At 32.6% G+C, this 144,179-nt stretch overlaps 2 protein-coding genes and 1 non-coding gene across 3 annotated transcripts; 2 read left to right on the forward strand and 1 right to left on the reverse strand.

Annotated features, from left to right (window-relative positions):
* The first annotated feature begins 7,286 nt into the window (after nt 1–7,286).
* LOC139875008 (uncharacterized mitochondrial protein AtMg00810-like) lies at nt 7,287–7,766 on the forward strand. Its single transcript, XM_071862396.1, has one exon. It carries the CDS (start codon nt 7,287–7,289, stop codon nt 7,764–7,766), a length of 480 nt encoding a protein of 159 aa, XP_071718497.1.
* A 984-nt stretch (nt 7,767–8,750) lies between these two features.
* LOC139875009 (uncharacterized) lies at nt 8,751–90,630 on the forward strand. Its single transcript, XM_071862397.1, has 5 exons — nt 8,751–8,917; nt 9,011–9,098; nt 9,240–9,478; nt 9,600–9,784; nt 90,332–90,630. The coding sequence occupies exons 1-5, from the start codon at nt 8,751–8,753 to the stop codon at nt 90,628–90,630; spliced, it is 978 nt and encodes a 325-aa protein (XP_071718498.1).
* On the reverse strand, nt 20,614–20,720 carry LOC139879220 (small nucleolar RNA R71). The gene has a single exon (XR_011770074.1). It is a non-coding gene; the product is annotated as a small nucleolar RNA R71 (small nucleolar RNA).
* Nucleotides 90,631–144,179: the final 53,549 nt, after the last annotated feature.

A 144,179-nucleotide genomic window follows, 5' to 3' on the forward strand; every position in this document is an offset into this window, starting at 1 on the left:
TCAAAACATTTGATCATTCTTCTCATTGTTCTGAGTAACAGTAGTAACAAGCTGAGTTTGAGACATCACAAGCTTTTCAATCATAGCTTCAAGGTTGGACTTTTTCTCTTCGGCTTGGGGCTTTTGAAAATACCCGGGAGCTTGCTGTTGATATCCTCCACTAGAACCTGGCTGGAACCTCGAACCTTGATTACCTTATGGATTATATGGATTGTTGAAATTCCTATTAAACTGCGTACGTCCCTGGAACTGATTGTTGTTCTGTTGACTAATATAAGCGATCTCCTCTTTCTGGTTCATAGTCAAACCCGCATCATAATCTTTTCCTAAGTGTAATCCCCCGCAAAATTCACAACCAACCTTAATACCATGCATGTCCTTCTCCAACTTCTCCAAGTGTCTACCAAACTTGTCTAACTTAGCATTAATAGACCCATAATCATCATACGCACCAGTGGTTTCGGTTCTCTTAACTGACGCTGCAAGAGTTGACTCATGATCTTGATGCCATTCGTGAGTATAAGCAGCTTGCTTCTCAATAATCTCTAGTGCCTCTTCTTCGGTTTTATCCATTAAAGTTCTACCTGCCGCTTGATCAATACTCTGACGAGTTGGGATGTCACACCCCTTATAGAAAATCTGGACCTTTTGCAAATCATTCAACACGTGTTGCGAACATGAGCGTAACATATTAGAATAACGGTCCCAAGCATCAAACAATGTCTCACTGCTCTTTTGTCTGAATTGCGAAATATCTGCTTGAAGTCTAGCAGCTCGAGACGCGGGAAAAAACTTTGCTAAAAACTTATCCACCAAAACTTCCCAAGAGGTAATCGCTCCCTCTGGCTGCTTATCTAACCATCTCTTAGCTTCTCCCTTAAGAGTCCAGGGAAAAAGCCTCGTCTTGATCGAAGTATCGGCAACCTCATGTAGCTTGAACAAGTTGCAAACATCATTGAAAATACGAAGGTGCTCGTTAGTATCCTCACTATCCTTGCAATGAAATTGGCAGTCAGAAGAAATCAAACTCAGAATCGGACCTATAATTTGAAAAGGCTGAATGATGTTCGGTTGAGTAATCGAATTGCCTTGGCCAGCTCGGGTGGCCTTCAACTTTTCTGCCATAGTCTGAGGACGATTTGGTTGATCAGCTTGGTCAGCCATATCTTCAGTCTCAAAAAGATCTAATGAAACGTAAGATTCTTCTTCCTCTCTGATTTCAGGTGGTGTCTCGAGCACCACAGTCTCAGAACTACTACCTAAATTAATTATATTAGCACTCGAAGAAAAAGATGAATCCACTGTAGACTGTTGCTCTTGACTTAACGCTCTGAATAACTCTCTTTCGGGTTCTGCAAATGGTTGAAGAATCGGAGAATTAGAAGAACGCGTATGTGGCATGCACTACCTGTTATCTGCGAAATCACAACTAACAACTGATTAAACGCACCGATTCAACTGAGAATAAACAAAAAGAAATAATAAACTATAACTAAACTAAACTAAGAACAATTAGATAACAATCTTAATTTTCGACACAACTGTCCCCGGCAGCGGTGCCAAAAACTTGATGTGTGAAATCTAGTATATAATTTATCTTGGAAAATGCCGGTTTAAAGATTACTACACACTAACGGTCAGTGGACCCGATCGTGCAATAGTATAAAGTTGGTAGTTTTGAAATTGTTCCAAGGACAGTTCAAACGTGAGAATTAGATTGCAACTAACAAAAGTAAACTAAGTTAATCTATGAAAGTTGAAAGTACGAGATAATTTGTTTTGCGGCTATTTAACGATTAGCCAAATCAAGATTTGATTATAAACGGAAAAAGAACAATATTTTTGGTATTTTAGAATTTAAGCCTTAAAGCAAACAGACAAATAAAATAAGATAGTTTAAATCAAATAGGAAAAAAAATGTTCGTCTAGACTCTTTACACCTAGTCTTGGATGCATTTAGATTAAGCCCCAGTTATTATCTAACCTATGCGAATTATATAATCGGTTCACCTGGAATTCCCCAGTGCAAACACTTCAATTAAGATTACACGACACGGAATTCCTCGTAGCCTAAGACCTCCTAATTGTGACCAAATATTTCAACTGAGATGAAGACTTGAATCGCAATCACACCAACTCTCGTTGTGTGTAATTCACCCCTATTTCGTTTAGCCTTTTGAATTCAATTTACTCTCGTCTCCGAGTAAGCAAACAACAAATTAAGACAAACCAATTGTAAATCTATGTATTAAATTAATGAACTCTCGTCCTATTAAAAAAATACACAACCAATTGAATCAAAAAGTCTAGCTTTAATAAGAATCGTTCTTTAATTCAAACAGCAAATCATCATAAATTAAACGAATAAATGATAAGTAGCATCCAATACATAGGTTTATAAGTCTAGACAAACGTTAAATAACTTAGCCAATAACCATGGCAACAATAGAAATCAAAATAACAAATAATAAAGAAAACATTGTTTGATAAAATAAAATCAACCTAACACAATGAATCTTGATGAGTGCAGAGATTGATCCTTTAAATTGAAATGATTGGAGCGTTAGAGTTACCTTGGAATTCCCCAAAAGTGACTGAAAATCTCCCCTAAAGCTCTCGAAATCGACTGCCAAAAAGATAACCCTCATAATAGAAATCTGCACCCTATTTATAGCAAAAGAAATCTGGCCGACTCCAAATGCGCAGTGCGCAAATAAGTGTGCAGTGCGCACTAACAAACAAAAAACGTTGTTCGAAAATTAATGTCTTCTGATCTGTTTTGAGGTAGAACCGCGCGGTGCGCACCCCAATGCGCGGTGCGCATAACTGTTTTCAGTAATTCTTGCGCGTTTTTAAATGTAACAAGTCCTGGTCATGTCCCAAATCCACAAATAACACATAAACTGCTGTAAACGCGCCATAAACACCACAATTCAATCATTTGACACTTCTCGGCTCTCAAATCATAATCTTCCAAATATTCGCGAATAATAACCAAAATCGTATCCGAATGGACTAAAAATGACGGATATTATCATGATAAATATATGAGAAACGCGCAATATCACTCTTACTTGTTTGCCATGCTATGTTATGCTTGTGTTTTAACATGCTTGTTTAAACCTACTTTCTTTCATACATGCTCTAGCATCTAATCTTATAAATATGATCGTTATGCATGATTATTTTCTTGACAATTGATCTCATGTATATTAGCCTTTGCATGCTACTCTCACTTATGTTTCCGAATTGTGCTATGTGCAATATGTATACCATGATATGCTATATGGTTCTTCATGATTGTCTAAACCTACTTGCTTCTATACATGCCTAAAATTGGTAGAACCAGTAGATTAATGTTGGTACTTAATGATAATGTTGCATGAAATACTAAGGCTTCTGATCACTACAAGTTATATCGCAAATTCATGCTATACTATTCATTAACTCTGATATGTGGTGGTTCATACGCACTTTTGATCTTACATGCTCACTACAAGTGTTCACTCTACTATCCTTTTTATGTATGACACACAATGATTCTTATGCTTGCTATATATTATTATGTGAGTGCACTAACCCTTGATTGAAGGTTTATCCAGCTCTTTGAGTTCATATCATTCCTCACTCGATCTTATGACTATGTATGTTTCAAGGGAGAGCGATACTATCTTTTGCTATGTACGATTTAAGGGGGAGCATTACTGTAGGGTGCGCTTAGTTTCAGGAGGAGCTAACCTTTTTGCTTCGACAAAAGGGGGAGAAAGTGTATGGTAAGTGATGTTAACACTTATGCTGACTTACATAGGTAAACACTTGCTCATATGTTTGTCATCATCAAAAAGGGGGAGAATGTTGGTTAAGATTCCAATTATAATATTCAAAGGTTAATCACTTTGTTTTGTTGATGACACACAAGAGCTAAGTACTTAATCATATGTAAGATGACATGAGTTCATAAGCCTACACTATCTCTAGCAAAAGACCAATATATAAATAATTAACTTGGTAAAAGTGCTATGCGGCTGCACCACGGTCGACCGTGAACCTGACCGTGGATGTCCTGTACCAACGATTTTAAGTTTTTTCTAAAACTGTGAATCTACGGCTCACCCCACGGCCGATCGCAGTTTTCTCTGTAACCAAATTCATCCACTTTAAGTTGGACCACTTTGAGGCATCTATATTTTATAAAACATTTTTATACTTATAATAGTTGCCTTCTTTGATTCCAAAAGAGTTTTGAACCAAAAGATGTTAATTTTTACTAATCACACCTAATGACATCTTAATGACATTTTAAACTTGAAATAATATTAAACACACAAGTGTTATATCTTTTTATCCTATTACATAATGTCATTTAAACATACTAATAACGGTCATTAAAATTCCAATTAAAGAGGTGTTCTCCTATTACTTTTAATTACCATTTGTATGTATGTAAGTGTAATTAATCCAAGCTAGTCAAGGTTGTAACAAGGATCATTAAGTTCCAACTAGATTCAAACTAGTTCAATTAAGATGTAACAAGGTTCTAAAGAACTACATACTTCCATCAAAGAAAAGACAAATGGTTAAAGTCATGGGTTCTGAAGTTTGGATGGTTTCTAATTGTCATGGAGCAAAATTCAGCATTTACCTCTTTTGGAATCAATGACAAAAGTATCAAGAAAAGATGCTTTCCTTATTTGCAAGCAACCAATGAAGCTTGATACTTCCATCCATGTATTGACAAATTATTGAAGAGTTGGGATATGAAGTTTGGAGTATTATGGTTTGTCACAAGATTAGATGTTGACACATGCATATAAGTCTTACAAGAAGAATTTTGGAAGGTTTCTATTTGTCAAGTAACACATGCATACTTACCTCCTTTGGATAAACAAGATCATGACAATGGTAAACCAAGAAAAAGGTGCTATCCTTATTTGATGAATGCTTCTAAGACTATTTCAATTATCTTGGAACTTTTGACTAGATGCTTCAATGGTTTTATGTGCCAACACCTTGCATCTCTATTGCCTATTTAAACAAGGCTTGAAGACACTTGAAGATCGCCACTTTCTAACATACTTTCAAAGTCATATCAACTAATCTCCCAAGCCTCAAGCACAAATCTATGGAGAGATTATAAGGGAGAAAGAGAGATTCTACTTACACTAAGTAGAATTGTAATGTAAACTTCATGCTTAACATTTGTATCTTTAAGTTTACATTGTGAGATACTTCCTTGGAGGGGTTAAGGAAGTTAAATGGTTCTTGCGATAGGAAACATCTATCTTACTTAATGATTCAACTTCCTTAAAGGGATCTAGGAAGTTGATTAATTTCATTAGAAATTAATGTTTGTCTAATGTAAAGACAAGTTTGATCTAAGTAAGGTTGGTGTAACCTATTGAAGAACTATAGGTGATTGTAAGCTTAGCTATAAGTTTACTTGTGAGCTATCTTCTTAAAGGGATCTAGAAGGTAGTTGTGATTTCACTAGGTTAGAGCATTAGGATCTTGTGGTAAGAGCTTTTGGTGATTGTGAATTCTTCAAAGGGACGTAACGGTTCATAAGTAGCGGCTTATCGAGGAGCTAGTGTTTTATCCGGACACTCCACCGGGTTTGGGGTATCATAGTGAAGAAAACTCTCAATTCGTAGAATTGGGGAGTGGATTAAGGTGGGTTACCCAAACCACTATAAATCCTTGTGTTTGTGCATTTTACTTTATTTCATATATAGTCTAACAAACACAAGCATACTATTTTGTTAAAACTAGTTCCTTGGACTTGAAAACAATATCATTGTTGAACACAACATCCACGGTCACATCTACGGTCGACCGTAGGATATCTTAAACCAGAAAAGTTTTAACAAATCGATCTTTGGAACCATATAAATGTTATGATATAAGAGATCAATGAATACATGATAGCCGCAATGTAACATTCATTGAGCACAAAATCCCTTTTGATGTCACCTACGATGGACATAAGACCATTGTAAAGGAGACCTTGGTTTACTCTATAGTTGACATGCAATACTATTATGAGAACAACATGGTTGATCAAAATATGTATGATGAAGATAATAATCAATATCATGTAGATACGAAGGATACAGAAAATGCGCCATCGGTCCCTCATTTAATGAGAGGTAATGGTCATCATAATACAGAACATGCTCCAGCCGTCCCTCTGACATCAGGAAGTAATGGACATGATGATGTTAGCTCTGAAATTCCACAAAACAATGACTAACGAGCGATGTTCAACAACAAACTCTGAAAAAACCAACAATTACGAGACAAAGCACACGTGCAAAAACTGTACCAAAAGCTCCTCCATGACTTTGTTACTGACTTGGCACCTTCCATTGATAATGAGCATCACATTCCCACGTCAATTTCCACTGCGGTACATCCTATCTCTAAATATGTATCTTATAATAGATTTCCTAAAAATCATCGTGCTTTTTTAACAACCATTACATCACGAGATGAGCCTAAGACATATAAACATGCAGTTCAACAAAAAGAATGGCGCGAGGCAATGAAGAAAGAATTTTAAGCTCTTGAAGACAATAACACTTAGGTCGTATCTGAATTGCCGCTAAGAAAAAAGCCATAGATTCTAAATGGGTCTACAAAACCAAGTTCAAACCAAACAGAGACATTCACGACATAAAGCACGTTTAGTGGTGAAGGGATATACCCAAATTTAAGGTATTGACTTTAATAAAACTTTTACTACAGTTGCCAAACTTGTCACTGTGAGATGTGAATTAGCAGTTGCAGCCAAGAAACAGTGGATAGTTCACCAAATGGACGTCAATAATGCGTTCTCACAAGGTGACCTTGACGAGGAGGTTTACATGAGAATACCTCAAGGTTTTAATAAAACCAACGATAACAAAGTTTGCAAACTACAAAAAGTCGATATACGGTTTGAAGCAAGCTTCAAGGAATTGGTATAAAAGTTTACAAAATTCTTACCTGCCATAGGTTTTCAACAATCCAACGCCGATCATTTGATGTTTGTGTTTAAACAAAAGACAATTCATATCATTGCATTAATATACATTGATGATATATTTTTGATGGGTAACGTTGGAGAAATGATTAAAAAGGTTAATACGCATATACATAAACACTTTAGTATTAAGGATTTGGGCCCACTCAAATATTTTCTCGAAATAGACGTTGCTCGATCGGCTGGAGATATTTTCATCAGTCAACGAAAAATAGACATATTAGAAGATTTTGATGTGCAAGCTTGTTGACCCAGTAAGTTCCCGATGGAACAAAATCTTCGTTTAAACATAGATGATCCAAGTGAAGAAGCAGATGCTTCACAATACAGATGTTTAGCTGGTCGTCTTCTCTACCCTACAGTTACACGACCCGACATCACATATTCAATTAACCAGTTAAGTCAGTACTTAAGTTGTGCTCGTCAAAGTCATATGGATGCTGCGGTGTGTCTACTACGTTATTTGAAGACCACAACTGGACAAGGTTTGTTCTTTCCCTCAACGCGAAACATGAACTTAATGGCTTACTGTGATGCTAGTTGGCTAAGTTGTCCGACCACAAAAAGATCAAACATTGGCTACTACATAAGTATTGGTAGAGCACCAATATCTTGGAGAACAAAGAAACAAAGCTTAGTGTCTTGTTCATCAGACGAGGCCGAAATATCGTGCAATGGCGACTATAGTTTGCGAAGTATTGTGGCTTCAATGGTTGTTAAAGAATTTTGGTGCAACTCAAGGTGAAGCAACTTCTTTAATGCATGTTAAATTTATATCCTAAATTGCAATCTTATCCTTATTTCTAATTATGCCCTTGTTTTGTAGTTTGGTGTCCTTATTGGAATAAATAAGAGTTTGGTGCTGTGTTGGTGATATCTAAAGTGATGAGGGGCTAAAGTTTTATTTCTGGATGTGAGCTGGCTTTATGATCGATGACCTGCTAGGGTTTCTACTGTTCAATATAAAAAGGGACGCTCCTCTCTTGCAAAACCACCACAACCGATCTTCTTCAATCATTTTTTTATCTTGTTATCTTGTTCAATCTGTTGTTGATTAAGTGTTTCAAGCATAAGTGTTTATCTTGTTGATATTCACTAATTTTGTCTGCTCTTATTATTTACTTCATCTTATTTTATCTTCATTCGGTTATCTGTGTAATCTTTGTTTGGATTTGGAGTGTTAATCAATAAAATCCATATCGTGGTGTTTGATTATGTATAATTCTTCATGGTATCAGAGCTGATTGGTGATGATCCGTGATTCCATTCGAGCAAAGTGATTTGTGGTTGAATCGCTTCTTACGATTACTGACTCCCTCCCTGTTCGTTCTATTGGGTTCGTTGGTGGATCTGTGGTATTTGTTCTGAAGGTGTATTGAAGAAACCCCAATTCTTCTACAAGATTATGGTTAAGTTTTACTGGTTTGGGCTTGTCTAATCCAAGTCTTCCACTGAATTTGTTTTGTGTTTCTTCTTTTATTCTCCTATCTTCAAAGGGGAGTCTCGTATTTATTCGTGTTTTTTATATTACCCTAGACTAAATCCTCTGTGCCCAACTCTTGATCTGGATCCTTGAGATCCATGAATACCTGATCAAGCACATAGTTGATTCTTGACCATTACTGTATGTTTTTTGCTTTCTTGATTGGTTATGCTTGGTTATGTTCATTTCTTGTAACTGTATTTGTCTGCTTTGTTTCCTGTTCTTGTTGCTTTTTATCTTGTTTAAATGGTTGGTGATGATACTGATGGTAGTGGAACCACTGTCACTCAAGTGAGTAACCTTGATTTTGGCAATCCACTTTACTTGCATAGTAGTGACACTAGTATTACTGCTCTCATTTCCTTGAAATTAAAAGGGACAGAGAACTATAATGTCTGGAGTAGAGCTATGATGTTAGCTCTGCAAACATAAAACAAAACTGGATTTATTTATGGAACTGTAATTAAAAGTACTACTGATGATGTTCTTGCTTTACAATGGGATAGATGTAATTATGTGGTTCTTTCTTGGATTCTTAACTCTATTAGTGAAGAATTGTTCTCTGGTCAAGTTTTCTCTAAATATGCTAAAACTGTGTGGGATGAGTTAAAAGAAACTTATGACAAGATAGATGGGTCAATTACTTTTAATCTGCATAAAAAGATTAATACAATCTCTCAAAATGGTGACTCTTTATCTGATTAATATCATAAGTTAAATTCCTTGTGGAAACAGTTTGATGCTCTTGTTAAGTTGCCTTCTTGTGGGTGTGACAACACTGAATTTAAAAGTCATAATGATTTAATTAAACTTATGCACTTTTTAATGGGTTTGGATGAGTGTTATCATGCTATTATAAGCAATATTTTGACCAGGGAGACTCTTCCCTCTGTTCAAAATGCTTTTTCTATTATGTCCAGAGAAGAATCTCAGAGAGATTCTTCTTCTGCTACTTCATCTGGTAGTGCTCTCAAGTCTCAGGTAATCTGCTTTTATTGTGTCAAAAACTTTTGACAATAAAAAGAAATTTGGTAGAGGTCCTAACACAAACTTGAAGTGCACTAAGTGCAATATGACTGGGCATACCATTGACAGGTGTTATGAAATTGTGGCGTATCCTCCTGGTTGGATTAAAAGGAACAACACCAATAAAAATGTTACTAGTAACAATGCTATGTCTAATAATCAGGGATCACCTTTCACTTTTGATCAAATTAATAAGCTTATGAGTCTGATCAATGATATATCTGTCACTAGAAGTGCCCAAGCCAATGTTGCAGGTACCTTTAAAAATATCAATGTTATTTTTAACAACTTTAAAAGTTTTTTTAAGTCTAACATCTCTGCTAATAATCTTAATAAGTGTGTTGATTGGATTATTGATTCTGGGCAATTCAACACATGACTGGTAGTCTGTTCAACATGAAAAATGTTTTTGATGTCTCAACCTTAGGTATGACTGTTGGTCATCCTAATGATACTCAAGCCTTGATCACCAAATGAAATGTCCCGTTCATATTGATTATAAACGTTCAATATTAATTGATTTCGTTGCGAGGTTTTGACCTCTATATGAGACGTTTTTCAAAGACTACATTCATTTTTAAAACAACCATAACCTTTATTTTATCAATAAAGGTTTCAAAAGCATTACGTAGATTATCAAATAATGATAATCTAAAATATACTGTTTACACACGACCATTACATAATGGTTTACAATAGAAATATATTACATCGACATATGTTTCTTGAATGCAGTTTTTACACAATATCATACAAACATGGACTCCAAATCTTGTCCTTATTTTAGTATGCAACAGTGGAAGCTCTTAATATTCACCTGAGATTAAACATGCTTTAAACGTCAACAAAAATATTGGTGAGTTATAGGTTTAACCTATATATATCAAATCGTGACAATAGACCACAAGATTTCATATTTCAATACGCATCCCATACATAGAGATAAAAATCATTCATATGGTGATCACCTGGTAACCGATATTAACAAGATGCATATATAAGAATATCCCCATCATTCCGGGACACCCTTTGAATATGATATTAATTTCAAAGTACTAAAGCATCCGGTACTTTGGATGGGGTTTGTTAGGCCCAATAGATCTATCTTTAGGATTGGCGTCAATTAGGGTGTATGTTCCCTAATTCTTAGATTACCAGACTTAATAAAAAGGGGCATATTCGATTTTGATAATTCAACCATAGAATGTAGTTTCACGTACTTGTGTCTATTTTGTAAATCATTTATAAAACCTGCATGTATTCTCATCCCAAAAATATTAGATTTTAAAAGTGGGACTATAACTCACTTTCACAAATTTTTACTTCGTCGGGAAGTAAGACTTGGCCACTGGTCGATTCACGAACCTATAACAAATATGTACATATATATCAAAGTATATTCAAAATATATTTACAACACTTTTAATACATTTTGATGTTTTAAGTTTATTAAGTCAGCTGTCCTCGTTAGTAACCTACAACTAGTTGTCCAACGTTAGATGTACAGAAAAAAATTGATATATATTATCTTGAATCAATCCACGACCCAGTGTATACATGTCTCAAGCTAGATCACAACTCAAAGTATATATATTTTTGGAATCAACCTCAACCCTGTATAGCTAACTCCCACATTACTGCATATCGAGTGTCTATGGTTGTTCCAAATAATATATACACATGGGTCGATATGATATGTCAAAACATTTGCATACGTGTCTATGGTATCCCAAGATTACATAATATATTAGAATACATGTATAATACAATATAAGTTAGCTAGAATATGATTAATATAGATTTGTTACCAATTTTCACGTTGCTACAACAAGAAAAATTATCCAATCTTGTTTTACCCATAACTTCTTCGTTTTAAATCCGTTTTGAGTGAATCAAATTGCTATGGTTTCATATTGAACTCTATTTTATAAATCTAAACAGAAAAGGTATAGGTTTATAGTCAGAAATTTAAGTTACATGTCAATTACTAAAGAGGTAGTCATTTTCGTCGAAAAAAAATGACATCTTGATGACCTTTTTGGAAAATATACTTTCACTTTGAGTTTAACCATGATTTTTGGATATAGTTTCATGTTCATAAAAAAATCATTTTCCCAGAAGAACAACTTTTAAATCAAAGTTTATCATAGTTTTTAATTAACTAACCTAAAACAGCCCGCGGTGTTACTACGACGGCTTAAATCCGATTTTACGGTGTTTTTCGTGTTTCCAAGTTTTAAATCATTAAGTTAGCATATCATATAGATATAGAATATGTGTTTAGTTGATTTTAAAAGTTAAGTTAGAAGGATTAACTTTTGTTTGCGTACAAGTTTAGAATTAACTAAACTATGTTCTAGTGATTACATGTTCAAATCTTCGAATAAGATAGTTTTATATGTAAGAATCGAATGATGTTATGAACATAATTACTACCTCAAGTTTAGTAGGTAAACCTACTGGAAGTGACAAGAAATGATCTAGCTTCAAAGGATCTTGGATGGCTTGAAAGTTCTTGAAGTAGAATCATGACACGAAAACAAGTTCAAGTAAGATTATCACTCGAATTAAGATAGTTATAGTTATAGGAATTGAATCAAAGTTTGTATATGAGTATTACCTTGGTTTAGAATGATATCTTACTGTAAACAACAAGGATTTCTTGAGGTTGGATGATCACTTTACAAGATTGGAAGTGAGCTAGTAAACTTGGAAGTATTCTTGATTTTATGAAACTAGAACTTGTAGAATTTATGTAGAACACTTAGAACTTGAAGATGGACCTTGAGAGAGATCAATTAGATGAATAAAATTGAAGAATTAAAGTGTTTGTAGGTGTTTTTGATCGTTGGTATATGGATTAGATATAAAGGATATGTAATTTTGTTTTCATGTAAATAAGTCATGAATGATTACTCATATTTTTGTAATTTTATGAGATATTTCATGCTAGTTGCCAAATGATGGTTCCCACATGTGTTAGGTGACTCACATGGGCTACTAAGAGCTGATTATTGGAGTGTATATACCAATAGTACATACATCTAAAAGCTGTGTATTGTACGAGTACGAATACGGGTGCATACGAGTAGAATTGTTGATGAAACTGAACGAGGATGTAATTGTAAGAATTTTTGTTAAGTGGAAGTATTTTGATAAATGTCTTGAAGTCTTTCAAAAGTTTATGAATACATATTAAAACACTACATGTATATACATTTTAACTGAGTCGTTAAGTCATCGTTAGTCGTTACATGTAAGTGTTGTTTTAAAACCTTTAGGTTAACGATCTTGTTAAATGTTGTTAACCCATTGTTTATTAAATCAAATGAGATATTAAATTATTACATTATCATGATATCATGATGTATTAATATATCTTAATATGATATATATACATTAAATGTCGTTACAACTATAATTGTTACATATATGTCTCGTTTCAAAATCATTAAGTTAGTAGTCTTGTTTTTACATATGTAGTTCATTGTTAATATACCTAATGATATGTTTACTTATCATAATATCATGTTAACTATATATATCCATATATATATCATCATATAGTTTTTACAAGTTTTAATGTTCGTGAATCACCGGTCAACTTGGGTGGTCAATTGTCTATATGAAACCTATTTGAATTAATCAAGTCTTAACAAGTTTGATTGCTTAACATGTTGGAAACACTTAATCATGTAAATATCAACTTTATTTAATATATATAAACATGGAAAAGTTCGGGTCACTAAAGTACCTACCCGTTAAAAATTTTTCGTCCTGAAATTTTAAGCAGTTGGAGGTGTTGACGTATCTTCTGGAAATAAGTGTGGGTATTTCTTCTTCATCTGATCTTCTCGTTCCCAGGTGAACTCGGGTCCTCTATGAGCATTCCATCCAACCTTAACAATTGGTATCCTGTTTTGTTTAAGTCTTTTAACCTCACGATCCATTATTTCGACGGGTTCTTCGATGAATTGAAGTTTTTCGTTGATTTGGATTTTGTCTAACGGAATAGTGAGATCTTCTTTAGCAAAAAATTTCTTCAAATTTGAGACGTGGAAAGTGTTATGTACAGCCGCGAGTTGTTGAGGTAATTCAAGTAGGTAAGCTACTGGTCCGACACGATCAATAATCTTGAATGGTCCAATATACCTTGGATTTAATTTCCCTCGTTTACCAAATCGAACAACACCTTTCCAAGGTGCAACCTTAAGCATGACTATCTCTCCAATTTCAAATTCTCTATCTTTTCTTTTAATGTCGGCGTAGCTCTTTTGTCGACTTTGGGCGGTTTTCAACCGTTGTTGAATTTGGATGATTATCTCAGTAGTTTCTTGTATTATCTCTGGACCCGTAATCTGTCTATCCCCCACTTCACTCCAACAAATCGGAGACCTGCACTTTCTACCATAAAGTGCTTCAAACGGCGCCATCTCAATGCTTGAATGGTAGTTGTTGTAGTAGGAAAATTCTGCTAACGGTAGATGTCGATCCTAACTGTTTTCGAAATCAATAACACATGCTCGTAGCATGTCTTCAAGCGTTTGTATCATCCTTTCGCTCTGCCCATCAGTATGTGGATGATAGGCAATACTCATGTCTAGACGAGTTCCTAATGCTTGCTGTAATGTCTGCCAGAATCTTGAAATAAATCTGCCATCCCTATCAGAGATAATAGAGATTGGTATTCCATGTCTGGACATGACTTCCTTCAAATACAGTCGTGCTAACTTCTCCATCTTGTCATCTTCTCTTATTGGCAGGAAGTGTGCTGACTTGGTAAGACGATCAACTATTACCAAAATAGTATCATAACCACTTGCAGTCCTTGGCAATTTAGTAATGAAATCCATGGTAATGTTTTCCTATTTATATTCCGGGATTTCAGGTTGTTGTAGTAGACCTGATGGTTTCTGATGTTCATCTTTGACCTTAGAACACGTCAAACATTCTCCTACATATTTAGCAATATCGGCTTTCATACCCGGCCACCAAAAGTGTTTCTTGAGATCTTTATACATCTTCCCCGCTCCGGGATGTATTGAATATATGGTTTTATGTGCTTCCTTAAGTACCATTTCTCTCACATCTCCAAACCTTGGTACCCAAATTCTATCAGCCCTATATCGGGTTCCATCTTCCCGAATATTAAGATGTTTCTCTGATCCCTTGGGTATCTCATTCTTCAACTTTCCTTCTTTTACAACCCCCTGTTGCGCCTCCTTTATTTGAGTAGTAAGGTTAGTACGAATAATTATATTCATAGCTTTTACCCGTATAGGTTCTCTGTCCTTTCTACTCAAAGCGTCAGCTACCACATTCGCCTTCCCTGGGTGGTATCGAATCTCAAAATCATAATCATTCAACAGTTCAATCCACCTGCATTGTCTCATATTCAGTTGCTTCTGATTAAATATATGTTGGAGACTTTTGTGGTCGGTATATATAATACTTTTGACCCCATATAAATAATGCCTACAAGTCTTTAATGCAAAAACAACAGCACCCAATTCCAAATCATGAGTCGTATAATTTTGCTCGTGAATCTTCAATTGTCTAGACGCATAAGCAATCACCTTCGTTCGTTGCATTAATACACAACCGAGACCTTGCTTTGATGCGTCACAATAAATCACAAAATCATCATTCCCTTCAGGCAATGACAATATAGGTGTCGTAGTTAGCTTTTTCTTCAATAACTGAAACGCCTTCTCTTGTTCATCCTTCCATTCAAATTTTTTCCCTTTATGCGTTAATGCAGTCAAGGGTTTTGCTATTTTGGAGAAATCTTGGATGAATCTTCTGTAGTAACCAGCCAATCCTAAAAATTGACGTATATGCTTCAGAGTTTTTGGGGTTTCCCACTTTTCAACGGTTTCGATCTTTGCCGGGTCTACCTGGATACCTTCTTTGTTCACTATGTGACCGAGGAATTGAACTTCTTCCAACTAAAATGCACACTTTGAAAACTTAGCGTACAGTTTTTCTTTCCTTAATACTGCTAACACTTTTCTCAAATGTTCTTCGTGCTCTTGATCATTCTTTGAGTAAATAAGTATGTCATCGATGAAAACTGGTGTTATGCGAGGTGTATATAAAATAGTTATTAATTTTAGCAGAAAACACTATTAAATACGATACAATTTTACACAAGATATTTATTTATTTATAGAATGGATATACTTAAACCTTGCTACAACACTTATAGGCAGTGTACCTAATCGTACAGTAGTGTAGTTTTTAGTAAGTCCGGTTCGTTCCACAGGGAAATCTTTAAACAAAGCTCAACGCTATATTAGTTTACTTTTATAAAAATACAAATATATATATAAGTAATATTATTATTATAAAGGGGGGTTTTTACCGTTTAATGACCGGTTTGTCGATTTTAAAACTTTAGTCGCAGTTAAAACCAAATGTAAAATATTAAAAATGAATACAAGACTTAAATTAAAGCGTAAAGTAAATAACGATAATGAAATTGCGAATAATAAAAGTGCGATAAAATAAACTTGCGATAATTAAAGAGTACGATAATTAAAAGTGCGATTAAATAACAATAAATAAAAGTGCGATAATTAGAAGTGCAATTAAATATAAAATAAAGGAAATTAAATATGAAATAAAAGAATTATGCTTATTTAAACTTCCGTAATCATGATGTTTGACGTGTTGATTTTAGTTTTATGCCCATGGGTTAATTGTCCTTTGTCCTGGATTATTTAATATGTCCGTCTGGTTTTTGTCCATAACAGTCCATCAGTCATAAATATAAAGTGCGAGTGTCCTCATCAAATTATTCTTATACCCGAAGTTAAATATTCCAACTAATTGGGGATTCGAATTGTAACAAGGTTTTAATACTTTGTTTAATGAATACACCAGGTTATCAACTGCGTGTAAACCAAGGTTTTACTACTTTGCTAACAATTACACCAATTACCCTTGAATGTAATTTTACCCCTGTTTTAATTATTCTAGTAGCTATTGATAATGCTAAAAATGAACATATATTTCATAGCATTATTCCTCAAGAAAGACAAGCTTTTAGTTGCAATTGTTCTATTTACAAGTGATATTCGTTTAAATAATAAAAAGTGAAGACAAAAGACAGATTCGACGAATTGAAGACGCAAACGACCAAAAAGCTCAAAAGTACAAAAGACAATCAAAAAGGTTCCAATTATTGATAAGAAACGTCTCGAAATTACAAGAGTACAAGATTCAAAACGCAAAGTACAAAATATAAAATTGTACGCAAGGACGTTCGAAAATCCGGAACCGGGACCAGAGTCAACTCTTAACGCTCGACGCAACGGACTAAAAATTACAAGTTAACTATGTATATAAATATAATATAATATATAATTAATTATATTAATTATATATATATTATATATATAATAAAAACCGTCGGCAGAGAAAGACTCCAAGATGTGAGCTGGAATTTCAAACTCCGCGACTCGCGGAGTTTGAAGGCAAAATTCACTGCGAGTCGCGGAGCCCCAAAAATCAAAAATCCCTATAAAGCAAACCGAATTCTGATCAAAATTTAATAATCTATTTTCTCTCTTCTCTCATATATACGATATATATATATATAATTTATATTTTAATTTTAATTTTAATTATAATTCTAATAATAAGGGTATGTTAGCGAATGTTGTAAGGGTGTAAGTCGAAATTCTGTCCGTGTAACGCTACGCTATTTTTAATCATTGTAAGTTATGTTCAACCTTTTTATATTAATGTCTCGTAGCTAAGTTATTATTATGCTTATTTAAAACGAAGTAATCATGATGTTGGGCTAATTACTAAAATTGGGTAATTGGGCTTTGTACCATAATTGGGGTTTGGACAAAAGAACGACACTTGTGGAAATTAGACTATGGGCTATTAATGGGCTTTATATTTGTTTAACTAAATGAAAGTTTGTTAATGTTAATATAAAGATTTACAATTGGGCGTCCCTATAAATTACCATATACACTCGATCGGACACGATGGGCGGGGTATTTATATGTACGAATAATCGTTCATTTAACCGGACACGGGAATGGATTAATAGCCACTAGAATAATTAAAACAGGGGTGAAATTACATTCAAGGGTAATTGGTGTAATTGTTAACAAAGTAGTAAAACCTTGGTTTACACGCAGTCGATAACCTGGTGTATTCATTAAACAAAGTATTAAAACCTTGTTACAATTCGAATCCCCAATTAGTTGGAATATTTAACTTCGGGTATAATAATAATTTGACGAGGACACTCGCACTTTATATTTATGACTGATGGACTGTTATGGACAAAAACTAGACGGACATATTAAATAATCCAGGACAAAGGACAATTAACCCATGGGGCATAAAACTAAAATCAACACGTCAAACATCATGATTACGGAAGTTTAAATAAGTATAATTCTTTTATTTCATATTTAATTTCCTTTATTTTATATTTAATTGCACTTCTAATTATCGCACTTTTTATTGTTATTATATTTAATTGCATTTTTAATTATCGTACTTTTTAATTATCGCAATTTTATTTTATCGCACTTTTATTATTCGCAATTTCATTATTGTTATTTACTTTGCACTTTAAATTAAGTCTTTTATTTATTTAATATTTTACATTAGGTTTTAACTGCGACTAAAGTTTTAAAATCAACAAACCGGTCATTAAACGGTAAAAACCCCCCTTTATAATAATAATATTACTTATATATATATATTTGTATTTTTATAAAAGTAAACTAATATAGCGTTGAGCTTTGTTTAAAGATTTCCCTGTGGAACGAACCGGACTTACTAAAAACTACACTACTGTACGATTAGGTACACTGCCTATAAGTGTTGTAGCAAGGTTTAAGTATATCCATTCTATAAATAAATAAATATCTTGTGTAAAATTGTATCGTATTTAATAGTTTTTCCTAGTAAAATATAAACTATTTCGTATACACCTCACATAACATCAAGTATTTTTGGCGCCGCTGCCGGGGAACTATCTTAAAAGCCGGAAGCGCAACGCTAATAATAAAAAAAAAAAAAGATTTTTATTTTACTTTTATTAAAAGTCGTTTTTGTAAAAATACGTTTTAAATATTCGAAAATATAAAAAGAAAAAACAAAAATATAAGCATTTTTAAGATTTTGTTAAATATTTAAGTTTTATAAGTTTCTTTATTTTTATTTTAGTTTATAAAAAATATAAGTTTTATTAACTATCTTTTATTTATAGAAAAAAAAAACAGAAAACAGATATAAAGAAAAAAAAAAAATAGTAAATAAAGAAAAAACGCGTCGAATTTAAAGCTGTCATCTGAATTCTGGAACCCCGCGACTCGCGGGGTTTTCTGCATTAATTACCGCGACTCGCGGAGCTTCTCTGACACACGAACAGAAACCCTAATCCAGCATTAATTACGGGTTTTAATTAATTATAATTATTATTTAACCCTAATTATTATTATTATTATTATTAATTTTATTTTAACTTTTACTTTTTATTTAATTTATGTATTTAGTATTAATTAGTTTTAATTAAATTGTAAAATTAGTAGTTTTATTAAATAAAATAATATAAAAATAATATTTTTATAAAAATTGTACTTTTTACAACTTTTTATATATTTTTATATTTTGTCCCTTTTTAATCATTGTAGCGTAATATTTGTATTTTTAGCTCATATTTAATTTTAAACTTAGTTTTTGCTATAGTTATTTTTACTCCTAGATTTTTAGGCTTTGCCGTAGAATTTCTTAAGTGCTTTTTCTTTAGACTAAGATTTAGGTACTTTAGAATTTTGCGACGCCTTTTTAAGTTTTAGTTTCTTTTTAAGTTATTTCCATTTGGGATATAGTTTTTCCTGTAAGCTTTAATATTTTTAGACACCTTTTACTATGTATCAATTATCATTCCAATTAGTAATTTCAATTTGCGATTATAATTTTAAGTTAGTTGTAGTAATAAGGTTAGGTTAGTCAACTATTTTTAAGTTTTTATAAGTTTCTTTTATTTTTCCGTCACCTTTTATTTTTCAACCATTTTTTCTTTTTAGACCTTTTGCGACGAACTCTTTTTCTCTCTTATTTCTCGCCATTCTAGTTTTAGGACATAGATTTTTATTCTACTTCTTATCTAAATTTCTTAAAATTACGAAAATTTATTTTAAGTGGTTAAATTGATAGACATCAAAATTTTCTGGTTCGTAGTAATAGTTGGATTTGTACGTGGACCGGGTTATTGGAGCCAAACAGTCCTCAATTATATTGAGACCAAACAAATCCTGCCCCTCTGCTGCATCTTTTGGCTATTCGAAACGTGGGCAAAATCAGAAAAGTCTATTGGTTGGATAACTTATTATAATTTTTCTTTCCTTTTAAAAACTAATAGGATATTCAGTGAATGCACCGAGCAAGACGTTCACCACCTTTTGTACGTTCACCACCTGTAACTAGATCAAGACATTTAGCAAATATTGTCGCCGTTGATTTTTCTTTAGAATCGTCATCTAGTCGAACAAGAACTCCAACTCAAATTTCCGATAATCCATCTTTTGAACCCGACTTCACAATTAAGAACCCGGAGCATATTCAAGGACAATTCCAAGATCTTGAACCACTAATTATTCCTCCTGAGCCACAAACCATTAAATCAGAATCCTCTAGTGATTCGTATTCAACAAATTCAATTATGGAAGTAACGGAACCTCTAAGTATGGAAGATCGAATGAGAGCCACACGCACGGGCCAAGGTCACGCCATTATTAAGCCAGAAGTTAATGCGCCAGATTATGAAATCAAAGGACAAATTCTACACATGGTAACTAACCAATGCCAATTCAGTGGTGCACCGAATGAAGATCCTAACGAACACCTTCGTACGTTTAAAAGAATTTGTACACTATTCAAAATCCGAGAAGTGGAAGATGAGCAGATCTATCTCATGTTGTTTCCTTGGACTTTAAAAGGAGAAGCCAAAGATTGGTTAGAATCGTTACCTGAAGGGGCGATTGACACATGGGATGTCTTAGTTGAAAAATTTCTTCAAAGATTCTTTCCGGCATCTAAAGCCGTGAGACTTCAAGGAGAAATTGTTACGTTCACACAAAAGCCAAATGAAACATTATATGAGGCGTGGACAAGATTCGGAAGGATGTTGAGAGGATGTCCTCAACACGGTTTAGACACTTATCAAATAGTACAAATATTCTACCAAGGTGTCAACGTTGCTACACGAAAAGACATCGACATAACAGCTGGTGGTTCCATTATGAAGAAAACCGCAACTGAAGCTTACAAAATTATTGATAACACAGCCTCCCACTCGCATGAGTGGCACCAAGAAAAAGATATTTTTCGTTCATCTAAAGTGGCTAGAGCCGATTCTAGCCATGATTTTGATTCCGTTTCAGCAAAAATAGATGCTTTCGAAAGACGAATGGAAAAGATGAATAAAGATATTCACGCAATACGAATCAGTTGTGAGCTATGCGGTGGACCACACTTATTGAAAGATTGTCACATTGAACCAACATTGGAACAACGAGAGAATGTTTCCTATATGAACCAAAGGCCTGGAAATAATTATCAAAATAATTATCAACTGCCAAAGCTAAACTTCAATCGAAATCAAAACATTCTTTACAATCCAAAAGGACCCGAAAATAACTGGTATAACCAACAAGGTCCGAATAACCAACCAACTCAAAACAACACTTTCAATCAACAAAGACCTGGCTTATATAAACCACAACAAAAAACAGAAGAGAAAAAGTCAAATATGGAAGACGTGGTATTCAAGCTAGTTGAATCTCAAACACAATTTATTGAAACTCAAACCCAAACGAACGAGAGATTTGATCAGTCATTAAGAACTCAACAAGCTTCCATTTTGAATCTAGAAAAACACGTAGGTACTCTTGCTAGCATGATGAGTGAGAGGGAACAAGGAAAGCTACCGAGTAATACTGAAGTAAATCCTCGGAATGAGAATGTTAATATGGTTTCAACGAATTCTGAAAAACCAGCACCAGAAGATGGGAAGGTTTTAGATGAGAGTAACAATGAAGAAGTTACACCACCACTACCCGAATATGTAAAGCCAGTGGTGGCACCATACAAACCACCCATCCCGTTTCCAAGAAAAGGAGTTGAGTATGAGCAAGTAATAAGTAATAAAGATTGTGATACTTCTGGAAAGAAGAAGAAGAAAAAGAATAAGAAAGTACAAGAAACAAAAGCCATAGAAGTAAACCCGGTGAAGACAGTTCCACCAAAACCTCCACCTAGGGTAGGTGATCCGGGTGAATTTATTGTTCACTGTCTACTTAGTGATTGTGTCATGTATGATGCACTAGCAGATTTAGGTGCAAGTGTAAGTGTTATGCCTCTTTCATTATATAAGAGATTAGGAGTAGGTAAGTTAAGTCCAACGGATATGAGTGTTCGACTCTTTGATCAAACCATTAAGCACCCAGTTGGAATTGCTGACAACCTACCCGTTCAAGTAGGCAATTTAACCTTTCTAGTCGAATTTATTGTCATTAACATAGAAGAGGACCCAAACATTCCTCTAATTTTAGGTCGGCCATTCTTAGCGTCCACCAAGGCGTTATTTGATGTAGGAAATGGAAGAATGACACTTAAAAGTGGTGACAAATCGATCACCTTTATGATTCGAAAGTCTAAATCTCCACCAGCCAAAACCGTTGAACCAGTAAAAACAATTGGTAAGAACCATGTGTTTTTACCAACTCCAACGGTAATACTTAGCAATAATGAAACGCCTAAGTGTGGGGAAAATGAAGTAACACCTAATGATGACATGATAACAAAGAACCCCGTTGTTGATACGAAATTAAATGATCCCGTTATTAATAGTTCAATGAAGAAACTTATTAAACGGATTCGCGATGCTAGAACCAAGGGGAACTTTAAGTTATGTAACCGGTTAGTATCCAATCTATCACCTAAAGAAAAGGAGAAACTAGTTGAAATTGTGGAAATTACATAGGAATCCGACCAATGGCTTAAAGAAAAAGTCACAGATATGCAAGTTGATTATGGACCAAGAGAAATTAACGATGAAGTTAATCACAATTTTGACACCACGGCTACCTAAGTGTGGGGAGATTCAAATGTTCTAAAAAGAAAATGCTATCTAGAGTTAGTTGTTCTGTTCTCGTGTAGTTCCGAGAATGGAACCCGATTGGTCTTTCCCTAGCAGACCCTAAAGAACTAGTCTTCTCCCCCCATTCTGAATTTTTATTTTTTTTAGGTTTTTACAAAATGAAGACTGCCTGTGAACTAAACCATGGTCTAATGCTACACGCTTTGATCACTAAACATAATAATGACATACTACCGAGTGAAATAGTATCAGTAATCAGAGAAAGAATGGACGGAGTTAGAAAAGAATCCAGATGCGAAGATAATAAGTTACAATTTGGTAAAGGAAAATCAAAATCCGCAGCGAAAAGAAGAGCACGACACCTAGAAAGATGTCACAAATGCGGAAAATGGTCACATGGAGGTAAATGTTCAAATAATCAAACCTATTCAAATACCGAATTTGTTACTTTATGCAGAGACGGACCGTTCATATGTTTAGAAGAAAAGATACTGAATGCTCGAGGTTACGCCTATGTAGCCATGGAAAACCAATTAAACCGACTATCTTATGAATGGGATAGATCATATAACTAAGAAATCTATTTCACAGGTATGTCTGTACAGTTTTTATTTTTATTTTTATTTTTAACCTTTTGATAATAAACGCTAATTTGTTCGCTAAAAAGTATTAAATTGGTATTGAATAAAATTAGGTTTGGCGACCGAAATTATTGATATCATTCAAAAATTTATTACATCACTGCGAAATTTAACGTTTATTCTTAAGGTATAAATATCTTTAAACAATCAACCCAAAATATTTCAAAAATTCGTCATGAGTTAAATTAGGTCTTGGAACCGAAATTACTTTACCGAAAAGAGGGGCGCATATTTTTGATAATATTTGATTGATTAAAGTGGGATAAAAAGACAAAAAGATTTTTAATTTTATTTTTACCATGTTTTTAAAATTAATATTTAAATCTTAAATTAATATTGTAAACTTTGTAAAAACAATATTTTTAAAATTATAAATATTTGAAAAATTAATATAAGTTTGGTATGAATTTATAAATTTTTAAATTAAGTTTGGTGTGAATTTTTAATTTTTAAAATATTAATTTTTAATTTTATGCATTTCAAATTTTAAGTTTGGTGTGAATTTTTAATATTAATTTTGAATTTTATATTTAAGTTGTGTGAATTTAAAAACAAAAATTTACTTTATCTCATTAAGTTAAGAATATGATTTTTAAAATTTATCGTAAGTTGAAGACTAGGTCTTTGAACCGAAATTGCTTTACCCGAGGGAGGGACGAGAACTTTTATTATCATTATTTTTAATCTTATTAAATTAGAGTATGCCAAAAACATTGAAAAAACCCAAAAAATCTTAGCTTTTAAAACAATCGCTACAAAAAGACAAATTTTAAAATTTTGTCGAAGGACGGACTAGGACATCGATCCGAAACGACCTCGTCCTAAATAACAAGGGAAACAAAATTTTAAAATTAATTACTTAATTGTTTTAATAAGTTAATGATTATAAAAAAAAAAAATAAAAAAATACCAAACTCCGCGAGTCGCGGAGTTTGGAGGGTTAATCCCCGCGACTCGCGGAGGGACTAAAAATCAGAAAAAAAATATAACCGAACAACAGATCAGTCCCAACCCCAAAACAATAAAAACACAGTGAAAACTGCACGCGAAAAACCCGAAAACCACCCCCAAAAATCCCAATTTTTAACCGTTAATCACCAAATTTTTTGCTAAAATCATGTTGAGAAGGATGCTATCTAAGAATTACTCAAGAAAAACGGTAAATTTCTACACCTAAACACCATTTAATCCGAAATTTGGTGTTCTTGAGCTATTTTTCCCCCAAATTGATTTTGATGCTTTTTAGTGTAATTAGACTTAAATTGTTTATGTATTATGCTTGTATAACCTAGATTGATGCTGTTTAACATGATTAGAAGCCTTAAACTTCAAATTTTGAATAATCTAGGGTTTGTGTTCTTGAGCAATTTGGGGCTTTTTGATATAAACAGGTTATGGCCGATTTTTGTCATGAATTGTTGCTAAATTGAGTAGTGTAACATGTCTAGGTAGTTAAATGATCCAAACTTTGAGCCTAAACATGATTTTGAGAATTAAAGTGGACTTTTTCAAGTCTAAAATTCATGAACTTGATTTTTGAAAGATAATGCCATTTGAGACTTGTTTAATTGCTAGTAATGATTATTTTGACATGTTATTTGAGTTGAATGCTTATGAACTTGACGAACATTTTCGTATATGCTTATTTGAAAAAGTGTAGATTTGATGAAAATATGAAAATGAGCTTAAGTTTGATATAAATTGATAATGTCATTGTAATTATTTTGATTGATGATTTTGCTGACACTAATGCATATTTGGATGCACAAAAATTGTGTTTGATGTGTTTTGCAGAATGAAAGGGGTGAATCTTCATCCCAAGCCCGCAATGCTCCTGCTGAGAATTTGGAACAACAGGAGGTGAATAACTACTACAAGCAGGATATACCTCATCCAGTCATGACCTTTTCTGATATGCACTTGGAAGAGTTGCACCCGAACCTGAGATTTGACAGACTTTGGATAGATTATCCAAAATATCAACGGGGTTTGCATACTCTTCATTCTAAGGTTGTTGAGGTACCAAGGGTCATAGAATGGGGACCCTTAGAAGCTGTAGAATTGGCCGGGCCAATTAGGGAATTACTTGTACAGAGGTATGGTAATTCTTCTTTTAATGACTGGTTATGTTTATTCACCATACGTAGACCTGTATATAAAGTATGGTGTGAAGAATTGTTATGTAGTATAGAGTTGAATGATCGGGTAGCTAGTTTAACCGATCGTTCTTTTATTAGATTTTTGTTAGGCGGTTCGATGCGCCACATGTCTTTACTGGACATGGCTCAGGCTTTACGTATATATACGCCTGAGGAGTTAGCGTCTGCCGATTGTAGAGGATTGATACTAAACGGTAGAAAGATAGATGAAAATTTTGATACACACGGTGTGTGGAGTCAAATGACAAGCCATCACCGTTTCAAAGGGGGAAATTACTCTTATTTGGATATAGATAGAGCCGAATTAAGAGTAATACATAGGTTTTTAGCTAATTCGATTACACAAAGGGGTAAAAACAAAGAAAAGGTAAATGAACAGGATTTGTTTTACCATATGTGTATTCGAGACCCACAAAGCGCTGTAAGTATACCATATTGTGTGGGTTATTATTTATCAGCTATGGTTCGGGGGATGCGACCACATAGCATAATAGGAGGTGGTATTTTTATTACTTTGATTGGTGAATATCTCGGTGTGGATATAAGTCGGGGGGGATTATTAGTAGAAGAACCGGAACCCCGCGATACTATAGGTTTAAATGTATACCATGGTGCGAAAGTTTTGAAGAGGCGAAATAACGCCGCAGTACGATACCATGGTAGACATCCACAGGTGGAGAGAAACCAGCAGCAAGGTAATGTAGGAGGGGGGAATGAGATGCAAGAAATGCATAGGTTTATAGCTTCTCAGGAATACGAAAATGCTAGACAGAGAGCATTTGAAGATTGGCAAGTTCATCAGAACCAGATCATAGCTCATTGCCAACATATAGGTAGAAACTATATTCCTACACCGAAACCCATCTTCCCTCCTTGGTCTATAGAGATGCAGCCACCATATCCTACGTATGACCCTGCCGAAGCATTCTATAGCACTTATGGTTATGCCTGGAACCCCTATTGGTACCAATATCATCCTTAGTTTACTTATTTTTTTTTTTTATCTTGTAATTTGTAATTATTGATACGTTTAATACTTTTGTTAATATTGTAATCATTTTTATAATTGTCTAACTTTTATTCTTAGATTTTAATAATTTTTGAATGTGGGGTAATATACCAAACTTCAAAAATATGTATATATGTTTGCAGTTTATCTTATGTACACAACAGGGTAAAACAACTTTTCAAAGACTGGCATTAAGTTCAGCAAAAGCAACTAATTTTGACGACAAGATGCAAAATATATGTGAAATAACAACAAGACGGAATGAACAAATGATGTGCACCATTTATCATTCAGCAAACAAACGCCAATATATTTGGAAACTTTGGTAAAATTTAATCATTTTCACACAAATCACCCTCAATAATTTAAATTGTCACTGATTTCTTGCAAATGAGGGCATTGCAAGATCTTAAGTGTGGGAAGGGGTTAAATTCTTTCGGATTTTAAAATTTTTTACTTTATACACTTGGTTACCATTAAAAATACTAGTAAAGCAGTAGTTGTATTAGAATCTAGTGCTCTCTGATAAAAAAGAACAGCCCTAGTCTTATATACTGACTACCCAATTCTAGTAAAATTTTTCAAAATTTTCAATTAAATGAATTCAAAATCATGTTTATACATATTTATGAACGATAAAACTAGGTTTTAACACCGAAATTATTGTTACCTCGGAAAGGACATAAATTAAGAAACAAACTAAAATGTTAAAATTCATTTAAAATGGAATAGAGGACGATAAAAAGGAAAATAAAAGTCAAGTGTAGGAAAATTTACCAAGTTATCTTAAACATATGTCACATATATCTGTAACAAATAACTGAAAATACTTTTGCTTTGGACTAAACTAAACTGTTTTACCCGATGAAAGAAAAGAAGAGATGGATCTACACGATGAATCAATTCCATCATTAAAAGGAAGTAAAGTCTTCCGAAAAAGACACGCGCTTCTTGATTTAGGTCATGAAGTTGTCGTCCAGACCAGCTGTAGGTTGACGAAAAATCTAGAAAAGTCATAACTAAAATCAGCAGGAAATCCACGGACCTCAGCATTAAATAGGGTCGCCAAGTGGTCAGATTTATCCTAACCATGAGAAGGATTTATCTCGTACAATGGGGGGGCACCATGCAAATTAGCTTGATAAGACTAATGAATCAGATCCCCAGAAAGGATAATCTCCTTAAAGATCAAAAATCAGCTTTTAAGACTGATATTACTCAATCCTAGAGATTGACCTTAAAGATTGAGAATTACAAACTCATGGAATTAAATGATATCTAAACTCGAGCTTGAACGAGAAAATATTTTGATCAAAATTATAAACCGATTTGTTTTCTGAAAACCCTATTTTCAATGCGTTCATTACCATTGAACGTAAAATCCTAGGAATTCACCTGGAATTCATTAGGTCACCTGAACTAAATCGGGTGTCAACCGTAAGAACGGTGATTGCATAATGGTCAAAGACATGACCTTGTGCCATACCGAAAAATTATAAGGGTGAGCTTTACTATTGCTCCTACCAAGGATAGTAATTGCGTCCGACACGTTATAGACCATAATCAAAAGCATGTCACGGGACATTGCCTTAACAGTTGCTTGTTCAACGCTTTCCTTTACAACCGGACGGTAGTTTGCCGAAAGGTAATATACGGAACAAGTAAACTGGACGTGTTGCTTTCCAAATACAAGGTTAGCAAGTGGGTGACACAAAACAGCAAGTTTTGAGCTAAAATTTTCAATTCTGAACCCCACCAAACCCACAAAAATATTTTGCAAACACCGGTAAAGGGTTATCCCGGAAAACTTAACTAGGGTAAAAACTAGATTTAATTTTCAAAAGATCAAATGTTTTCATAAAGATCCAATTTCCTTAATGGATCTAAATTTTTATAGTCATGTGGGACTGTAAACCATATCGTTACTACCATTGTTTATACCGCCGTATAGAAATCACTGATGTACAAAGAGTGAAGAATAAAGAAGTGATTCTAGTATTTCAAGACAATATTGCTTGAGGACAAGCAACGCTCAAGTGTGGGAATATTTGATAATGCTAAAAACGAACATATATTTCATAGCATTATTCCTCAAGAAAGACAAGCTTTTAGTTGCAATTGTTCTATTTACAAGTGATATTCGTTTAAATAATAAAAAGTGAAGACAAAAGACAGATTCGACGAATTGAAGACGCAAATGACCAAAAAGCTCAAAAGTACAAAAGACAATCAAAAAGGTTCCAATTATTGATAAGAAACGTCTCGAAATTACAAGAGTACAAGATTCAAAACGCAAAGTACAAAATATAAAATTGTACGCAAGGACGTTCGAAAATCCGGAACCGGGACCAGAGTCAACTCTTAACGCTCGACGCAACGGACTAAAAATTACAAGTTAACTATGTATATAAATATAATATAATATATAATTAATTACATTAATTATATATATATTATATATATAATAAAAACCGTCGGCAGAGAAAGACTCCAAGATGTGAGCTGGAATTTCAAACTCCGCGACTCGCGGAGTTTGAAGGCAAAATTCACCGCGAGTCGCGGAGCCCCAAAAATCAAAAATCCCTATAAAGCAAACCGAATTCTGATCAAAATTTAATAATCTATTTTCTCTCTTCTCTCATATATACGATATATATATATAATTTATATTTTAATTTTAATTTTAATTATAATTCTAATAATAAGGGTATGTTAGCGAATGTTGTAAGGGTGTAAGTCGAAATTCTGTCCGTGTAACGCTACGCTATTTTTAATCATTGTAAGTTATGTTCAACCTTTTTATATTAATGTCTCGTAGCTAAGTTATTATTATGCTTATTTAAAACGAAGTAATCATGATGTTGGGCTAATTACTAAAATTGGGTAATTGGGCTTTGTACCATAATTGGGGTTTGGACAAAAGAACGACACTTGTGGAAATTAGACTATGGGCTATTAATGGGCTTTATATTTGTTTAACTAAATGAAAGTTTGTTAATGTTAATATAAAGATTTACAATTGGGCGTCCCTATAAATTACCATATACACTCGATCGGACACGATGGGCGGGGTATTTATATGTACGAATAATCGTTCATTTAACCGGACACGGGAATGGATTAATAGCCACTAGAATAATTAAAACAGGGGTGAAATTTCATTCAAGGGTAATTGGTGTAATTGTTAACAAAGTAGTAAAACCTTGGTTTACACGCAGTCGATAACCTGGTGTATTCATTAAACAAAGTATTAAAACCTTGTTACAATTCGAATCCCCAATTAGTTGGAATATTTAACTTCGGGTATAATAATAATTTGACGAGGACACTCGCACTTTATATTTATGACTGATGGACTGTTATGGACAAAAACCAGAGGGACATATTAAATAATCCAGGACAAAGGACAATTAACCCATGGGGCATAAAACTAAAATCAACACGTCAAACATCATGATTACGGAAGTTTAAATAAGTATAATTCTTTTATTTCATATTTAATTTCCTTTATTTTATATTTAATTGCACTTCTAATTATCGCACTTTTTATTGTTATTATATTTAATTGCATTTTTAATTATCGTACTTTTTAATTATCGCAATTTTATTTTATCGCACTTTTATTATTCGCAATTTCATTATTGTTATTTACTTTACACTTTAAATTAAGTCTTTTATTTATTTAATATTTTACATTAGGTTTTAACTGCGACTAAAGTTTTAAAATCGACAAACCGGTCATTAAACGGTAAAAACCCCCCTTTATAATAATAATATTACTTATATATATATTTGTATTTTTATAAAAGTAAACTAATATAGCGTTGAGCTTTGTTTAAAGATTTCCCTGTGGAACGAACCGGACTTACTAAAAACTACACTACTGTACGATTAGGTACACTGCCTATAAGTGTTGTAGCAAGGTTTAAGTATATCCATTCTATAAATAAATAAATATCTTGTGTAAAATTGTATCGTATTTAATAGTTTTTCCTAGTAAACTATAAACTATTTCGTATACACCTCGCATAACATCAGCTATTAATCCATTCCCGTGTCCGGTTAAATGAACGATTATTCGTACATATAAATACCCCGCCCATCGTGTCCGATCGAGTGTATATGGTAATTTATAGGGACGCCCAATTGTAAATCTTTATATTAACATTAGCAAACTTTCATTTAGTTAAACAAATATAAAGCCCATTAATAGCCCATAGTCTAATTTCCACAAGTGTCGTTCTTTTGTCCAAACCCCAATTATGGTACAAAGCCCAATTACCCAATTTTAGTAATTAGCCCAACATCATGATTACTTCGTTTTAAATAAGCATAATAATAACTTAGCTACGAGACATTAATGTAAAAAGGTTGAACATAACTTACAATGATTAAAAATAGCGTAGCGTTACACGGACAGAATTTCGACTTACACCCTTACAACATTCGCTAACATACCCTTATTATTAGAATTATAATTAAAATTAAAATTAAAATATAAATTATATATATATATTTTACGTATATATGAGAGAAGAGAGAAATAGATTATATTTTGCGATCAGAATTCGGTTGGCTTTATAGGGATTTTCGATTTTTGGGGCTCCGCGACTCGCGGTGAATTTTGCCTTCAAACTCCGCAAGTCGCGGAGTTTGAAATTCCAGCTCATATCTTGGAGTCTTTCTCTGCCGACGGTTTTTATTTATAAATATAATATATATATAATTAATATAATTAATTATATATTATATTATATTTATATACCTAGTTAACTTGTAATTTTTAGTCCGTTGCGTCGAGCGTTAAGAGTTGACTCTGGTCTCGGTTCCGGATTTTTGAACGTCCTTGCGTACAATTTAATATCTTGTACTTTGCGTTTTGAATCTTGTACTCTTGTAATTTCGAGACGTTTCTTATCAATAATTGGAATCTTTTTGATTGTCTTTTGTACTTTTGAGCTTTTTGGTCGTTTGCGTCTTCAATTCGTCGAATCTGTCTTTTGTCTTCACCTTTTATTATTTAAACGAATATCACTTGTAAATAGAACAATTGCAACTAAAAGCTTGTCTTTCTTGAGGAATAATGCTATGAAATATATGTTCGTTTTTAGCATTATCAAATATTCCCACACTTGAGCGTTGCTTGTCCTCAAGCAATATTGTCTTGAAATACTAGAATCACTTCTTTATTCTTCACACTTTGTACATCAGTGATTTCTATACAGCGGTATAAACAATGGTAGTAACGATATGGTTTACAGTCCCACATGACTATAAAAATTTAGATCCATTAAGGAAATTGGATCTTTATGAAAACATTTGATCTTTTGAAAATTAAATCTAGTTTTTACCCTAGATAAGTTTTCCGGGATAACCCTTTACCGGTGTTTGCAAAATATTTTTGTGGGTTTGGTGGGGTTCAGAATTGAAAATTTTAGCTCAAAACTTGCTGTTTTGTGTCACCCACTTGCTAACCTTGTATTTGGAAACCAACACGTCCAGTTTACTTGTCCCGTATATTACCTTTCGGTAAACTACCGTCCGGTTGTAAAGGAAAGCGTTGAACAAGCAACTGTTAAGGCAATGTCCCCTGACATGCTTTTAATTATGGTCTATAACGTGTCGGACGCAATTACTATCCTTGGTAGGAGCAATAGTAAAGCTCACCCTTATAATTTTTCGGTCTGGCACAAGGTCCTGTCTTTAACTATGCTATGCAACCACCGTTCTTACGGTTGACACCCGATTTAGTTCAGGTGACCTAATGAATTCCAGGTGAATTCCTAGGATTTTACGTTCAATGGTAATGAACGTATTGAAAATAGGGTTTTCAGAAAACAAATCGGTTTGTAATTTTGATCAAAATATTTTCTCGTTCAAGCTCGAGTTTAGATATCATTGAATTCCATGAGTTTGTAATTCTCAATCTTTAAAGTCAATTTCTTGGATTGAGTAATATCAGTCTTAAAAGCTGATTTTTAATCTTTAAGGAGATTATCCTTTCTGGGGATCTGATTCATTAGTCTTATCAAGCTAATTTGCACGGTGCCCCCCCATTGTACGAGATAAATCCTTCTCATGGTTAGGATAAATCTGACCACTTGGCGACCCTGTTTAATGCTGAGGTCCGTGGATTTCCTGCTGATTTTAGTGATGACTTTTCTAGATTTTTCGTCAACCTACAGCTGGTCTGGACGACAACTTCATGACCTAAATCAAGAAGCGCGTTTCTTTTTCGGAAGACTTTACTTCCTTTTAATGATGGAATTGATTCATCGTGTAGATCCATCTCTTCTTTTCTTTCATCGGGTAAAATAGTTTAATTTAGTCCAAAGCAAAAGTATTTTCAGTTATTTGTTACAGATATATGTGACATATGTTTAAGATAACTTGGTAAATTTTCCCACACTTGGCTTTTATTTTCCTTTTTATCGTCCTCTATTCCATTTTAAATGAATTTTAACATTTTAGTTTGTTTCTCAATTTATGTCCTTTTTGAGGTAACAATAATTTCGGTGTTAAAACCTAGTTTTATCGTTCATAAATATGTATAAACATGATTTGAATTCATTTAATTGAAAATTTTGAAAAATTTTACTAGAATTGGGTAGTCAGTATATAAGACTAGGGCTGTTCTTTATTATCAGAGAGCACTAGATTCTAATACAACTACTGCTTTACTAGTATTTTTAATGGTAACCAAGTGTATAAAGTAAAAAATTTAAAAATCCGAAAGAATTTAACCCCTTCCCACACTTAAGATCTTGCAATGCCCTCATTTGCAAGAAATCAGTAACAATTTAAATTATTGAGGGTGATTTGTGTGAAAATGATTAAATTTTACCAAAGTTTCCAAATATATTGGCGTTTGTTTTCTGAATGATAAATGGTGCACATCATTTGTTCATTCCGTCTTGTTGTTATTTCACATATATTTTGCATCTTGTCGTCAAAATTAGTTGCTTTTGCTGAACTTAATGCCAGTCTTTGAAAATGCGTTGTTTTACCCTGTTGTGTACATAAGATAAACTGCAAACATATATACATATTTTTGAAGTTTGGTATATTACCCCACATTCAAAAATTATTAAAATCTAAGAATAAAAGTTAGATAATTATAAAAATGATTACAATATTAACAAAAATATTAAATGTATCAATAATTACAAATTACAAAATAAAAAAAAAATAATAAGTAAACTAAGGATGATATTGGTACCAATAGGGGTTCCAGGCATAACCATAGGTGCTATAGAATGCTTCGGCAGGGTCATACGTAGGATATGGTGGCTGCATCTCTATAGACCAAGGAGGGAAGATGGGTTTCGGTGTAGGAATATAGTTTCTACCTATATGTTGGCAATGAGCTATGATTTGGTTCTGATGAACTTGCCAATCTTCAAATGCTCTCTGTCTAGCATTTTTGTATTCCTGAGAAGCTATAAACCTATGCATTTCTTGCATCTCATTCCCCCCTCCTACATTACCTTGTTGCTGGTTTCTCTCCACCTGTGGATGTCTACCATGGTATCGTACTGCGGCGTTATTTCGCCTCTTCAAAACTTTCGCACCATGGTATACATTTAAACCTATAGTATCGCGGGGTTCCGGCTCTTCTAGTAATAATCCCCCCCGACTTATATCCACACCGAGATATTCACCAATCAAAGTAATAAAAATACCACCTCCTATTATGCTATGTGGTCGCATCCCCCGAACCATAGCTGATAAATAATAACCCACACAATATGGTATACTTACAGCGCTTTGTGGGTCTCGAATACACATATGGTAAAACAAATCCTGTTCATTTACTTTTTCTTTGTTCTTACCCCTTTGTGTAATCGAATTAGCTAAAAATCTATGTATCACTCTTAATTCGGCTCTATCTATATCCAAATAAGAGTAATTTCCCCCTTTGAAACGGTGATGGCTTGTCATTTGACTCCACACACCGTGTGTATCAAAATTTTCATCTATCTTTCTACCGTTTAGTATCAATCCTCTACAATCGGCAGACGCTAACTCCTCAGGCGTATATATACGTAAAGCCTGAGCCATGTCCAGTAAAGACATGTGGCGCATCGAACCGCCTAACAAAAATCTAATAAAAGAACGATCGGTTAAACTAGCTACCCGATCATTCAACTCTATACTACATAACAATTCTTCACACCATACTTTATATACAGGTCTACGTATGGTGAATAAACATATCCAGTCATTAAAAGAAGAATTACCATACCTCTGTACAAGTAATTCCCTAATTGGCCCGGCCAATTCTACAGCTTCTAAGGGTCCCCATTCTATGACCCTTGGTACCTCAACAACCTTAGAATGAAGAGTATGCAAACCCCTTTGATATTTTGGATAATCTATCCAAAGTCTGTCAAATCTCAGGTTCGGGTGCAACTCTTCCAAGTGCATATCAGAAAAGGTCATGACTGGATGAGGTATATCCTGCTTGTAGTAGTTATCCACCTCCTGTTGTTCCAAATTCTCAGCAGGAGCATTGCGGGCTTGGGATGAAGATTCACCCCTTTCATTCTGCAAAACACATCAAACACAATTTTTGTGCATCCAAATATGCATTAGTGTCAGCAAAATCATCAATCAAAATAATTACAATGACATTATCAATTTATATCAAACTTAAGCTTATTTTCACATTTTTATCAAATCTACACTTTTTCAAATAAGCATATACGAAAATGTTCGCCAAGTTCATAAGCATTCAACTCAAATAACATGTCAAAACAATCATTACTAGCAATTAAACAAGTCTCAAATGGCATTATCTTTCAAAAATCAAGTTCATGAATTTTAGACTTGAAAAAGTCCACTTTAATTCTCAAAATCATGTTTAGGCTCAAAGTTTGGATCATTTAACTACCTAGACATGTTACACTACTCAATTTAGCAACAATTCATGACAAAAATCGGCCATAACCTGTTTATATCAAAAAGCCCCAAATTTGCTCAAGAACACAAACCCTAGATTATTCAAAATTTGAAGTTTAAGGCTTCTAATCATGTTAAACAGCATCAATCTAGGTTATACAAGAATAATACATAAACAATTTAAGTCTAATTACACTAAAAAGCATCAAAATCAAATTGGAGAAAAAATAGCTCAAGAACATCAAATTTCGGATTAAATGGTGTTTAGGTGTAGAAATTTACCGTTTTTCTTGAGTAATTCTTAGATAGCATCCTTCTCAACATGATTTTAGCAAAAGATTTGGTGATTAACGGTTAAAAATTGTGATTTTGGGGGGTTTTTTTCGTGTTTTTCGGGTGCAGTTTTTCGAGCTGTATTTTTGGGTTGAGGAGTATGAAACTGATCAGTTTGCAGCTCTTATTTTTTTTTCTGTAATCCGGCTCCTCCGCGAATCGCGGGGATTAACCCTCCAAACTCCGCGACTCGCGGAGTTTGTTTTTTGTTTTTTTATAATCATTAACTTTTGAAAACAATTAAGAAATTAATTTTAAAATTTTGTTTCCCTTATTATTTAGGACGAGGTCGTTTCGGATCGATGTCCTAGTCCGTCTCTCGACAAAATTTTAAAATTTGTCTTTTTGTAGCGATTGTTTTAAAAGCTAAGATTTTTTTTTTTTTGGGGTTTTTTAATGTTTTTGGCATACTTTAAATCAATAAGATTAAAAATAATGATAATAAAAGTTCTCGTCCCTTCCTCGGGTAAAGCAATTTCGGTTCAAAGACCTAGTCTTCAACTTACGACGAATTTTAAAAATCATATTCTTAACTTAATGAGATAAAGTAAATTTTTGTTTTTAAATTCACACAACTTAAATATAAAATTCAAAATTAATATTAAAAATTCACACCAAACTTAAAATTTGAAATGCATAAAATTAAAAATTTATATTTTAAAAATTAAAAGTTCACACCAAACTTAATTTAAAAATTTATAAATTCATATCAAACTTATATTAATTTTTCAAATATTTACAATTTTAAATATATTGTTTTTACAAAGTTTACAATATTAATTTAAGATTTAAATATTAATTTTAAAAATATGGTAAAAATAAAATTAAAAATCTTTTTGTCTTTTTATCCCACTTTAATCAATCAAATATTATCAAAAATATGCGCCCCTCTTTTCGGTAAAGTAATTTCGGTTCCAAGACCTAATTTAACTCATGACGAATTTTTGAAATATTTTGGGTTGATTGATTAAAGATATTTATACCTTAAGAATAAACGTTAAATTTCGCAGTGATGTAATAAATTTTTGAATGATATCAATAATTTCGGTCGCCAAACCTAATTTTATTCAATATCAATTTAATACTTTTTAGCGAACAAATTAGCGTTTATTATCAAAAGGTTAAAAATAAAAAAATAAAAATAAAAACTGTACAGACATACCTGTGAAATAGATTTCTTAGTTATATGATCTATCCCATTCATAAGATAGTCGGTTTAATTGGTTTTCCATGGCTACATAGGCGTAACCTCGAGCATTCAGTGTCTTTTCTTCTAAACATATGAACGGTCCGTCTCTGCATAAAGTAACAAATTCGGTATTTGAATAGGTTTGATTATTTGAACATTTACCTCCATGTGACCATTTTCCGCATTTGTGACATCTTTCTAGGTGTCGTGCTCTTCTTTTCGCTGCGGATTTTGATTTTCCTTTACCAAATTGTAACTTATTATCTTCGCATCTGGATTCTTTTCTAACTCCGTCCATTCTTTCTCTGATTACTGATACTATTTCACTCGGTAGTATGTCATTATTACGTTTAGTGATCAAAGCGTGTAGCATTAGACCATGGTTTAGTTCACAGGCAGTCTTCATTTCGTAAAAACCTAAAAAAAAATAAAAATTCAGAATGGGGGGAGAAGACTAGTTCTTTAGGGTCTGCTAGGGAAAGACCATTCGGGTTCCATTTTCGAGAACTACACGAAAACAGACAATCTAACTCTAACAGAAATATATATTATCCTTTAAAGACTTGATTCTCCCCACACTTAGTTAGCTGTGGTGTTGAAATTGTGATTAACTTCGTTGTCGACTTCCATCGGACCATGTATGTAATGTTTAACTCTGTGACCATTAACTTTAAATTCCATCCCATTTGAATTTATTAATTCTATCGTTCCGTATGGGAAAACTCTTTTGACTATAAATGGTCCAGACCATCTTGATTTCAATTTTCCAGGAAATAGCTTGAATCGTGAATTGAAAAGAAGAACTCTGTCTCCTTCTTTAAATTCTTTTGAACTTCTGATTCTTTTATCATGCCATTTCTTCGTTCTTTCTTTATAGATTAACGAATTTTCGTATGCTTCATGTCTTAATTCTTCTAATTCGTTTAGTTGACTTAATCGTAGACGTCCGGCCTCATGTAAATCAAGATTACATGTCTTCAAAGCCCAAAATGCTTTGTGTTCAATTTCTACTGGAAGATGACATGCTTTTCCATAAACAAGTCTAAAAGGTGTGGTTCCAATTGGAGTTTTGTAGGCTGTTCTAAAAGCCCAGAGTGCATCCTCCAATTTAATGGACCATTCCTTCGGATTTGATCCTACGGTTTTCTCTAGAATACGTTTTAAAGCTCGGTTGGTATTTTCAACTTGTCCACTTGTTTGTGGATGATATGCGGTGGAGATTTTATGAGTTACTCCATATCTTTTAAGAACTTTCTCAAGTTGATTATTACAGAAATGAGTACCCCGATCACTTATTAAAGCTTTCGGTGTTCCAAACCTTGCAAAAAGACGTTTTAAAAAGTTGACTACAACTCGTGCATCGTTAGTTGGGAGAGCTTGTGCTTCCGCCCATTTAGATACATAATCAATGGCTACGAGTATATATAGATTATTATGAGATTTTGGAAATGGACCCATAAAGTCAATACCCCAAATGTCAAATACTTCACATACTTGGATGACATTTTGTGGCATTTCATCACGTTGACTTATTTTTCCGGCCCTTTGACATGCATCACAGGATTTGCAAAGAAGGTGTGCGTCTTTGTAAATTGTAGGCCAATAGAATCCAGCTTCATAAACTTTTCTTGCTGTTAGTTGAGGCCCATAATGCCCTCCTGTTGGTCCTGTGTGACAATGGTTTAATATTTTACTAGCTTCATCTCCAAATACACATCGGCGTATTATTCCATCGGGACAACTTTAAAACAAATGTGGATCTTCCCAGAAATAGTGTTTTATATCACTGAAGAATTTCTTTCGTCTTTGGTACGATAATCCTTTTTCAAGGAATCCACAAACTAAGTAGTTTGCATAGTCTGCAAACCATGGGATTTCTTTATAATCTATCTTCAATAGATATTCATCAGGAAAGTTGTCTTGTATGGCTGATTCATTTAGAACTTCTAATTCGGGATTTTCAAGACGAGAAAGATGATCAGCGGCGAGATTTTCTGCTCCTCTTTTATCTCGGATTTCAATATCAAACTCTTGTAAGAGTAAGATCCAACGGATTAATCTTGGTTTAGCATCTTGTTTTGAAAATAGGTATCTAAGAGCAGAATGGTCGGTATAGACCACCGTTTTTGCTAGAACGAGATATGATCGAAATTTGTCAAAAGCAAAGACAATAGCAAGGAGTTCTTTTTCAGTAGTTGTATAGTTTGTTTGTGCTCCTTGTAACGTCTTACTAGCATAATATATAGGTTGAAATCGTTTTTCAATCCTTTGTCCTAAAACGGCTCCCATTGCAAAATCACTTGCATCGCACATTAGTTCAAATGGTAGATTCCAATTTGGTGTTATCATGATCGGTGCATTAGTGAGTTTCTCTTTAAGAATATTAAAAGATTTGATACACTCATCTGAAAAGATGAATGGCGCATCCTTTTCTAGGAGTTTATTCATAGGAGTGGCAATTTTAGAAAAATCTTTTATGAAACGTCGGTAAAAACTGGCATGCCCTAGAAAACTCCTAACTCCTCTAACATTGGTGGGATGTGGAAGTTTAGCAATTACATCTACTTTAGCTCTATCCACTTCAATTCCTTCTTTTGAAATTTTATGTCCAAGAACGATGCCTTCTTTAACCATGAAATGGCATTTCTCCCAATTAAGTACTAGATTTGATTGTTCGCATCTAATTAGCATTCGTTCCAGATTAACTAGACATGATTTAAATGTATCACCGAAGACTGAAAAGTCATCCATGAATACTTCCATGCATTCTTCTATCATGTCGTGAAAAATCGCCATCATACACCTTTGAAAGGTTGCAGGGGCGTTACAAAGTCCAAATGGCATGCGTTTGTAAGCAAAAGTACCATAAGGGCACGTGAATGTGGTTTTCTCTTGGTCCTCGGGTGCTATTGGAATTTGAAAATATCCGGAAAATCCATCTAGAAAACAATAGTAACTATTTCCGACTAATCTTTCCAACATTTGATCTATGAAAGGTAAGGGAAAGTGATCTTTTCTGGTGGCGTCATTTAATTTTCTATAATCAATACATACACGCCATCCTGTTACAGTCCTGGTAGGAATAAGCTCATTTTTCTCATTTGTAATGACAGTCATGCCACCCTTCTTAGGTACGCATTGAACTGGGCTTACCCATGGACTATCAGAGATTGGATAAATTAAACCTGCATCTAGCAGTTTAATAATCTCTTTCTTAACTACATCTTGCATATTAGGATTTAGTCTTCGTTGGCGTTGCACATACGTTTTATGACCTTCTTCCATAAGGATTTTATGTGTGCAATACGAAGGACTTATTCCTTTAATATCATGAATCTTCCATGCAATGGCTGGTTTATGAGCTTTCAACACAGAAATGAGTTGTGATTTCTCATTTTCAGTAAGAGAAGACGATATTATTACAGGTAATTCAGATTCACCATGTAAATAAGCGTATTCCAAATGGTTTGGAAGTGGCTTTAACTCTAATTTCGGAGGTTCTTCTATCGATGATTTATATCGATATCTGTCTTCTTCTTTTAGCATTTGAATTTCTTCTGTTGTTGGTTCATATCCATTAGCTATAAGTGTAGCTAACATTTCAGCTTCATCAATTGGTTCATTACCTTCTCCTAAAGAACATTCTCCTGTTCCTTGTAATTCTGGAAATTCTTCTAATAATTCTGCATGTGCATCTATAGTTTGAATATAATAACATGTATCATCTGTAGATTGTGGTTGTTGCATTGCTCTATCAACTGAAAAGGTAACACTCTCATCCTCTATTCTTAGGGTCAATTTCTTACCGAACACGTCTATCATTGCTTTAGCCGTGTTTAAGAATGGTCTTCCTAATATGAGAGGAACTTGAGAATCTTCTTCCATGTCCAAAACAACAAAATCTACTGGAAATACTAAAGTACCAACTTTAACTAGCATGTTCTCCATTATCCCTCTAGGATATTTTATTGATCTATCGGCTAGTTGTATGCTTATTCTGGTTGGTTTCAATTCTCCAAGGTCTAGTTTAGCGTATAGTGAATACGGCATTAGATTTATACTAGCACCTAAGTCTGCCAATGCTTCTATTGAACTAAGACTACCCAGAAAACATGGAATTGTGAAACTTTCTGGATCAGATAGTTTTTCTGGTATCTTATTCAACAGCACTGCTGAACAATTAGCATTCATAGTAACAGCCGAGAGTTCTTCCATTTTCTTTCTATTTGAGATTAGATCTTTCAAGAATTTAGCATATCTTGGCATTCCTGAAATCACATCAATGAAAGGAAGATTTACATTTATCTGTTTAAACATATCCAAGAATTTGGATTGCTCGGCTTCAAGTTTCTCTTTCTTCATTTTACTCGGGTAAGGAAGTGGTGGTTGGTATGGTTTAACATAAGGTTTATCCTTAACTGTGTTATCTTCATTAACCTTCTCAACTACCAGTTCTTTTTCCTTATCTTGATCAGGTTGTGGTTCTTGTGGAGTAGGAATAGTTTCATCAGAAGTTACAGGTATTTCAGGTGGTTTAAGTGTTGTACCACTTCTTGTGGTAATAGCTTTAGCTGTTTCATTCCTGGGGTTAGCATTTGTATCACTAGGTAGACTTCCCGGTTTTCTTTCACCTATTAACCTTGCTAGGTTACTTACTTCTTGTTCCAGATTTTGAATAGAAGCTTGTTGATTTCTAAATGCTTGAGCATTTTGTTCATTAGTTTGTTTCTGAGATGTGAAAAACTGCGTTTGAGTTTCAACTAGCTTCGTCATCATATCTTCTAAATTCGGCTTTTTATCATCGGTTTGTTGTGGTGGTTTGTTTTGAAAATTTGGTCTTTGCTGATTATAAGTATTATTGGATACTTGTTGATTGCTAGGACCTTGTTGGTTGTTGTATGGAATATTTCGGTTATAATTCAGGTTTTGATTGTAAATCGGTCTTGGCGGTTGATAATTATTCTGATAATTATTTCCAGGCCTTTGGTTTATGTATGAAATATTCTCTCTTTGTTCCATTGTTAATTCAATACTGAGACAATCTTTTGTCAAATGTGGTCCTCCACACTGCTCACAACTAATTCGTATTGAGTGAATATCCTTAGTCATCTTTTCCATTCGTCTCTCTACAGCATCTATCTTTGCGGAAATGGAATCTAAGTCATGGCTAGAATCGGCTCTAGCTGCTTTAGATGATCTAATGATATCTTTTTCTTGGTGCCACTCATGTGAGTGGGAAGCAGTGTTATCAATAATTTTGTAAGCATCAGTTTCGGTTTTCTTCATAATAGAACCACCAGCTGCTATATCTATGTCTTTTCTTGTAGTGATGTCGCATCCTTGGTAGAATATTTGTACTATTTGACAGGTGTCTAAACCATGTTGCGGACATCCTCTTAACAACTTTCCATATCTAGTCCACGCCTCATATAGAGTTTCATTTGGTTTCTGTGTAAACGTAACAATTTCTGCTTGAAGTCTTACGGCTTTAGATGCAGGAAAGAATTGTTTAAGAAATTTGTCAACTAAAACATCCCATGTATCAATCGCCCCTTCAGGTAATGATTCCAACCAATCTTTGGCTTCTCCCTTTAAAGTCCAGGGAAATAACATGAGATATATCTGTTCATCCTCCACTTCTCGTATTTTAAATAGTGTGCAGATCCTATTAAAGGTACGTAGATGTTCATTTAGATCTTCCTTCGGCGCACCACTAAATTGGCATTGATTAGTCACCATGTGTAGAATTTGTCCTTTGATTTCATAATCTGGCGCATTAATGTCTGGATGAGTAATTGCGTGACCTTGGCCAGTGCGTTTAGCTCTCATTCGGTCTTCCATACTTAAAGGTTCCAGATTCTCCATAATTGATTTTGTTGAATCGGTATCACTAGATGATTCTGTTTTAATGGTTCGTTCCTCAACAATCTCTATTTGAATGATTGGTGGCTCCGGAGGAAAGTTTAGTGGTTCAGGATCTACGAACCGTTCCTGAATATTCTCCGGATTCTCAATTGTGAGGTCGGGTTCAAAAAATGGATTATCGGAAATTTGAACTGAAGTACTTGGTCGACTGGATGACGATTCTAAAGAAAAATCAACGGCGGTTATATTTGCTAAATGTCTTGATCTAGTTACAGGTGGTGAACGTACAAAAGGTGATGAACGTCTTGCTCGGTGCATTCACTGAATATCCTATTAGTTTTTAAAAAGGAAAGAAAAATTATAATAAGTTATCCAATCAATAGACTTTTCTGATTTTGCCCATGTTTCGAATAGCCAAAAGATGCAGCAGAGGGGCAGGATTCGTTTGGTCTCAATATAATTGAGGACTGTTTGGCTCCAATAACCCGGTCCACGTACAAATCCAACTATTACTACGAACCAGAAAATTTTGATGTCTATTAATTTAACCACTTAAAATAAATTTTCGTAATTTTAAGAAATTTAGATAAGAAGTAGAAAAAAAATCTATGTCCTAAAAACTAGAATGGCGAGAAATAAGAGAGAAAAAGAGTTCGTCGCAAAAGGTCGAAAAAGAAAAATGGTTGAAAAATAAAAGGTGACGGAAAAATAAAAGAAACTTATAAAAACTTAAAAATACTTAACTAACCTAATCTTATTACTACAACTAACTTAAAATTATAATCGCAAATTGAGATTACTAATTGGAATGATAATTGATACATAGTAAAAGGTGTCTAAAAATATTAAAGCTTACAGGAAAAACTATATCCCAAATGGAAATAACTTAAAAAGAAACTAAAACTTAAAAAGGCGTCGCAAAATTCTAAAGCACCTAAATCTTAGTATAAAGAAAAAGCACTTAAGGAATTCTACGGCAAAGCCTAAAAATCTAGGAGTAAAAATAACTATAGCAAAAACTAAGTTTAAAATTAAAAATGAGCTAAAAATACAAATATTATGCTACAACGATTAAAAAGGGACAAAATATAAAAATATACAAAAAGTTGTAAAAAGTACAATTTTTATAAAAATATTATTTTTATATTATTTATTTAATAAAACTACTAATTTTACAATTTAATAAAACTAATTTAAACAAAATAAAACAAATTAAATAAAAAGTAAATCTTAAAATAAAACTAATAATAATAATAATAATAATAATAATAATTAGGGTTAAATAATAATAATAATTAATTAATTCCCGTAATTAATGCTGAATTAGGGCTTCCTGTTCGCGTGTCAGAGAAGCTCCGCGAGTCGCGGTAATTAATGAAGAAAACCCCGCGAGTCGCGGGGTTCAAAAATTCAGATGACAGCTTTAAATATTCGACGCGTTTTTTCTTTATTTTTTCTTTATTTTCTGTTTTCTGTTTTTTTTATATATAAAAGATAGTTAATAAAACTTATATTTTTATAAACTAAAATAAAAATAAAGAAACTTATAAAACTTAAATATTTAACAAAATCTTAAAAATGCTTATATTTTTGTTTTTCTTTTTATATTTTTGAATAATTAAAACGTATTTTTACAAAAATGAATTTGAATAAAAGTTAACTAAAAATCTTTTTTTTTTTTTATATTAGCGTTGCGCTTCCGGCGTTTAAGAGAGTCCCCGGCAGCGGCGCCAAAAATACTTGGTGTTATGCGAGGTGTATATAAAATAGTTATTAATTTTAGCAGAAAACACTATTAAATACGATACAATTTTACACAAGATATTTATTTATTTATAGAATGGATATACTTAAACCTTGCTACAACACTTATAGGCAGTGTACCTAATCGTACAGTAGTGTAGTTTTTAGTAAGTCCGGTTCGTTCCACAGGGAAATCTTTAAACAAAGCTCAACGCTATATTAGTTTACTTTTATAAAAATACAAATATATATATAAGTAATATTATTATTATAAAGGGGGGTTTTTACCGTTTAATGACCGGTTTGTCGATTTTAAAACTTTAGTCGCAGTTAAAACCAAATGTAAAATATTAAAAATGAATACAAGACTTAAATTAAAGCGTAAAGTAAATAACGATAATGAAATTGCGAATAATAAAAGTGCGATAAAATAAACTTGCGATAATTAAAGAGTACGATAATTAAAAGTGCGATTAAATAACAATAAATAAAAGTGCGATAATTAGAAGTGCAATTAAATATAAAATAAAGGAAATTAAATATGAAATAAAAGAATTATGCTTATTTAAACTTCCGTAATCATGATGTTTGACGTGTTGATTTTAGTTTTATGCCCATGGGTTAATTGTCCTTTGTCCTGGATTATTTAATATGTCCGTCTGGTTTTTGTCCATAACAGTCCATCAGTCATAAATATAAAGTGCGAGTGTCCTCATCAAATTATTCTTATACCCGAAGTTAAATATTCCAACTAATTGGGGATTCGAATTGTAACAAGGTTTTAATACTTTGTTTAATGAATACACCAGGTTATCGACTGCGTGTAAACTAAGGTTTTACTACTTTGCTAACAATTACACCAATTACCCTTGAATGTAATTTCACCCCTGTTTTAATTATTCTAGTGGCTATTAATCCATTCCCGTGTCCGGTTAAATGAACGATTATTCGTACATATAAATACCCCGCCCATCGTGTCCGATCGAGTGTATATGGTAATTTATAGGGACGCCCAATTGTAAATCTTTATATTAACATTAACAAACTTTCATTTAGTTAAACAAATATAAAGCCCATTAATAGCCCATAGTCTAATTTCCACAAGTGTCGTTCTTTTGTCCAAACCCCAATTATGGTACAAATCCCAATTACCCAATTTTAGTAATTAGCCCAACATCATGATTACTTCGTTTTAAATAAGCATAATAATAACTTAGCTACGAGACATTAATGTAAAAAGGTTGAACATAACTTACAATGATTAAAAATAGCGTAGCGTTACACGGACATAATTTCGACTTACACCCTTACAACATTCGCTAACATACCCTTATTATTAGAATTATAATTAAAATTAAAATTAAAATATAAATTATATATATATATTTTACGTATATATGAGAGAAGAGAGAAATAGATTATATTTTGCGATCAGAATTCGGTTGGCTTTATAGGGATTTTCGATTTTTGGGGCTCCGCGACTCGCGGTGAATTTTGCCTTCAAACTCCGCAAGTCGCGGAGTTTGAAATTCCAGCTCATATCTTGGAGTCTTTCTCTGCCGACGGTTTTTATTTATAAATATAATATATATATATAATTAATATAATTAATTATATATTATATTTTATTTATATACCTAGTTAACTTGTAATTTTTAGTCCGTTGCGTCGAGCGTTAAGAGTTGACTCTGGTCCCGGTTCCGGATTTTTGAACGTCCTTGCGTACAATTTAATATCTTGTACTTTGCGTTTTGAATCTTGTACTCTTGTAATTTCGAGACGTTTCTTATCAATAATTGGAACCTTTTTGATTGTCTTTTGTACTTTTGAGCTTTTTGGTCGTTTGCGTCTTCAATTCGTCGAATCTGTCTTTTGTCTTCACCTTTTATTATTTAAACGAATATCACTTGTAAATAGAACAATTGCAACTAAAAGCTTGTCTTTCTTGAGGAATAATGCTATGAAATATATGTTCGTTTTTAGCATTATCAAAAACAATGACAAACTTGTCAAGATATGGCCCACACACTCGGTTCATAAGGTTCATGAACACAGCTGGTGCGTTAGTCAATCCAAACGGCATAACCATAAACTCGTAATGACCATAACGTGTCCTAAAAGCAGTTTTTGGAATATCATCCTCCTTTACTCGCATTTGATGATATCCAGAACGTAAATCAATTTTCGAATAAATCGACGAGCCTTGTAGTTGATCAAATAAGTCGTCAATTCTCGGTAGTGCATAACGGTTTTTGATGGTAAGTTTATTCAACTCTCTGTAGTCAATACACAACCTAAATGTACCATCCTTCTTCTTTACAAACAAAACAGGAGCTCCCCATGGTGATGTGCTTGGTCGAATGAAACTACGTTCTAATAATTCTTGCAGTTGTCTTTGCAGTTCTTTCATCTCGCTGGGTGCGAGTCTGTAAGGAGCACGAGCTATTGGTGCAGCTCCTGGTATAAGATCTATTTGAAATTCAACAGATCGATGTGGAGGTAGTCCCGGTAATTCTTTCGGAAATACATCGGGAAATTATTTTGCGACGGGAACATCATTGATGCTCTTTTCTTCAGTTTATACTTTCTCGACATGTGCTAGAACAGCATAGCAACCTTTTCTTATTAGTTTTTGTGCCTTCAAATTACTAATAAGATGTAGCTTCGTGTTGCCCTTTTCTCCGTACACCATTAAGGGTTTTCCTTCTTCTCGTACAATGCGAATTGCATTTTTGTAACATACGATCTCTGCTTTCATCTCCTTCAACCAGTCCATGCCAACTATTACATCAAAACTCCCTAATTCTACTGGTATCAAATCAATCTTAAATATTTCGCTATCCAGTTTAATTTCTCGATTCCGGCATATATAATCTGCTGAGATTAATTTACCGTTTGCTAATTCGAGTAAAAATTTACTATCCAATGGCATCAATGGACAACTTAATTTAGTACAAAAATCTCTACTCATATAGCTTCTATCCGCACCCGAATCAAATAAAACGTAAGCAGATTTATTGTCAATAAGAAACGTACCCGTAACAAGCTCCGGGTCTTCCTGTGCCTCTGCCGCATTAATATTGAAAACTCTTCCACGGCCTTGTCCATTCGTGTTCTCCTGGTTCGGGCAATTTCTAATAATGTGGCCCGGTTTTCCACATTTATAACAAACTACATTGGCATAACTTGCTCCGACACTACTTGCTCTGCCATTACTCATTCCGACACCATTTGTTCCTTTCGTTCTGTTAACCCCTGGTCCGTAGACCTCACACTTCGCCACGTTATGACCATTTCTTTTACACTTGTTGCAAAATTTGGTGCAGAACCCCGATTGATACTTTTCACACCTTTGGCATAGCTGCTTCTGATTGTTGTTGTTGTTGTTGCGGTTGTTATTGTTGTTGGGATGATTGTTGTAGTTGCTGTTGTTGTTGTTGTTGTTGTTGTTGTTTTTGTTGTTGTTGTTGTTGTTGTTGTTGTTGGGCCGTTTGTTGTAGTTGCGATTGATGTTGCGATTGTTGGGATAGTTGTTGCGATTATTATTGTAATTACTGTTGTTGTTGTATTGGTGATTCTTATCACCGTTTTCCTCCCCCTTTCTTTTGACTTGCTTCACATTGGCCTCTTCAGCCGCCTATTCTTTAATTCTTTCCTCAATCTGGTTCACTAGTTTGTGAGCCATTCTACATGCATGTTGTATGGAGGCGGGCTCGTGTGAACTTATATCTTCTTGGATTCATTCCGGTAATCCTTTCACAAACGCGTCGATCTTCTCTTCCTCATCTTCGAACGCTCTCGGACACAATAGGCACAATTCTGTGAATCGTCTTTCGTACGTGGTAATATCAAATCCTTGGGTTCGTAACCCTCTAAGTTCTGTCTTGAGCTTATTGACCTCGGTTCTGGGACGGTACTTCTCGTTCATCAAGTGCTTGAATGCTGACCACGGTAGTGTGTAAGCATCATCTTGTCCCACTTGCTCTAGATAGGTATTCCATCATGTTAACGCAGTACCTGTGAAGGTATGCATAGCGTACTTCACTTTGTCCTCTTCAGTACACTTACTTATGGCAAACACCGATTCGACCTTCTCGGTCCACCGTTTCAATCCGATCGGTCCTTCGGTTCCATAGAATTCCAAAGGTTTGCAGGCAGTGAATGCTTTGTAGGTGCATCCTACATGATTTCTTGCGCCATTAGCTGCATTGCTAGATTCAAAGTTATTGTTGGTATGTAGCGCAGCCTGTACTGCGGCTATGTTTGCAGCAAGAAAGGTATGAAATTCCTCTTCGCTCATATTCATGGTTTGTTGAGTAGTCGGTGCCATTTCCTTCAAAATAATCAAATGATACAAGTTAATCATACAGAATATTAAGAGTAGTCAATAGTATCTCGTAGCATAATATGAACTCATTTGTAAAAGCTTTTTCTTCATATTAGCATTTTATAAGTTTAAATTCGGGTAGTACCTACCCGTTAAGTTCATACTTAGTAGCTAATATACAATTCAACTACTACAATTCTATATAAAAAACTGATTATAATAATATTTCGCGTTCAAACTTTTACACAATATTTTACAAACTTACAATACCGCTTATTTTACATATAGCATGAAATATAGCACACAATAACTTTGATACAAGATAGTTGTGAATATAATTCTAGCTAGTACACAAGTCGTTCAGCAAAGGCAATAAAGATACGTAATTCATACGTCCAGAAACAAGTCATGCATTCTGGTTTTACTAGGACTACTTCCCATCCTTGGTCTTGTAGAACATAACCATTATGGCTGTTGATAAGACAGCGTGTTGTAACGTCGTCAAAGGGACGAGGGTTACGTAATGTCCAACAGTCCTGTAACAATCTAAAAACCTTGTTTCTCACCCCAACTACTGAGTCTGTCACTTGTGGGAATGTTTTATTTAGAAGTTGTAATCCGATGTTCTTTTTCTCACTTTGGTGAGAAGCGAACATCACTAACCCGTAAGCATAACATGCTTCTTTATGTTGCATGTTAGCAGCTCTTTCTAACTCATGAAGTCCTATGTTGGGATATGTTGAGTCAAAATAAGTTCTTAACCCGTAGCGTAGAATTGCACTTGGGTTTCCCGCATTTAGTGATTAAAAGAAAACACAGCGGAACTTACGATCTTCCCAATGTGATATACCTCATCTTTCAAAGGATAGGCTTTTATAAACTAAGGCATGATTGGAACTTTCATCAAATGTTCTACAAACTAATTTTGCCGTAAACAATTGTGCCGACGAATTCTGACCGACTTTAGACAAGATCTCATCAATCATGTCCTCGGGTAGGTCTTCTAATATTTTTGGTTGTCTATCCTTAACATCCATTGTGTATTTATACTGTAAAACAGACGAGGATTAGATTCGTAAAAGGTAATTATCAAATAATACAAGCAATTTTTACATAGAACATAAAAGTACAAGCACACTACAATACATTTATTACACAACATGCTCACACCCCTCTAATCGGAATCACTGGTTTCTTCTTCTTCAGACTTGGTTCTTTTTCCTAATTTTCTAGGGATATATGATGTTCCTCTAATACGAGTCGTCATTTTTCACATTGTTTTAGAAAAACCTGGTGGTTTAGAGGTTCCCGGGTTATTGTCACGATATAGAAAATACGGGTGTTGACGGTACATATAAAGTTCATCGGGGTCGGAATCAGATTTCTCTATTTTAATGCCTTTCCCCTTATTATTTTCTTTTGCCTCTTTAAATTGGGTCGGGGTAATTTCTATAACATCATCGGAATCCTCATCAGGATCCGATTCATCGGAAAATTGGTAATTTTCCCAATATTTTGTTTCCTTAGAGAAACACCATTGACCATTATTAACTTTGGTCCATTGGTTGAGGATTTTCTTTTATTTGACCGGTTTTATGTGGTTCCTACTATTCCCCCCTCCGGAACCTCTTCTTCTTCCGGTTCCTCTTCTTCTGGTTCCTCTTCTTCCGGTTCCTCTTCTTCCGGTTCCGTTTCCTCTTCTTCCGGTTCTTCGGGAACTTGTGAATCTTGCCAATATATATTCGACTCTTCGTTATTATTAGGTGAGTCAATGGGATTTGTGCTAGAGGTAGACATCTATCACACAATATCAAACATGTTAAGAGATTAATATATCACATAATATTTACATGTTAATAATATATAGTTTCCAACAAAAATGTTAAGCAATCATTTTTAAAGAAAACACGGTCGAAGTCCAGACACACTAATGCATCCTAACAAACTCGATAAGACACACTAATACAAATTTCCTGGTTCTCTAAGACCAACGCTCGGATACCAACTGAAATGTCCCGTTCATATTGATTATAAACGTTCCATATTAATTGATTTCGTTGCAAGGTTTTGACCTCTATATGAGACGTTTTTCAAAGACTGCATTCATTTTTAAAACAACCATAACCTTTATTTTATCAATAAAGGTTTCAAAAGCATTACGTAGATTATCAAATAATGATAATCTAAAATATACTGTTTACACACGACCATTACATAATGGTTTACAATAGAAATATATTACATCGACATATGTTTCTTGAATGCAGTTTTTACACAATATCATACAAACATGGACTCCAAATCTTGTCCTTATTTTAGTATGCAACAGCGGAAGCTCTTAGTATTCACCTGAGATTAAACATGCTCTAAACGTCAACAAAAATGTTGGTGAGTTATAGGTTTAACCTATATATATCAAATCGTAACAATTGACCACAAGATTTCATATTTCAATACGCATCCCATACATAGAGATAAAAATCATTCATATGGTGATCACCTGGTAACCGACATTAACAATATGCATATATAAGAATATCCCCATCATTCAGGGACACCCTTCGGATATGATATAAATTTCGAAGTACTAAAGCATCCGGTACTTTGGATGGGGTTTGTTAGGCCCAATAGATCTATCTTTAGGATTCACGTTAATTAGGGTGTCTGTTCCCTAATTCTTAGATTACCAGACTTAATAAAAAGGGGCATATTCGATTTTGATAATTCAACCATAGAATGTAGTTTCACGTACTTGTGTCTATTTTGTAAATCATTTATAAAACCTGCATGCATTCTCATCCCAAAAATATTAGATTTTAAAAGTGGGACTATAACTCACTTTCACAGATTTTTACTTTGTCGGGAAGTAAGACTTGGCCACTGGTCGATTCACGAACCTATAACAAATATGTACATATATATCAAAGTATATTCAAAATATATTTACACCACTTTTAATACATTTTGATGTTTTAAGTTTATTAAGTCAGCTGTCCTCGTTAGTAACCTACAACTAGTTGTCCAACGTTAGATGTACAGAAAAAAATTGATATATATTATCTTGAATCAATCCACGACCCAGTGTATACACGTCTCAGGCTAGATCATAACTCAAAGTATATATATTTTTGGAATCAACCTCAACCATGTATAGCTAACTCCCACATTACTGCATATAGAGTGTCTATGGTTGTTCCAAATAATATATATACATGGGTCGATATGATATGTCAAAACATTTGCATACGTGTCTATGATATCCCAGTTTACATAATATATTAGAATACATGTATAATACAATATAAGTTTGCTAGGATATGATTAATATAGATTTGTTACCAATTTTCACGTTGCTACAACAAGAAAAATTATCCAATCTTGTTTTACCCATAACTTCTTCGTTTTAAATCCGTTTTGAGTGAATAAAATTGCTATGGTTTTATATTGAACTCTATTTTATGAATCTAAACAAAAAATATATAGGTTTATAGTCAGAAATTTAAGTTACATGTAAATTACTAAAGTGGTAGTCATTTCCGTCGAAAAAAATGACATCTTGATGACCATTTTGGAAAATATACTTTCACTTTGAGTTTAACCATGATTTTTCGATATAGTTTCATGTTCATAAGAAAAATCATTTTCCCAGAATAATAACTTTTAAATCAAAGTTTATCATAGTTTTTAATTAACTAACCCAAAACAACCCGCGGTGTTACTACGACGGCTTAAATTCGGTTTTACGGTGTTTTTCGTGTTTCCAGGTTTTAAATCATTAAGTTAGCATATCATATAGATATATAACATGTGTTTAGTTGATTTTAAAAGTCAATTTAGAAGGATTAACTTTTGTTTGCGAACAAGTTTAGAATTAACTAAACTATGTTCTAGTGATTACATGTTCAAATCTTCGAATGAGATAGTTTTATATGTATGAATAGAATGATGTTATGAACATCATTACTACCTAAAGTTTAGTAGGTAAACCTACTGGAAGTGACAAGAAATTATCTAGCTTCAAAGGATCTTGGATGGCTTGAAAGTTCTTGAAGTAGAATCATGACACGAAAACAAGTTCAAGTAAGATTATCACTCAAATTAAGATAGTTATAGTTATAGGAATTTAATCAAATTTTGTATATGAGTATTACCTTGGTTTAGAATGATATCTTACTGTAAACAACAAGGATTTCTTGAGGTTGGATGATCACTTTACGAGATTGGAAGTGAGCTAGTAAACTTGGAAGTATTCTTGATTTTATGAAACTAGAACTTGTAGAATTTATGTAGAACACTTAGAACTTGAAGATGGACCTTGAGAGAGATCAATTAGATGAATAAAATTGAAGAATGAAAGTGTTTGTAGGTGTTTTTGGTCGTTAGTATATGGATTAGATATAAAGGATATGTAATTTTGTTTTCATGTAAATAAGTCATGAATGATTACTCATATTTTTGTAATTTTATGAGATATTTCATGCTAGTTGCCAAATGATGGTTCCCACATGTGTTAGGTGACTCACATGGGCAGATAAGAGCTGATAATTAGAGTGTATATACCAATAGTACATACATCTAAAAGATGTGTATTGTACGAGTACGAATACGGGTACATACAAGTAGAATTGTTGATGAAACTGAACGAGGATGTAATTGTAAGCATTTTTGTTAAGTGGAAGTATTTTTGTAGTGACCCGAACTTTTCCATGTTTATATATATAAATTGAGATTGATATTTACATGATTAAATGTTTCCAACATGTTAAGCAATCAAACTTGTTAAGACTTGATTAATTGAAATATGTTTCATATAGACAATTGACCACCCAAGTTGACCGGCGATTCACGAACGTTAAAACTTGTAAAAATGACATGACGATATATATATGGATATACATATGGTTAACATGAGATTATGATAAGTAATTATCTCCATAAGTATATTAACAATGAGTTATATACATATAAACAAGACTACTAATTTAAGAATTTCGAAACGAGACATATATGTAACGATTATCGTTGTAACAACATTTAAATGTATATATATCATATTAAGATATATTAATATATCATAATATCATGATAATATAATAATTTAACATCTCGTTAGATATAATAAATAATGGGTTAACAACATTAATTGAGATCGTTAACTTAAAGGTTTCAAAACAACACTTACATGTAACGACTAACGATGACTTAACGACTCAGTTAAAATGTATATACATGTAGTGTATTTAGATGTATTAAAATACTTTTGGAAGACTTCAAGACATATATCAAAACACTCATACTTAACGAAAATGGTTACAGTTACTTTCCCATTCTTTTCTTTCATCAAGAATTCTAGTCGTATTCTTACCCGTATTATACACAGCTTCAAAACGTACTTACTATGGGTATATACCAATAGGAACTAGCATGGGATTCCACTATTGATTATGTCATGTATGACTAATCAATTTTAACTTCTACCATGAGCTAGTCAACTAACTAGAACTCCTTTTAACCCCACTCACCACTCACCAATTACCACTCATCATTCACTCCATTTCACTTCCAATTCTCTTTCTAATTCTCTCTCAACACACCCACACTATTATGAACGTATTTTTCCAGTAGTTAATCATCATCTTCATCAAAAATCACTTCAAGAATCAAGCTATAATCATCATAGGAAGAACACTTCAAGAACACTTCAAAAATCCCTTCAAGTTTACTAATTTACTTCCAAGCTTTCTAATCCATTCCAAGTAATCATCTAAGATCAAGAAACCTTTGTTATATACAGTAGGTTATCTTTCTTATTCAAGGTAATATTCATATTCAAACTTTGATTCAATTTCTATAACTATAAACTATCTTAATTCGAGTAAAAATCTTACTTGAACTTGTTTTTGTGTCATGATCCTACTTCAAGAACTTTCAAGCTATCCAAGATCCTTTGAAGCTAAATCATTTCTTGTCACTTCCATTAGGTTTACCTACTAAACTTGAGGTAGTAATGATGTTCATAACATCATTCGATTCATATATATAAAACTATCTTATTCGAAGGTTTAAACTCGTAATCACTAGAACATAGTTTAGTTAATTCTAAACTTGTTCGCAAACAAAAGTTAATCCTTCTAACTTGACTTTTAAAATTAACTAAACACATGTTCTATATCTATATGATATGCTAACTTAATGATTTAAAACCTGGAAACACGAAAAACACCGTAAAACCGGATTTACGCCGTCGTAGTAACACCGCGGGCTGTTTTGGGTTAGTTAATTAAAAACTATGATAAACTTTGATTTAAAAGTTGTTATTCTGAGAAAATGATTTTTATTATGAACATGAAACTATATCCAAAAATTATGGTTAAACTCAAAGTGGAAGTATGTTTTCTAAAATGGTCATCTAGACGTCGTTCTTTCGACTGAAATGACTACCTTTACAAAAACGACTTGTAACTTATTTTTCCGACTAAAAACCTATACTTTTTCTGTTTAGATTCATAAAATAGAGTTCAATATGAAACCATAGCAATTTGATTCACTCAAAACGGATTTAAAATGAAGAAGTTATGGGTAAAACAAGATTGGATAATTTTTCTCATTTTAGCTACGTGAAAATTGGTAACAAATCTATTCCAACCATAACTTAATCAACTTGTATTGTAAATTATGTAATCTTGAGATACCATAGACACGTATACAATGTTTCGACCTATCATGTCGACACATCTATATATATTTCGGAACAACCATAGACACTCTATATGTGAATTTGGAGTTAGCTATACAGGGTTGAGGTTGATTCCAAAATATATATAGTTTGAGTTGTGATCAATACTGAGATACGTATACACTGGGTCGTGGATTGATTCAAGATAATATTTATCGATTTATTTCTGTACATCTAACTGTGGACAACTAGTTGTAGGTTACTAACGAGGACAGCTGACTTAATAAACTTAAAACATCAAAATATATTAAAAGTGTTGTAAATATATTTTGAACATACTTTAATATATATGTATATATTGTTATAGGTTCGTGAATCAACAGTGGCCAAGTCTTACTTCTCGACGAAGTAAAAATCTGTGAAAGTGAGTTATAGTCCCACTTTTAAAATCTAACATTTTTGGGATGAGAATACATGCAGGTTTTATAAATGATTTACAAAATAGACACAAGTACGTGAAACTACATTCTATGGTTGAATTATCGAAATCGAATATGCCCCTTTTTATTAAGTCTGGTGATCTAAGAATTAGGGAACAGACACCCTAATTGACGCGAATCCTAAAGATAGATCTATTGGGCCTAACAAACCCTATCCAAAGTACAGGATGCTTTAGTACTTCGAAATTTATATCATATCCGAAGGGTGTCCCAGAATGATGGGGATATTCTTATATATGCATCTTGTTAATGTCGATTACCAGGTGTTCACCATATGAATGATTTTTTATCTCTATGTATGGGATGTGTATTGAAATATGAAATCTTGTGGTCTATTGTTACGATTTGATATATATAGGTTAAACCTATAACTCACCAACATTTTTGTTGACGTTTAAAGCATGTTTATTCTCAGGTGAATATTAAGAGCTTCCGCTGTTGCATACTAAAATAAGGACAAGATTTGGAGTCCATGTTTGTATGATATTGTGTAAAAACTGCATTCAAGAAACTGATTTCGATGTAACATATTTGTATTGTAAACCATTATGTAATGGTCGTGTGTAAACAGGATATTTTAGATTATCATTATTTGATAATCTACGTAAAACTTTTTAAACCTTTATTTATGAAATAAAGGTTATGGTTTGTTTTAAAAATGAATGCAGTCTTTGAAAAACGTCTCATATAGAGGTCAAAACCTCGCAACGAAATCAATTAATATGGAACGTTTTTAATCAATAAGAACGAGACATTTCAGTTGGTATCCGAGCGTTGGTCTTAGAGAACCAGAATTTTGCATTAGTGTGTCTTATCGAGTTTGTTAGGATGCATTAGTGAGTCTGGACTTCGACCTTGTTTACTTGAAAAATGATTGCTTAACAAATTTTGTTGGAAACTATATATTTTTAACATGTGAATATTATGTGATATATTAATCTCTTAACGCGTTTGATATTATGTGATAGATGTCTACCTCTAGAACAAGTCCCATTGACTCACCTAATAATAATGAAGAGTCAAATGTAAATTGGAATGATTCGTGGACTGATTCACAAGTTCCCGAAGAGGAACCGGAAGAAGAGTCGGAACCAGAAGAAGAATTGGAACCGGAAGAAGAATCGGAACCGGATGAAGAAATAGAACCGGTGGGGGAAATAATAAAAAAGTTAAGTAAAAGAAAATCCTCAACCAACCGACCAAGGTTAATTATGGTCAATGGTGTTTCCGCTAAGGAAGCAAAATATTGGGAGGATTACCAATTCTCCGATGAATCGGATTCTGACGAGAATTCCGATGATGTTATAGAAATTACCCCAACTGAATTTAAAAAGGCAAAAGAAAATAATAAGGGAAAGGGCATAAAAATAGAGAAATCTAATTCCAACCCCGATGAACTTTATATGTATCGTCAACCCCCGAAGTCCTTAAGTTGTAACAATGACCCGGGAACCTCTAAACCACCAGGTTTTTCTAAACCAATGTGGAAAACGACGGCTCGTATTAGGGGAACATCATATATCCCTAGAAACTTGGCAAAACGAACCAAAACCGAAGAAGAAGAAACAAGCAAGTCGGAATAAGATAGTTGTATTCGTGTGGTGTAATATATGTAATATAGTGTGCTTATGCTTTATGATATATGTAAAAATTGCTTGTATTAATAAGTATTTTTTTTATGAATCTAACTCTTGTCTATTTTACAGTATAAAAACACAAAATGGATAGACAACCCAATATTTTAAGAGACCTACCCGGAGACATGATTGATGAAATCTTGTCTAGAGTCGGTCAGAATTCTTCGGCACAACTATTTAAGGCGAGATCAGTTTGTAAGACATTCGAAGAACGTTCCAAGAATGCATTGGTTTATAAAAGGCTTTCGTTCGAAAGATGGGGGATATCACATTAGGAAATCCATAAGTTACGATGTGTTTACTTTGACGCATATATTGCGGGGAACCCAAATGCTATTTTACGCAATAGGTTAAGAAATTATTTTGACTCAATATATCCGAATATTGGACTTCGTGATTTAGAAAAAGCGGCTAACATGCAACATAAAGAAGCATGTTATGCTTACGGATTAGTAATGTTCGCTTCTCACCAAAGTGAGAACAAGAACATCGGCCTACAACTATTAAACAAAACGTTCCCACAAGTGACGGAGTCGGTAATTGGGGTAAGAAATGAGGTTTTTAGATTGTTACGGGACTGTTGGACATTACGTAACCCTCGTCCCTTTGACGACGTTACAACACGCTGTCTTATCAACGGCCATAACGGTTATGTTCCACAAGACCAAGGATGGGAAGTAGTCCTAGTAAAACCAGAATGCATGACTTGTTTCTGGACGTATGAATTACATGTCTTTATTGCCTTTGCTGAACGACTTGTGTACTAGCTAGAATTATCTTCACAACTATCTTGTATCAAAGTTATTGTGTGCTATATTTCATGCTTTATGTAAAATAAGCGGTATTGTAAGTTTGTAAAATATTGTATAAAAGTTTGAACGCGAAATATTATTATAATCAGTTTTTCATATAGAATTGTAGTAGTTGAATTGTATATTAGCTACTAAGTATGAACTTAACGGGTAGGTACTACCCGAATTTAAACTTATAAAACGCTAATATGAAGAAAAAGCTTTTATAAATGAGTTCATATTATGCTACGAAATACTATTAACTACTCTTAATATTATGTATGATTAACTTGTTCCATTTGACTATGTTGAAGGAAATGGCACCGACTACTCGACACACCGTGAATATGAATGAAGAGGAATTCTGTACTTCTCTAGCTTCAAACATAGCCGCAGTACAGGCTGTGCTACATACCAATAATAACCTTGGATATAGCAGTACGGGAAATCGTGTAGGATGCACCTACAAAGAATTCACTGCCTGCAAACCTTTGGAATTTGATGGAACCGAAGGACCGATCGGATTGAAACGGTGGACCGAGAAGGTCGAATCGGTGTTTGCCATAAGTAAGTGTACTGAAGAGGACAAAGTAAAGTACGCTACGCATACCTTCACAGGTTCTGCGTTAACATGGTGGAATACCTATCTAGAGCAAGTGGGACAAGACGATGCGTACGCACTACCGTGGTCAGCATTCAAGCACTTGATGAACGAGAAGTACCGTCCCATAACCGAGGTCAATAAGCTCAAGATAGAACTTAGAGGGTTACAAACCCAAGGATTTGATATTACCACGTACGAAAGACGATTCACAGAATTGTGCCTATTGTGTCCGGGAGCATTCGAAGATGAGGAAGAGAAGATCGACGCGTTTGTGAAAGGATTACCGGAAATAATCCAAGAAGATATAAGTTCACACGAGCCCGCCTCCATACAACAGGCATGTAGAATGGCTCACAAACTAGTGAACCAGATTGAAGAAAGAATTAAAGAACAGACTGCTGAAGAGGCCAATGTGAAGCAAGTTAAAAGAAAGTGGGTGGAAAATGGGGATAAGAATCACCAATACAACAACAACAACAATTACAACAATAATCGCAACAATTATCCCAACAATCGCAACATCAATCGCAACTACAATAAACGGCCCAACAACAACAACAACAACAACAACAATAACAACAACAGCAACTACAACTACAACAATCATCCCAACAACAATAATAACCGCAACAACAACAACAATCAGAAGCAGCTATGCCAAAGGTGTGAAAAGTATCACTCGGGGTTCTGCACCAAATTTTGCAACAAGTGTAAAAGAAATGGTCATAGCGCGGCGAAGTGTGAGGTCTACGGACCAGGGGTTAATAGAACGAAAGGAACAAATGGTGTCGGAACGAGTAATGGCGGAGCAAGTAGTGTCGGAGCAAGTTATGCCAATGTAGTTTGTTATAAATGTGGAAAACCGGGCCACATTATTAGAAATTTCCCGAACCAGGAGAACACGAATGGACAAGGCCGCGGAAGAGTTTTCAATATTAATGCGGCAGAAGCACAGGAAGACCCGGAGCTTGTTACGGGTACGTTTCTTATTGACAATAAATCTGCTTACGTTTTATTTGATTCGGGTGCGGATAGAAGCTATATGAGTAGAGATTTTTGTGCTAAATTAAGTTGTCCATTGACGCCTTTGGATAGTAAATTTTTACTCGAATTAGCAAATGGTAAATTAATTTCAGCAGATAATATATGTCGGAATCGAGAAATTAAACTGGTTAGCGAAACATTTAAGATTGACTTGATACCAGTAGAGTTAGGGAGTTTTGATGTGATAATCGGTATGTACTGGTTGAAAGAAGTGAAAGCAGAGATCGTTTGTTACAAAAATGCAATTCGCATTATACGAGAAAAAGGAAAACCCTTAATGGTGTACGGAGAAAAGGGCAACACGAAGCTACATCTTATTAGTAATTTGAAGGCACAAAAACTAATAAGAAAAGGTTGCTATGCTGTTCTAGCACACGTCGAGAAAGTACAAACTGAAGAAAAGAGCATCAATGATGTTCCCGTCGCAAAAGAATTTCCCGATGTATTTCCGAAAGAATTACCGGGATTACCCCCACATCGATCCGTTGAATTTCAAATAGATCTTGTACCAGGAGCTACACCAATAGCTCGTGCTCCTTACAGACTCGCACCCAGCGAGATGAAAGAACTGCAAAGCCAATTACAAGAACTTTTAGAGCATGGTTTCATTCGACCAAGCACATCACCGTGGGGAGCTCCTGTTTTGTTTGTCAAGAAGAAAGATGGTACATTTAGGTTGTGTATCGACTACCGAGAGTTGAACAAACTTACCATCAAGAACCGCTACCCACTACCAAGAATCGACGACTTATTTGATCAACTACAAGGCTCGTCTGTTTATTCAAAGATTGACTTACGTTCCGGGTATCATCAAATGCGGGTGAAAGAAGATGATATTCCAAAGACTGCTTTCAGAACACGCTACGGTCATTACGAGTTTATGGTCATGCCATTTGGTTTAACTAATGCACCAGCTGTGTTCATGGACCTTATGAACCGAGTGTGTGGACCATACCTTAACAAGTTTGTCATTGTTTTCATTGATGACATACTTATTTACTCAAAGAATGACCAAGAACACGGTGAACATTTGAGAAAGGTGTTAGAAGTATTGAGGAAGGAAGAATTGTACGCTAAATTTTCAAAGTGTGCATTTTGGTTGGAAGAAGTTCAATTCCTCGGTCACATAGTGAACAAAAAAGGTATTAAGGTGGATCCGGCAAAGATAGAAACTGTTGAAAAGTGGGAAACCCCGAAAACTCCAAAACACATCCGCCAGTTTTTAGGACTAGCTGGTTACTACAGAAGGTTCATCCAAGACTTTTCCAGAATAGCAAAACCCTTGACTGCATTAACGCATAAAGGGAAGAAATTTGAATGGAAGGATGAACAAGAGAAAGCGTTTCAGTTATTGAAGAAAAAGCTAACTACGACACCTATATTGTCATTGCCTGAAGGGAATGATGATTTTGTGATTTATTGTGACGCATCAAAGCAAGGTCTCGGTTGTGTATTAATGCAACGAACGAAGGTGATTGCTTATGCGTCTAGACAATTGAAGATTCACGAGCAAAATTATACGACGCATGATTTGGAATTAGGCGCGGTTGTTTTTGCATTAAAGACTTGGAGGCACTACTTATATGGGGTCAAAAGTATTATATATACCGACCACAAAAGTCTTCAACACATATTTAATCAGAAACAACTGAATATGAGGCAGCGTAGGTGGATTGAATTGTTGAATGATTACGACTTTGAGATTCGTTACCACCCGGGGAAGGCAAATGTGGTAGCCGATGCCTTGAGCAGGAAGGACAGAGAACCCATTCGAGTAAAATCTATGAATATAATGATTCATAATAACCTTACTACTCAAATAAAGGAGGCGCAACAAGGTGTTTTAAAAGAAGGAAATTTAAAGGATGAAATACCCAAAGGATCGGAGCAGCATCTTAATATTCGTGAAGACGGAACCCGGTATAGGGCTGAAAGGATTTAGGTACCAAAATTTGGAGATATGAGAGAAATGGTACTTAGAGAAGCTCATAAAACCAGATACTCAATACATCCTGGAACGGGGGAAGATGTACAAGGATCTCAAGAAACATTTTTGGTGGCCGGGTATGAAAGCCGATGTTGCTAAATACGTAGGAGAATGTTTGACGTGTTCTAAGGTCAAAGCTGAGCATCAGAAACCATCAGGTCTACTTCAACAACCCGAAATCCCAGAATGGAAATGGGAAAACATTACCATGGATTTCATCACTAAATTGCCAAGGACTACAAGTGGTTTTGATACTATTTGGGTAATAGTTGATCGTCTCACCAAATCAGCACACTTCCTGCCAATAAGAGAAGATGACACGATGGAGAAGTTAGCACGACTGTATTTGAAGGAAGTCGTCTCCAGACATGGAATACCAATCTCTATTATCTCTGATAGGGATGGCAGATTTTTTTCAAGATTCTGGCAGACATTACAGCAAGTATTAGGAACTCGTCTAGACATGAGTACTGCCTATCATCCACAAACTGATGGGCAGAGTGAAAGGACGATACAAATGCTTGAAGACATGCTACGAGCATGTGTTATTGATTTCGGAAACAGTTGGGATCGACATCTACCGTTAGCAGAATTTTCCTACAACAACAGCTACCATTCAAGCATTGAGATGGCGCCGTTTGAAGCACTTTATGGTAGAAAGTGTAGGTCTTCGATTTGTTGGAGTGAAGTAGGGGATAGACAGATTACGGGTCCGGAGATTATACAAGAAACTACTGAGAAGATCATCCAAATTCAACAACGGTTGAAAACCGCCCAAAGTTGACAAAAGAGCTACGCTGACATTAAAAGAAAAGATATAGAATTTGAAATTGAAGAGATGGTCATGCTTAAAGTTGCACCTTGGTAAGGCGTTGTTCGATTTGGTAAACGAGGGAAATTAAATCCAAGGTATATTGGACCATTCAAGATTATTGATCGTGTCGGACCAGTAGCTTACCGACTTGAGTTACCTCAACAACTCGCGACTGTACATAACACTTTCCACGTCTCGAATTTGAAGAAATGTTTTGCTAAAGAAGATCTCACTATTCCGTTAGATGAAATCCAAATCAACGAAAAACTCCAATTCATCGAAGAACCCGTCGAAATAATGGATCGTGAGGTTAAAAGACTTAAGCAAAACAAGATACCAATTGTTAAGGTTCGATGGAATGCTCGTAGAGGACCCGAGTTCACCTGGGAGCGTGAAGATCAGATGAAGAAGAAATACCCGCATCTATTTCCAGAAGATTCGTCAACACCTTCAACAGCTTAAAATTTCGGGACGAAATTTATTTAACGGGTAGGTACTGTAGTGACCCGAACTTTTCCATGTTTATATATATTAATTGAGATTGATATTTACATGATTAAATGTTTCCAACATGTTAAGCAATCAAACTTGTTAAGACTTGATTAATTGAAATATGTTTCATATAGACAATTGACCACCCAAGTTGACCGGCGATTCACGAACGTTAAAACTTGTAAAAATGACATGACGATATATATATGGATATACATATGGTTAACATGAGATTATGATAAGTAAGTATCTCCATAAGTATATTAACAATGAGTTATATACATATAAACAAGACTACTAATTTAAGGATTTCGAAACGAGACATATATCTAACGATTATCGTTGTAACAACATTTAAATGTATATATATCATATTAAGATATATTAATATATCATAATATCATGATAATATAATAATTTAACATCTCATTAGATATAATAAACAATGGGTTAACAACATTAATTTAGATCGTTAACTTAAAGGTTTCAAAACAACACTTACATGTAACGACTAACGATGACTTAACGACTCAGTTAAAATGTATATACATGTAGTGTATTTAGATGTATTAAAATACTTTTGGAAGACTTTAAGACATATATCAAAACACTCATACTTAACGAAAATGGTTACAGTTACTTTCCCATTCTTTTCTTTCATCAAGAATTCTAGTCGTATTTTTACCCGTATTATACACAGCTTCAAAACGTACTTACTATGGGTATATACCAATAGGAACTAGCATGGGATTCCACTCTTGATTATGTCAGGTATGACTAATCAATTTTAACTTCTACCATGAGCTAGTCAACTAACTAGAACTCCTTTTAACCCCACTCACCACTCACCAATTACCACTCATCATTCACTCCATTTCACTTCCAATTCTCTTTCTAATTCTCTCTCAACACACCCAAACTATTATGAACATATTTTTCCAGTAGTTAATCATCATCTTCATCAAAAATCACTTCAAGAATCAATCTATAATCATCATAGGAAGAACACTTCAAGAACACTTCAAAAATCCCTTCAAGTTTACTAATTTACTTCCAAGCTTTCTAATCCATTCCAAGTAATCATCTAAGATCAAGAAACCTTTGTTATATACAGTAGGTTATCTTTCTTATTCAAGGTAATATTCATATTCAAACTTTGATTCAATTTCTATAACTATAAACTATCTTAATTCGAGTAAAAATCTTACTTGAACTTGTTTTTGTGTCATGATCCTACTTCAAGAACTTTCAAGCCATCCAAGATCCTTTGAAGCTAGATCATTTCTTGTCACTTCCAATAGGTTTACCTACTAAACTTGAGGTAGTAATGATGTTCATAACATCATTCGATTCATATATATAAAACTATCGTATTCAAAGGTTTAAACTCGTAATCACTAGAACATAGTTTAGTTAATTCTAAACTTGTTCGCAAACAAAAGTTAATCCTTCTAACTTGACTTTTAAAATTAACTAAACACATGTTCTATATCTATATGATATGCTAACTTAATGATTTAAAACCTGGAAACACGAAAAACACCGTAAAACCGGATTTACGTCGTCGTAGTAACACCGCGGGCTGTTTTGGGTTAGTTAATTAAAAACTATGATAAACTTTGATTTAAAAGTTGTTATTCTGAGAAAATGATTTTTATTATGAACATGAAACTATATCCAAAAATTATGGTTAAACTCAAAGTGGAAGTATGTTTTCTAAAATGGTCATCTAGACGTCGTTCTTTCGACTGAAATGACTACCTTTAAAAAAACGACTTGTAACTTATTTTTCTGACTAAAAACCTATACTTTTTCTATTTAGATTCATAAAATAGAGTTCAATATGAAACCATAGCAATTTGATTCACTCAAAACGGATTTAAAATGAAGAAGTTATGGGTAAAACAAGATTGGATAATTTTTCTCATTTTAGCTACGTGAAAATTGGTAACAAATCTATTCCAACCATAACTTAATCAACTTGTATTGTATATTATGTAATCTTGAGATACCATAGACACGTATACAATGTTTCAACCTATCATGTCGACACATCTATATATATTTCGGAACAACCATAGACACTCTATATGTGAATGTTGGAGTTAGCTATACAGGGTTGAGGTTGATTCCAAAATATATATAGTTTGAGTTGTGATCAATACTGAGATACGTATACACTGGGTCGTGGATTGATTCAAGATAATATTTATCGATTTATTTATGTACATCTAACTGTGGACAACTAGTTGTAGGTTACTAACGAGGACAGCTGACTTGAAAAACTTAAAACATCAAAATATATTAAAAGTGTTGTAAATATATTTTGAACATACTTTAATATATATGTATATATTGTTATAGGTTCATGAATCAACAGTGGCCAAGTCTTACTTCTCGACGAAGTAAAAATCTGTGAAAGTGAGTTATAGTCCCACTTTTAAAATCTAACATTTTTGGGATGAGAATACATGCAGGTTTTATAAATGATTTACAAAATAGACACAAGTACGTGAAACTACATTCTATGGTTGAATTATCGAAATCGAATATGCCCCTTTTTATTAAGTCTGGTAATCTAAGAATTAGGTAACAGACACCCTAATTGACGCGAATCCTAAAGATAGATCTATTGGGCCTAACATGAAATGTCCCGTTCTTATTGATTAAAAACGTTCCATATTAATTGATTTCGTTGCGAGGTTTTGACCTCTATATGAGACGTTTTTCAAAGACTGCATTCATTTTTAAAACAAACCATAACCTTTATTTCATAAATAAAGGTTTAAAAAGCTTTACGTAGATTATCAAATAATGATAATCTAAAATATCCTGTTTACACACGACCATTACATAATGGTTTACAATACAAATATGTTACATCGAAATCAGTTTCTTGAATGCAGTTTTTACACAATATCATACAAACATGGACTCCAAATCTTGTCCTTATTTTAGTATGCAACAGCGGAAGCTCTTAATATTCACCTGAGAATAAACATGCTTTAAACGTCAACAAAAAATGTTGGTGAGTTATAGGTTTAACCTATATATATCAAATCGTAACAATAAACCACAAGATTTCATATTTCAATACACATCCCATACATAGAGATAAAAATCATTCATATGGTGAACACCTGGTAACCAACATTAACAAGATGCATATATAAGAATATCCCCATCATTCCGGGACACCCTTCGGATATGATATAAATTTCGAAGTACTAAAGCATCCGGTACTTTGGATGGGGTTTGTTAGGCCCAATAGATCTATCTTTAGGATTCGCGTCAATTAGGGTGTCTGTTCCCTAATTCTTAGATTACCAGACTTAATAAAAAGGGGCATATTCGATTTCGATAATTTAACCATAGAATGTAGTTTCACGTACTTGTGTCTATTTTGTAAATCATTTATAAAACCTGCATGTATTCTCATCCCAAAAATATTAGATTTTAAAAGTGGGACTATAACTCACTTTCACAGATTTTTACTTCGTCGGGAAGTAAGACTTGGCCACTGGTTGATTTAGGAACCTATAACAATATATACATATATATCAAAGTATGTTCAAAATATATTTACAACACTTTTAATATATTTTGATGTTTTAAGTTTATTAAGTCAGCTGTCCTCGTTAGTAACCTACAACTAGTTGTCCACAGTTAGATGTACAGAAATAAATTGATAAATATTATCTTGAATCAATCCACGACCCAGTGTATACGTATCTCAGTATTGATCACAACTCAAACTATATATATTTTGGAATCAACCTCAACCCTGTATAGCTAACTCCAACATTCACATATAGAGTGTCTATGGTTGTTCCGAAATATATATAGATGTGTCGACATGATAGGTCGAAACATTGTATACGTGTCTATGGTATCTCAAGATTACATAACATACAATACAAGTTGATTAAGTTATGGTTGGAATAGATTTGTTACCAATTTTCACGTAGCTAAAATGAGAAAAATTATCCAATCTTGTTTTACCCATAACTTCTTCATTTTAAATCCGTTTTGAGTGAATCAAATTGCTATGGTTTCATATTGAACTCTATTTTATGAATCTAAACAGAAAAAGTATAGGTTTATAGTCGGAAAAATAAGTTACAAGTCGTTTTTGTAAAGGTAGTCATTTCAGTCGAAAGAACGACGTCTAGATGACCATTTTAGAAAACATACTTCCACTTTGAGTTTAACCATAATTTTTGGATATAGTTTCATGTTCATAATAAAAATCATTTTCTCAGAATAACAACTTTTAAATCAAAGTTTATCATAGTTTTTAATTAACTAACCCAAAACAGCCCGCGGTGTTACTACGACGGCGTAAATCCGGTTTTACGGTGTTTTTCGTGTTTCCAGGTTTTAAATCATTAAGTTAGCATATCATATAGATATAGAACATGTGTTTAGTTGATTTTAAAAGTCAAGTTAGAAGGATTAACTTTTGTTTGCGAACAAGTTTAGAATTAACTAAACTATGTTCTAGTGATTACAAGTTTAAACCTTCGAATAAGATAGCTTTATGTATATGAATTGAATGATGTTATGAACATCATTACTACCTTAAGTTCCTTGGATAAACCTACTGGAAAAGAGAAAAATGGATCTAGCTTCAACGGATCCTTGGATGGCTCGAAGTTCTTGAAGCAGAATCATGACACGAAAACAAGTTCAAGTAAGATCATCACTTGAAATAAGATTGTTATAGTTATAGAAATTGAACCAAAGTTTGAATATGATTATTACCTTGTATTAGAATGATAACCTACTGTAATAAACAAAGATTTCTTGAGGTTGGATGATCACCTTACAAGATTGGAAGTGAGCTAGCAAACTTGAAAGTATTCTTGATTTTATGAAACTAGAACTTTTGGAATTTATGAAGAACACTTAGAACTTGAAGATAGAACTTGAGAGAGATCAATTAGATGAAGAAAATTGAAGAATGAAAGTGTTTGTAGGTGTTTTTGGTCGTTGGTGTATGGATTAGATATAAAGGATATGTAATTTTGTTTTCATGTAAATAAGTCATGAATGATTACTCATATTTTTGTAATTTTATGAGATATTTCATGCTAGTTGCCAAATGATGGTTCCCACATGTGTTAGGTGACTCACATGGGCTGCTAAGAGCTGATCATTGGAGTGTATATACCAATAGTACATACATCTAAAAGCTGTGTATTGTACGAGTACGAATACGGGTGCATACGAGTAGAATTGTTGATGAAACTGAACGAGGATGTAATTGTAAGCATTTTTGTTAAGTAGAAGTATTTTGATAAGTGTATTGAACTCTTTCAAAAGTGTATAAATACATATTAAAACACTACATGTATATACATATTAACTGAGTCGTTAAGTCATCGTTAGTCGTTACATGTAAGTGTTGTTTTGAAACCTTTAGGTTAACGATCTTGTTAAATGTTGTTAACCCAATGTTTATAATATCAAATGAGATTTTAAATTATTATATTATCATGATATTATGATATATTAATATATCTTAATATGATATATATTCATTTAAATGTCGTTACAACGATAATCGTTACATATATGTCTCGTTTCGAAATCCTTAAGTTAGTAGTCTTGTTTATATGTATGTAACTCATTGTTAATATACTTATGGAGATACTTACTTATCATAATCTCATGTTAACCATATGTATATCCATATATATATATCGTCATGTCGTTTTTACAAGTTTTAACGTTCGTGAATCGCCGGTCAACTTGGGTGGTCAATTGTCTATATGAAACATATTTCAATTAATCAAGTCTTAACAAGTTTGATTGCTTAACATGTTGGAAACATTTAATCATGTAAATATCAATCTCAAATAATATATATAAACATGGAAAAGTTCGGGTCACTACAGTACCTACCCGTTAAATAAATTTCGTCCCGAAATTTTAAGCTGTTGAAGGTGTTGACGAATCTTCTGGAAATAGATGCGGGTATTTCTTCTTCATCTGATCTTCACGCTCCCAGGTGAACTCGGGTCCTCTACGAGCATTCCATCGAACCTTAACAATTGGTATCTTGTTTTGCTTAAGTCTTTTAACTTCACGATCCATTATTTCGACGGGTTCTTCGATGAATTGGAGTTTTTCGTTGATTTGGATTTCATCTAACGGAATAGTGAGATCTTCTTTAGCAAAACATTTCTTCAAATTCGAGACGTGGAAAGTGTTATGTACAGCCGCGAGTTGTTGAGGTAACTCAAGTCAGTAAGCTACTGGTCCGACACGATCAATAATCTTGAATGGTCCAATATACCTTGGATTTAATTTCCCTCGTTTACCAAATCGAACAACGCCTTTCCAAGGTGCAACTTTAAGCATGACCATCTCTCCAATTTCAAATTCTATATCTTTTCTTTTAATGTCAGCGTAGCTCTTTTATCGACTTTGGGCGGTTTTCAACCGTTGTTGAATTTGGATGATCTTCTCGGTAGTTTCTTGTATAATCTCCGGACCCGTAATCTGTCTATCCCCCACTTCACTCCAACAAATCGGAGACCTGCACTTTCTACCATAAAGTGCTTCAAACGGCGCCATCTCAATGCTTGAATGGTAGCTGTTGTTGTAGGAAAATTCTGCTAACGGTAGATGTCGATCCCAACTGTTTCCGAAATCAATAACACATGCTCGTAGCATGTCTTCAAGCGTTTGTATCGTCCTTTCACTCTGCCCATCAGTTTGTGGATGATAGGCAGTACTCATGTCTAGACGAGTTCCTAATGCTTGCTGTAATGTCTGCCAGAATCTTGAAATAAATCTGCCATCCCTATCAGAGATAATAGAGATTGGTATTCCATGTCTGGAGACGACTTCCTTCAAATACAGTCGTGCTAACTTCTCTATCTTGTCATCTTCTCTTATTGGAAGGAAGTGTGCTGACTTGGTGAGACGATCAACTATTACCCAAATAGTATCAAAACCACTTGCAGTCCTTGGCAATTTAGTGATGAAATCCATGGTAATGTTTTCCCATTTCCATTCCGGGATTTCGGGTTGTTGAAGTAGACCTGATGGTTTCTGATGCTCAGCTTTGACCTTAGAACACGTCAAACATTCTCCTACGTATTTAGCAACATCGGCTTTCATACCCGGCCACCAAAAATGTTTCTTGAGATCCTTGTACATCTTCCCCGTTCCAGGATGTATTGAGTATCTGGTTTTATGAGCTTCTCTAAGTACCATTTCTCTCATATCTCCAAATTTTGGTACCCAAATCCTTTCAGCCCTATACCGGGTTCCGTCTTCCCGAATATTAAGATGCTTCTCCGATCCTTTAGGTATTTCATCCTTTAAATTTTCCTCTTTTAAAACTCCTTGTTGCGCCTCCTTTATTTGAGTAGTAAGGTTATTATGAATCATTATATTCATAGATTTTACTCGAATGGGTTCTCTTTCCTTCCTACTCAAGGCATCGGCTACCACATTTGCCTTCCCCGGGTGGTAACGAATCTCAAAGTCGTAATCATTCAATAATTCAATCCACCTACGCTGCCTCATATTCAGTTGTTTCTGATTAAATATGTGTTGAAGACTTTTGTGGTCGGTATATATAATACTTTTGACCCCATATAAGTAGTGCCTCCAAGTCTTTAATGCAAACACAACCGCGCCTAATTCCAAATCATGCATCGTATAATTTTGTTCGTGAATCTTCAATTGTCTAGACGCATAAGCAATCACCTTCGTTCGTTGCATTAATACACAACCGAGACCTTGCTTTGATGCGTTACAATAAATCACAAAATCATCATTCCCTTCAGGCAATGACAATATAGGTGCCGTAGTTAGCTTTTTCTTCAATAACTGAAACGCTTTCTCTTGTTCATCATTCCATTCAAATTTCTTCCCTTTATGCGTTAATGCAGTCAAGGGTTTTGTTATTCTGGAAAAGTCTTGGATGAACCTTCTGTAGTAACCAGCTAGTCCTAAAAACTGGCGTATGTGTTTCGGAGTTTTCGGGGTTTCCCACTTTTCAACAGTTTCTATCTTTGCCGGATCCACCTTAATACCTTCTTTGTTCACTATGTGACCGAGGAATTGAACTTCTTCTAACCAAAATGCACACTTTGAAAACTTAGCGTACAGTTTTTCCTTCCTCAATACTTCTAACACCTTTCTCAAATGTTCACCGTGTTCTTGGTCATTCTTTGAGTAAATAAGTATGTCATCAATGAAAACAATGACAAACTTGTCAAGGTATGGTCCACACACTCGGTTCATAAGGTCCATGAACACAGCTGGTGCATTAGTTAAACCAAACGGCATGACCATAAACTCGTAATGACCGTAACGTGTTTTGAAAGCAGTCTTTGGAATATCATCTTCTTTCACCCGCATTTGATGATACCCGGAACGTAAGTCAATCTTTGAATAAACAGACGAGCCTTGTAGTTGATCAAATAAGTCATCGATTCTCGGTAGTGGGTAGCGGTTCTTGATGGTAAGTTTGTTCAACTCTCGGTAGTCGATACACAACCTGAATGTACCATCTTTCTTCTTGACAAACAAAACAGGAGCTCCCCACGGTGATGTGCTTGGTCGAATGAAACCACGCTCTAAAAGTTCTTGTAATTGGCTTTGCAGTTCTTTCATCTCGCTGGGTGCGAGTCTGTAAGGAGCACGAGCTATTGGTGCAGCTCCTGGTACAAGATCTATTTGAAATTCAACGGATCGATGTGGGGGTAATCCCGGTAATTCTTTCGGAAATACATCGGGAAATTCTTTTGCAATGGGAACATCATTGATGCTCTTTTCTTCAGTTTGTACTTTCTCGACGTGTGCTAGAACAGCATAGCAACCTTTTCTTATTAGTTTTTGTGCCTTCAAATTACTAATAAGATGTAGCTTCGTGTTGCCCTTTTCTCCGTACACCATTAAGGGTTTTCCTTTTTCTTGTATAATGCGAATTGCATTTTTGTAACAAACGATCTCTGCTTTCACTTCTTTCAACCAGTCCATACCGATTATCACATCAAAACTCCCTAACTCTACTGGTATCAAATCAATCTTAAATGTTTCGCTAACCAGTTTAATTTCTCGATTCCGACATATATTATCTGCTGAAATTAATTTACCATTTGCTAATTCGAGTAAAAATTTACTATCCAAAGGCGTTAATGGACAACTTAATTTAGCACAAAAATCTCTACTCATATAGCTTCTATCCGCACCCGAATCAAATAAAACGTAAGCAGATTTATTGTCAATAAGAAACGTACCCGTAACAAGCTCCGGGTCTTCTTGTGCCTCTGCCGCATTAATATTGAAAACTCTTCCGCGGCCTTGTCCATTCGTGTTCTCCTGGTTCGGGCAATTTCTAATAATGTGGCCCGGTTTTCCACATTTATAACAAACTACATTGGCATAACTTGCTCCGACACTACTTGCTCCGCCATTACTCGTTCCGACACCATTTGTTCCTTTCGTTCTATTAACCCCTGGTCCGTAGACCTCACACTTCGCCGCGCTATGACCATTTCTTTTACACTTGTTGCAAAATTTGGTGCAGAACCCCGAGTGATACTTTTCACACCTTTGGCATAGCTGCTTCTGATTGTTGTTGTTGTTGCGGTTATTATTGTTGTTGAGATGATTGTTGTAGTTGCTGTTGCTGTTGTTGTTGTTGTTGTTGTTGTTGGGCCGTTTGTTGTAGTTGGGATTGATGTTGCGATTGTTGGGATAATTGTTGCGATTGCTGTTGTTATTGTATTGGTAATTCTTATCACCGTTTTCCTCCCACTTTCTTTTGACTTGCTTCACATTGGCCTCTTCAGCAGTCTGTTCTTTAATTCTTTCTTCAATCTGATTCACTAGTTTGTGAGCCATTCTACATGCCTGTTGTATGGAGGCGGGCTCGTGTGAACTTATATCTTCTTGGATTCTTTCCGGTAATCCTTTCACAAACGTGTCGATCTTCTCTTCCTCATCTTCGAATGCTCCCGGACACAATAGGCACAATTCTGTGAATCGTCTTTCGTACGTGGTGTAAGAATCCGAAACTAATCCTCCCGGATGAAGTATTCTACAGTTGATCCCATCGCGATGATCGACTCCAAGTAATATTCTTTAAATGAGCAAATGCACAGCGGAAGACTTATTTCGTACCTGAGAATAAACATGCTTTAAAATGTCAACATAAAGTTGGTGAGATATATAGGTTTGATGCTAGCAGCGTTATAACTATGGACCACAAGATTTCATATATATAAAAATATAATACAATCGCAAGTGTATGAAAAGCATTCCAAGCAGTGAGCACCCGGTAACTAGCCTTAACAAGAGTGTGTACCCCTGAGTTATAATAATATGTGCACCGAATCAAGTGCGTTCCGTTAACCTCGAAGTACTAAACACCCGTTCTTCTAGTTTAGTAGTGACTAGAACAACATCTGGGTGGGGGTGTAAAACCCGATAGATCTATCTTTAGGATTCGCGCCTACCAGTTCATAAACCAATAGTTAAAGTTACCAAGCTAGGGGATTTTTGATTCAAACCCATGTAGAACGTAATTTTAGTCACTTGTGTCCATAACGTAAATCATTTATAAAAATAGCGCATGTATTCTCAGCCCAAAAATATTTAAAGTTTAAAAGGGACTATATACTCACCATGCTGTATTTTGTAGTAAAAATACATATAACACCATTGATCAATTATAAGGTTGGCCTCGGATTCACGAACCTATATTAGTTACATATATTAATATTTATAATAGTAATCGAACAAGTTTATGTATTATTAATGACTTTACTGTTATTTTAATTATGTTTTACATTAGTAATCTAATTATTTCCATTTATTAATTTTTATTATAAAAGTATTATTATAGTTATGTTATATGTACTAAATATGATTTTATATAATTAATAGCTATTTGATATAATAATTTTGATAAATAAAGAAGAGTTGTTTTATTTTACAATAATAATAACAATTTTGATACTAGCATTGATAATAATGATATTGTTGTCAAAATAATAATGATGACAATTTGATAAAAGTGATAATTTTTCTAATAGTAATAGTGATAATACTTTTAATAAAACTGATATTTAAATAAAAAAAAATAATAATAATAGTAATTTTTAATACTAACAATACTAATAATGATAATATCTAATAATAATAATACTAATAGTAATAATAATAATAATAACAACATATTAATGATAATAAAAATTAAAGCTACCTTCAATAATCCCCTTATTAAAAAGAATGACCAGAGCAGGGATTGAACCCGCAACCTCTTGGTATCCTACACCTCCCCTTAACCATCCGTCTGTTTTAATCTTTCTGATTTAATACGGCCTTTAAATCTTATTAGCCTAATACAGTAACTGATTCATCATCTTCTTCACTCAAACGACCAGGACCTCATCACTCAATATTAACGAGTTAACCATATAATTTAGGATCTCTCAAGATAACAGATACACTCTAAAAATATGTCTGAATTTTCGTTAAAACAAAAATAAATAAAACGGGGAACCTACAGTTGTAGAACACGAACATAAACCCAAAAACGATTTCAAAGATTTAGAAGGTTTCAGGCCAAACTTTCTACATAAACAGAGTTTCAAATCGCACATATAAACTTTCTGTAACCCCCATTTGACTCGAAACATAAACATGATTGTGAATTTCTTCAATAACTAGTCGTTTGACCTTTTTGATTTAAACTTTAACTTCCAAAATTACTCTTGAATTTTACGAATTGTTAACTACAACTTTGCAGAGAGATCGATTAAAACATTCCTAACAAAATTGTTTTTATACTTTTTGTAATTTGTTTCGAAATCAAGATTTGGCCAAAGTGATGAGGAAGCAGAGGTATCGAGCTCTTCTTTATTTATATATCTATATTTTTTTTTATTCTAATCGCCAAGAATACCTGAAGTAATATATATGATCGATAACTGTAATGGAAGAGTAAAAATGGTTTCTCTGTAACATGTATGGATCGAGTTTATAAAGAAAGGAAGAAGGAACATAATGTCACGAGTAAACAGAAAACTGATAAGAACAGATGTTGATATATATATATATATATTTTTAATATGCATATGTTCCTGATTTTTATCTAAAAAAAATCCGTATTTTCCTGTATCTGTTTTTAATTTACACGAATCAAGCTATAAAAAGTATACTACTGATCTTGATGGTATATTGTTATATAATACTGAATATAGCTGTTTTATTTATACAGAGTATTTCTTTATTTATAAAAGTTTTATATTAAGTAAATTATTGTTTTCAATTTATTAATAAAATCCATTAATATTATTAATTTTGTAAAACAAAATAATAATAATAATAATAATAATAATAATAATAATAATAATAATAATAATAAAAATACTACAGTTAATAATAATAATATTATCAGTAATAATAACCATAATTATATTGATTATAAATATTTAAAATCTAAATTAACAATTATAACAGTAATGATAATACCCTTTTTAATGATAAAATTAATTATTTTTAATGTTCGATAATATATTTATATCTAATAATATCACCTTTTATTCATCATAATAATTAAATTTACAAATTTACAACTGGTTATAATAATAATAACGACGTTAACAATGATACAATAATATTAGTAATTGAAATAACTCAATGGATCATCTTTATAAAATAATTCTTAATAGTATGATGTAACAACTATACTTGTATTTACATTTAATATAAAGTACAATATTATTTTATGTGATAACATTCATTTATATATATTACAACAAATTATAAATTATATATATTTATATATATATATATTTATTTATTTATATTATTTTTACATAATTAATTCTAATGATTAAATTGTAGTTTACTATTAAGATTTTATTATCATATCATTGTTTGTATTTACATATATAACAACATATAATAATTCAAATTATATTTCCCATTATTATTTATATATATACATGCACATATCTATTTACAAATAGTGGTTCGTGAATCGTCAGGCATGGTCAAAGGGTAACTGATTATCCGAATATAGATTTCAAACTTTCTAGACTCAACATTAGGGTTTTTGCTTATCGTGTCGGAAACATATGGAGATTAGAGTTTAAATTTGGTCAGAAATTTCCGGGTCGTTACAGTACCCACCCGTTAAAGAAATTTCGTCCCCGAAATTTGGTAGAGGTTGTCATAAATAACAATAGGAATGTTTTCATGACGAACATGAGGTAATAATAGAGGTTTATCATTATTGGAAGATACGGATAAAACGATTCGATCATGTGAAGCACACGAGTGAAGCTATCACAAAAGAATGAAATGAGTGAACATGGAATTGTTTTAACCGATGACGTGGTAGGATTAATTTCCGGAATTTAAGGAATCTAAAGAAAATCTTACGTAATAAGATTTGGTTCTTTGGTGATCAAGATCTTTTTTGAGTTAATGCAGCAAATCGATTTTGATTTCTTTGTCGGATATTTTACTATAAAACTACCCCCTTCGTTTTCCTTATTTCCATATCCCACATTTCCTACTTTTCCTCCTTTAATTCATACCTTAAGGTATTCTTTGAAATGCTTCATCCCGTTTTGATTTTTGTTATACTTCTAACTTTCATATCTTTCATTCTTCTTTTTCATCTGCCGCCAGAAGAATCTATTCACTTTTATGATTTTCTTGGATTTATAATGTTTCTAATTCTCCCGTGTCTTTACGTTGCAATACGTATTGATATACACGGTTTGTAATTTCTGAGTGGTGGTTGAGTTTGATATCTTCCCGTCCTCAAGTCAATCGAGTAATGATCCGAAATTCGTAGGTATGAACATAGCTAATGCTCTTAGAAAGAAATGGTAATAGCACGATTTTGATTTGTCCAATTACCAGAATATCCTGGAAAAGATCGAACTATCAAGACGATATGTTCCTAATACGTTTGGGGATTAGGTAGAATGTAAGAGCCGTGTAACATGGCACATGATAACGGTACTGTGAATCATCACATTCCATTAGAAACTTAACATGACTTACTGTAATATAATGAAGTTGATCAAGTTTCATTATATTATATTAATTCATGCATCAGTTCCCAACACTGCTTCAGAACATTCCTATTTTAAATTCGAAGGTTTCAGAATTTAGAAACTAACACAGTTTCTTTTATGATATGATACTGATAGCGCGAGAAGATAGATGATTTCCGATAAGAATAGTTATAAAAATATCTTCAGAAACATTGAGAATATTTATAATGAAAGATATGATAATATCTTGGAACTTCTAATGCCGAAGGATGATGATGAAGAATAGTGTCAGCAAAGGTTTTAGAGTAAGGAGTAGGGTATGTACTAAGGATTTCAGCAGGCACTGAATCTTTTAAATTCTTTGAAGTCAAACTTATTCTTTGTGATTTGTCCACGGCTTACTTCATAGTTTCGCATAATCCGCTTTTTGATACTAAATTTTCTATTGAGTGTTTCCAATACTCCATTCTTTATCATCAACTTTTGGCTATTAAGACCATCTACAACATGCTGCTTCGTCAGCATTCTCAAAGTTAACGGATCTGGGTCATCGGTTATCACACTGAGGTGGTTTAAGGAGAATTTTATTTTTAGATGGTTAAACGCTGATGATGGAATATAAAAGATTCTCCGGTAACGACAGCGAAAGAATAACGTGTATATATATATCGAAACTAACCTTTCTGAGAAGTCGAGGTTAACTTGCTGGAGCTGTGACAAAATTGGCTAATTTGAAAAGGGATTGCAAAGTTATTTTGGGTAATAATAACACTAAAGAAATTAACACTGCTGCGTGTTAAACGTTGACTCAGTCTCCGAGAGTCTTACAGGAGCATAAGTCTTTTCTTCCGTAGATGAAACGCGGTTGGTTCATCCTCTCGATTAAGGGGTTTTCAAGATTCATGAAAGATTTGAACACGCATTGTAATTGTCGAGATACAAATGAGGTTTAAGATGAAATCAAGTGGCAAGCTTGAAGAATTATTTAGTTTCATATGTTATAATCAATATTTTAATTTAATTCATTTTAATTGTCCAAAGTTAGCAGTCCAATAGTCCGATGGTTCAATGATTCATATATAATTTAATATATAATATTCGAATTAAATAATACGTATCGTGACCCGTGTACCGGTCTCGATGTCGATCACAACTCAAAGTATATATATATTTTGGAATCAACTCCGACCCTGTATAGCCAACTCCCACCTTCACATATAGAGTGTCTACGGTTGTTCCGAAATATATATATAGATGGGTCGATATGATAAGTCGAAACCTTGCATACGTGTCCCGTTATTTAAAGTGCGTAAAAGTAAATAACAGAAATTAAATGACGATAAATAAAATTGCGAGAATGTAAATTGCGATAAATTAAATGTTAATCAGTTAGCTGGGAACAGTTAGCCGGAACAGTTAGCGTGAAATCCTATCACAATTCCAATTAATTAATTCGTTTGTTTCTAACACTTTTTATTTTTATCCAATGTTTTCTTCGTTATGCCACTTGTTGGATTCTGATAGGTCAAAATCCAAATATGAAATTTGAATAGAAATGGTTATTCTGTGGTGAACGGATACGTATATCGGTAGTTGTAAGTAGGATAGCAAATGATCGTTGAATCAAATTCGAAGGATGTACAGTGTAACTTATTAATGTGAATTCTAAATATTCCTCGGGTACTACCCACCCGTTAAAATATTTTCATCATTAACAGTTTGTACAAAAGAATTTTTAATTACAATCTTTATGAAAATATACTTGCATATATATTTTCTTCAGATGTAATTACGGATTTAATGAGTCAATAAGATATTAAACTCATTTGATTTATCGTTAATACTGGATTACATGATCTCTAAAACATTAGAGATTTCATAATCACCATGTCGAACGAAGATATCTGAGGTAAAACGTTACGTAAAGCGAAAGTAATCGATGTAAAACGATATGTAAAACGAGGATTATACTTGAAGTACAGATGATGATATTGAGGCGTGTAATGTTGATATTCGAGGTACAGATTGTGATGTTGAGAGTTACGGCACGATTATGGTTTAGGGATGATAAGGGTACTGTCGACGTCGATGATGGTGGTACTGATTATGCTGCTGGTGCTGCTGGTGCTGCTGCTCGTGTTCGTAACCTTCGCACCAGGTTCTCCAAAGTCGTCACACGAGCGCGTAGTTCGTTAACTTCTTCTAGTACTACGGGATGTTTGTCGGTTGAAGCGAGCGGATGAACAAGATTTGTGATATGGGATATTATATAATCGTGACGAGATACTCTAGGAATGAGCGAGAAAATGATGTTTCGAATAGGTTCGCCGGTAAGTGCTTCAGGTTCATCGCCAAGGGGTAATTGGATGGATGGAAAGGATCTTCAATGTGAAATGATTTCCGGATATCGAATGATATTCTAACTATATAGAATATCTATATGTAATACTAAAGATTTCGTAGGCTACAAAGGATGCTACGGCATATATCAGGCAAATCTACAGATACGCCAAGATAGGAATTATCAGATACGCTAAGATATGAATTTCGTCTATACACTATCGATGCACTAAATGCTGTAGAGCGTGTCTAGACTTGAGAATGATAGGCAGGCAATTTCCTAAGGATGATAAGTAGATGATTTCCGACTAGAAATGATAAGCAAAACTTTTGACAGACATACACGGTCAAAGTCCAGACTCACTAATGTATCCTAACAACTACCAGTTAGACACACTAATGCAAGGCCTGGTTCACTAAGACCAACGCTCTGATACCAACTGTAAGAATCCGAAACTAATCCTCCCGGATGAAGTATTCTACAGTTGATCCCATCGCGATGATCGACTCCAAGTAATATTCTTTAAATGAGCAAATGCACAGCGGAAGACTTATTTCGTACCTGAGAATAAACATGCTTTAAAATGTCAACATAAAGTTGGTGAGATATATATAAAAAATATAATACACTCGCAAGTGTATGAAAAGCATTCCAAGCAGTGGGCACCCGGTAACTAGCCTTAACAAGAGTGTGTACCCCTGAGTTATAATAATATGTGCACTGAATCAAGTGCGTTCCGTTAACCTCGAAGTACTAAACACCCGTTCTTCTAGTTTAGTAGTGACTAGAACAACATCTGGGTGGGGGTGTAAAACCCGATAGATCTATCTTTAGGATTCGCGCCTACCAGTTCATAAACCAATAGTTAAAGTTACCAAGCTAGGGGATTTTTGATTCAAACCCATGTAGAACGTAATTTTAGTCACTTGTGTCCATAACGTAAATCATTTATAAAAATAGCGCATGTATTCTCAGCCCAAAAATATTTAAAGTTTAAAAGGGACTATATACTCACCATGCTGTATTTTGTAGTAAAAATACATATAACACCATTGATCAATTATAAGGTTGGCCTCGGATTCACGAGCCTATATTAGTTACATATATTAATATTTATAATAGTAATCGAACAAGTTTATGTATTATTAATGACTTAACTGTTATTTTAATTATGTTTTACATTAGTAATCTAATTATTTCCATTTATTAATTTTTATTATAAAAGTATTATTATAGTTATGTTATATGTACTAAATATGATTTTATATAATTAATAGCTATTTGATATAATAATTTTGATAAATAAAGAAGAGTTGTTTTATTTTACAATAATAATAACAATTTTGATACTAGCATTGATAATAATGATATTGTTGTCAAAATAATAATGATGACAATTTGATAAAAGTGATAATTTTTCTAATAGTAATAGTGATAATACTTTTAATAAAACTGATATTTAAATAAAAAAAAATAATAATAATAGTAATTTTTAATACTAACAATACTAATAATGATAATATCTAATAATAATAATACTAATAGTAATAATAATAATAATAACAACATATTAATGATAATAAAAATTAAAGCTACCTTCAATAATCCCCTTATTAAAAAGAATGACCAGAGCAGGGATTGAACCCGCAACCTCTTGGTATCCTACACCTCCCCTTAACCATCCGTCTGTTTTAATCTTTCTGATTTAATACGGCCTTTAAATCTTATTAGCCTAATACAGTAACTGATTCATCATCTTCTTCACTCAAACGACCAGGACCTCATCACTCAATATTAACGAGTTAACCATATAATTTAGGATCTCTCAAGATAACAGATACACTCTAAAAATATGTCTGAATTTTCGTTAAAACAAAAATAAATAAAACGGGGTACCTACAGTTGTAGAACACGAACATAAACCCAAAAACGATTTCAAAGATTTAGAAGGTTTCAGGCCAAACTTTCTACATAAACAGAGTTTCAAATCGCACATATAAACTTTCTGTAACCCCCATTTGACTCGAAACATAAACATGATTGTGAATTTCTTCAATAACTAGTCGTTTGACCTTTTTGATTTAAACTTTAACTTCCAAAATTACTCTTGAATTTTACGAATTGTTAACTACAACTTTGCAGAGAGATCGATTAAAACATTCCTAACAAAATTGTTTTTATACTTTTTGTAATTTGTTTCGAAATCAAGATTTGGCCAAAGTGATGAGGAAGCAGAGGTATCGAGCTCTTCTTTATTTATATATCTATATTTTTTTTTTATTCTAATCGCCAAGAATACCTGAAGTAATATATATGATCGATAACTGTAATGGAAGAGTAAAAATGGTTTCTCTGTAACATGTATGGATCGAGTTTATAAAGAAAGGAAGAAGGAACATAATGTCACGAGTAAACAGAAAACTGATAAGAACAGATGTTGATATATATATATATTTTTAATACGCATATGTTCCTGATTTTTATCTAAAAAAAAATCCGTATTTTCCTGTATCTGTTTTTAATTTACACGAATCAAGCTATAAAAAGTATACTACTGATCTTGATGGTATATTGTTATATAATACTGGATATAGCTGTTTTATTTATACAGAGTATTTCTTTATTTATAAAAGTTTTATATTAAGTAAATTATTGTTTTTAATTTATTAATAAAATCCATTAATATTATTAATTTTGTAAAACAAAATAATAATAATAATAATAATAATAATAATAATAATAATAATAATAATAATAATAATAATAATAATAATAATAATAATAATAATAATAAAAATAAAAATACTACAGTTAATAATAATAATATTATCAGTAATAATAACCATAATTATATTGATTATAAATATTTAAAATCTAAATTAACAATTATAACAGTAATGATAATACCCTTTTTAATGATAAAATTAATTATTTTTAATGTTCGATAATATATTTATATCTAATAATATCACCTTTTATTCATCATAATAATTAAATTTACAAATTTACAACTGGTTATAATAATAATAACGACGTTAACAATGATACAATAATATTAGTAATTGAAATAACTCAATGTATCATCTTTATAAAATAATTCTTAATAGTATGATGTAACAACTATACTTGTATTTACATTTAATATAAAGTACAATATTATTTTATGTGATAACATTCATTTATATATATTACAACAAATTATAAATTATATTTATTTATATATATATATATATTTATTTATTTATATTATTTTTACATAATTAATTCTAATGATTAAATTGTAGTTTACTATTAAGATTTTATTATCATATCATTGTTTGTATTTACATATATAACAACATATAATAATTCAAATTATATTTCCCATTATTATTTATATATATACATGCACATATCTATTTACAAATAGTGGTTCGTGAATCGTCAGGCATGGTCAAAGGGTAACTGATTATCCGAATATAGATTTCAAACTTTCTAGACTCAACATTAGGGTTTTTGCTTATCGTGTCGGAAATATATGGAGATTAGAGTTTAAATTTGGTCGGAAATTTCCGGGTCGTTACACGTGGTAATATCAAATCCTTGGGTTCGTATCCCTCTAAGTTCTGTCTTGAGCTTATTGACCTCGGTTCTGGGACGGTACTTCTCGTTCATCAAGTGCTTGAATGCTGACCACGGTAGTGCGTACGCATCTTCTTGTCCCACTTGCTCTAGATAGGTATTCCACCATGTTAACGCAGAACCTGTGAAGGTATGCGTAGCGTACTTCACTTTGTCCTCTTCAGTACACTTACTTATGGCAAACACCGATTCGACTTTCTCGGTCCACCGTTTCAATCCGATCGGTCCTTCGGTTCCATCAAATTCCAAAGGTTTGCAGGCAGTGAATTCTTTGTAGGTGCATCCTACACGATTTCCTGTACTGCTAGATCCAAGGTTATTGTTGGTATGTAGCGCAGCCTGTACTGCGGCTATGTTTGAAGCTAGAAAAGTACGGAATTCCTCTTCATTCATATTCACGGTGTGTCGAGTAGTCGGTGCCATTTCCTTCAAAATAGTCAAATGGAACAAGTTAATCATACAGAATATTAAGAGTAGTTAATAGTATTTCGTAGCATAATATGAACTCATTTATAAAAGCTTTTTCTTCATATTAGCGTTTTATAAGTTTAAATTCGGGTAGTACCTACCCGTTAAGTTCATACTTAGTAGCTAATATACAATTCAACTACTACAATTCTATATGAAAAACTGATTATAATAATATTTCGCGTTCAAACTTTTTCACAATATTTCACAAACTTACAATACCGCTTATTTTACATATAGCATGAAATATAGCACACAATAAATTTGATACAAGATGGTTGTGAAGATAATTCTAGCTAGTACACAAGTCGTTCAGCAAAGGCAATAAAGACACGTAATTCATACGTCCAGAAACAAGTCATGCATTCTGGTTTTACTAGGATTACTTCCCATCCTTGGTCTTGTGGAACATAACCGTTATTGCCGTTGATAAGACAGCGTGTTGTAACTTCATCAAAGGGACGAGGGTTACGTAATGTCCAACAGTCCCGTAACAATCTAAAAACCTCATTTCTTACCCCAATTACCGACTCCGTCACTTGTGGGAACGTTTTGTTTAATAGTTGTAGCCCGATGTTCTTGTTCTCACTTTGGTGAGAAGCGAACATTACTAATCCGTAAGCATAACATGCTTCTTTATGTTGCATGTTAGCCGCTTTTTCTAAATCACGAAGTCCAATATTCGGATATATTGAGTCAAAATAATTTCTTAACCCATTGCGTAAAATAGCATTTGGGTTCCCCGCAATATATGCGTCAAAGTAAACACATCGTAACTTATGGATTTCCCATTGTGATATCCCCCATCTTTCGAACGAAAGCCTTTTATAAAACAAGGCATTCTTGGAACGTTCTTCGAATGTCTTACAAACCGATCTCACCTTAAATAGTTGTGCCGAAGAATTCTGACCGACTCTAGACAAGATTTCATCAATCATGTCTCCGGGTAGGTCTCTTAAAATATTGGGTTGTCTATCCATTTTGTGTTTTTATACTGTAAAATAGACAAGAGTTAGATTCATAAAAAAAAAAATACTTATTAATACAAGCAATTTTTACACATCATAAAGCATAAGCACACTATATTACATATATTACACCACACGAATGCAACTATCTTATTCCGACTCGCTTGTTTCTTCTTCTTCGGTTTTGGTTCGTTTTGCCAAGTTTCTAGGGATATATGATGTTGCCCTAATACGAGCCGTAATTTTCCACATTGGTTTAGAAAAACCTGGTGGTTTAGAGGTTCCCGGGTCATTGTTACAACTTAAGGACTTCGGGGGTTGACGATACATATAAAGTTCATCGGGGTTGGAATTAGATTTCTCTATTTTTATGCCCTTTCCCTTATTATTTTCTTTTGCCTTTTTAAATTCAGTTGGGGTAATTTCTATAACATCATCGGAATTCTCGTCGGAATCCGATTCATCGGAGAATTGGTAATCCTCCCAATATTTTGCTTCCTTGGCGGAAACACCATTGACCATAATTAACCTTGGTCGGTTGGTTGAAGATTCTCTTTTACTTAACCGTTTTATTATTTCCCCCACCGGTTCTATTTCTTCTTCCGGTTCCGATTCTTCTTCCGGTTCCGATTCTTCTTCCGGTTCTGACTCTTCTTCCGGTTCCTCTTCGGGAACTTGTGAATCAGTCCACGAATCATTCCAATTTATATTTGACTCTTCATTATTATTAGGTGAGTCAATGGGACTTGTTCTAGAGGTAGACATCTATCACATAATATCAAATACGTTAAGAGATTAATATATCACATAATATTCATATGTTAAAAATATATAGTTTCCAACAAAAATGTTAAGCAATCATTTTTAAAGAAAACACGGTCGAAGTCCAGACTCACTAATGCATCCTAACAAACTCGATAAGACACACTAATGCAAATTTTCTGGTTCTCTAAGACCAACGCTCGGATAACAACTGAAATGTCCCGTTCTTATTGATTAAAAACGTTCCATATTAATTGATTTCGTTGCGAGGTTTTGACCTCTATATGAGACGTTTTTCAAAGACTGCATTCATTTTTAAAACAAACCATAACCTTTATTTCATAAATAAAGGTTTAAAAAGCTTTACGTAGATTATCAAATAATGATAATCTAAAATATCCTGTTTACACACGACCATTACATAATGGTTTACAATACAAATATGTTACATCGAAATCAGTTTCTTGAATGCAGTTTTTACACAATATCATACAAACATGGACTCCAAATCTTGTCCTTATTTTAGTATGCAACAGCGAAAGCTCTTAATATTCACCTGAGAATAAACATGCTTTAAACGTCAACAAAAAATGTTGGTGAGTTATAGGTTTAACCTATATATATCAAATCGTAACAATAGACCACAAGATTTCATATTTCAATACACATCCCATACATAGAGATAAAAATCATTCATATGGTGAACACCTGGTAACCGACATTAACAAGATGCATATATAAGAATATCCCCATCATTCTGGGACACCCTTCGGATATGATATAAATTTCGAAGTACTAAAGCATCCGGTACTTTGGATGGGGTTTGTTAGGCCCAATAGATCTATCTTTAGGATTCGCGTCAATTAGGGTGTCTGTTCCCTAATTCTTAGATTACCAGACTTAATAAAAAGGGACATATTCGATTTCGATAATTTAACCATAGAATGTAGTTTCACGTACTTGTGTCTATTTTGTAAATCATTTATAAAACCTGCATGTATTCTCATCCCAAAAATATTAGATTTTAAAAGTGGGACTATAACTCACTTTCACAGATTTTTACTTCGTCGGGAAGTAAGACTTGGCCACTGGTTGATTCACGAACCTATAACAATATATACATATATATCAAAGTATGTTCAAAATATATTTACAACACTTTTAATATATTTTGATGTTTTAAGTTTATTAAGTCAGCTGTCCTCGTTAGTAACCTACAACTAGTTGTCCACAGTTAGATGTACAGAAATAAATTGATAAATATTATCTTGAATCAATCCACGACCCAGTGTATACGTATCTCAGTATTGATCACAACTCAAACTATATATATTTTGGAATCAACCTCAACCCTGTATAGCTAACTCCAACATTCACATATAGAGTGTCTATGGTTGTTCCGAAATATATATAGATGTGTCGACATGATAGGTCGAAACATTGTATACGTGTCTATGGTATCTCAAGATTACATAACATACAATACAAGTTGATTAAGTTATGGTTGGAATAGATTTGTTACCAATTTTCACGTAGCTAAAATGAGAAAAATTATCCAATCTTGTTTTACCCATAACTTCTTCATTTTAAATCCGTTTTGAGTGAATCAAATTGCTATGGTTTTATATTGAACTCTATTTTATGAATATAAACAGAAAAAGTATAGGTTTATAGTCGGAAAAATAAGTTACAAGTCGTTTTTGTAAAGGTAGTCATTTCAGTCGAAAGAACGACGTCTAGATGACCATTTTAGAAAACATACTTCCACTTTGAGTTTAACCATAATTTTTGGATATAGTTTCATGTTCATAATAAAAATCATTTTCTCAGAATAACAACTTTTAAATCAAAGTTTATCATAGTTTTTAATTAACTAACCCAAAACAGCCCGCGGTGTTACTACGACGGCGTAAATCCGGTTTTACGGTGTTTTTCGTGTTTCCAGGTTTTAAATCATTAAGTTAGCATATCATATAGATATAGAACATGTGTTTAGTTGATTTTAAAAGTCAATTTAGAAGGATTAACTTTTGTTTGCGAACAAGTTTAGAATTAACTAAACTATGTTCTAGTGATTACAAGTTTAAACCTTCGAATAAGATAGCTTTATGTATATGAATCGAATGATATTATGAACATCATTACTACCTTAAGTTCCTTGGATAAACCTACTGGAAAAGAGAAAAATGGATCTAGCTTCAACGGATCCTTGGATGGCTCGAAGTTCTTGAAGCAGAATCATGACACGAAAACAAGTTCAAGTAAGATCATCACTTGAAATAAGATTGTTATAGTTATAGAAATTGAACCAAAGTTTGAATATGATTATTACCTTGTATTAGAATGATAACCTACTGTAATAAACAAAGATTTCTTGAGGTTGGATGATCACCTTACAAGATTGGAAGTGAGCTAGCAAACTTGAAAGTATTCTTGATTTTATGAAACTAGAACTTTTGGAATTTATGAAGAACACTTAGAACTTGAAGATAGAACTTGAGAGAGATCAATTAGATGAAGAAAATTGAAGAATGAAAGTGTTTGTAGGTGTTTTTGGTCGTTGGTGTATGGATTAGATATAAAGGATATGTAATTTTGTTTTCATGTAAATAAGTCATGAATGATTACTCATATTTTTGTAATTTTATGAGATATTTCATGCTAGTTGCCAAATGATGGTTCCCACATGTGTTAGGTGACTCACATGGGCTGCTAAGAGCTGATCATTGGAGTGTATATACCAATAGTACATACATCTAAAAGCTGTGTATTGTACGAGTACGAATACGGGTGCATACGAGTAGAATTGTTGATGAAACTGAACGAGGATGTAATTGTAAGCATTTTTGTTAAGTAGAAGTATTTTGATAAGTGTATTGAAGTCTTTCAAAAGTGTATAAATACATATTAAAACACTACATGTATATACATTTTAACTGAGTCGTTAAGTCATCGTTAGTCGTTACATGTAAGTGTTGTTTTGAAACCTTTAGGTTAACGATCTTGTTAAATGTTGTTAACCCAATGTTTATAATATCAAATGAGATTTTAAATTATTATATTATCATGATATTATGATATATTAATATATCTTAATATGATATATATTCATTTAAATGTCGTTACAACGATAATCGTTACATATATGTCTCGTTTCGAAATCCTTAAGTTAGTAGTCTTGTTTATATGTATGTAACTCATTGTTAATATACTTATGGAGATACTTACTTATAATAATCTCATGTTAACCATATGTATATCCATATATATATCGTCATGTCGTTTTTACAAGTTTTAACGTTCGTGAATCGCCGGTCAACTTGGGTGGTCAATTGTCTATATGAAACATATTTCAATTAATCAAGTCTTAACAAGTTTGATTGCTTAACATGTTGGAAACATTTAATCATGTAAATATCAATCTCAAATAATATATATAAACATGGAAAAGTTCAGGTCACTACATAACAAAACCCATCCAAAGTACCGGATGCTTTAGTACTTCGAAATTTATATCATATCCGAAGGGTGTTCCGGAATGATGGGGATATTCTTATATATGCATCTTGTTAATGTCGGTTACCAGGTGTTCACCATATGAATGATTTTTTATCTCTATGTATGGGATGTGTATTGAAATATGAAATCTTGTGGTCTATTGTTACGATTTGATATATATAGGTTAAACCTATAACTCACCAACATTTTTGTTGACGTTTAAAGCATATTTATTCTCAGGTGAATATTAAGAGCTTCCGCTGTTGCATACTAAAATAAGGACAAGATTTGGAGTCCATGTTTGTATGATATTGTGTAAAAACTGCATTCAAGAAACTGATTTCGATGTAACATATTTGTATTGTAAACCATTATGTAATGGTCGTGTGTAAACAGTATATTTTAGATTATCATTATTTGATAATCTACGTAAAGCTTTTTAAACCTTTATTTATGAAATAAAGGTTATGGTTTGTTTTAAAAATGAATGCAGTCTTTGAAAAACGTCTCATATAGAGGTCAAAACCTCGCAACGAAATCAATTAATATGGAACGTTTTTAATCAATAAGAACGGGACATTTCAATTTTGATAAGTGTCTTAAAATCTTTCAAAAGTGTATGAATACATATTAAAACACTACATGTATATACATTTTAACTGAGTCGTTAAGTCATTGTTAGTCGTTACATGTAAGTGTTGTTTTAAAACCTTTAGGTTAACGATCTTGTTAAATGTTGTTAACCCATTGTTTATTAAATCAAATGAGATATTAAATTATTACATTATCATGATATCATGATGTATTAATATATCTTAATATGATATATATACATTAAATGTCGTTACAACGATAATCGTTACATATATGTCTCGTTTCAAAATCATTAAGTTAGTAGTCTTGTTTTTACATATGTAGTTCATTGTTAATATACCTAATGATATGTTTACTTATCATAATATCATGTTAACTATATATATATATCCATATATATATATCATCATATAGTTTTTACAAGTTTTAACGTTCGTGAATCACCGGTCAACTTGGGTGGTCAATTGTCTATATGAAACCTATTTCAATTAATCAAGTCTTAACAAGTTTGATTGCTTAACATGTTGGAAACACTTAATCATGTAAATATCAATTTCATTTAATATATATAAACATGGAAAAGTTCGGGTCACTATACCAAAATTGGTGATTTAACTTTAAATAACAACATTACATTGTCAAATGTGTTGGTAGTTCCTAGATATTGTGTTAACCTTCTATCTGTTCATCAACTATCAAAAAATAAAAGAATATTTATTGGATTCAATGATTCTAAATGCTACATTCAGGACTTGTTGGAAAAGAGGATTGTAGGAACTGGTAGTATGAAGAATGTTTTATATCTGTTTGATGTTTGTGAAGGTGATTACTCTAACTGTGTGCCTAAATGCTATGTGTCTTTTAATCTTTGGCACTGCAGGCTTAGACACCCTTCCAAGCCTATTCTAGACCTATTAAAACATGATCTAGAGTGGAGTGGTGACCTTCCATAATGCAAAACAAACAAGGGAGCCTTTTCCCTTAAGTGATCACAAATTCACTGCCTTAGGTGACCTTATACATTTGGATTTGTAGGGGCTATATAGGATCACTTCTAGAGATGGGTATAAGTACTTTCTTACTGTGGTTGATGACTTCTTTAGAGCTGTGTGAGTTTTTTTGCTCAAATCCAAAAGTGATGTGTTTGAAACCTTTTCCAACTTGCTTTTAAATCATTTTGATAAACATGTCAAAATAATAAGATCTGATAATGGAACTGAATTTTTAAATAAGTTTGACTTATTTTGCAAAAATAAAGGGATTATTCATTAAACCAGTTGTGCTTATACTCCTTAGCAAAATGACATTGCTGGGAGGAAGCATAGACATTTGTAATGTTGTTAGGTCCTTACTTTTTCAAAGTGGCATTTCTCTTAATCTTTGGACTGAGTGTATTTTAATAGCTTATTTAATCAACAGGCTTCCCTCATTTGTTCTAGGTGGAAAATCTCCTTTTGAAATCATTTATGAAAGAAAACCAAGTTTCTCTCATTTAAAGGCTTTTGGGTGTCTTTGTTTTGCAACTATTTTAAATAGTAGTGATAAATTTGAAAAGAGGTCTGAAAAATGTGTCTTGATTAGATACTCAAATTTCAAAAAAGGTTATAAGTTACTTAGTTTAGAGTCAAATAGTATTTTGCTCTCCAGAGATGTCAAGTTCTATGAATATGTCTTTCCTCTTCATTCAAAATCAAAAAATCAAAGTACTTCAGAGAGTCAAAATGTTCTAAATCACTTAAATTTTTATGAGTACTTTTCTGAAAACCTCAGGTCTGTAAGCCCCAATGATGATGAGAGAACACATGATGGTGTAGGAGATGGCATTGATCAAAGTAGCCATGAAGATTCTTCATCTGGTAGCAGTGATAATGATCACAGCAACCATGAAGAGTCTTTATATGGAGGTAGTGATACCAGCTCTACACAAGAAGAAGAAACTTCTATATCTGAGGGCAATTCTGTTAATATTGGTAATGACCATGTTGATAATAATGATGAGGGAACCCTGAGAAGGTCAGAGAGACCTAGAACCTTTCCAGCTAAATTTAAAGATTTTGAAGTTAAAACCAAAGTAAATTACCCTCAAAATAACTATGCTTCTTTTAAGTGTTTGTATCCTTTAAGCAATTATGTCTGCTATGATAACCTGGATTCTGTGACTAAGTGTTTTATTTCAAATCTTGATAAAACTGTTGAAGCTACTTCTTATTATGAAGCATCTCAATATGAATGTTGAGTTAATGCTATGAATGATAAAATGGAGGCTCTAAACAGAAACAACACTTAGGTTATATCAGATCTTCCTCATGGAAGAAAACCCATTGGGTGTAAAATGAATTTTTAAAATAAAATGCAAATCAAATGGTGAAATTGAAAGATACAAGGCCAGGTTAGTTGCTAAGAGATATGACCAGAGGGAGGGTATTGACTATGAGGAGACATTTTCTCCTGTTATTAAAATGGTCACCATTAGATGTATTCTAAGCTTAGCTGTGAAAATAATTGGTCTCTGTTCCAACTTGATATTAATAATGCTTTCCTTTATGGTGATCTTGCGGAAGATGTTTATATGACTTTACCTGATTGTTACTTTGATAAATCTGATAATAGAGTGTGTAAGTTAACCAAGTCATTATATAGTCTTAAACAAGCACCAAGACAATGGAATGTAAAGTTGAACTCTTTCCTTATTGAGTATGGTTTTATGCAAAGTGCAAATGACTACTCTCTTTATACTTTCTCAAAAGATGATATCTTTATAGCTCCTCTTGTGTATGTTGATGATATTATTGTCACTGGAAATGATAATTCTAAAATTGATAAAGTCAAGACTTTTCTTAAGTCTAAGTTTAAAATAAAAGATTTGGGGGAATTGAAGTATTTTCTTGGCATTGAGTTAGTTAAAACTAAAGATGGGTTATCTTTAAATCAAAGGAAATATTGTCTTGAGTTATTAAGTGAATTTGGCATGCTTGGTTCCAAGCCTATGGCTACTCCTTTGGAACCTAACTCTGTGATTGCATCTGATGAGTCTGAAAATGATAAGAGACTTGATAACATCTCTGATTATCAAAAACTTGTTGGGAAGTTAATCTATCTGACCCTAACCAGACCAGACATTTCCTATTCTGTCCAATGTGTAAGTCAATATATGCATGATCCCCTTGAATCACATGCTAAAGTAGCTTTTAGAGTATTGAGATATTTGAAAGGGAGTCCTAGTGCAGGCATTCACATTACAAAACAATCTGGTATGTTAAATCTTGTTGCCTTTTCTGATGCTGACTGGGGAAAATGTTTGGAAACAAGAAGGTCTGTTTCAGGGTATTGTTTATTTTTAGGAGGGTCATTGATTAGCTAGAAAAGTAAAAAACAGCCTACTGTTTCAAGATCTTCAACTGAATCTAAATATAGATCCTTAGCTTTTACAACTTGTGAAATTCTATGGGTTGTAAAACTGTATTCGGATCTTAAAATAAACACCCTGCTACCTGTTAAACTCTTATGTGATAATAAGTTTTGGCTGCTAATCCGGTGTTTCATTGTAGTGACCCGAACTTTTCCATGATTATATATTACATGAGATTAATATTTACATGAATAAATGTTTCCAACATGATAAGCAATCAAACTTGTTAAGACTTGATTAATTGAAATAGGTTTCATGTAGACAATTGACCACCCAAGTTGACCGGCGATTCACGAACGTTAAAACGTGTAAAAACTATATGATGATATATATATATGGACATATATATAGTTAACATGAGATTATGATAAGTAAGTATCTCACTGAGTATATTAACAATGAGTTATATACAAAAATGAGACTATTGACGTAAGAAACTCGAAACGATATATATAACGATTATCGTTATAACAACGCCTTACTAAATATATATGAATCATATTAAGATATTGTTACACTATATTTAACATGATAAAATGATAATTAAATATATCATTAAGTATGTTAACAATGAATTACATATGTAAAAACAAGACTACTAACTTAAGGATTTCGAAACGAGACATATACGTAACGATTATCGTTGTAACCACATTTAATATATATATATATATATATATATATATATATATATATATATATATATATATATATATATCATATTAAGATATATTTATATACCATGTTATCATGATAATATGATAAATTAACATCTCATTAGATATATTAAATAATGGGTTAACAACATTAAATGAGATTGTTAACTTATAAGCTTCAAAACAACACTTACATGTAATGGCTAATGATGACTTAACAACTCGGTTAAAATGTATATACATGTAGTATATTAAGATGTATTTCTACACTTTTGGAAGACTTCAATATACCTATCAAAGTACTTCCACTTAACAAAAATACTTACAATTACATTCTCATTCATTTTCATCAACAATTCTACTCGTATGCACCCGTACTTGTACTCGTACAATACACAGCTTCTAGATGTATTTACTATTGGCATATACACTTAAATTATCAGCTCTTAGCAGCCTTAATGAGTCACCTAAATATGTGGGAACCATCATTTGGCAACTAGCATGAAATATCTAAAAAAATACAAACTAATGGAGATTATAAGTCTACCCTTGAATCACATTTTTTAGAAGCATTATTATCACTTTCATTTTTCAACTTCCATGCATCAAACTACTCTCTCTCAAGTTCTCTCTTCATGTTCTAAGTGTTCTTCATCATCTTCATCAAAAACTACACCAGTCTAGCTCATAAATCCATACATAAATCAACATACAAAACAATCTTTGAAGAACACTTCAAGAATCATATCAATTCTTCATGACTACTTTCAAGCTTTCTAATTCATTCCAAGTAATCATCTAAGATCAAGAAACCTTTATTACATACAGTAGGTTATCTTTCTTATTCAAGGTAATATTCATATTCATACTTTGATTCAATTTCTATAACTATAAACTATCTTAATTCGAGTAAAAATCTTACTTGAACTTGTTTTGTGTCATGATTCTACTTCAAGAACTTTCAAGCCATCCAAGATCCTTTGAAGCTAGATCAATTTTTGTCACTTCTAGTAGGTTTACCTACTAAACTTAAGTAGTAATGATGTTCATAACATCATTCTATTCATATATATAAAATTATCTTATTCGAAGATTATAACTTGTAATCGCTAGAACATAGTTTAGTTAATTCTAAACTTGTTCGCAAACAAAGTTAATCTTTCTAACTTATCTTTTAAAATCAACTAAACACATGTTCTATACCTATATGATATGCTAACTTAATGATTTAAAATCTGGAAACACGAATAACACCGTAAAACCGGACATACGCCGTTGTAGTAAAACCTCGGGCTGTTTTGGGTTAGAAAAATAAAAACTATCTAAATCTTTGAATTTAAGGTTTGTTTTCTGGAAAATTAATATTTCATATGAACATGATACTATATCCAAAAATCATGGTTAAACACAAAGTGAAGGTATGTTTTTCAAAATGGTCATCAAGACGTTGTTCTTTCGACTGAAATGACTACCTCTTACAAAAATGACTTGTAACTCATATTTCTGACTATAAACTTATACTTTTTCACTTTAGATTAGTAATCTTTGGTTCAATATGAAACCATAGCACTTTGATTCACTCAAAACGGATTTTAAACGAAGAAATTATGGGTAAAACAAAATTGGTAAAAATTACTAGTTTTAGCTACGAAAATTTTATAACAAGTTCTATACTAACCATATACTAGCTAACTTTTCTTGTATTATATCATGTAATCTTGAGTAGTTAAGACAATAGTTACACAATACGTCGGATAAATCGAAATACACCACATACACAATACGTCGAGATAACTTCAAAGACAATAGATGTATTGTGGGTCATGATTGAGTCTTATACAATACATGTACACTATGTTTTGATTATTACAGGGTGATCTTGAACTAACTACGTACTACTAATTGTGGACTACTAACTTGACAATTTAAACAATCACACGTAATCAAAAATATAAATTTAAACAATTATAAATGATTGAAGATATGAAATGAATATAGTTGTATTACATTTTGATATATATTTATATATTTGTTATAGGTTTGTGAATTAACCCGTGGCCAAGCCTAATTCTTGACGAATTGATAATCGGTGAAAGTGAGTTATAGTCCCACTTTTAAAATCTAATATTTTTGGGATGAGAATACATGCAGTTTTATAAATGTTTTATGAAATAGACACAAGTAAAAAAATACATTCTATGAGTGAATGATCGAAGTCGAATATGCCCCTTTTTACTTGGTAGGCTAAGAATTAGTAAACCGATCTACTAATTGACGCGAATCCTAAAGATAGATCTATTGGGCCTAACAAACCCCATCCATGGTTGCGGATGCTTTAGTACTTCGATGTTTTTTTATCATGTCCGATGGATGTCCCGGAATGATGGGGATATTCTTATATGCATCTTGTTAATGTCGGTTACCAGGTGTTCACCATATGAATGACTTTTATGCAGAATGCATGCTGTTTATGAGAAATTAAAATATGAAATCTTGTGGTCTATTAATACAATTTGATATATATAGATTAAACCTATAACTCACCAACATTTTTGTTGACGTTTAAAGCATGATTATTCTCAGGTGATTGTTAAGAGCTTCCACTGTTGCATGCTAATTTAAGAACAAGATTTGGAGTCAACGTGCTTGTATTATATTGTTTAAAAACTGCATTCGAAGACTTAATTTGTTGTATAATATTGTTGTAAACCAATATGTAATGATCGTGTGTAAAACGTTATCTTTTAGATTATCATTACTTGATAATCTATGTTATGGTTTTTAAACCTTTGTCGAAAAATAAAGATTATGGTTTGTTTTAAAAATGAATGCAGTCTTTGAAAAACGTCTCATATAGAGGTCAAAACCTCGCAACGAAATCAATTAATATGAAACGTTTATAATCATTATGAACGGGACATTTCAGTTGGTATCCGAGCGTTGGTCTTAGAGAACCAGAAATTGCATTAGTGTATCTTATCAAGTTTGTTAGGATGCATTAGTGAGTCTGGACTTCGACCGTGTTTTTCTTTAAAAACAATTGCTTAACACTTTTTGTTGGAAACTACAAATTGTTAACATGAAAATATTATGCGATATATTAATCTCTTAACGTGTTTGATATTGTGTGATAGATGTCTACCTCTAGTACAAATCCCATCGACTCACCTATTAATAATGAAGAGTCAAATGTAATTTGGGAAGATTCACAAATTCCGGAAGAAGAAGAAGAACCGGAAGAAGAGGAACCGGAAGAAGAAGAACCGGAAGAAGAGGAACCAGAAGAAGAGGAGCCGGAAGAAGAAGAGGTTCTGGAGGAGGAAATATTAGAAACCACTGAAAAACAGATAAATAAAAGAAAACCCTCAACCAATGGACCAAAATTAATAATGGTCAATGGTGTTTCCGCCGAGGAAGCAAAATATTGGGAAGATTACCAATTTTCTGATGAATCGGATTCCGATGAGAATTCTGATGATGTGAAAGAAATTATCCCGGCCCAATTTAATAAGGAACAAGAAAAAAATAAGGGAAAATCTATAAAAATAGAGAAACCCAATCCCGAACCCGTGGAACTCTATGTTAATATGAAATATCCCGATGGGGTATACCGTAAACATCCATATTTCTTAAGCTTTAACTATAGCCCAGGAACATCTAGGTCACCAGCTTCTTCTAGACCATTAGTGAGACAAACGGCCCGTATTAGGGGAACATCCTTTATTCCTAGAAAATTAGCAAAACGAACCAAGTCCGAAGAAGAAGAAACAAGTGAGTCGGAATAAAGAGTTGAAATCATGCGATGTATTATATGTAATATAGTGTGCTTGTGCTTTTATGATATATGTAAAAATCGCTTGTATTGTTTGTTAAGTATTTTTTATGAATCTAACCCTCGTCTATTTTACAGTATAAAAACACAAAATGGATGATAAGGATAGACGACCAAATATTTTAAAAGACCTACCGGGGGATATGATTGATGAAATCTTGTCTAAAGTCGGTCAGAATTCATCGGCACAATTATTTATGACGAAATTAGTTTGTCGAACATTTGAAAGACGTTCCAGGCATGCCTTTGTTATTAAAAGACTTTCCTTTGAGAGATGGGGTATATCACATTGGGGAGACCGTAAGTTACGCCGTGTTTTCTTTAAAGCATTAATTGCGGGGAACCCAAATGCAATTTTACGCTACGGGTTAAGAACCTATTTTGACTCCACATATCCCAACATAGGACTTCGTGCTTTAGAAAGAGCTTCTAACATGCAACATAAAGAAGCATGTTATGCTTACGGGTTATTGATGTTCGCTTCTCACCGCAAGCGAGAAAAAGAACATCGGATTGCAACTTTTAAATAAAACATTCCCACAAGTAACGAATTCGGTAATTGGGGTGAGAAACAAGGTTTTTAGGTTGTTACGGGGCTGTTGGGCATTACGTAACCTTAGTCCTTTTGACGACGTTACAACGTGTTGTCTTGCTAACGGTCACAACGGTTATTCTCCACAAGATCGAGGATGGGAAATAGTCTTAGTGAAACCAAAATGCATGACTTTTTTCTGGACGTATGAATTACGTGTCTTTATTGCCTTTGCTGAACGCCTTGCATATTAACTAGAATTGTCTTCGCAACTGCTTTGTATCAAATTTTTATGTGCTATATTTCATGCTATATGTAAAATAGCGGTATTGTAAGTTTGTAAAATATTGTATAAAAGTTTGAATATGAAATATTATTGTAATTAGTTTTTCATATAGAATTGTAGTAGTTGAAATAGTATATTAGCTACTAAGTATGAACTTAACGGGTAGGTACTACCCGAATTAAAAATTATAAAACGCCAATATGAAGAAAAAGCTTTTATAAATAAGTTCATATTATGCTACGAAATACTATTGACTACTCTTGATATTCTATATGATTAACTAAATTCTTTTGGCTATTTTTGAATGAAATGGCACCAACTACTCGACACATCGTGAGTATGAGCATAGAAGAATTCCGTACCTTTCTTGTTGCAAACATAACCGCAGTGCAGGCTGCAATGCAGAATAACAACAATAACTCTGTATCCAGCAACGGAACAAACGCCACAAGTGTAGAGACCCGTCCTAATCCATCTGGACGAAGTCCATATCGATTATAAATGATTCACAATAGTTGATTTCATTACGAGGTACTTGACCTCTATATGATACATTTTACAAACATTGCATTCGTTTTTAAAAAGACAAACTTTTAATACATTGAAAGTTGACGGTAGGCTTACCATTTCATAATATATCTAACTATAATTAACTAAATAATAATCTTGATGAACTCAACTGCAACGTTTTTTGAAATATGTCATGAAAGACTCCAAGTAATATCTTGAAAATGAGCAAATGCACAGCGGAAGATTTCTTTCGTACCTGAGAATAAACATGCTTAAAAGTGTCAACCAAAAGGTTGGTGAGTTCATTAGTTTAACATAAATAATCATTTCCATCATTTTTATAGAATACAAGAATTTCATTTCCAGTTCTCATAAACATACGTCCCATGCATAGAGACAAAAATCATTCATATGGTTTGAACACCTGGTAACCGACCTTAACAAGATGCATATAGAATATCCCCATCATTCCAGGATCCTCCTTCGGACATGATATAAATTTCAAAGTACTAAAGCATCCGGTATTTTGGATGGGGCTTGTTGGGCCCAATAGATCTATCTTTAGGATTTGTGTCAATTAGGGTGTCTGTTCCCTAATTCTTAGATTACCAGACTAAAAAGGGGCATATTCGGTTTAATAATTCAACCATATAATGTAGTTTTGATTACTTGTGTCTATTTCGTAAAACATTTATAAAAGCGCACGTATTCTTAGTCCAAAAAAATATATATTGCAAAAACATTTAAAAAGAGAGCAAATGAAACTCACACATATAAATATTATAAAACAGTTAATAAAGCATTTGCATGTATTCTCAGCCCAAAAATGTATATAAAAAGGGAATAATGAAACTCACCTAATGTATTTTGTAGTAAAAATACATATGGCTATATTGAACAATGCAGGGTTGGCCTCGGATTCACGAACCTAAATTAAGTATATATATTTATATGTTGGTCAATATTTGTCTAACAAATTAGGTCAAGTCATAGTGTACCACAATCCTAATGCTCGAGTCTAATATGCAAAAAAAATCAACAAAAGTCAATTTGACTCAAAATGATTTTCAAAATTTATAAATGATTATTATATAGTTTAAATATCGTCGTTTTCTATTTTAAAATGTTTTGAAAAGATTTATTAGAGTAAATAATATAATTCATTTATTAATAAATAAGACTTTATGTATAAAAATATACTTTTATATATGTTAAGTAATAAATTTATAAAGTTCATTTAATGTCATAAAAATATTACAATAGGTTTTATTAAGGTAATTATATTATTTGTGTTACATATTTATTTGATATAATAATATTGATAATAATAATAAGTAAAAGTTGTATTATTTTGTAATAATAATTATTATTATCTTATTAATAAAATATTAGTTTTTATATTTACTAAAAATGATATTATGATAAAACGATAATTCAAATTCATAATAATTATAAAATTTTTTTTATTAACAATGATATTTCTCTTAAAAATATTAATTTTTGTAAAAAAAATATTTTTAACATTAATAATACTTTTAATATTAATAATGATAAAAATAATGAAAACGATAATTTTATCTGAATCAATGTCTTACGATATTTTAAATTTCATCATGATACCCGTACTCATTATTTCCTAATTGATTTGTTAGTAGCTTTTAAATTGTCATTTATATCGTGTTCATTTTAATGATAACAATAGTAATGTTACTTTATAATACCAATAATAATAAATATTATGATAATGATATTACTATTAACTATTTTAATTATAATAATAATAATATTATTATTTATAACTTTAACGATAGTAATAATAATAAAAATACAATTTTAAATGATAATACTTTTTATTGATAATAATAATAATAATAATGATAATAATAATTTGATAAAAACTAGAACGACGATAATAACGATGATGAAAATAATCATTTTTAATAATAATATCAAAAATTCAATTGACAATAACTTCTAATCCGTTCATCGAATCCATTCGATATCTAAAGGAAATGTTCTTAATTTTTCGCTAGCTTTCCAACGACATGCATATCTTATACCTTATCTCAACCGCATAGGTAACTAATTTAAGATTCAACATAATCTATCTAAGGGCAATATCAAAAGTACAAGCATGCATAATCCTATTTTCTCGAGCACTAGTCAGGGTTACACTATTAATATGTAAAAATTAAATTATGAGTGCTTACATATCAATATTGAGATTCAATATTGCAGAAAAGGTACGTAGATGATAATGCTAAAAACGAACATATATTTCATAGCATTATTCCTCAAGAAAGACAAGCTTTTAGTTGCAATTGTTCTATTTAAAAGTGATATTCGTTTAAATAATAAAAGGTGAAGACAAAAGACAGATTCGACGAATTGAAGACGCAAACGACCAAAAAGCTCAAAAGTACAAAATACAATCAAAGAAGTTCCAATTATTGATAAGAAACGTCTCGAAATTACAAGAGTACAAGATTCAAAACGCAAAGTACAAAATATAAAATTATAAGAAAGGACGTTCGAAAATCCGGAACCGGGATCAGAGTCAACTCTCAACGCTCAACGCAACGGACTAAAAATTACAAGTCAACTATGCACATGAATATAATATAATATATAAATAATTCTTAAAAATTATATATATAATATATTAATATTTAAAACCGTCGGCAGACTAAGATCCAATTTGGAGTGAGCTGTATTTTCAAACTCCGCGACTCGCGGAGTTTGAAGGCAAAAAATGCCGCGAGTCGCGGAGTATCCCTGAACTCAATTCCCTATAAAGCCAACCGAATTCTGATCATTTTACACACTCATATATCCATCCTCTCTATATCTATACGTAAATATTTATATTTATATTTATATTTATATTTTAATTTTAATTTTAATTTTAATCCTAATAATAAAGGTATGTTAGCAAATGTTGTAAGGGTGTAAGTCGAAATTCTGTCCGTGTAACGCTACGCTATTTTTAATCATTGTAAGTTATGTTCAACCTTTTTATATTAATGTCTCGTAGCTAAGTTATTATTATGCTTATTTAATCTGAAGTAATCATGATGTTGGGCTAATTACTAAAATTGGGTAATTGGGCTTTGTACCATAATTGGGGTTTGGACAAAAGAACGACACTTGTGGAAATTAGACTATGGGCTATTAATGGGCTTTATATTTGTTTAACTAAATGATAGTTTGCTAATGTTAATATAAAGATTTACAATTGGGCGTCCCTATAAATTACCATATACACTCGATCGGACACGATGGGCTGGGTATTTATATGTACGAATAATCGTTCATTTAACCGGACACGGGAATGGATTAATAGCCACTAGAATAATTAAAACAGGGGTGAAATTATGTAAAAGGACACTTGGCATAATTGATAACAAAATATTAAAACCTTGGGTTACACTCAGTCGACATCCTGGTGTAATTATTAAACAAAGTATTAAAATCTTGTTATAGTTTAAGTCCCCAATTAGTTGGAATATTTAACTTCGGGTATAAGGATAATTTGACGAGGATACTCTCACTTTATATTTATGACTGATGGACTGTTATGGAAAAAAACCAGACGGACATATTAAATAATCCAGGACAAAGGACAATTAACCCATGGGCATAAAACTAAAATCAACACGTCAAACATCATGATTACGGAAGTTTAAATAAGCATAATTCTTTTATTTCATATTTAATTTCCTTTATTTTATATTTAATTGCACTTCTAATTATCGCATTTTTATTGTTATTGTATTTAATTGCACTTTTAATTATCGTACTTTTTAATTATTGCAAGTTTATTTTATCGCACTTTTATTATTCGCAATTTCATTATCGTTATTTACTTTACGCTTTAATTTAAGTCTTGTATTTATTTTTAATATTTTACATTTGTTTTAACTGTGACTAAAGTTTTAAAATCGACAAACCGGTCATTAAACGATAAAAACCCCCCTTTATAATAATAATATTACTTATATATATACTTGTATTTTTATAAAAGTAAACTAATATAGCGTTAAGCTTTGTTTAAAGATTTTCCCTGTGGAACGAACCGGACTTACTAAAAACTACACTACTGTATGATTAGGTACACTGCCTATAAGTGTTGTAGCAAGGTTTCAGTATATCCATTCTCTAAATAAATAAATATCTTGTGTAAAATTGTATCGTATTTAATAGTATTTTTCTGCTAAAATTTAATAGCTATTTTATATACACCTCGCATAACTATCAAGTATTTTTGGTGCCGCTGCCGGGGAACAATCTAGCTTAAAAGCCGGAAGCAACGCTAATTAAAAAAAAAGATTTTTAGTTTACTTTTATTAAAATTCGTTTTTATAAAAATACGTTTTAAATATTCAAAAATATTAAAAGAAAAACAAAAATATAAATAATTTTAGGAGTTTGATAAATATTTAAGTTTTATAAAGTTTCTTTAGTTTGTAAAAATATAAGTTTTATTTAATTTATTTTATAAATATATTTTATAAATATAAAACCGAAAATATATATATATATATATATATATATATATATATATATATATATAAATCTAGTTTTACGATTTTTATTTATAATATTATAAAGTAGTTCTATTTTTATTTTAGTTTTTAAATATAAGTTTTTATTATATAAATATTTAGATTTTAAAACAGAAAATAAAAAAAAACACGTCGAATTAAAAAACTGTACCTGAGTTGAATTCTGGAACCCCGCGACTCGCGGGGTTTGCTGCTTGGAATACCGCAACTCGCGGAGCTACCCTGACACCGACAGAACCCTAATTTAGCATTTATTACGGGTAATTATTAATTATTATTATTATTAACCCTAATTAATTATTATTATTATAATTAGTTTTACTTTTTATTTAATTTATATTTTAGTTAAATTAGTTTAATTAAATTGTAAAATTAATAGTTTTAATAAATAAATAATATAAAAATAATATTTTTATAAAAATTGTATTTTTTTACAACTTTTTGTATATTTTTATATTTTGTCCCTTTTTAATTGTTTTAGCGTAATATTTGTATTTTTCGCTCATATTTAGTTTTAAACTTAGTTTTTTACCATAGTTATTTTTACTTCAAGATTTTTAGGCTTTGCCGTAGAATTCCTTAAGTGCTTTTTCTTTAGACTAAGATTTAGGTACTTTAGAATTTTGCGATGCCTTTTTAAGTTTTAGTTTCTTTTTAAGTTATTTCCATTTGGGATATAGTTTTTCCTGTAAGCTTTAATATTTTTAGACGACTTTTACCTATGTATCAATTATCATTCCAATTAGTAATCTCAATTTGCGATTATAATTTTAAGTTAGTTGTAGTAATAAGGTTAGGTTAGTCAAGTGTTTTTAAGTTTTATAAGTTTCTTTTATTTTTCCGTCACCTTTTATTTTTCAACTATTTTTCTTTTTCGACCTTTTTCCGACGAACTCTTTTTCTTTCTTATTTCTCACTATTCTAGTTTTAGGACATAGATTTTTATTCTACTTCTTATCTAAATTTCTTAAAATTACGAAAATTTATTTTAAGTGGTTAAATTGATAGACATCAAAATTTTCTGGTTCGTAGTAATAGTTGAATTTGTATGTGGACCGGGTTATTGGAGCCAAACAGTCCTCAATTATATTGAGACCAAACGAATCCTGCCCCTCTGCTGCATCTTTTGGCTATTCGAAACGTGGGCAAAATCAGAAAAGTCTATTGATTGGATAACTTATTATAATTTTTCTTTCCTTTTAAAAACTAATAGGATATTCAGTGAATGCACCGAGCAAGACGTTCACCACCTTTTGTACGTTCACCACCTGTAACTAGATCAAGACATTTAGCAAATATTACTGCCGTTGATTTTTCTTTAGAATCGTCATCCAGTCGACCAAGTACTCCAGTTCAAATTTCCGATAATCCATTTTTTGAACCCGACCTCACAATTGAGAATCCGGAGAATATTCAGGAACGATTCGTAGATCCTGAACCACTAAACTTTCCTCCGGAACCACCAATCATTCAAACAGAGATTGTTGAGGAACGAACCATTAAATCAGAATCCTCTAGTGATTCCGATTCAACAAATTCAATTATGGAGAATCTGGAACCATTAAGTATGGAAGACCGAATGAGAGCTAAACGCACTGGCCAAGGTCACGCAATTACTCATCCAGACATTAATGCGCCAGATTATGAAATCAAAGGACAAATTCTACACATGGTGACTAATCAATGCCAATTTAGTGGTGCGCCGAAGGAAGATCCAAATGAACATCTACGTACCTTTAATAGGATCTGCACACTATTTAAAATAAGAGAAGTGGAGGATGAACAGATATATCTCATGTTATTTCCCTGGACTTTAAAGGGAGAAGCCAAAGATTGGTTGGAATCGTTACCTGAAGGGGCGATTGATACATGGGATGTTTTAGTTGAAAAATTTCTTAAACAATTCTTTCCTGCATCTAAAGCCGTAAGACTTCAAGCAGAAATTGTTACGTTCACACAGAAGCCAAATGAAACTCTGTATGAGGCGTGGACTAGATTTGGAAAGTTGTTAAGAGGATGTCCGCAACATGGTTTAGACACCTGTCAAATAGTACAAATATTCTACCAAGGATACGACATCACTACAAGGAAAGACATAGATATAGCAGCTGGTGGTTCTATTATGAAGAAAACCGAAACTGATGCTTACAAAATTATTGATAACACTACTTCCCACTCACATGAGTGGCACCAAGAAAAGGATATCGTTAGATCATCTAAAGCAGCTAGAGCCGATTCTAGCCATGACTTAGATTCCATTTCTGCAAAGATAGATGCTGTCGAGAGACGAATGGAAAAGATGACTAAAGATATTCACTCAATACGAATTAGTTGTGAGCAGTGTGGAGGACCACATTTGACAAAAGATTGTCTCAGTATTGAATTAACAATGGAACAAAGAGAGAATATTTCATACATAAACCAAAGGCCTGGAAATAATTATCAGAATAATTATCAACCGCCAAGACCAATTTACAATCAAAACCAGAATTATAACAGAAATATTCCATACAACAACCAACAAGGTCCTAGCAATCAACAAGTATCCAATAATACTTACAATCAGCAAAGACCTAATTTTCAAAACAAACCACCACAACAAACCGATGATAAAAAGCCGAATTTAGAAGATATGATGACGAAGCTAGTTGAAACTCAAACGCAGTTTTTCACATCTCAGAAACAAACTAATGAACAAAATGCTCAAGCATTTAGAAATCAACAAGCTTCTATTCAAAATCTGGAACAAGAAGTAAGTAACCTAGCAAGGTTAATAGGTGAAAGAAAACCGGGAAGTCTACCTAGTGATACAAATGCTAACCCCCGGAATGAAACAGCTAAAGCCATTACCACAAGAAGTGGTACAACACTTAAACCACCTGAAATACCTGTAACTTCTGATGAAGCTATTCCTACTCCACAAGAACCACAACCTGATCAAGATAAGGAAAAAGAACCGGTAGTTGAAAAGGTTAATGAAGATAACACAGTTAAGGCTAAACCTTATGTTAAACCATACCAACCACCACTTCCTTACCCGAGTAAAATGAAGAAAGAGAAACTTGAAGCCGAGCAATCCAAATTCTTGGATATGTTTAAACAGATAAATGTAAATCTTCCTTTCATTGATGTGATTTCAGGAATGCCTAGATATGCTAAATTCTTGAAAGATCTAATCTCAAATAGAAAGAAAATGGAAGAACTCTCGGCTATTACCATAAATGCTAATTGTTCAGCAGTGCTGTTGAATAAGATACCAGAAAAATTATCTGATCCAGGAAGTTTCACAATTCCATGTTTTCTGGGTAATCTTAGTTCAATAGAAGCATTGGCAGACTTAGGTGCTAGTATAAATCTAATGCCGTATTCACTATACGCTAAACTAGACCTTGGAGAATTGAAACCAACCAGAATAAGCATACAACTAGTCGATAGATCAATAAAATATCCTAGAGGGATAATGGAGAACATGCTAGTTAAAGTTGGTACTTTAGTATTTCCAGTAGATTTTGTTGTTCTGGACATGGAAGAAGATTCTCAAGTTCCTCTCATATTAGGAAGACCATTCTTAAACACGGCTAAAGCAATGATAGACGTGTTCGGTAAGAAATTGACCCTAAGTATAGAGGAAGAGAGTGTTACCTTTTCAGTTGATAGAGCAATGCAACAACCGCAATCTGCAGATGATACATGTTATTATATTCAAACTATAGATGCACATGCAGAATTATTAGAAGAATTTCCAGAATTACAAGGAACAGGAGAATGTTCTTTAGGAGAAGGTAATGAACCAATTGATGAAGCTGAAATGTTAGCTACACTTATAGCTAATGGATATGAACCAACAACAGAAGAAATTCAAATGCTAAAAGAAGAAGACAGATATCGATATAAATCATCGACAGAAGAACCTCCGAAATTAGAGTTAAAGCCACTTCCAAACCATTTGGAATACTCTTATTTACATGGTGAATCTGAATTACCTGTAATAATATCGTCTTCTCTTACTGAAAATGAGAAATCACAACTCATTTCTGTGTTGAAAGCCCATAAACCAGCCATTGCATGGAAGATTCATGATATTAAAGGAATAAGTCCTTCGTATTGCACACATAAAATCCTTATGGAAGAAGGTCATAAAACGTATGTGCAATGCCAACGAAGACTAAATCCTAATATGCAAGATGTAGTTAAGAAAGAGATTATTAAACTGCTAGATGCAGGTTTAATTTATCCGATCTCTGATAGTCCATGGGTAAGCCCAGTTCAATGCGTGCCTAAGAAGGGTGGCATGACTGTCATTACAAATAAAAAAAATGAGTTTATTCCTACTAGGACTGTAACAGGATGGCATGTATGTATTGATTATAGAAAATTAAATGACGTCACCAGAAAAGATCACTTTCCCTTACCTTTCATTGATCAAATGTTGGAAAGATTAGCCGGAAATAGTTACTATTGTTTTCTAGATGGATTTTCCGGATATTTTCAAATTCCAATAGCACCCGAAGATCAATAGAAAACCACATTCACGTGCCCTTATGGTACTTTTGCTTACAAACGCATGCCATTTGGACTTTGCAACACCCCTGCAACCTTTCAAAGGTGTATGATGGCGATTTTTCACAACATGATAGAAGAATGCATGGAAGTTTTCATGGATGACTTTTCAGTCTTCGGTGATACATTTGAATCATGTCTAGTTAATCTGGAACGAATGCTTATTAGATGCGAACAATCAAATCTAGTACTTAATTGGGAGAAATGCCATTTCATGGTTAAAGAAGGCATCGTTCTTGGTCATAAAATTTCAAAAGAAGGAATTGAAGTGGATAGAGCTAAAGTAGATGTAATTGCTAAACTTCCACATCCCACCAATGTTAGAGGAGTTAGGAGTTTTCTAGGGCATGCAGGTTTTTACCGACGTTTCATAAAAGATTTTTCTAAAATTGCCACTCCTATGAATAAACTCCTAGAAAAGGATGCTCCATTCATCTTTTCAGATGAGTGTATCAAATCTTTTAATATTCTTAAAGAGAAACTAACTAATGCGCCAATCATGATAACACCAAATTGGAATCTACCATTTGAACTAATGTGCGATGCAAGTGATTTTGCAATGGGAGCCGTTTTAGGACAAAGGATTGAAAAACGATTTCAACCTATATATTATGCTAGTAAGACGTTACAAGGAGTACAAACGAACTATACAACTACTGAAAAAGAACTCCTTGCTATTGTCTTTGCTTTTGACAAATTTCGATCATATCTCGTTCTAGCAAAAACGGTGGTTTATACCGATCATTCTGCTCTTAGATACCTATTTTCAAAACAAGATGCTAAACCAAGATTAATCCGTTGGATCTTACTCTTACAAGAGTTTGATATTGAAATCCGAGATAAAAGAGGAGCAGAAAATCTCGCCGCTGATCATATTTCTCGTCTTGAAAATCCCGAATTAGAAGTTCTAAATGAATCGGCCATACAAGACAACTTTCCTGATGAATATCTATTGAAGATAGATTATAAAGAAATTCGATGGTTTGCAGACTATGCAAACTACTTAGTTTGTGGATTCCTTGAAAAAGGATTATCGTACCAAAGACAAAAGAAATTCTTCAGTGATATAAAACACTATTTTTGGGAAGATCCACATCTGTTTAAAAGTTGTCCCGATGGAATAATACGCCGATGTGTATTTGGAGATGAAGCTAGTAAAATATTAAACCATTGTCACACAGGACCAACAGGAGGGCATTATGGGCCTCAACTAACAGCAAGAAAAGTTTATGATGCTGGATTCTATTGTCCTACAATTTACAAAGACGCACACCTTCTTTGCAAATCCTGTGATGCTTGTCAAAGGGCCGGAAAAATAAGTCAACGTGATGAAATGCCATAAAATGTCATCCAAGTATGTGAAGTATTTAACATTTGGGGTATTGACTTTATGGGTCTATTTCCAAAATCTCATAATAATCTATATATACTCGTAGCCATTGATTATGTATCTAAATGGGCGGAAGCACAAGCTCTCCCAACTAACGATGCACGAGTTGTAGTCAACTTTTTAAAACGTCTTTTTGCAAGGTTTGGAACACTGAAAGCTTTAATAAGTGATCGGGGTACTCATTTTTGTAATAATCAACTTGAGAAAGTTCTTAAAAGATATGGAGTAACTCATAAAATCTCCTCCGCATATCATCCACAAACAAGTGGACAAGTTGAAAATACCAACCGAGCTTTAAAACGTATTCTAGAGAAAACCGTAGGATCAAATCCGAAGGAATGGTCCATTAAATTGGAGGATGCATTCTGGGCTTTTAGAACAGCCTACAAAACTCCAATTGGAACCACACCTTTTAGACTTGTTTATAGAAAAGCATGTCATCTTCCAGTAGAAATTGAACACAAAGCATTTTGGGCTTTGAAGACATGTAATCTTGATTTACATGAAGCCGGACGTCTACGATTAAGTCAAATAAACGAATTAGAAGAATTAAGACATGAAGCATACGAAAATTCGTTAATCTATAAGGAAAGAACGAAGAAATGGCATGATAAAAGAATCAGAAGTTCAAAAGAATTTAAAGAAGGAGACAGAGTTCTTCTTTTCAATTCACGATTCAAGCAATTTTCTGGAAAATTGAAATCAAGATGGTCTGGACCATTCATAGTCAAAAGAGTTTTCCCATACGGAACGATAGAATTAATAAATTCAAATGGGATTGAATTTAAAGTTAATGGTCACAGAGTTAAACACTACATAGATAGTCCGATGGAAGTCGACAACGAAGTTAATCACAATTTCGACACCACAGCTAACTAAGTGTGGGGAGAATCAAGTCTTTAAAGGATAATATGTATTTCTGTTAGAGTTAGATTGTCTTTTTTCGTGTAGTTCTCGAAAATGGAACCCGAATGGTCTTTCCCTAGCAGACCCTAGAGAACTAGTCTTCTCCCCCCATTCTGAATTTTTATTTTTTTTAGGAAATGAAGACTGCCTGTGAACTAAACCATGGTCTAATGCTACACGCTTTGATCTCTAAACGTAATAATGACACACTTCCGAGTGAAATAGTATCAGTAATCAGAGAAAGATTGGACGGAGTTAGAAAAGAATCCAGATACGAAGATAATAAGTTACAATTTGGTAAAGGAAAATCAAAATCCGCAGCGAAAAGAAGAGCACGACACCTAGAAAGATGTCACAAATGCGGAAAATGGTCACATGGAGGTAAATGTTCAAATAATCAAACCTATTCAAACACCGAATTTGTTACTTTATGCAGAGACGGACCGTTCATATGTTTAGAAGAAAAGACACTGAATGCTTGAGGTTACGCCTATGTAGCCATGGAAAACCAATTAAACCGACTATCTTATGAATGGGATAGATCATATAACTAAGAAATCTATTTCACATGTATGTTTGTACAGTTTTTATTATTTTTATTTTTAACCTTTTGATAATAAACGCTAATTTGTTCGCTATAAAGTATTAAATTGGTATTGAATAAAATTAGGTTTGGCGACCGAAATTATTGATATCATTCAAAAATTTATTACATCACTGCGAAATTTAACGTTTATTCTTAAGGTATAAATATCTTTAATCAATCAACCCAAAATATTTCAAAAATTCGTCATGAGTTAAATTAGGTCTTGGAACCGAAATTACTTTACCGAAAAGAGGGGCGCATATTTTTGATAATATTTGATTGATTAAAGTGGGATAAAAAGCCAAAAAGATTTTTAATTTTATTTTTACCATGTTTTTAAAATTAATATATAAATCTTAAATTAATATTGTAAACTTTGTAAAATAATATATTTAAAATTGTAAATATTTGAAAAATTTATATAAGTTTGGTGTGAATTTATAATATGAATTTTTAAATTAAGTTTGGTGTGAATTTTTAATATTAATTTTGAATTTTATATTTAAATTGTGTGAATTTAAAAACAAAAATTTACTTTATCTCATTAAGTTAAAAATATGATTTTTAAAATTCATCGTAAGTTGAAGACTAGGTCTTTAAACCGAAATTGCTTTACCCAAGGGAGGGACGAGAACTTTTATTATCATTATTTTTAATCTTATTGAATTAAAGTATGTCAAAAACATTAAAAAAAACCCAAAAATCTTAGCTTTTAAAACAATCGCTACAAAAAGATAAATTTTAAAATTTTGTCGAAGGACGGACTAGGACATCGATCCGAAACGACCTCGTCCTAAATAACAAGGGAAACAAAATTTTAAAATTAATTACTTAATTGTTTTAATTAGTATAAGATGTTAAAAAAAAAAAAAAAAAAAAAAAAAAAAAAAAAAACCTCCGCGACTCGCGGAGGGACCGAAATACAGAAAAAAAATAAAACGCAAAGAACTGATCAGTCCACACCACAACTCAAACATACAGCGAAAATACTCCGAAAAAACCCGCAAAAACACCCCCAAAATCACAATTTTTAACCGTTAATCATCAAATATTTTACTAAAATCATGTTGAGAAGGATGATATCAAGGAATTACTCAAGAAAAACTGTAAATTTCTACACCTAAACACCATTTAATCCGAAAATTAGTGTTCTTGAGCAATTTTTTCCCCAATTTGATTTTGATGCTTTTTAGTGTAATTATGCTTAAATTGTTTATGTATTATACTTGTATAACCTAGATTGATGCTATTTAACATGATTAGAAGCCTTAAACTTCAAATTTTGAGTAATCTAGGGTTTGTGTTCTTGAGCAAATTTGGGGCTTTTTGATATAAACAGGTTATGGCCGATTTTTGTCATGAATTGTTGCTAAATTAAGTAGTGTAACATGTTTAGGTAGTTAAATGATCCAAACTTTGAGCCTAAACATGATTTTGAGAATTAAAGTGGACTTTTTCAAGTCTAAAATTCATGAACTTTATTTTTGAGAGATAATGTCATTTGAACCTTGTTTAATTGCTAGTAATGATTATTTTAACATGTTATTTGAGTTGAATGCTTATGAACTTGGCGAACATTTTCGTATATGCTTATTTGAAAAAGTGTAGATTTGATGAAAATATGAAAATGAGCTTAAGTTTGATATAAATTGATCATGTCATTGTAATTATTTTGATTGATGATTTTGCTGACACTAATGCATATTTGGATGCACAAAAATTGTGTTTGATGTGTTTTGCAGACTGAAAGGGGTGAATCTTCATCCCAAGCTCGCAATGCTCCTGCTGAGAATGCGGAACAACAGGAGGTGGATAACTACTACAAGCAAGATATACCTCATCCAGTCATGACATTTTCTGATATGCACTTGGAAGATTTGCATCCGAACCTGAGATTTGACAGACTTTGGATAGATTATCCAAAATACCAAAGGGGTTTGCATACTCTTCATTCTAAAGTTGTTGAGGTACCTAGGGTCATAGAATGGGGACCATTAGAGGCTGTAGAATTGGCCGGGCCAATTAGGGAATTACTTGCACAGAGGTATGGTAATTCTACTTTTAATGACTGGGTACGTTTATTCACCATGCGTAGACCTGTATATAAAGTATAGTGTGAAGAATTGTTGTGTAGTATAGAATTAAATGATCGGGTAGCTAGTTTAACCGATCGATCTTTTATTAGATTTTTGTTAGGAGGTTCGATGCGCAACATGTCTTTACTAGACATGGCTCAGGCTTTACGTATATATACGCCTGAGGAGTTAGCATCTGCCGATTGTAGAGAGTTGATACTAAATGGTAGAAAGATAGATGAAAATTTTGATACACACGGTGTATGGAGTCAAATGACAAGCCATCACCGATTCAAAGGGGGAAATTACTCTTATTTGGATATAGATAGAGCTGAATTAAGAGTGATTCATAGGTTTTTAGCTAATTCGATTACACAAAGAGGTAAGAACAAGGAAAAGGTAAATGAACAGGATTTGTTTTACCATATGTGTATTCGAGACCCACAAAGCGCTGTAAGTATACCTTATTGTGTGGGTTATTATTTATCAGCTATGGTTAGGGGGATGAGACCGCATAGCATAATAGGAGGTGGTATTTTTATTACTTTGATTGCTGAATATCTCGGTGTGGATATAAGTCGGGGGGGATTATTAGTCGAAGAACCAGAACCCCGCGATACAGTAGGTTTAAATGTATACCATGGTGCGAAAGTTTTGAAGAGGCGAAATAACGCCGCAGTACAATACCATGGTAGACATCCACAGATTGAGAGAAACCAACAGCAAGGTAATGTAGGAGGGGGAAATGAAATGCAAGAAATGCAAAGGTTTATAGCTTCACAGAAGTACGAAAATGCTAGACAGAGAGCATTTGAAGATTGGCAAGTTCATCAAAACCAAATCATAGCTCATTGCCAACATATAGGTAGAAACTATATTCCTACTCCAAAACCCATATTACCTCCCTGGTCTATAGAGATGCAACCACCGTATCCTACGTATAACCCTGCCGAAGCATTTTATAGCACCTATGGTTATGCATGGAACCCCTATTGGTATCAGTATCATCCCTAGTCTACTTAGTTTTATTTATTTTGTAATTTGTAATGTTGATACGTTTAATAATTATGTTAATATTGTAATAGTTTTTATAATTTTCTAACTTTTATTCTTAGATTTTAATAATTTTTGAATGTGGGGTAATATACCAAACTTCAAAAATATGTATATATGTTTGCAGTTTATCTTATGTACACAACAGGGTAAAACAACGCATTTTCAAAGACTGGCATTAAGTTCAGCAAAAGCAACTAATTTTGACGACAAGATGCAAAATATATGTGAAATAACAACAAGACGGAATGAACAAATGATGTGCACCATTTATCATTCAGCAAACAAACGCCAATATATTTGGAAACTTTGGTAATTTAATCATTTTCACACAAATCACCCTCAATAATTTAAATTGTTACTGATTTCTTGCAAATGAGGGCATTGCAAGATCTTAAGTGTGGGAAGGGGTTAAATTCTTTCGGATTTTAAAATTTTTACTTTATACACTTGGTTACCATTAGAAATACTAGTAAAGTAGTAGTTGTATTAGAATCTAGTGCTCTCTGATAATAAAGAACAGCCCTAGTCTTATATATTGACTACCCAATTCTAGTAAAATTTTTCAAAATTTTCAATTAAATGAACTCAAAATCATGTTTATACATATTTATGAACGATAAAACTAGGTTTTAACACCGAAATTATTGTTACCTCGGAAAGGACATAAATTGAGAAACAAACCAAAATGTTAAAATTCATTTAAAATGGAATAGAGGACAATAAAAAGGAAAATAAAAGCCAAGTGTGGGAAAATTCTCCAAGTTATTCAAAACATATATCACATATTTTTGTACAAATAACTAAAAATACTTTTGCTTTGGACTAAACTAAAAAGTTTTACCTGATTTACTGTAAGAGAGATGGATCTACACGATGAATCAATTCCATCATTAAAAGGAAGTAAAGTCTTCCGAAAAAGAAACGCGCTTCTTGATTTAAGTCAGGAAGTTGTCGTCCAGACCAGCTGTAGGTTGACGAAAAATCTACAAAAGTCATCACTAAAATCAGCAGGAAATCCACGGACCTCAGCATTAAACAGGGTCGCCAAGTGGTCAGATTTATACTAACCATGAGAAGGATTTATCTCGTACAATGGGGGGAACCATGCAAATTAGCTTGATAAGACTAATGAATCAGATCCCCAGAAAGGATAATCTCCTTAAAGATTAAAAATCAGCTTTTAAAGCCTGATATTACTCAATCCTAGAGATTGACCTTAAAGATTGAGAATTCAAACTCATGGAATTCAATGATATCTAAACTCGAGCTTGAATGATAAAATATTTTGATCAAAAATAAAACCGATTTGTTTTCTGAAAACCCTATTTTCAATGCGTTCATTACCATTGAACGTAAAATCCTAGGAATTCACCTGGAATTCATTAGGTCACCTGAACTAAATCGGGTGTCAACCGTAAGAACGGTGGTTGCATAGCATGGTCAAGGATAGGACCTTGTGCCAGACCGAAAAATTATAAGGGTGAGCTTTACTATTGCTCCTACCAAGGATAGTAATTGCGTCCGACACGTTATAGACCATAATTAAAAGCATGTCAGGGGACATTGCCTTAACAGTTGCTTGTTCAACGCTTTCCTTTACAACCGGACGGTAGTTTACCGAAACGTAATGTACGGGACAAGTAAACTGGACGTGTTACTTTCCAAATACAAGGTTAGCAAGTGGGTGACACAAAACCATAAGTTTTGAGCTAAAATTTTCAAATCTGAAACCCACCAAACCCACAGAAATATTTTGCAAACACCGGTGAAGGGTTATTCCGGAAAACTTATCTAGGGTAAAAACTAGATTTAATTTTCAAAAGATCAAATGTTTTCATAAAGATCCAATTTTCTTAATGGATCTAAATTTTTATAGTCATGTGGGACTGTAAACCATATCGTTACTACCATTGTTTATACCGCCGTATAGAAATCACTGATGTACAAAGTGTGAAGAATAAAGAAGTGATTCTAGTATTTCAAGACGATATTGCTTGAGGACAAGCAACGCTCAAGTGTGGGAATATTTGATAATGCTAAAAACGAACATATATTTCATAGCATTATTCCTCAAGAAAGACAAGCTTTTAGTTGCAATTGTTCTATCTAAAAGTGATATTCGTTTAAATAATAAAAGGTGAAAACAAAAGATAGATTCGACGAATTGAAGACGCAAACGACCAAAAAACTCAAAAGTACAAAATACAATCAAAGAAGTTCCAATTATTGATAAGAAACGTCTCGAAATTACAAGAGTACAAGATTCAAAACGCAAAGTACAAAATATAAAATTGTACGCAAGGACGTTCGAAAATCCGGAACCGGTACCAGAGTCAACTCTCAACGCTCGACGCAACGGACTAAAAATTACAAGTCAACTATGCACATGAATATAATATAATATAATATATAAATAATTCTTAAAAATTATATATATATATATATATTATATTAATATTTAAAACCGTCGGCAGACTAAGATCCAATTTGGAGTGAGCTGTATTTTCAAACTCCGCGACTCGCGGAGTTTGAAGGAAAAAAATGCCGCGAGTCGCGGAGTATCCCTGAACTCAATTCCCTATAAAGCCAACCGAATTCTGATCATTTTACACACTCATATATCCATCCTCTCTATATCTATATGTAAATATTTATATTTATATTTTAATTTTAATTTTAATTTTAATTTTAATTTTAATCCTAATAATAAAGGTATGTTAGCAAATGTTGTAAGGGTGTAAGTCGAAATTCTGTCCGTGTAACGCTACGCTATTTTTAATCATTGTAAGTTATGTTCAACCTTTTTATATTAATGTCTCATAGCTAAGTTATTATTATGCTTATTTAATCCAAAGTAATCATGATGTTGGGCTAATTACTAAAATTGGGTAATTGGGCTTTGTACCATAATTGGGGTTTGGACAAAAGAACGACACTTGTGGAAATTAGACTATGGACTATTAATGGGCTTTATATTTGTTTAACTAAATGATAATTTGTTAATGTTAATATAAAGATTTACAATTGGGCGTCCTTATAAATTACCATATACACTCGATCGGACACGATGGGCGGGGTATTTATATGTACGAATAATCGTTTATTTAACCGGACACGGGAATGGATTAATAGCCACTAGAATAATTAAAACAGGGGTGAAATTATGTAAAAGGACACTTGGCATAATTGATAACAAAATATTAAAACCTTGGGTTACACTCAGTCGACATCCTGGTGTAATTATTAAACAAAGTATTAAAATCTTGTTATAGTTTAAGTCCCCAATTAGTTGGAATATTTAACTTCGGGTATAAGGATAATTTGACGAGGATACTCGCACTTTATATTTATGACTGATGGACTGTTATGGACAAAAACCAGACGGACATATTAAATAATCCAGGACAAAGGACAATTAACCCATGGGCATAAAACTAAAATCAACACGTCAAACATCATGATTACGGAAGTTTAAATAAGCATAATTCTTTTATTTCATATTTACTTTCCTTTATTTTATATTTAATTGACTTCTAATTATCGCATTTTTATTGTTATTGTATTTAATTGCACTTTTAATTATCGTACTTTTTAATTATCGCAAGTTTATTTTATCGCACTTTTATTATTCGCAATTTCATTATCGTTATTTACTTTACGCTTTAATTTAAGTCTTGTATTTATTTTTAATATTTTACATTTGGTTTTAACTGCGACTAAAGTTTTAAAATCGACAAACCGGTCATTAAACGGTAAAAACCCCCCTTTATAATAATAATATTACTTATATATATATTTGTATTTTTATAAAAGTAAACTAATATAGCGTTAAGCTTTGTTTAAAGATTTTCCCTGTTGAACGAAACGGACTTACTAAAAACTACACTACTGTACAATTAGGTACACTGCCTATAAGTGTTGTAGAAAGGTTTAAGTATATCCATTCTCTAAATAAATAAATATCTTGTATAAAATTGTATCGTATTTAATAGTATTTTTCTGCTAAAATTTAATAGCTATTTTATATACACCTCGCATAACTATCAGTAGACGTAACGGAGATGATAAACACTAAATTGACCTCACGAGCACACCCACGAACATTACCCATGACCTCCATAGCTATAGCTCATAATTTCCTTAGCCCTATCCTACTCGAAAATCTTATTTTGAAATCACTCGAGCAGAACCTCGTCGTAGTATTTTATCTATTCTAATACTAAAAATAACACTAATATTACTAACAATAATATTAGGATTAATATTAATAATATAATTAATAATAATAATAAATATAATAATATACAGAGAGAGTGATCGATAGAGTTGGATGAAAATGAATCAACTGGATCAGCAATTCGATATTTAAACGATGTGTACCGCACCTAACCCCTCATGCGATCGTATGAGCCACCTTTTTGAGTCCAACATGTTTTATTTACAAGGCCTGCCGACACTTTTCCTTTACATATACATACTACCTAATAGATTTATATATATTAATTAATATATAATATATTTAATCTTTAGAATTAATTAAATATTATATTATATTTACGTGCGTAGTAAAAATGTAATTTTTGTTCGAATGATTCGTACATTGTCACTCGACTCATGTACCACTTTCGGTTTTTCGAGCGCACTTTCCTATGTTGAGAAAACTAGCCTTTTACGTTACGCGACGTGTACCTTTAATAATAATTTGACTTATTTATCAATAAACTACTTTATGAAAATGTATGTTATAAAAGTTGAGCGTCGTGGTCATTTGCTTCTATAAATCAATGACTCTTTGTTTACCAAAATATTTTATTTTAAATTGAGACGTTTTATGACGAGGTTATAATACATAGATACATTTTTAGAAATATAAATTTGTTTCCAAAATCTTTCATTTAACAATATAACATTTAGTTTTTCAAAACTATTTATTTTTCAAAGTTTATTTTTATTTCATTTAGGAAAATAATTTAGCGCGTAACATTTTTCTTTTTAAGAATTTAAATGGATACAAGCACTAATCGTTCTAAATATCAATTGCGTTAGTAAGCAGGTGTTACTACCGTATACTTAATTTGAAAAAATATATATTTAATGAACACGTTTTAAATACACGTTACAACCACTATTTCAACCTACGTTTATTTATTCAAAGGCAGTTTAGATAGACTAGTCCTGTTATATGAAAAAGTATTTTCGTACAGTTGAAAACTACATTAATTGATTATTATGGAATTCCATCGACAAACACATGGAACTAAATACTATATTGTAAAGTATTTATACTTAATATTTCGTTAACGTTATCAAGTTATAATATGTACGCGTATTCATATATAATCTTTTACGTTCGTTTAATGGTTCGTGAATCATTGGAATTTGGTCGAGGTTAAAAGAATGTATGAACATAGTTTAAAAGTTTTGAGACACAACATAACAGACTTTGCTTATTGTGTTGAAAATACAATATCTATCGAGAGTTTGATTTAAATTTGGTCAAAATTTTCCGGGTCACTACAGTACCTACCCGTTAAAGAAATTTCGTCCCCGAAATTTGAAAGAGGTCGTCATGGATAACAATAAGAACATTTTCATGACAATTATGAATTGTTAAATAGAGTTTTATCATCATTGAGTGATATAGATAAAACAATTTGATTATGCGAAGAGTATACGTGAAGCTATCGCAAGAGAGTGAAACAAGTAACGTATATTCGTTTTAGCCGATGACGTAATTATGATTGATTTTCGGAATTCAAGGGATTTAAAGAAAATTTTCGTAATAAGATTTGGTTCTTCGGCGATTAAGGAAATCAGGATCTTCTTTGATTAAATGTAATAATCTGTTTCGATTGCTCGGTCAGATATTTCACTATAAATCCACCCCCTTCGTTTCCTTACAACTCACACCTTCTATTCTTTCTCTTTTAATTCGTACTTTGAATCATTTGTCAACATGCACCATCCAATACTGATTCTTGATATACTCCTAACTTTCATATCTGTCATTCTTCTCTTTCATCTACCGCCGGAAGATACTATTTACTTCTACTATACTCTTGGGTTTATAGTGTTTTCTAATTTTTCTGTGCCTTTACGTGGCAACACGTATTGATATGCACAGTTTGTAGTTTATGTGTTGTTATCGAGCTATATATTCTCCCTTATATTTCAATGTTCCTATTTTTGTTCCCTATAAATACTGTCATCCATAGTTATTACTCCCTTCTATTTGCTGCGATTTATACTCCAATTTCTATTTCAGAGCTGTGTCCCTTCGTTTCTTCTTCTTGCGGTTAGGCATCTCTTGTAATGGTCCAGAATTCGTAGATATGAGTTTTGAAATGAACACATTTAATGTTCTAGAAAAGAAATGGTATTAGTACAATCTGACTTGTCAAATTACCATAATTCAAGGAAAATATAGGACTATCAAGAAGTACATGTTCTTGATATGTTTATAGATTAGACAGAATGTAAGAGTCGTGTAACATGGCACATGATGACGTTAGGATCTGTGAATCATCACATTTCATTTAGAAACTCAGCATGACTTACTGTAATATAATCACGTTGATCAAGTGTCATTATATTATACTAACTCATGCTTCAATTCCCAACACTTCTCCAGAATTCATTCATAATTTATACTTAGATGTTACAGAATATTGAAAACTAAAATAGTTTTCAATATGATGTAATACAGATAGCACGAAGAGGTATATAATTTCGAACGAGAATATTTATGAAAATATCTTCAAGAGTATCGAAGATATTTATGATGATATTTTGGAATTTCTAAGTTTGAAAGTTGATAAGAAAAAGATTTTTCGCAAGATTTTAACATGACTTCGGAGCAAGATATTCTCTAAAGATTTCAATGGATCCAGAATTACCTGGATTCTTTGAATATATGGTTTGGTCCTTGTATTTGTCCTTGTTCTTCTTCATGGTTAGCTCAATCCGTTTTCCAGTTCCAACTTTTCTGAGCTTTTCCAACATACTATTCTTTATTATCAAACTTCTAGCTGTTAAGATCGTTTACGGTTGTCTACGGTTTCTGCTGCTTCATTCAGCTTTTTCAATATTCAGAGTATTGATTTGTAGACTGGGTGTTTTTCAAAATTTCAGAATGGAAGGTCATTATTCTAGGAGATAAATGTTATACATATAACTGTTAATGTAGATATGATGTGAGTTTTCAAAGTACTAATTGTCGATTCCTCTACATTTACTGCTACCATATCTGAATCATTGGTTATCGATCTGAGGTGATTTCAAGAGAATTGTGTTTTTAGATGATTAAACGCTAACGGTAATATGGTGAAATATAAAAGGTTCCCCGGTAACAATAAAAGAGTATACATATAAATCAAGGTGATAATAAGGTTGTTTCGAACGAAAAGTCGAAGTTGATTTGCTGGAGCTGTGTCAAAATTTGCTACTTTGAAAGTAATTACCAAGTTATTTTGGGTAATAATAACACTAAAGGAATTAGCACAACTACGTGCTAAACGTTTACTCAGGTTTCGAGTATTTCCAGGTGCATGACTATATGCATCAATCTTTTCTTCCGTAGATGAAATGCGATTGGTTCATCCTCTCGATTGAGATGTTTTCAAGAATCATGAAAGGTTTGAATGCAGATTGTAATCGTCAAGATATGAATGAGGTTTGAAATCAAGTGGCAAAGTTGAAGAAATGTTTAATTTCATATGTTATAATCAATATTTTAATTCATTTTAATTGTCCAATGTCATTAGTCCACAGTAGATAGTCCACAGTTGACAGTCCAATAATTCATATATAATTTAATATATAATATTTTAATTAATTTATACGTATCGTGACCCGTGTACATGTCTCAGACTCGATCACAACTCAAACTATATATACTATTGTAGAATCAACCTCAACCCTGTATAGAGAACTCGATCATTACTGCATATAGAGTGTCTATGGTGATTCCAAATAATATATTTAGATGCATGGATATGATATGTAAAAACCTTGTATACGTGTCCCGATATTTAAAGTGCATAAAATAAATAACAGAAAATAAATGACGATAAATAAAATTACGATAATTAAATTGCGATAAACAAACTGTGATAAATAAAATGTAATCAGTTAGCTAGGAACAGTTAGCTGGAACAATCAGCGTGGATTCTTAACAAAAATTTTCATAGTTAATTTGTTTGTTTCTATCAAATTTTATTTTGTCAAATGTTTTCTTCATTATGCCACTTGTTGGATTCTGATAGGTCAAAATCCAAATATGAAATTGAATGAAAATGGTTATTTTGTGGTGAACAGATTCGTATATCTATGGATGTAAGTAGGATAGTAAATGATCATTGAATCAGATTCGAAGAATGTACAGTGTAACTTATTAATGTGAAATCTAAATATTTCTCGGGTATTACCTACCCGTTAAAAATATTTTCACCATTAACAGTTTGTACGAAAGAATTTTAATTACAATCTTTATGAAAATATATATACATATATATTTTCTTTAGATGTAATCATGGATTTAATGAGTCAATATAATATTAAACTCATTTGATTTACCGTTAGAACAAGAATATATAATCTCTAAAACATTAGAGATTACATAATCGCCATATAAAACGAAGATAAATGATGTAGAATGATACGTAGAACGAGGATTATACTTCGAGGTATAGAATGAAATGTTGAGGCATGGATTGTTGATGGTACTGGTGCTGTTACTAATGGTACTGTTGGTGCCGGTGATGTTGCTGAAACTGGTAAATTTTGCACCATATTTTCCAAGGCTACAACTCGGGTGCGAAGCTCGTTGACTACTTCTATTACACCGGGATGATTGTCAATTGGAACAAATGGATGAATAAGGTTTAGAATTTTCGATAGAATATAATCGTGTCGAGATATTCGGGAAATAAGGGTGAAAATGGTGTTTCGGATTGGTTTGCCAGTAAGAGTTTCATGTTCTTCGTTAAGAGGAAATTTGGTTGATGGAAAGTATCGCCTTCTTCTCATTTCCATTGGTTAAGTTGACTACAAACTCATCAGATGAATTGGGGATGGCTGATTGATCCATTCTGGTGACGCTACTTTCGGAGCTTAGGTGAACATCCATGTCGGAATAGCTGTCGGAATAACTATCGGAATAGCTATCGGAATCTGAGGGACTCGAACGGTTGAGGGATTCATCTCGTACGATCAGATGAAGTATTTTCAATAAGAAATAGATTATAGGATGTAGATTAGTACCCTACAATACATAATTTACATATGCATATATAATACTAAAATCCCATAAGCTACGGAGGAATCTACGGAAGCTGTCAGGCAAAGGTAACAATAACTGATTCGCTAAAATATGAATTTATCTATACACTGTCTATGCAATAGAGGCAGTAAGACATGTCTAGACTTTAAGGATGATAAGCAAATAATTTTCAACACTAATGATAAGCAAAACTTTTGACATGCAGACACGGTCGAAGTCCAGACTCACTAATGCATCCTAACGACTTATTAGTTAGACACACTAATGCAGACTTGGTTCGCTAAGACCACCGCTCTGACACCAACTATAAAGACCCGTCATAATCCATCTGGAAGAAGTCCATATCGATTATAAACGATTCACAATAGTTGATTTCATTGCGAGGTACTTGACCTCTATATGATACATTTTACAAACATTGCATTCGTTTTTTAAAAAGACAAACTTTTAATACATTGAAAGTTGACGGCAGGCTTACCATTTCATAATATATCTAACTATAATTAACTAAATAATAATCTCGATGAACTCAACGACTCGAATACAACGTTTTTTGAAATATGTCATGAAAGACTCCAAGTAATATCTTGAAAATAAGCAAATGCACAGCAGAAGATTTCTTTCGTACCTGAGAATAAACATGCTTTAAAGTGTCAACCAAAAGGTTGGTGAGTTCATTAGTTTAACATAAATAATCATTTCCATCATTTTTATAGACCACAAGAGTTTCATTTCCAGTTCTCATAAACATACGTCCCATGCATAGAGACAAAAATCATTCATATGGTTTGAACACCTGGTAACCGACCTTAACAAGATGCATATAGAATATCCCCATCATTCCGGGATCCTCCTTCGGACATGATATAAATTTCGAAGTACTAAAGCATTCGGTACTGTGGATGGGGCTTGTTAGGCCCAATAGATCTATCTTTAGGATTCGCGTCAATTAGGGTGTCTGTTCCCTAATTCTTAGATTACCAGACTAAAAAGGGGCATATTCGGTTTAATAATTCAACCATATAATGTAGTTTTGATTACTTGTGTCTATTTCGTAAAACATTTATAAAAGCCCACGTATTCTTAGTCCAAAAAAATATATATTGCAAAAGCATTTAAAACGAGAGCAAATGAAACTCACACATATAAATATTATAAAACAATTAATAAAGCATTTGCATGTATTCTCAGTCCAAAAATGTATATAAAAAGGGAATAATGAAACTCACCTAATGTATTTTGTAGTAAAAATACATATGGCTATATTGAACAATGCAGGGTTGGCCTCGGATTCACGAACCTAAATTAAGTATATATATTTATATGTTGGTCAATATTTGTCTAACAAATTAGGACAAGTCATAGTGTACCACAATCCTAATGCTCGAGTCTAATATGCAAAAAAAAAAAATAATCAACAAAAGTCAATTTGACTCAAAATGATTTCCAAAATTTATAAATGATTATTATATAGTTTAAATATCGTCGTTTTATATTTTAAAATGTTTTTAAAAAATTTATTAGAGTAAATAATATAATTTATTTATTAATAAATAAGACTTTATATATAAAAATATACTTTTATATATCTTAAGTAATAAATTTATAAAGTTCATTTAATGTCATAAAAATATTACAATAGGTTTTATTAAGGTAATTATATTATTTGTGTTACATATTTATTTGATATAATAATATTGATAATAATAATAAGTAAAAGTTGTATTATTTTGTAATAATAATTATTATTATCTTATTAATAAAATATTAATTTTTATATTTACTAAAAATGATATTATGATAAAATGATAATTCTAATTCATAATAATAATAAAAAAAATTTATTAACAATGATATTTCTCTTAAAAATATTAATTTTTGTAAAAAAAATATTTTTAACATTAATAATACTTTTAATATTAAAAGTGATAAAAATAATGAAAAACGATAATTTTATCTGAATCAATGTCTTACGATATTTTAAATTTCATCATGATACCCGTACTCATTATTTCCTAATTGATTTGTTAGTAGCTTTTAAATCGTCTATTAAATCGTGTTCATTTTAATGATAATAATAGTAATGTTACTTTATAATACCAATAATAATAAATATTATGATAATGATATTACTATTAGCTATTTTAATTATAATAATAATAATATTATTATTTATAACTTTAACGATAGTAATAATAATAAAAATACAATTTTTAAAAGATAATACTTTTTATTGATAATAATAATAATAATAATGATAATAATAATTTGATAAAAACTAGAACGACGATAATAACGATGATGAAAATAATCATTTTTAATAATAATATCAAAAATTCAATTGACAATAACTTCTAATCCGTTCATCGAATCCATTCGATATCTAAAGGAAAAGTTCTTAACTTTTTGCTAGCTTTCCAACGACATGCATATCTTATACCTTATCTCAACCGCATAGGTAACTAATTTAAGATTCAACATAATCTATCTAAGGGCAATATCAAAAGTACAAGCATGCATAATCCTATTTTCTCGAGCACTAGTCAGGGTTACACTATTAATATGTAAAAATTAAATTATGAGTGCTTACATATCAATATTGAGATTCAATATTGCAGGAAAGGTACGTAGACGTAACGGAGATGATAAACACTAAATTAACCTCACGAGCACACCCACGAACATTACCCATGACCTTCATAGCTATAGCCCATAATTTCCTTAGCCCTATCCTACTCGAAAATCTTATTTTGAAATCACGCGAGCAGGACCTCGTCGTAATATTTTATCTATTCTAATACTAAAAAAAACACTAATATTACTAACAATAATATTAGGATTAATATTAATAATATAATTAATAATAATAATAATAAATATAATAATATATAGAGAGAGTGATCGATAGAGTTGGATGAAAATGAATCAACTGGATCAGCAATTCGATATTTAAACGATGTGTACCGCACCTAACCCCTCATGCGATCGCATGAGAATTTGAGGGTGGCCTCATGCGATCGCATGAGCCACCTTTTTGAGTCCAACATGTTTTATTTTACAAGGCCTGCCGACACTTTTCCTTTACATATACATACTACGTAATAGATTTATATATATTAATTAATATATAATATATTTTATCTTTAGAATTAATTAAATATTATATTATATTTACGTGCGTAGTAAAAATGTAATTTTGTTCGAATGATTCGTACATTGTCACTCGACTCATGTACCACTTTCGGTTTTTCGAGCGCACTTTCCTATGTTGAGAAAACTAGCTTTTTACGTTACGCGACGTGTACCTTTAATAATAATTTGACTTATTTATCAATAAACTACTTTATGAAAATGTATCTTATAAAATTTGAGCGTCATGGTCATTTGCTTCTATAAATCAATGACTCTTTGTTTACCAAAATATTTTATTTTAAATTGAGACGTTTTATGACGAGGTTATAATACATAGATACATTTTTAGAAATATAAATTTGTATCCAAAATCTTTCATTTAACAATATAACATTTAGTTTTTCAAAACTATTTATTTTTCAAAGTTTATTTTTATTTCATTTAGGAAAATAATTTAGTGCGTAACATTTTTCTTTTTGAGAATTTAAATGGATACAAGCACTAATCGTTTTTAAATATCAATTGCGTCACTAGGCAGGTGTTACTACCGTATACTTAATTTGAAAACATATATATTTAATGAACACGTTTTAAATACACGTTACAACCACTATTTCAACCTACGTTTATTTATTCAAAGGCAGTTTAGATAGACTAGTCGTGTTATATGAAAAAGTATTTTCGTACAGTTGAAAACTACATTAATTGATTATTATGGAATTCCATCGACAAACACATGGAACCAAATACTATATTGTAAAGTATTTATACTTAATATTTCGTTAACGTTATCAAGTTATAATATGTACGCATATTCATATATAATCTTTTACGTTCGTTTAATGGTTCGTGAATCATTGGAATTTGGTCGAGGTTAAAAGAATGTATGAACATAGTTTAAAAGTTTTGAGACGCATCATAACAGACTTTGCTTATCGTGTTGAAAATACAATATCGTAACGAGAGTTTGATTTAAATTTAGTCGAAATTTTCCGGGTCACTACAACAAGAACTCGTGTAGGATGCTCCTACAAAGAATTCACTGTCTGTAAATGTGACGACCCGGAAATTTCCGACTAAATTTAAACTTTATCTTTATATTATTCTGACACGATAAGCAATGTTTGTTAAGTTAAATCTCAAGGATTTTAAAATATGTTTATACATTCATTTAAACCTCGACCAAATTCCAATGATTCACGAACCATTAAATGAACATATATGAATATGTATGTATATGTGTATATGTTATAAATTGAAAATGTCAACAAAGTATTTAAAAGTATAATGCTTTATATGAATGTATTTGTTTCAATATGATTATCGACGAAATTAAAAAAAAAATATATATATATATATATATATATATATATATTAAATGATTGAATTATCAGAAACATTGAATTATGATTACAAGTCTCTGTTGAGAGGTCCACTATGATTTGAGAAATCTATTCCGCTTAACGATATTCGAAATAATTTGTAAAGCTATTTATAAATAAAAATAAAAATTGTCATTTACGAAAGTTAGACAAAAACTATTGGAGAATTGGTTTCCATAATATTCTATTAATCTATTTTCAAACGTACAAAAACGTTTTCAGTTTAAAAAGAACTTTATTATTAAAACGTATATAACTTTTATAAATATCTAGAATCACTTTTGAAAACTCATTACTTAACTAGTATAATAAATATAACGATATTTATATTTTATTTCATTAAATATATATATAACGATTTAAATTAATATTATATATATTTATACACGTATTATACATACATAGTTTTTATATTTTTACTATACTTTAACTTTACCTTTACTTTACTTTTACTTTACTTTAACTTTAATAATTCACTTTAATAATTCATACTTTAATAATTCACTTTAATAATTCATACTTTAATAATTCACTTTAATAATTCATACTTTAATAATTCACTTTAATAATTCATACTTTAATAATTCACTTTAATAATTCATACTTTAATAATTCACTTTAATAATTCAAAAATTTATTATAAATAGAATTCAATAGGTTTCATTATTTCATAGAAACTTGAAAATATATTTCTCTAAACTCTCTCAATCGATTTACATATATATATATATATATATATATATATATATATATATATATATATATATATATATATATATATATATATATATATATATATATATATATATATATATATATATATATTTGCTCTATATTATTTCAAGATATTATTAGTATACATAAAATATTACGACGGAGTGATGTCCGAGTGATTTCAAAATAGTTTTTTGAATAAGTCGAAGCTAAGGAAATTATGGGTTATAGCTATGGAGGTGATGGGTATGGTTCATGGGTATGCTCGTGAGGTCAATCTAGTGTTTATCATCTCCGTTGCGTCTACGTACTTTCCTGCAATATTGAATCTCAATATTGATACGTTCGTGAATCCGAGGCCAACCTTGCACTTGTTAAATGACGTTATATGTATTTTTACTACGAAATACAGTATGGTGAGTTTCATTTGCTCCCTTTTTAATTGCTTTTGCAATATATATTTTTGGGCTGAGAATACATGCGCTGTTTTATAAATGTTTTACGAAATAGGCACAAGTACTGAAACTAATTCTATGTGGGTTTAAACCAGAAATATACCCTTAGCTTGGTAACATTAAACTACTTGTCTATGTACGGTAGGCGCGAATCCTAAAGATAGATCTATTGGGTCTGACAAACCCCATCCTGACTATGGGATGCTTTAGTACTTCGAGGTTATTTTAAACACACCTGATCTGGTGTACTTCAGAGGGTAAAACATGAATGTTAAGGCTTGTTACCGGGTGCCTATAACTTATAGAATACTTTTATACACTTGCGAGTGTACATATATTTATAAATGGAAATCTTGTGGTCTATTAATATATTAAAATGATTGTTATGATAAACCTATGAACTCACCAACCTTTTGGTTGACACTTTAAAGCATGTTTATTCTCAGGTATTAAAGAAATCTTCCGCTGTGCATTAGCTCATTTTAAGGATATTACTTGGAGTCATTCATGGCATATTTTGAAAGACGTTGCATTCGAGTCATTGAGTTCATCAAGATTATTATTAAGCCAATTATAGTTGGATGTATTATGAAATGGTGTGCATGCCGTCAACTTTCGTTGTAAAGAAAGTTTGTCTTTTAAAAACGAATGCAATGTTTGTAAAATGTATCATATAGAGGTCAAATACCTCGCGAAGTAATCAACTATTGTGATTCGTTTATAATGTATATGAACGGGTCCTTTCAGTTGGTATCAGAGCGGTGGTCTTAGCGATTCAGGTCTGCATTAGTGTGTCTAACTGATAGTCGTTAGGATGCATTAGTGAGTCTGGACTTCGACCGTGTCTGCATTTCAAAAGTTTTGCTCATCATTTTTGTCGGAAATTGCCTGCTTATCATTCTTAGTCTAGACACGTCTTACTGCATTGATTGCATGAATAGTGTATAGACAAAATTCATATCTTAGCATATCTGCTAATCCATATCTTAGCGTATCTGTTACTGTAAACTTTGCATGACATATCCCGTAATTTAAATTACGAAATCTTTTGTGCTATATATATAGATATTCTATGTAATTAGAATACCACCCGATAGCCGAAAAATCATTTCATATCAAAAAAATTCTTTATTCAATCGAACGAAATGGAATTCGTCATTAGTTCAAGTCCCTCGAATTCCGATATGGAATCCTACTCAAGCTCCGAAAGCAGTGTGACCGGAATGGATCAACCAATTAGCCATCATCTATTATGAATGAATTGGGGATAGGTTCGTAGCCTCCTCAATAATTTGAGACAAGAAGAAGGCGATCCCTTCCATCCACCACATTGCCCTCTTGGCGATGAACCTGAAGCACTTACCGGCGAACCGGTCCGAAACACCATTTTCTCTCTCATTTTCAGAGTATCTCGTCACGATTATATACTACATCAAATTCTAGATTTTATTTATCCGCTCGTCCGAACCGACAATCACCCCGATGTAATAGAAGAAGTCAACGAGCTTCGCGCTCGAGTAGTGGCTTTAGAGAATATGGTGCAAGGGTTACAAACACCAACAAATAACGAAGTATTAATTCATAATTTCAATTTTATTGAATAAATACTCCGTAAAAGTTATGTAATTTCTAAAGTCTTTAGGGATTATTCAATTCTAGTTTCAACCGTAAATCAAATGAGTTTAATTTAATATTAACTCATTAAATCTATATTACATCTGAAGAAAATATGCACATATATATTTTCATAAAGACTGTAATAAAATTCTGTTGTACAAAATATTAATTGTGAAATTTTTTTTAACGGGTAGGTAATACCCGAGAGATATATAAATTCACAATTAATATATTACATTTTTCGAATCTGATTAAGCAAATCATCAACTATACTCCCAAAATCTCACAACAATATACATTCTTGTATAGAAATCAAAACAACCATTCTCACCCAAATTTGATTACGCATTCTGATTTTGACAAATCAAAATCCAAGTCATGATTTAACAGAAGACATCACTCTTAGATTCCTACATCTTTCAAAGCTATACTTTGACTTCAAAACCGTGTTAGAACATCATATGTATATTAACGATTACAAACTGTGTTCAAACTCTCCGAAGTTTTCGAAGACACTTCAAACAATGAACAATCGAGATGATGATCCAACCACATATTACCCACATTTATGTACCTAAAAAGCTCTCGAAGCCAAAGTCATAGTTCGACGCGTATCCGTGTCAGATCCTTTGGCATTTATTAGCTAAAATGACTTTTCAATTCCTTTTCAAAGTAGACAGTTTTGTCACAGCTCCAGCAAGTCAACTTCGACTTTTCAGTCGGACTAGTCTTATTATAATCTCGATAGATACGTTGCCCTTTCATCATCATTACTGGGGACCTTTCATATCTCGCCACCTTAGTAATAAACTTACCAACAACTTCAATTATCTTTGACTTTTCGAAAAATCATTATATTTATTGAAATCACATCATTTACTCATTCGCATCTTGTAACGAGAATTGTCATACGAATCATCGAAAAACAGTAACCAGTATTTTGAAATCTCGCAGCATGTCTACGCCAACAGTTATATGTGTACGTAAAACGTCTATCTCCTGGACTTACATACTTTGAATGTGAAGTTCTAAAAAATATTCTGAACTGCAAACTAGTTCTTGAAATGCTGACGAAGCATCAAAAACTGTAAACGATCTTAACAGTAAAAAGTTTGATGACAAAGAATAGTAAGGTGGTAAAGCTGAGAAAAAGAGAAGGTTTGGAACTGGAAAACGGATTGAACAGACTATGAAGGAGGCTGTGGACAAATCACAAAGACTAAATCTGCCTTCAAAGAATCCAAATGATTCAGTGCCTGCTAAAGTCATTAACGAATACCTTACTCTTTATTCTAAACCTTTACAGACAAATCTTCATCATCATCCATCAATATTAGAAATTCTAAGATATTATCATATCTTTCATTATAAATATCCGCGATATTTCTGAAGATATTTTCACAACTAATCTTATCTGAAGTCATTTATCTCTTTGCGCTATCAGTGTTACATCATATAAGAAACTATTAGTTTCTATATTCTATAAACTTTCGAGTTTAAATTATGAATGTTTTGAAGTAGTGTTGGGAACTGAAGCATGAGTTAGCATAATATAATGACACTTGATCAACGTGATTATATTACAGTAAGTCATGCTGAGTTTCTAATGGGACATGACGATTCACAGACCATGCCGTCATCATGTTCCATGTTACACGAGTCTTGTATTCTATTTAATCTCTAAAAATATCAAGAATATATTTTCTTGATGATTCGGTCTTTTCAGGGTATTCTGGTAAATTAACAAATCAAGATCGTGCCATTACCATTTCCTTCTTAGAACATTAACTATGTTCATTCTGAAATTCATATCTGCGAATACTGGACCATTACAAACGTTGCTTAATCGCAAGAAGAAGAAACGAAAGGACAAAACTCCAAAATAGAAATTGGAGTATAAATCGCAGCAAATAGAAGGGAGCATTAACTTGGATGTCAATGATTATAGAAGACAAAAGCAGGGGCTTTGAAATATAAGGGAAGATAAAAAAAAACAACAACCACCCAAAAATTATAAACCGTATATATCGATGCATATAGCAATATAAAGACACGGAAGAACTAAAAACACTATAAAACCGAGAGTATAGTAGTAATAAATAGATTCTTCCGGAGGCAGATGAAAAAGAAGAACGACAGATATGAAAGTGAGGAGTATATCGAGAATCAGTACTGGATGAAGCATATTGACAAATACTTTAAAATATGAGTTGAGGGAGAAAGAATAGAAGGTGTGAGTTGTAAGGAAACGAAGGAGGTGGATTTATAGTGAAACACCCGACAGAGAAATCAAGATGGATTATCGTATTAATTCGAAGAGAATCATAATCTCCTTAATCACCGAAGCATCAAATCCAACATAGATTATAAAGATTTTCTTTAAATTCGGAGATCAATTGTGATGACGTCAAAAGATATGACGAATCACTATAATCTTATTTCCTTCATTTACGATAACTTCCCTCATACGCTTTGAGTAATCGAATTATTTTATCCATACTTCTTAGACATGATAAAACTTCATAATCGTCATAATAACATTCTCATTGTTAGCCATAACGACCTCTATCAAATTTCGGGGACGAAATTTCTTTAACGGGTAGGTACTGTGACGACCCGGAAATTTCCGACTAAATTTAAACTTTATCTTTATATTATTCTGACACGATAAGCAATGTTTGTTAAGTTAAATCTCAAGGATTTTAAAATATGTTTATACATTCATTTAAACCTCGACCAAATTCCAATGATTCACGAACCATTAAATGAACATATATGAATATGTATGTATATGTGTATATGTTATAAATTGAAAATGTCAACAAAGTATTTAAAAGTATAATGCTTTATATGAATGTATTTGTTTCAATATGATTATCGACGAAATTAAAAAAATATATATATATATATATATATATTAAATGATTGAATTATCAGAAACATTGAATTATGATTACAAGTCTCTGTTGAGAGGTCCACTATGATTTGAGAAATCTATTCCGCTTAACGATATTCGAAATAATTTGTAAAGCTATTTATAAATAAAAATAAAAATTGTCATTTACGAAAGTTAGACAAAAACTATTGGAGAATTGGTTTCCATAATATTCTATTAATCTATTTTCAAACGTACAAAAACGTTTTCAGTTTAAAAAGAACTTTATTATTAAAACGTATATAACTTTTATAAATATCTAGAATCACTTTTGAAAACTCATTACTTAACTAGTATAATAAATATAACGATATTTATATTTTATTTCATTAAATATATATATAACGATTTAAATTAATATTATATATATTTATACACGTATTATACATACATAGTTTTTATATTTTTACTATACTTTAACTTTACCTTTACTTTACTTTTACTTTACTTTAACTTTAATAATTCACTTTAATAATTCATACTTTAATAATTCACTTTAATAATTCATACTTTAATAATTCACTTTAATAATTCATACTTTAATAATTCACTTTAATAATTCATACTTTAATAATTCACTTTAATAATTCATACTTTAATAATTCACTTTAATAATTCAAAAATTTATTATAAATAGAATTCAATAGGTTTCATTATTTCATAGAAACTTGAAAATATATTTCTCTAAACTCTCTCAATCGATTTACATATATATATATATATATATATATATATATATATATATATATATATATATATATATATATATATATATATATATATATATTGCTCTATATTATTTCAAGATATTATTAGTATACATAAAATATTACGACGGAGTGATGTCCGAGTGATTTCAAAATAGTTTTTTGAATAAGTCGAAGCTAAGGAAATTATGGGTTATAGCTATGGAGGTGATGGGTATGGTTCATGGGTATGCTCGTGAGGTCAATCTAGTGTTTATCATCTCCGTTGCGTCTACGTACTTTCCTGCAATATTGAATCTCAATATTGATACGTTCGTGAATCCGAGGCCAACCTTGCACTTGTTAAATGACGTTATATGTATTTTTACTACGAAATACAGTATGGTGAGTTTCATTTGCTCCCTTTTTAATTGCTTTTGCAATATATATTTTTGGGCTGAGAATACATGCGCTGTTTTATAAATGTTTTACGAAATAGGCACAAGTACTGAAACTAATTCTATGTGGGTTTAAACCAGAAATATACCCTTAGCTTGGTAACATTAAACTACTTGTCTATGTACGGTAGGCGCGAATCCTAAAGATAGATCTATTGGGTCTGACAAACCCCATCCTGACTATGGGATGCTTTAGTACTTCGAGGTTATTTTAAACACACCTGATCTGGTGTACTTCAGAGGGTAAAACATGAATGTTAAGGCTTGTTACCGGGTGCCTATAACTTATAGAATACTTTTATACACTTGCGAGTGTACATATATTTATAAATGGAAATCTTGTGGTCTATTAATATATTAAAATGATTGTTATGATAAACCTATGAACTCACCAACCTTTTGGTTGACACTTTAAAGCATGTTTATTCTCAGGTATTAAAGAAATCTTCCGCTGTGCATTAGCTCATTTTAAGGATATTACTTGGAGTCATTCATGGCATATTTTGAAAGACGTTGCATTCGAGTCATTGAGTTCATCAAGATTATTATTAAGCCAATTATAGTTGGATGTATTATGAAATGGTGTGCATGCCGTCAACTTTCGTTGTAAAGAAAGTTTGTCTTTTAAAAACGAATGCAATGTTTGTAAAATGTATCATATAGAGGTCAAATACCTCGCGAAGTAATCAACTATTGTGATTCGTTTATAATGTATATGAACGGGTCCTTTCAGTAAACCCCTGGAATTCGATGGAATCGAGGGTCCAATCGGATTAAAATGGTGGACCGAGAAGGTCGAATCGGTGTTTGCCATAAGTAAGTGTGCTGAAGAAGACAAAGTAAAATAAGCTACGCATACCTTCACAGGTGCTGCATTAACATGGTGGAACACCTATCTTGAGCAAGTGGGACAAGATGCTACTTACGTACTACCGTGGTCAGCATTCAAGCACTTGATAAACGAGAAGTACCATCCCAGAAACGAAGTCAATAAGCTCAAGGCAGAGCTTAGAGGATTACAAATGCAAGGTTTTGACATTACCACGTACGAACAAAGATTCACAGAGTTGTGCCTATTGTGTCCAAGAGCGTTTGAAGATGAAGAAGAGAAGATCGACGCGTTTGTGAAAGGGTTACCAGAAAGGATCCAGGAAGATGTTAGTTCAAACGAGCCCGCCTCCATACAAAAGGCAAGTCGAATGGCTCACAAGCTCATAAACCAGATTGAAGGAAGAATTAAAAAGCTAGCGGTCGAAGAGGCCAACATGAAACAAGTCAAGAGAAAGTGGGAAGAAACCAGTGACGAGGGTCACCAATACAACAATAACAGTAACTATCGCATCAGCAATCAACACCAAAATCACAACCCCAAACTTACCATTTTTAGCAACAACAACCGCAACAAAAACCATCTCAACAACAACAACTACAACAACCGTTTCAACAACAATCCCAACAATAACAACCAGAATCAGAAACAGCCATGCCAAAGGTGTGAAGAGTACCATCCAAATGGGTTCTGCAAGACATTTTGCACCAGGTGCAAAAGAACTAGTCATAGTGCAACAAAGTGTGAGGTCTACGAACCAATGTACAACAGGGTTAAAAGAACAAATAATGCCGCCATAGTTTGTTTTGGATGTGGAAAACCGGGCTACATTAATAGAAATTGCCCAAATCAAAGGAATACTAATGGGCAGGGACGCCGAAGAGTTTTCAATATTAATACGGCAGAAGCGCAGGAAGACCAGGAACTTGTTACGGGTACGTTTCTTATTGACGATAAACATGCTTATGTTTTATTTGATTCAGGTGCTGATAAAAGCTATATGAGTAGAGATTTTTGTGCTAAATTAAGTTGTCCATTAGCGCCTTTGGATAATAAATGTTTACTCGAATTAGCAAATGGTAAATTAATGTCAGCAGATAAAATATGTCGGAATCATGAAATTAAACTGGTTGGTGAAACGTTTAAGATTAATTTGATACCAGTAGAGTTAGCAAGTTTTGATGTAATAATTGGCATAGACTGGATGAAAAGGGAGAGAGCAGAGGTCGTATATTACAAAAATGGAATTCGCATTGTACGAGAAAAAGGAAAACCCTTAATGGTATACGGAGAAAAGAGCAACACGAAGTTAAATCTTATTAGTAACCTGAAGGCGCAAAAACTAATAAGAAAAGGTTGCTATGCCATTTTAGCACATGTCGAGAAGTTGCAAACCGAAGAAAAGGACATCAATGATGTTCCCGTCGCAAAAGAATTTCCCGACGTATTTCCAAAAGAATTACCGGGACTACCTCCACACCGATCCGTTGAATTTCAAATAGACCTTGTACCAGGAGCTGTACCAATAGCTCGTGCTCCATACAGACTCGCACCCAGTGAAATGAAGGAACTCCAAAGCCAATTACAAGAACTATTAGAGCGTGGTTTCATTCGACCAACCACATCACCTTGGGGAGCCCCCGTTTTGTTTGTCAAAAAGAAAGATGGTACATTCAGGTTATGTATCGACTACAGAGAGTTGAACAAACTGTAGTGACCCGAACTTTTCCATGTTTATATATATTAATTGAGATTGATATTTACATGATTAAATGTTTCCAGCATGTTAAGCAATCAAACTTGTTAAGACTTGATTAATTGAAATATGTTTCATATAGACAATTGACCACCCAAGTTGACCGGCGATTCACGAACGTTAAAATTTGTAAAAATGACATGACGATATATATATGGATATACATATGGTTAACATGAGATTATGATAAGTAAGTATCTCCATAAATATATTAACAATGAGTTATATACATATAAACAAGACTACTAACTTAAGGATTTCGAAACGAGACATATATGTAACGATTATCGTTGTAACGACATTTAAATGTATATATATCATATTAAGATATATTAATATATCATAATATCATGATAATATAATAATTTAACATCTCATTAGATATAATAAATAATGGGTTAACAGCATTAATTGAGATCGTTAACTTAAAGGTTTCAAAACAACACTTACATGTAACGACTAACGATGACTTAACGACTCAGTTAAAATGTATATACATGTAGTGTATTTAGATGTATTAAAATACTTTTGGAAGACTTCAAGACATATATCAAAACACTCATACTTAACGAAAATGGTTACAGTTACTTTCACATTCTTTTCTTTCATCAAGAATTCTAGTCGTATTTTTACCCGTATTATACACAGCTTCAAAACGTACTTACTATGGGTATATACCAATAGGAACTAGCATGGGATTCCACTCTTGATTATGTCATGTATGACTAATCAATTTTAACTTCTACCATGAGCTAGTCAACTAACTAGAACTCCTTTTAACCCCACTCACCACTCACCAATTACCACTCATCATTCACTCCATTTCACTTCCAATTCTCTTTCTAATTCTCTCTCAACACACCCACACTATTATGAACGTATTTTTCCAGTAATTAATCATCATCTTCATCAAAAATCACTTCAAGAATTAAGCTATAATCATCATAGGAAGAACACTTCAAGAACACTTCAAAAATCCCTTCAAGTTTACTAATTTACTTCCAAGCTTTCTAATCCATTCCAAGTAATCATCTAAGATCAAGAAACCTTTGTTATATACAGTAGGTTATCTTTCTTATTCAAGGTAATATTCATATTCAAACTTTGATTCAATTTCTATAACTATAAACTATCTTAATTCGAGTAAAAATCTTACTTGAACTTGTTTTTGTGTCATGATCCTACTTCAAGAACTTTCAAGCCATCCAAGATCCTTTGAAGCTAGATCATTTCTTGTCACTTCCAGTAGTTTTACCTACTAAACTTGAGGTAGTAATGATGTTCATAACTTCATTCGATTCATATATATAAAACTATCTTATTCGAAGGTTTAAACTCGTAATCACTAGAACATAGTTTAGTTAATTCTAAACTTGTTCGCAAACAAAAGTTAATCCTTCTAACTTAACTTTTAAAATTAACTAAACACATGTTCTATATCTATATGATATGCTAACTTAATGATTTAAAACCTGGAAACACGAAAAACACCGTAAAACCGGATTTACGCCGTCGTAGTAACACCGCGGGCTGTTTTGGGTTAGTTAATTAAAAACTATGATAAACTTTGATTTAAAAGTTGTTATTCTGAGAAAATGATTTTTATTATGAACATGAAACTATATCCAAAAATTATAGTTAAACTCAAAGTGGAAGTATGTTTTCTAAAATGGTCATCTAGACGTCGTTCTTTCGACTGAAATGACTACCTTTACAAAAACGACTTGTAACTTATTTTTCTGACTATAAACTTATACTTTTTCTGTTTAGATTCATAAAATAGAGTTCAATATGAAACCATAGCAATTTGATTCACTCAAAACGGATTTAAAATGAAGAAGTTATGGGTAAAACAAGATTGGATAATTTTTCTCATTTTAGCTACGTGAAAATTGGTAACAAATATATTCCAACCATAACTTAATCAACTTGTATTGTATATTATGTAATCTTGAGATACCATAGACACGTATACAATGTTTCGACCTATCATGTCGACACATCTATATATATTTCGGAACAACCATGGACACTCTATATGTGAATGTTGGAGTTAGCTATACAGGGTTGAGGTTGATTCCAAAATATGTATAGTTTGAGTTGTGATTAATACTGAGATACGTATACACTGGGTCGTGGATTGATTCAAGATAATATTTATCGATTTATTTCTGTATATCTAACTGTGGACAACTAGTTGTAGGTTACTAACGAGGACAGCTGACTTAATAAACTTAAAACATCAAAATATATTAAAAGTGTTGTAAATATATTTTGAACATACTTTGATATATATGTATATATTGTTATAGGTTCGTGAATCAACCAGTGGCCAAGTCTTACTTCCCGACGAAGTAAAAATCTGTGAAAGTGAGTTATAGTCCCACTTTTAAAATCTAATATTTTTGGGATGAGAATACATGCAGGTTTTATAAATGATTTACAAAATAGACACAAGTACGTGAAACTACATTCTATGGTTGAATTATCGAAATCGAATATGCCCCTTTTTATTAAGTCTGGTAATCTAAGAATTAGGGAACAGACACCCTAATTGACGCGAATCCTAAAGATAGATCTATTGGGCCTAACAAACCCCATCCAAAGTACCGGATGCTTTAGTACTTCGAAATTTATATCATATCCGAAGGGTGTCCCGGAATGATGGGGATATTCTTAAATATGCATCTTGTTAATGTCGGTTACCAGGTGTTCACCATATGAATGATTTTTATCTCTATGTATGGGATGTGTATTGAAATATGAAATCTTGTGGTCTATTATTACGATTTGATATATATAGGTTAAACCTATAACTCACCAACATTTTTGTTGACATTTTAAGCATGTTTATTCTCAGGTGATTATTAAGAGCTTTCGCTGTCGCATACTTAAATAAGGACGAGATTTGGAGTCCATGCTTGTATGATATTGTGTAAAAACTGCATTCAAGAAACTTATTTTGTTGTAACATATTTGTATTGTAAACCATTATGTAATGGTCGTGTGTAAACAGGATATTTTAGATTATCATTATTTGATAATCTACGTAAAGCTTTTTAACCTTTATTGATGGAATAAAGGTTATGGTTTGTTTTAAAATGAATGCAGTCTTTGAAAAACGTCTCATATAGAGGTCAAAACCTCGCAACGAAATCAATTAATATGGAACGTTTTTAATCAATAAGAACGGGACATTTCACAAACTTACCATCGTTACCCACTATCGAGAATCGACGACTTATTTGATCAATTACAAGGCTCGTCAGTTTATTCGAAGATTGATTTACGTTCTGGGTATCATCAAATGCGGGTGAAGGAGGATGATATTCCAGAAGACTGCTTTCAGAAAGTGTTACGATCATTATGAGTTTATGGTTACGCCGTTTGAATTAACTAACACACCAGCTGTGTTCACAGACCTCATAAACAGAGTGTGTGGGTCATATCTTGACAAGTTTGTCATTGTTTTCATTGATGACATACTTATTTACTCAAAGAATGAACAAGAGCACGGAGAACATTTGAGAAAAGTGCTCAAATTATTGAGGAAAGAAAAATTGTACGCTAAATTTTCAAAGTGTGCATTTTAGTTGAAAGAAGTTGAATTCCTCGGTCACATAGTGAACAAAGAAGGTATTCAGGTGGATCCGGCAAAGATTGAAGCTGTTGAAAAGTGGGAAACCCCGAAAACTCCGAAACATATACGCCAATTTTTAGGATTGGCCGGTTACTACAGAAGATTCATCCAAGATTTTTCCAAAATAGCAAAACCTCTAACTGCATTAACGCATAAAGGAAAGAAATTTGAATGGAAGGATGAACAAGAGAAAGCGTTTCAATTGTTGAAGAAAAAGTTAACTAAAGCACCTATATTGTCATTGCCTGAAGGGAATGATGATTTTGTGATCTATTGTGACGCCTCAAAGCAAGGCCTCGATTGTGTATTAATGCAACGAACAAAGGTAATTGCTTATGCGTCCAAACAATTGAAGATTCACGAGCAAAATTATACGACACACGATTTGAAATTAGGCGTTGTTGTTTTTGCATTAAAGACTTGAGGCACTACTTATATGGGGTCAAAAGTATCATATATACTGACCACAAAAGTCTCCAACATATATTTAATCAGAAACAACTGAACATGAGGCAGCGTAGGTAGATTAAGCTGTTAAATGATTACGATTTTGAGATTCGTTACCACCGTTGGGAAGGCAAATGTGGTAGCCGATGCTTTGAGTAGAAAGGACAGAGAACCTATACGAGTAAAAGCTATGAATATAATTATTCGTACTAACCTTACTACTCAAATAAAGGAGGCGCAACAGGGAGTTGTAAAAGAAGGGAATTTGAAGAATAAAATACCCAAAGGATCGGAGAAACACCTTAATATTCGAGAAGATGGAACCCGGTATAGAGCTGAAAGAATTTGGGTACCGAAGTTTGGAGATGTGAGAGAAATGGTACTTAAGGAAGCACATAAAACTAGATACTCAATACATCCCGGATCGGGAAAGATGTACAAAGATCTCAAGAAACACTTTTGGTGGCCGAGTATGAAAGCTGACATTGCTACATACGTAGGAGAATGTTTGACGTGTTCTAAGGTCAAAGCTGATCATCAGAAACCATCAGGTCTACTTCAACAACCTGAAATCTCGGAATGGAAATGGGAAAACATTACCATGGATTTCATTACTAAATTGCCAAAGACTGCAAGTGGTTATGATACTATTTGGGTAATAGTCGATCGTCTCACCAAATCAGCACAATTTCTGTCAATGAGAGAAGATGACAAAATGGAGAATTTGGTGCGATTATATTTGAAAGAAGTTATCTCCAGACATGGAATACCAATCTCTATTATCTCTGATAGGGATGGCAGATTTGTTTCCAGGTTTTGGCAGACATTACAGTAAGCATTGGGGACTAGTCTAGACATGAGTACTGCCTATCATCCACAAACCGATGGGCAAAGTGAAAGGACTATACAAACTCTTGAAGACATGCTACGAGCATGTGTTATTGATTTTGGAAACAGCTGGGATCGACATCTACCGTTAGCAGAATTTTCCTACAATAACAGTTATCACTCAAGTATTGAGATGGCATCGTTCGAGGCACTCTATGGTAGAAAGGGCAGGTCCACGATTTGTTGGAGCGAGGTAGAAGATAGACAAATTACGGGTCTGGAAATTATTCAAGAAACTACCGAGAAAATCATTCAAATTCAACAACGATTGAAAGTCGCCCAAAGTCGACAAAAGAGTTACGCGGACCTTAAAAGAAAAGATATAGAATTTGAAATTGGAGAGATGGTCATGCTTAAAGTTTCACCTTGGAAAGGCGTTGTCCGATTTGGTAAACGGGGGAAACTAAATCCAAGGTACATTGGGCCATTCAAGATTATTGATCGTGTCGGACCAGTAGCTTACCGACTTGAGTTACCTCAACAACTCGTGGGTGTACATAACACCTTTCACATTTCGAATTTGAAGAAATGCTTTGCTAAGGAAGATCTCACCATTCCATTAGACGAGATTACAATTAACGAAAAACTACAATTCATTGAAGAACCCGTCGAAATAATGGATCGTGAGATTAAAAGGCTCAAGCAAAACAAGATACCAATTGTTAAGGTTCGATGGAATGCTTGTAGAGGACCCGAGTTCACCTGGGAACGTGAAGATCAGATGAAGAAGAAATACCCGCACTTATTTCCAGAAGATGCGTCAACACCTCCGACTGCTTAAAATTTCGGGACGAAATTTATTTAACGGGTAGGTACTGTAGTGACCCGAACTTTTCCAAGATTATATATTACATGAGATTAATATTTACATGAATAAATGTTTCTAACATGATAAGTAATCAAACTTGTTAAGACTTGATTAATTGAAATAGGTTTCATGTAGACAATTGACCACCCAAGTTGACCGGCGATTCACGAACGTTAAAACGTGTAAAAACTATATGATGATATATATATATATATATATATATATATATATATATATATATATATATATATATATATATATATATATATATATATATATATATATATATATATATATATATGGACATATATATAGTTAACATGAGATTATGATAAGTAAGTATCTCACTAAGTATATTAACAATGAGTTATATACAAAAATGAGACTATTGACGTAAGAAACTCGAAACGATATATATAACGATTATCGTTATAACAACGCCTTACTAAATATATATGAATTATATTAAGATATTGTTACACTATATTTAACATGATAAAATGATAAATAAATATATCATTAAGTGTGTTAACAATGAATTACATATGTAAAAACAAGACTACTAACTTAAGGATTTCGAAACGAGACATATACGTAACGATTATCGTTGTAACGACATTTAATATATATATATATATATATATATATATATATATATATATATATATATATATATATATATATATATATATATATATATATATATATATATATATATATATATATATATATATATATATATATATATATATATATATATATATATATATATATATATATATATCATATTAAGATATATTTATATACCATGTTATCATGATAATATGATAAATTAACATCTCATAAGATATATTAAACAATGGGTTAACAACATTAAATGAGATCGTTAACTTATAAGCTTCAAAACAACACTTACATGTAACGGCTAATGATGACTTAACAACTCGGTTAAAATGTATATACATGTAGTATATTAATGTCATACCCCGTCCTAATCCGTCTGGACGAAGTCACCAACATATGGTTCCATTGCGATGATCGACTCCAAATAATGTCTTTACAATGAGCTAATGCACAGCGGAAGATTTCTTTCATACCTGAGAATAAACATG

The sequence above is a fragment of the Rutidosis leptorrhynchoides genome, chromosome 11 (genome assembly GCF_046630445.1).
Source record: "Rutidosis leptorrhynchoides isolate AG116_Rl617_1_P2 chromosome 11, CSIRO_AGI_Rlap_v1, whole genome shotgun sequence".
NCBI classification, from domain to species: domain Eukaryota; kingdom Viridiplantae; phylum Streptophyta; class Magnoliopsida; order Asterales; family Asteraceae; genus Rutidosis; species Rutidosis leptorrhynchoides.

Excerpts from the sequence above, each read along its gene's own strand:
- LOC139875008 (XM_071862396.1), top strand. The coding sequence starts at position 7,287 with ATGGAACAAAATCTTCGTTTAAACATAGATGATCCAAGTGAAGAAGCA.
- LOC139875009 (XM_071862397.1), top strand. The coding sequence starts at position 8,751 with ATGGTTGGTGATGATACTGATGGTAGTGGAACCACTGTCACTCAAGTG. Across the intron at positions 9,099-9,239 it reads TCTCTAAATATGCTAAAACT|TTTGATGCTCTTGTTAAGTT; the intron begins GTGTGGGATGAG and ends TTGTGGAAACAG. Across the intron at positions 9,479-9,599 it reads TCATCTGGTAGTGCTCTCAA|GTGTTATGAAATTGTGGCGT; the intron begins GTCTCAGGTAAT and ends TACCATTGACAG.